Below are 143,786 nucleotides of genomic sequence, written 5' to 3'. Positions count from 1 at the left end.
GGGAGTGTTGGTGAGAGAGGGAGTGTTGGTGAGAGAGGGAGTGTTGGTGAGAGAGGGAGTGTTGGTGAGAGAGGGAGTGTGTCTGAGAGATGGAGTGTTGGTGAGAGAGGGAGTGTTGGTGAGAGAGGGAGTGTGTCTGAGAGAGGGAGTGTGTCTGAGAGAAGGAGTGTGACTGAGAGAGGGAGTGTTGGTGAGAGAGGGAGTGTTGGTGAGAGAGGGAGTGTTGGTGAGAGAAGGAGTGTGTCTGAGAGAGGGAGTGTGTCTGAGAAAGGGAGTGTTGGTGAGAGAGGGAGTGTTGGTGAGAGAGGGAGTGTTGGTAGAGAGGGTGAGTGTTGGTGAGAGAGGGAGTGTTGGTGAGAGAGGGAGTGTTGGTGAGAGAGGGCGTGTTGGTAAGAGAGGGAGTGCTGGTAGAGAGGGAGTGTTGGTGAGAGAGGGAGTGTTGGTGAGAGAGGGAGTGTTGGTGAGAGAGGGAGTGTTGGTGAGAGAGGGAGTGCTGGTAGAGAGGGAGTGCTGGTAGAGAGAGAGTGTTGGTGAGAGAGGGAGTGTTGGTAGAGAGGTTGTGTTGGTGAGAGAGGGAGTGTTGGTGAGAGAGGGAGTGTTGGTAGAGAGGGAGTGCTGGTAGAGAGGGAGTGCTGGTGAGAGAGGGAGTGCTGGTAGAGAGGGAGTGTTGGTGAGAGAGGGAGTGTTGGTGAGAGAGGGAGTGTTGGTAGAGAGGGAGTGCTGGTAGAGAGGGAGTGCTGGTGAGAGAGGGAGTGCTGGTAGAGATGGAGTGTTGGTGAGAGAGGGAGTGTTGGTAGAGAGGGAGTGCTGGTGAGAGAGGGCTATTTTCTGGTGTAACTCCAGTTAAACGCTGCTAGGAATCAGCCACGTCAGGAACAGGACATCTCCATGGTGTAGAATATACAAAGCAGAGGAGAGAGAACAATAGTAGCTAATGGTATATTTAAGCAATGAGGCACCTCAGGGGTTTGTGGTAAATGGCCAATATACCACATGGCTAATGGCTGTTCTTTGGTTGCAGCCCTTAGCCGTGGTATATTGGCCATTTACCACGAACCCCGAGGTGCCTCATTGCTATTATAAACTGGTTACCAACATAATTAGAACAGTGAAAATACATGTTTTGTCATACCCGTGGTATACAGTCATATTTTATTTTCTTTTCTTTAACCTTTATTTAACTAGGCAAGTTAGTTAAAGAACAAATTCTTATTTACAATGACGGCCTACACCGGTCAAACCCAGACAACGCTGGGCCACAGCTTTCAACCAATCAGCATTAGGGCTCGAACCACTCAGATTATAATGTTGTATTTTTTATGTGTGTCTGTTTCAATCTGAGGCAATGAAGAAGACCAAGAACTACACACAGGCCAGAGAGAGAGGCCAGAGAGAGAGGGGAGAGAGAGAGGGGAGGGGGAGAGAGAGAGAGGGGGAGAGAGAGGGGAGAGAGAGAGAGGGGAGAGAGATAGAGGGGAGGGGGAGAGAGAGAGGGGGGAGAGAGAGGGGAGGGGGAGAGAGAAAGAGGGGGAGAGAGAGGGGAGAGAGAGAGAGGGGAGAGAGAGAGGGGGAGAGAGAGGGGAGAGAGAGGGGAGAGAGAGAGAGGGGAGCGAGAGAGAGGGGAGAGAGAGAGAGGGGAGGGGGAGAGAGAGAGGCCAGAGAGAGAGGGGAGAGAGAGAGGGGAGGGGGAGAGAGAAAGAGGGGGAGAGAGAGGGGAGAGAGAGAGAGGGGAGAGAGAGAGAGGGGAGGGGGAGAGAGAGAGAGGGGAGAGAGAGAGAGGGGAGGGGGAGAGAGAGAGGCCAGAGAGAGAGGGGAGAGAGAGAGGGGAGGGGGAGAGAGAAAGAGGGGGAGAGAGAGGGGAGAGAGAGAGAGGGGAGAGAGAGAGAGGGGAGGGGGAGAGAGAGAGGGGGGAAGAGAGAGGGGAGGGGGAGAGAGCGAGAGGGATAGAGAGGGGGGTTTGAAGGGGATAGAGAGAGGGGGATTGATGGGATAGAGAGAGAGGGAGAGAAAGATAGATAGATAGATAGATATATAGATAGATAGATAGATAGATAGATAGATAGATAGATAGATAGATAGATAGATAGATAGATAGATAGATAGATAGATAGATAGATAGATAGATAGATAGATAGATAGAGATACCATTAAGGGTGTTTCCTCTGTGCCACATCCATCTTCCCATAATGCTCCCTGACGGGGCAGAACTGGCCTTCCCTCAGGGTACGGTGTCACCGGCGGAACAGCCGCTCGCTGGACATGGAATGATGGGATACTGCGTTCTCCGCTGTCACCACTAATCCTGCGCTCTCATCCACACAGCTGAATCTTCATCTCATCCTAAAATGTACACATACACACTGCACAAAGATACACACACAGACAGATACACACAGACGGATAAGCACACACACACAGATACACACACGCACACAGATACACATACTGCTCACTGACACATAGTGGTCTCTCTCAGACAAGTATATTCCAAAATGGCCAGGACACACACACACACACACACACACACACACAATCCATGTGGTCACTCTGTGCATCTACATTGCTGAACACACACACTGATTATGGAGCTGAAGCTACATCTCCTTACATAGCTAGCTCCTTTAGTCCCCATTATTGTCTCTCTCTGTCACACACACACACACACATCCAGAAGGTCGCAGTGGCCCAGGGGCGCTAGGCTGTGGTAAGCAGGTAAATATAGAGAGGCCCGTCTTTATTAAAATAGGAAAGACTCTGGTGCGGTCTGTCAGAGGTAAACATGAGGGATTGTAGCTGTTCTGCCTCTCCCAAAGCTCTTGGCTATTCCCAACAGCCCCCTGCACGGGGCCATGGTATTCCGAAGGACCGGACCACCGACAATGGCTTCTCCCAAGGGTTTGCAGGACAAGATTATGGAATAGTTTTGTACAAATACCCTGAGGTACACCTGTTATGGGCCACTTGGTTTTTAAGAGGCAAGGCTATTACTATGATTATTGAGTTGGTCCACATATTCATTTATTTGTAATGTAATTTCACTGCTGACGGTATCTGTAATGTGTGTGTGTGTGCCTCTAGTTTCCCTTAACTGCCTTGTAAAGAGGCAATAAGGTGTTTATATGTCATGTTCTCCTAATGTAACTGCCCTGTAGATGACCACATATTGCCTTCAGATCAATACTCTGGAGTGTGTGAAAAATGAGACCAATGTTTCATGTACAGTCACCTAAGCACCCACCTTATATATACACACACAGGCAGGCAGGCACACACACACACACAGGCAGGCAGGCACACACACACACACACACACATTACACACAATAATAATATGGAGAGAGAGAGAGGAGAGACAGAGACAGAGAGAGAGAGAGAGACAGATGGAAGGAGAGAGAGAAGAGAGGAGAGAGACAGAGATAGACAGAGAGAGAGAGACGGACAGAGAGATAGAGAGAGAGAGACGGATGGAAGGAGAGAGAGAGGAGAGGAGAGAGACAGAGATAGACAGAGAGAGAGAGAGACGGACAGAGAGATAGAGAAAGAGAGAGGGAGAGAGAGAGAGAGAGACTGACAGAGAGATGGAGGTGTGTGGGCCATGACCGTGTAGCTCCTGAGGTGTAATCTATTTAGCAGTGTCACCGACCAGGAAGCAGTCAGAGGTTCCATCCATCCTCAATCCACTAAAGCTCATTGATTGTGTCAGAGAGTAAGGGCCGGTCACTCACTCCCTTGCACCCTCTTGCTGGATCAATATTGATTATTATCTTTATACTGCCTGTCTATGGAGTGCCTGTGAGTGGGTCTTGCCTATAGGAGGTGAGGAGAGAAGGAAGGATGGAAAGAGAGGAAGGAAGCTGTGCCTGGAAGGGGAGAGAGGAAGGAGGCTGTGCCTGGATGGGGAGAAAAGAAGGAGGCTGTGCCTGGATGGGGAGAGAGGAAGGAGGCTGTGCCTGGATGGGGAGAGAGGAGGGAGGCTGTGCCTGGATGGGGAGAGAGGAGGGAGGCTGTGCCTGGATGGGGAGAGAGGAAGGAGGCTGTGCCTGGATGGGGAGAGAGGAAGGAGGCTGTGCCTGGATGGGGAGAGAAGAAGGTGGCTGTGCCTGGATGGGGAGAAAATAAGGAGGCTGTGCCTGGATGGGGAGAGAGGAAGGAGGCTGTGCCTGGATGGGGAGAGAGGAGGGGGGCTGTTTCTGGATGGGGAGAGAGGAGGGAGGCTGTGCCTGGATGGGGAGAGAGGAAGGAGGCTGTGCCTGGATGGAGAGAGAGGAAGGAGGCTGTTTCTGGATGGGGAGAGAGGAAGGAGGCTGTGCCTGGATGGGGAGAGAGGAAGGAGGCTGTGCCTGGATGGGGAGAGAGGAGGGAGGCTGTTCCTGTGTGTGTGTGTGTGTGTGTGTGTGTGTGTGTGTGTGTGTGTGTGTGTGTGCGTGCGCGCGTGCGCGTGCGCGCAAGCAATAAGCTTTCCACTCTAACTTAGAAATATCCAGCTTTCCAACTAGCTTTCAACTCTTACTTATGGTTGCTTTGCAATGGTCTGGTGATCTTGTGGTCCCTGCTACATGACCATCCTTATCACCTTGTTTGTAGCGGTCAACTGTAGGTGGCCTTGTGGTCATAGGAGATGTGTATTTATCTATCTCCCTCCCTCCTTCCCTCTCACACTCTCCTCCTTCAATCATTTTCTCTTCCCCGGCTTATGATTGTCATTGACACTCAAATGATGGAAGTGAATAAAACTCATTATGGACAGTCAGTGTGAGTCATGTAGGAACATTAAAAGTTGCGTCTCGTACCTTCCTGGTTCTCATCCCTCAGCCTGTTTTATGGTGCCCCTGTCCAGTCCCGGACCCGCTTACCCAAGCCAAAGTCCATCCATCCACACCTAGAGTACGCCCCCATTATCAGCACCTCCCCCCACCCTCTCCACCCTCTCCCGTTAAGCCTCATCCTCTGGCAAAACAACATGGACAGAGGAGGGATGCGGGAATTGAGGTGGAGGACAGGTGGGATGGACAGGAGGGAGGAGAGGAGAGGGGAGGAGTGAGGGAGCTGGGGTGAAGGATAGGAGATGGACAGGAGGGAGGGGAGAAGAGGGGAGGAGTGAGGGAGCTGGGGTGGAGGATAGGAGATGGACAGGAGGGGAGGAGATGGACAGGAGTGAGGGAGATGGGTGGATAGGAGATGGACAGGAGGGAGGAGAGGAGAGGGGAGGAGTGAGGGAGCTGGGGTGAAGGATAGGAGATGGAGAGGAGGGGAGGAGATGGACAGGAGTGAGGGAGATGGGTGGATAAGAGATGGACAGGAGGGAGGAGAGGAGAGGGGAGGAGTGAGGGAGCTGGGGTGGAGGATAGGAGATGGACAGGAGGGAGGGGAGGAGTGAGGGAGCTGGGGTGGAGGAGAGGAGATGGACAGGAGGGAGGGGAGGATAGGGGAGGGAGATGGGTGGATAGGAGATGGACAGGAGGGAGGAGAGGAGAGGGGAGGAGTGAGGGAGCTGGGGTGGAGGATAGGAGATGGACAGGAGGGAGGGGAGAAGAGGGGAGGAGTGAGGGAGCTGGGGTGGAGGATAGGAGATGGACAGGAGGGAGGGGAGGAGTGAGGGAGCTGGGGTGGAGGAGAGGAGATGGACAGGAGGGAGGGGAGGAGAGGGGAGGGAGATGGGTGGATAGGAGATGGACAGGAGGGAGGAGAGGAGAGGGGAGGAGTGAGGGAGCTGGGGTGGAGGATAGGAGATGGACAGGAGGGAGGGGAGGAGAGGGGAGGAGTGAGGGAGCTGGGGTGAAGGATAGGAGATGGACAGGAGGGGAGGAGATGGACAGGAGTGAGGGAGATGGGTGGATAGGAGATGGACAGGAGGGAGGAGAGGAGAGGGGAGGAGTGAGGGAGCTGGGGTGGAGGATAGGAGATGGACAGGAGGGAGGGGAGGAGTGAGGGAGCTGGGGTGGAGGAGAGGAGATGGACAGGAGGGAGGGGAGGATAGGGGAGGGAGATGGGTGGATAGGAGATGGACAGGAGGGAGGAGAGGAGAGGGGAGGAGTGAGGGAGCTGGGGTGGAGGATAGGAGATGGACAGGAGGGAGGGGAGGAGAGGGGAGGAGTGAGGGAGCTGGGGTGAAGGATAGGAGATGGACAGGAGGGAGGGGAGAAGAGGGAGCTGGGTGGAGGAGAGGAGATGGACAGGAGGGAGGGGAGGAGAGGGGAGGAGTGGGGGAGCTGGGGTGGAGGATAGGAGATGGACAGGAGGGAGGGGAGGAGTGAGGGAGCTGGGGTGGAGGAGAGGAGATGGACAGGAGGGAGGGGAGGAGAGGGGAGGAGTGAGGGAGCTGGGGTGGAGGATAGGAGATGGACAGGAGGGAGGGGAGAAGAGGGGAGGAGTGAGGGAGCTGGGGTGGAGGATAGGAGATGGACAGGAGGGAGGGGAGGAGTGAGGGAGCTGGGGTGGAGGAGAGGAGATGGACAGGAGGGAGGGGAGGAGAGGGGAGGGAGATGGGTGGATAGGAGATGGACAGGAGGGAGGAGAGGAGAGGGGATGAGTGAGGGAGCTGGGGTGGAGGATAGGAGATGGACAGGAGGGAGGGGAGGAGAGCGGAGGAGTGAGGGAGCTGGGGTGAAGGATAGGAGATGGACAGGAGGGAGGGGAGGAGTGAGGGAGCTGGGGTGGAGGAGAGGAGATGGACAGGAGGGAGGGGGGGAGAGGGGAGGAGTGAGAGAGCTGGGGTGGAGGATAGGAGATGGACAGGAGGGAGGGGAGATTATGGTAAATTCTCTGGCTGCTCTCCTGCAGCAGGTCATAGCATTGCTAGCAGACCAAGCCTGTCTCTAACCCCACTCGTACTGCAGCCCTAAGATCACACACTCTCTAACTACTCCCCCAAACCTTCTCTAAACTTACCCTTTAACCTAAACATAAACTAACATAAACTGAGCCTCAACCAGTAACTGAAGCCTTGCCTCTCTCCCTGACCCGCTGATAGTCATGTCATAAACCCTGATCACAGAGACTTTAGAGTAGTCGTGAGAGAGAGAGAGAGAGACAGAGAGAGAGAGAGGGACAGAGAGAGAGAGAGAGAGACAGAGAGAGAGAGAGAGAGAGAGAGAGAGAGAGAGAGAGAGAGAGAGAGAGAGAGAGAGAGACAGAGAGAGAGAGAGAGAGACAGAGAGAGGAAAGATACCAGGTGTCACATGATTGCAGGACATAAAAGTTCCATTAACCTGTGAGGAACTAAAGGGGCCATGTTTTCATCTCACAGACAGGAATTGCAAACAACATAACCATAAAAAAGTATTCTCCCCTCCTTCCCCTCCTTCCCCCTCTCCCCCTACACTCTTCTTTCCCTCTCTCTCCCCTATTCTCCTCTCCTCATCCTCTCCCCCTGCATTAGGAATCACAAACAGAAACCTATCACAATAAACCTCACATCCCCACCCCTCCTATCCTTGTCTGACGACCCCCCCCCCCCATTTGACCCCTCCCTTTGAACCCCCTTCTCTCTTTCATCAACCTCTTTATTCCCCCTGTCTCCCTGGCTCTGAGTTCCCGGTCTATGAGTCAGGTTCTGGAGACGCCACAGGTCTGTGTGTCTGCGTCACAATGTCTAGGCCTTGAATGCCTAGGTTGCATTCCAAATGGCACCCTATTCCCCATAGAGCTCTGGTCAACAGTAGTGCACTATGTTGGAAATAGGGTGCCATTTCTGTCATGGTCAACCCTCTTGTTCAAACTTGCGTATGTGCATGCACTGTACACTTCCATACACACACTCGGATGTACATAAAGCTGAATACACACACTTACTCACTCCAAAAACCCACATAAACACAAACACACACACCCTCCAGAACAACTAACCTATCATCATACTAACATAAACACACATATTAGTACAGACCCCCTAGAGCGACTCACCAACCAACACACACACACACACACACACACTCTTCCCTTCTTCCTTCCCTCCCTCTCTCTATAAGTTTAAACGTTTGGGGAGGTCTGCTCAAAGACTAGCAGTGTGAGTGGCCTTTTAAAGCATCCATTAAAGACACTAAGCACAGGCTTTTAGCTGTTCACTGATGCCCTCACTATCTGGCACTACTATCTCCCCTAGTGTGCTTCCCACGGTTTAACCTTACCTCTCTCACTTAACCCACTGAACACACACGCATGCACCCACCAATCCATAGAAACACAGGCCAATGCACAAGCAAGCACACACACACACACACACACTAGAATGCACAGCAAGCACAGACACACACACTAGAATGCACAGCAAGCACACACACACACACACACACACACACACTAGAATGCACAGCAAACACACACACACACACACACTATAATGCACAGCAAGCACACACACACACACACACACACTAGAATGCACAGCAAGCACACACACAGCAGTTACACACATTAGGGTGAAGATAAAATATCTGACCTTGTACTATTGGTGGTTAGGGTCAGGTCCATGTTGAAATGCTCTTACAGGATGGTCAATTAGGACTGTTGATGTCACAAAACTGTGCGCTCATTGGTTAGCAGTCAGAGCGACTCAGCAGATGGGCCTGACCGTGGGGCAAGGGTGGCGAGGGAGGCGAGGTAGGCGAGGGGCGAGATGGTAGAGGGGGAAGCCCGGACATCCCTGTCTCCCTGGAGAGGTGCAGCAGGCAGAGTGTGACGGTCACGGGACAGAAATAATGAGGATATATCACTACAGCACTGAGGTGCTCCATCATACACACACACACATATACACACATATACACACACACACACACACATCCACACACACACACACACACATCCACACACACACACACACACATATACACACACACACACATACATCCACACACACACACACACACACACACATACACACACACACACACACACACACACATACACACACACACACACACATACACACACACACACACATTCATACATACATACATGCATACATACATACACACACCACACACACACACACACACACACACACACACACACACACACATACACATACACACACACATACATACATCCACACACACACACACACACATACACACATACATACACACACACACCCACACAGACACACACACACACACACACATATGTACACACACACACATTTACACACACACATCCACACACACACACACACACACACACACACATACATACATACATACATACATACATACATACATACATACATACATACATACATACATACATACATACACACACACACACACCCACACATATACATACACACACACACATATACACACAAAGCAACACACAAACAGACATGTGTGCACACACGCACACACACAGACAGGTTGCAAAGGTTACCTATACCACCCGTCATAGTAGAGCACAGTGTCACTGTATTTGTCCATCCATACGTAATATTGGCCAAATACCCACCAGATAATACCGATACTCATGATATGGAAACACATTCACTGTAAGCCCTCTCCAGTCAGAAACCACATGGCCCGTAGCTTCCACAATATTTGATTGACAAATACAATTATTGATATTTACAATCATAACACCATATGGCGCATTCTCACTTAGAATATCAAAGTAACCCAAAGCTGTTGAGGCTTACAGAAACCAGTGTCAAAGACCTAGGACTCCTTCCAACATCTCTGTTCTGCTGTGTGGCTTTGCACAACGTGAGTGTGGGAATATGACCATGTTCATGTTTTTCCTCTGTTCGTGTGTGTGCTTGTGTTTATGTTCTCTCTCCGTTATTGATTCTGTTTGATGATTCTCTGGGAAAGAGTGAGGAAAACTCTCCCTGTCGACATTGGCGAAGACATTGCCGAGAAGTAAAGCGGCCAACATGCCGTAAAATAAAATGAGGTGTGGAGAGAGCTGGACCGCTCTGCAAAGCCATTGGCTGCCCAGAGGGTCGTAAAAACAATAACACTCCACCATAAAACAAAATGCTTATTAAATTATTTTAAAACAATATTGGATGATCTGGGTGAGTTCCAAAAGCTGTGATCCACAAACAGAAGATGTGATGGGGCAAGTTGTTCCATAGGCTGTGTTCCACAAACAGAAGATGTGATGGGGCAAGTTGTTCCATAGGCTGTGTTCCACAAACAGAAGATGTGATGGGGCAAGTTGTTCCATAGGCTGTGTTCCACAAACAGAAGGTGTGATGGGGCAAGTTGTTCCATAGGTTGTGTTCCGCAAACAGAAGATGTGATGGGGCAAGTTGTTCCATAGGCTGTGTTCCACAAACAGAAGGTGTGATGGGGCAAGTTGTTCCATAGGCTGTGTTCCACAAACAGAAGGTGTGATGGGGCAAGTTGTTCCATAGGCTGTGTTCCACAAACAGAAGATGTGATGGGGCAAGTTGTTCCATAGGCTGTGTTCCACAAACAGAAGGTGTGATGGGGCAGGTTGTTCCATAGGCTGTGTTCCACAAACAGAAGGTGTGATGGGGCAAGTTGTTCCATAGGCTGTGTTCCACAAACAGAAGGTGTGATGGGGCAAGTTGTTCCATAGGCTGTGTTCCACAAACAGAAGATGTGATGGGGCAAGTTGTTCCATAGGCTGTGTTCCACAAACAGAAGATGTGATGGGGCAAGTTGTTCCATAGGCTGTGATCCACAAACAGAAGATGTGATGGGGCAAGTTGTTCCATAGGCTGTGTTCCACAAACAGAAGGTGTGATGGGGCAAGTTGTTCCATAGGCTGTGTTCCACAAACAGAAGGTGTGATGGGGCAAGTTGTTCCATAGGCTGTGTTCCACAAACAGAAGGTGTGATGGGGCAAGTTGTTCCATAGGCTGTGTTCCACAAACAGAAGGTGTGATGGGACAAGTTGTTCCATAGGCTGTGTTCCACAAACAGAAGGTGTGATGGGGCAAGTTGTTCCATAGGCTGTGTTCCACAAACAGAAGGTGTGATGGGGCAAGTTGTTCCATAGGCTGTGTTCCACAAACAGAAGGTGTGATGGGGCAAGTTGTTCCATAGGCTGTGTTCCACAAACAGAAGATGTGATGGGGCAAGTTGTTCCATAGGCTGTGTTCCACAAACAGAAGGTGTGATGGGGCAAGCTGGGGAGCAATGAGATAGTCATAGCTATAACAACTATCACATCAGTATCACTTCAGCATGCTGACTAGGACCATTTCAGAGCCTGATGTAGCCAGTAAAACCTACCTTTACTCCACCTGGTTTGCCCAAGGTAGTCATATATGCAATGTTCCCTCTAAGCTGCCTCACAAAACAAATGCCAGAGGCACAAGAGGTTGAACTGAGTTCATCCCATTTTTTTTTTTTTGTACTATATATATTGAACAAAAAATATGAATGCAGCACGCAACAATTTCAAAGGTTTCACTGAGTCACAGTTAATATAAGGAAATCAGTCAATTGAAATAAATGAATTGAGCCCTAATTTATGGATTTCACATGACTGGACAATGGTACAGCTATGGGTGGACCAGGCCCCGCCAATCAGAATGGCTTTTACCCCAGAAAAGGGCTTTCTTACAGACAGAAATACTCCGCAGAACACCCCCTCCCCCCCCACCTCCCCTCAGACGATCCCGCAGGTGAAGAAGCCAGATGTGGAGATCTTGGGCTGGCATGGTTACACTTGGTCTGCGGTTGTGAGGCCTGTTGGACGTACTGCCAAATTCTCTAAAACAATGTTGGAGGTAGCTAATGGTAGAGAATGAACATTGAACATACCAATTGCATGCTCCTTCAAAACTTGAGACATTTGTGGCATTGTGTTGTGTGGCAAAACTGCACATTTTAAAGTGGCCTTTTTTTGTCCCCAGTACAAGGTGCACCTGTGTAATGATCATGCTGTTTAATCAGCTTCTTGATATGCCACACCTGTCAGGTGAATGGATTATCTTGGAAAATAAGAAATGCTCACTAATAGGGGTGTAAACAAATTTGTGCACGAAATTTGAGAGAAATATTTTTTTTCTGCATATGGAAAATTTTTGTGATTTTTTAGTTCAGCTCATGAAACAGGGGACCAACACTTCACATGTTGCATTTATATATTTTTCAGTGTAGATCTATGTTTTTTCTGTGATCAAATCAACATTATATCAGTCCCTTTTGAATGAAACAAACCAAAACAAATCTAACTTTGCAAGATTGAGTCTGTGATTTTGTTGAAGGCAGACCCCGAGCGCAATGGACTAAGAATTTGGGCTCGTATCCCTCGAGGGGTCTTTCAATCACCTGCGAGTGAATGAATGTGCTTTTCAGATCAATCATATAAGTGGTGGTAGTTTTGCTATCTCAGGTATAAGAGATTGGATGATGAGGGCCAGAGACAGAGAAACCTATAGTGTATTAGTAACTGTGAGAAGAAGAGAAAGATACAGAGCCTTCAGAAAGTATTCATATCCCTTGACTTTTTCCACATTTTGTTGTGTTACAGACTTCATTTAAAATGGATTCAATTGAGATTCGAGTCACACAATAAGTCATAATATCAAAGTGGAATTATGTTTTTGAACATTACAAATGTACTAAAAATGAAAAAATGAAATGTCTTCAGTCAATAAGTATTCAACCCCTTCAACCCCTCAGGAGTAAAAATGTTCTTAACAAGTCACATAAATTGTATGGCCTTAATCTCAGTTCCACTTCCTTTCACCATGAATAGGTTTATTGTCTTTTTAAAGAGCATTTTGGTCTTGGACCTGACCTGGAAGTGTGCTGTTTTGAGGTTTATTTTGCATTGTGTTTGGAGAGTATTAAGGCCTACAGTATATGGGAATAAGGAGACAGGAGGAGAACGTTGAGTGAGTGTGTAGACTGTGGTGCTGGTGGGTGTGGGTGAGGGGGTCAGCCCACCCCTCTGTCAGAGCTGTCAGGGGTAGAGGGAGACTGATGAAGAGACTCTTTTACATTGACTGGTTGAGCTCTCAGTAAAGCCAACTCACAACCAACCAACCCTGCTGCTTACAAACTACAATCCTGTAGGTATTTATTTGGACAGTGAAGCTACATTTTAAAATGTGTTTCTCTACTCCAGCATTAACTTTCTCACTCATCGTTATTCACGATTGATTCATGGTTATCTGTAATCATAGAAGCATCCACATTAATGTAAAAGTGTTCACAAATATACAGAGCCTTCAGAAAGTATTCACACCATTTTACTTTTTACACATTTTGTTCTGCCTGAATTGAACATTTATTAAATATAGATTTGTTTTGGTCACTGGCCTACACACAATATCCCATAATGTCGAAGTGGAATTATGGTTTTAGACATTTTTACAAATCAGTTAAACATTTTTAAGTTTAAATGTTTTTGATTCAATTAGTATTCAACCCCTTTGTTATGGCATGTCTAAATACGTGCTGGAGGAAAAATGTGCTTAACCAGAATCATAGTAAGTGACTCTGTGTGCAATAATAGTGTTTAACATGACTTTTGAATGACTACCTCATCTCTTTACCCCACACACACAATTATCCGTCAGTCGAGGAGTGAATTTCAAAAACAGATTCAACCACAAAGACCAGGGAGGTTTTCCAATGCCAAGCAAAGAAGGGCGCCTACTGATAGATAGATGTTTTTTTTTAACGGACATTGAATATTCCTATGAGCATGGTGAAGTTATTAATTACACTTTGGATATTGTATCAATACACGCAGTCACTACAAAGATACAGGCGTCCTTCCTAACTCAGTTGCCAGAGAGGAAGGAAACTGCTCAGGGATTTCACAATGAGGCCAAAGGTGACTTTAAAACAGTTACAGAGTTTATTGGCTGTGATAGGAGAAAACTGAGGATGGATCAACAGCATTGTAGTTACTCCATAATACCAACCTAAATAACAGAGTGAAAAGAAGGAAACCTGTACAGAATAACAAATATTTAAAAACATGCATCCTATTTGCAACAAGGCACTAAAGTTAAACTGCAACCAATGTGCCAAAGAAATTAAGTGAATGTCCTTAATACAAAGCATTATGTTTGGGACAAATCCAACACAAAGTATCACTCTTCATATTTTCAAGCATGGTGGTGGCAGCATCCTGTTATGGGTATGCTTGTCATCGGCAAGGACTATGACATTTTTTAGCATAAAAAGAAACGGACTAGGCCTCCTGAGTAGCGCAGTCTAAGGCCTTGCATCACAGTGTTGCGGTGTCACTACAGCCTGGGGTTCGATCCCGTGACCGAGGGTTCCATAGGGCGGCACACAATTGGCCCAGTGTCGTCCGGGTTAGAGGAGGGTTTGGCCGGAGGGACTTTACTTGGCTCATCCCGCATTTGCGACTCCTTGTCGTGGGCCAGGCGCCTGCAGGCTGACTTCAGTCATCAGTTGAACAGAGTTTCTACCAACACATTGGTGCAGCTGGCTGCCGGGTTAAGCGAGCGGGTTATGTTTTGGAGGATAAATGATTCGACCATCGCCTCTCCCGAGCCCATTGGGGAGTTGCAGTGATGAGACAAGATCGTAATAAGGAAATTGGGGAGAAAAATGGGGTACAAAAAATGACAAAATTAGAAACGAAATAGAGCTAAGCACAAGCTAAATCTTAGAAGAAATCCTGGTTCAGTCTGCTTTCTACCAGACACAGGGAGGAAAATCAATGTGCAAATATTGTACAATCCAGGTGTGCAAAGCTCTTAGTGACCTACTCAGAAAGACTCACAGCTGTAATCCCTGCCAGGTGTGATTTTAATGCCTATTGACTCAGGGTTCTGAATACTTATGTAAGTGAGTTATTTCTGTATTTAATTTTCAATAAATTTGCAAAGAATTCTAAAAATATCTGATCACTTTGTCATTATGGGATATTGTGTGTAGATGGGTGAAGAAAAAACAACTATTTAATCAATTGGTCATTCAGGCTGTAACAACAACATTTGAAATAAGTGGAGAGGTGTGAATACTTTCTGAAGGCACTGTATATGGAGTACATATTGTAGCAAATTCAAAGAGTAGCCCTGACTGGGATTTGAACCCAGGTCCAGTGAAGGTCAAGCCAACACCTTAACCATAATGCCCAAAAGTCTGAAACTCTTGATAACATCTCTATTTGTTCAGTAAAAGTAACAACAGAATGGCTTGGGCATGTACTGGTCGTTCAAAATATTAACATCAATATATCACTGATTGGTCAGCTCGTTCTCCTAAGGATGACATCATCCTCTGTGAGGAAATAGCAAGCATTTTGAAATGGCCTGTTTGAGATACAAGTTTGAGGTGGTGTTTTTTTTAAGTGTTTTTTGGTTGTTGAAAATTTACGCTTTGACTAAGAATACGAGTATAGGATGAGTCAACAACGTTACTAGGGTAAGAGTTACTGGGAAGGGGAAGGCCGAATTGGAATTTCCGAGTTGGATGACAGTTTAATTTTTGTTGTTGACTATTTGTTTTATTAATCACAGAAGTAGACGGTCAAATTTAGTTAAAGTTAAAAGGACCTCCGTTTTGGTATAAGCCTATTTGATTGTGAAAGAGCTACATCACCTGTTCCAGCAGCCATATAGGCTCCTAATGCCGCTTTCATGTCAACGATTTGGAGCTTTCAGGCGCTCGGAAGGGACGCAAGAACCATTCTCACCATTTACAGCTGAACTCACGGCCATTTTGTTTACATTTTCAGTGCTCCGTGACGTCAGAGTTCAGCATCTGGGAACGATCTGGGTCCAAAGATCATACCCGAGTTTCTTAGTCATAAATACGAGTTGAAGGGGCATCACTTGAACGCAGCATAATCTACGCGAAATTAGTGGTGTTTCAATCTAGCCCATTCATAGACAGGTAATGTAAAACATATACCTAATTATCATGAACCTGTCTGCCGCCTGAAGCAAATGCACCGACGCTCCAACGTTGTTGCAATATGGTTTTAGAAACATTTGGAACTTTTTCATCGGCAAGAATTAAAACAAAATCAAATGTTAATTAGGTTACTACGCACCTTTATATGGTTCTGGTTCCCACAAGGTCATGTTACAGCTGTTTTTTTTTACAGAAGACAGAGGCGACCAACTGCTCTACTTATCTCTTGAAGCATTTCCTAACACCTGTGCGTAACGGGAGGACACCAGAATAGTGTTGTAACCGAAAAATACTGTCGGCTACAAATGTGTTACTACCGGTCCAAACGGTGTACAGTAGGGGGCCCAAGTGTATATTTTCTAGTTGTGAAATTATTTTGATGTGATGTGAAAGTAGAGGGCTTTATGTTTCCAAAACCATATCGCAAGGTAGGATTATTACGGTTTCTAAACGTTAAAACAGAGCGCCGGTATTGTAGTTCACAACTGGCCATACCTTCAGCTGAGAATTCAAGAGGGGGAAACTGTAAGCCCCCTTGAACCCACGTTGGTTCTTGAGAGCTATAGTGTTTCCCAGAAGTGTTAGTGGTAAACAGTTTGGGTGAGTATATTTGATAAAGAATCATGTGAAATAAACAGGGAATTATGTAATCATATTGACTTAAAAGACAACGATGGCGTTGCAAAAAGAGGCAGTTTGAAAGCATCCCCCTATCTTGCCTCTTGCCAGCCATTGCTTTATTCTTGTCTCTGGGGCTACATTGTGTTTAGACATATGGTGTAAACATGCATACATAAGATATTGGGCCATTAAACTCTGGCTTTATATCCATACAGCTCTGTTAGGTGAGGGAAATTGTTATGGGCCAGTCTGAATTGACTCGCATAAACAAACGCTATAGCTACAACCTGTTTAGTTCCACCTGAATAAAATAACCGGTGACAATTGAAGAGACACCCCAACTCTCTCATGTCACCAGCTTTGAGCAGCGGGACCCTTCTACCTCCTCCCCCCTCCCGAGCCCGGCCTGGCATTAACGCCCTCTCCCGTGCGCCGTAAATAATGTTGATAAAGACGCCACCGAAAACGACTTTCACGCGTCGCCCGATTGATTTAACGTGACCTCCGTTTCCAAATGATATTGGAAGTCTATTTAAACAGATGAAGGCTTAAATTGTCTCGCTTGTGTGTGCATTAATTCCCCATTCATCATCATTACTCTGTGATTGGTCCATCCACGCCTCCTCGCCAGCCCCGCGCGCTACGACAAGGGCCTGTAAATTAGAATGTAGTACAATTTAAACAGCAGCAGCAGTCTCGGATAGGATGGCTGTGTTTTTTTCTCTATTCAGTGGACAGCTGCTCCGCACCTCCCCTATCAGAACGCTTTGTGCTAGTCAGGGTTCCGACGAGCCCTGCGCCAATTCTCACTAATAACATATTCTAAGGCCGAGGTAATTGCTGTTTCGTGTGCAATAGAGAAGTCTATCATATCTTGTAGCTCGGTCGTATACTGTCTTCCAGCGATTAAATTGAGTGTTAATGGTGGATTAGGCCATTGAGGATCCAACGTAGTAAGGGATAGCTGGGGATCCATATTTGTTGTTGGGTAAATTTGGTTGCAATTTGTATCACTTATGTGTCATTCTGGCGCTGTGATGCGCGCTTGAAAAGAGGATCATATGGTGGTGGTGGGGGCTGCTACTGTATGGGTTCATCCAAATCAGCCCCAACCAGTCCTGGCCACTAACCATAACTCACACTGCCACTGTCCAATGGGAAACAATTGTGAAATGGCAAATGCATTTGAATATCTATTTCGTTAAAATGTTATTTTTTTGCTATTATTTTATTATGCACAAGCCCAACATTTGTTTTATTTTCGTCCTGCAATCTCCGTATAAGGCAGAAATATGGCGTGATGGTTTACATAAATCTGCCTTGTGGCTTCTGCCGGGCGGCTTAAACGGTGTATTATTCCAAACATATGCATTTTAATCAGCTCGGTCACACTTACAAGAACTCCAGTTAATAAGGCGATCAATCAGACGGGCGCGGGTAGGGTGGAGGGTATTTCAGAGGGGGCTCGCGGGGGCTGCCTGATTAGGGCGAACCTTTTACCTCGTGACACACCGGAATGCACGCCGGATGGGAGCATGATTTAACGAATAATTAGCCAACACATTATTTTCTCTTCAGATAGAAAAATAGATATAGGCTAATATATTTTAGAAACGTGTGTTTATAGGAGGGTGAAATGTATCACGATAATAAGACCGTATTGTTTTCTAAAATGGTAGGCTAAGTTAAAACAACAGTAAGCTAATGCTGTCTCGTTTATTCGTTAGATAACGATTGAAAATGTGTTAACTAGAGCACGACCATGACTTAGTTTATCTAATTTTACCCTCAATACATAGTTAGGCCTATATAGATCTACTATATTCAAGACCATTGAAAATTGGAATTTCACATTTCATGTTGGAATGCTTTTATCCACCCTCGACTTAAATGTCACACATTTGCACTACTCATTTGCTGAAATAACTTCTAATCTACCCTCTCGACGATGTAAACACATATTAAAAGCCCCTGAGCTCGTGGTGCTACAGCCTCTTCCTAGTGTCCCATTATATACAGAAATATCTCGTTTACCGAGAGCCTGCGACTCAATTACGCGTCAAACGCAACAAATTAAGCTCGCGCTGATTGGTGGGGCCAGTTAGATCATCGATCTTTTAGCATTCCAATATCTTCTCGAGACAACAGATTCTGCCGTTGTCTATTAACCGGTGGGAGAGAAAATAATGACTGGCGTTAACGGATCCCGGGGACCACTTAGCTGTCATATCCTCTCGCGCGCCCATCACAAGACGACGCCCAGCAATTCTGTGTTTTGACACCGACCACTTCGGTCAAATTACTGCTCTCGTTAGGAGCAATATGCAATGACAATGCCCTGTACCTTAGGTCTATTTTATGTTATATTTTTCTGTGGCATTTGTCTATAATAGTCCTTTAAGTCAATAGATTGCTAGGAAGTTACATAGGCCTACTTATATTATTTTAGGCCTAACAATGTGCAATTACTTGGTTCTATATCAATAGAATATGAATAACCTTTTGGAATATAATTGTTTTGATTTTATTTAGATTACGATTCTACATGTAGGCCTTCCCTTGATGCCCAGGCTGCAATGAAAACTTAGTATGCCTATTCCGTGAGCCTTAGAATAAAACATTCGATTGATTTTGTTGTTTGAAATGCTGTTTATTGCAAATTTGAAGTCCAGAACAATCCAACAATATATTCAGCAAAAATTACCACAGAGTGAATTCGCTCTCTTGAGCCTTTTTGCAGCAATTTCCCTAAAACATGACAGGGTTATTTCGATGAAATACTATGCCAGTAACAGTGCAAAGCGATACATGGAAACAAAGAAATAATAGCAATTTCCTCAAACTATTTTAGAATGAGTATAATAAATATAAGGCTTATAGTATCAGAATCAGTCGTTATAAATGCATTTATCCAAGCATTCGGTCTTATGAACATTGGCTGAGGGTAAAATAGAATGGGGGGTGGGCAGGGGGAGAGAGGTGGTGGCTAGTGTTCAGTCGAGGGTATATGGGTGAGATGGGCAGCTCGAGCGAACTCGGCCTAATTTGCCTGGTGTGATTGTCCAATGGCTTGTCTCTCTCTCTTCCCCCGTCAAGCCAAAGCGAGCTAATCCGTTCCCCTGGCGCCTTGTTACGGTTTGGCAGAAACGATCCCTCCCGGTCTCCGCGCGCGGCCGGTATTATCATTAATTCAACACTCAAAATTCATCTGCCACGTACATATACATCACTTACTAATTTTACCAGCATCTGCACATTTCCGACCCAGACCTTCAAAAAAGGGACACTCGGGCAGGGAGAGGGAGCCATAATGAGACGGTGCAGTCTGTTAACAAATTCCCTTGTTAAAAAAATAAGATGGAAAACATCATTCTAGTGTAACTAGCCTACCCATATATGTAGGTCAATTTGGACATGTGAAGAGACTACAAATAATGATAAACCGTTAACACCATCCATCACAGAGATAAACGTTTGTCTGTAATTCCCAGTCCGCCTGGGCTCTCTCTTTCTTCGCACCAAATTAATCTTAGATAAATCAAATGTGTTTTTTGTCCGATCTCGGAATATTTCATGGTCTGCATGGGGTTTTGTAACTGAACTTATTTTTTCCAGTGGATAGCATGATGTGTGAGATCATCGCGTTGGTGCTTGAAAACATATAGCTTAAAAACTGGGTAGGCTATTTATTTGCACTCCGAGCTCGCTCATCTCTCCTTTTTGTAATGTAGCAGGTGTATGTAACAGCACGCGCTGCAGTACCTGTCGCTTATGCTGCTGCGGGTATGGAGTCTGCTCCACACGAGCGTTATATTCATGCTGTTTGAGTCTTGTTCATGTGTTTTCTTTAAGTTTGATAAAAGCTCATCATGGTAAAAGCGTATGGCCCTCTTCTACGCTTCATTGACTCAGTCCAATGAACACATGTGTTCTCTTCGTTTTATCTGGTCAATGGCACCTCCTCTCTCTGGTCCAAAGTCACCGGCGAGGACTTGCTCAGCACCGACGGTGTAAACGTCAGAAACGTGTCAGTCCTGCTCGTTGGGGAGCACGGGAAGTCTGACCCGGTGGGCCTCTGTGGAAAGCCGTTTGTTTGAGCGGAGTGACAGGCGAGGCAGGAACAGGGGCTCCCCCCGGGACCGAGGCTGTGGGCCGGGCTAGGGTACAGGGATGGGTGCCTGAACGCACACAGCAGCTCTGGCCTCTGGTAGGGATGAGACAACATCCGGAAACTGTCGAGGGACCTGAGTGGGTTGGAGAATGGGGTAGCGGAGGAGGCCGAGCCGGCTCCGACCCCAAGGTGGGAGTAATACGGTAATGGCAGGTGGGACGGGAAGGAGTAACCGAGATTCCCAGTGGCGGCTGCGTGGTTCATCATGTAGGCGTAGAAGGCGGGGTCGGCAGGGTGAGGCCACGTCATGGCCAGACGCTGCCGCTTGTCCTTCATTCGGCGGTTCTGGAACCACACCTATGGAACACAAACATACAGACAGGCGGGGTAAAATATGATCCTTCATACGTCTGTGATGAGACAAATAACAGATTTACAGCTGTTTTTGTACGTTTACCCACGGTTCCAAATGGCCTTACAGTTAGAGAGCAGTGGGCAGACCTACACGGAGTGTACAAAACATTATGAACACCTGCTCTTTCCATGACATCGACTGACCAGGTGAATCGAGGTGATAAAGCTAAGATCTCTAATTGATGTCACTTGTTAAATCCGCTTCAGTCAGTGTAGATGAAGAGGAGGAGACATGATAAAGAAGTATTTTTAAGCCTTGAGACAATTGAGACATGGATTGTGTATGTGTGACTTTGAGGGCGAATGGGCAAGAGAAAATATGTAAGTGCCTTTGAACGGGGTATGGTAGCAGGTGACAGGCAGGTGCACGGGTTTGAGTGTGTCAAGAACTGCAACGCTGCAGGGTTTTTCACTCTCAACAGTTTTCTGTGTGTATCAATAATGGCCGACCACCCAAAGGACATCCAGCCAACTTGACACAACTGTGCATTGGAGTCAACATGGGCCAGCATCCCACACCTTGTTAAGTCCATGCCCCGACGAATTGAGGCTGTTCTGAGGGCAAAAGGGGGTGCGGCTCAATATTAGAAACGTGTTCCTAATGTTTTGCAAGCTCAGTATATATATATGGCAGAAAAGTATATATATATATATATATATATATATATATATATATATATATATATATATATATATATATATATATATATATATATATATATATATATATATACATAAAATGAATATATATATATATATATACTATAGGCCTATGCAAATTCCAGCTCATTAATGGATACTTAAGCTCGCCCCTTAAATGTTTTCTGTTTAATCATTAACACAATGAATTAACGTTTAATTTAGGTCAATATTGCCCGTGAAATTGCATTTACTGTATTGTTTTGAGAACCCACATAAATATAGGCTGAGTCGCCTAGGCCTCGATTTGTCTGATATGATTTCAAGTGAACTCATATTTTCTTTTTAGATTTGCAACTAAGATATGTCCTTTCTATGCCAAATATTTTATATTGGCAATAGGCTTATATGTTGTAGAGAAACATTATGATGTTGAAATGGGCTACTGTTTAAGCAGAAGAGCCTCATCTTACCTTGATTGTGGTCTCTGGTAAATTTAGTGAAGCCGCCAGTTCACATCTCCTCGGCCTGGACACGTAATTCTCCCGGTAGAATTCCTTCTCCAACCGACCGATTTGCTCCCGAGTGAATGCTGTCCGGTACCGTCGCATCGCGTCGGCCCCGTAGGACAACGAGCCCTGTCCCGAACCCATCTTACCAAGATCCATGCCGCTGTCACTTGGGTGGCAGGGGGAATCACCGTTTCGACCTGGAATGGGTTTAAAACATGAATCAGATTATTAGTTATAGAATAGCCTAAAGGTACATTTGATGACAATAGTATCCTACAATTAAGTGTTGTACAGGTTTTCTTTTGTTATTTTTGTTTTTGTATAATTGTCACTGCAGACCTTTATTTTTCGTTTGGCTGAGGTTGACAAAAAATCGAAAGCAGAGCACCACAACTAGCTAAAATGCATCTCATCATAAATTAAGCCTATGTAGGCCTAGAGTAAACAAAATAATCCAGATAAATGAATACCATAGCTAACTGCAGAAGGGATAATTATATTAATCCATCATTGTGATAGTTATATGTTACGCAGAACCCGATGTGAAGATAATAGCATATATAAACATGTAGGATACTGTTTCCCATTCATTTGAAAGCGGGTCCCCAAAAGACATATGGAAAGCATTAGACAATTCATTTGGAGCCTCTTTTTCATAAAGACATGACCAGTCTGATGTCAGTTCTCCTGGGGTATGGTCCCTAGATAATTCCAATCAGTCTACCAACGAATTAATAAGCTATTTTAGTGTTTTGGGGTCTGCCATTTTTATTTGTGGTTTGTTTACTCAAAATCTATACTAGCAGTATGCAGATTGGTTAATTTGCTACAGGGTGTCTGGCCCCGGGGTAACTCGTTTTAAAAGTGACACTGTGGTTAAAACCCTAGCTAAGAGGGTGCAACCCAATAACAAGCTGAGATCTCTCATGAGTGTGGATGTAACAATCTATAGAGAAATTAATTAATTCCAAATTAACGTTGTTATAAAAACAATAACAATTATGTTCAGTAAATTGTCACTCCCTATCCATAATTCAATCGTACGGAATATCTTGAGTATGTTACGCCATAATTTACTTTTTTTTTTTTATTCTGGACTCTGCATGCACAGAGATAGGCTACTAGCAATCGATTATAGACCATGTTTACACAGTCATATCGATTGCATTCATTAATTTACATTTTCCCACCTTCAAAATCACATCCATGCAATGTGTTGAGAACGAAATGAATAGTGTCATTACCTTTCCCATTGGGGTAGTCCATGCTTTCTGGCGTGCAGCTCACATCAATTTCCTCATAGAAGTCTGACTCAGTGTCAGAGCTGCTGGTTTCTTTGTTGGTGTGATCTATCCGGTGTCTCTCGGTAGACGAGGACATGCCAACCGGCCTTACATCAGCGCACACGCGTCCCTGTGCGCCTTCCACCTCTTCGTCCGCTCTGTCTCGCGAGTAGGGTGCAGAACCCGGGCTCAGGCAGTTCCTGTGGACCGTCTTTCCTTGCGGTTCTTGCGCTGGGCTTCCAACTGCTTCCGAGAAATTAGAGCCCGTCTTGCCAACCACCGTGCCAAGTTGACCTCCCTCCGCGAGCATCACCATCTCCTTTCTGTTTTCCATTACCGACGAACGAACGAACGCGCGTGGAATGAACGGGCGCCAAATCACTATGGAGAGAGCCAAGCTGTCTGTGACACTGCAGGCTACGGATGGCGAGGGGATTCAGTCGTGAGAGTGGAGAAAAAAGAGTAGAGGAATTGATTGAAATGAGAGGAGAGAAGAGAGGGGGATGTACGTTCTGATCCTGCGAGGCGAGCGCTTCAGAGTGCGGCACAAGCCCTGGGAGGGATCACATTGCATTCTCTTTCTCTCGAGCTGTCATTCTTAATAGGGCAGTCGTCATAATGGCACCCCTGATGACGCCACGCATCGATTGGATGTGGATAAACAGAGAACGAGCAATCACAACCGCGGGATGAGAGATACTAGGGAAGACAGGCAGCTTTGGACAGTGTTGGCTACAAGCACATTATCACCGCATGAGCTAACGAGCAAATTATTTTGTGCAGGTATAAAGAGTATACATAGTCCACTGAACGTCAATGTTCTCTAAATCCTCAATTTCCACAAGGGAACAAAACCGTTCGAAACGAGGAATTCTGAAAAATTTTCAAGATTTCAATTATATATATTTTTTAACCGTTCTAAAGGTCATTCTTAAGAGGTACTCAATTATTAAAATGATGAACAATATTGACATGTCAATTATAATGAGAAATAATTATTCACTAATTTATAGGACACCAGGTTATGTGTAATGTGATGCCATGAAATAATCCATATTATTAACCCACTATTTACATGACAAGGGGCAAATTATTTACGTTGTTTGTTGTGACGTGGTCATCAAATAGCCCACACATATTTTTTGGGGGAAATATTATAGTGTGTATTTGAAGCTAAATGGTGAAACTAATTGGTTTACCATTGTGATATTTGTAATCCACAGCAGGAGCACAATATATCAGTATGGTGAGGTTTGTTGCAACGTGCAAAGGATCCCCTTAATTTTGTCATGTAGTACTGTATGTGTGAGTGAATCTGAAGTTGTCAGCTTTCAAAACGTATGGCTTGTCTGAAACAAAACCCTGTCTAATGTGAAGAACAACGCATAACAATATAAGGCCTGTTATTCAATTGAAAATCTGATTGCAGGAAGCTGCACTGGACAGAATGAAGACCATATTGATGTATTTGCCAAGTTATTCAGCTTAAAGGAAAGCGTTGCAAGCAATACAATCAAAACCGTCGTAGCCACCAATGCATAGGACCATCTTATAACAAAATGACCACGTTGTTATAATACATTGTCCCTGAGACTTCCATTCCACAGGGAAGTTAAATCAGATCTATTCTCATTGGTGCTTAATAGAGGCGTTTAAAACATGTTCCATTTGGATCAACATGCTTCGTGCGCGCCTCGAAGCTTCTAATGAAATGAAATGGAGATGTCCACTCTTTAGTGGCCTGTCCAAGTGTCCATAGAACCCTGCGTAATTGGAACAGAACACGCAATCTTCCTCACATCTCAATGCCCCGTCCTATCCCTCCCCATCCCCCCTGTCCCTCTCTCACCCCCTCCTCTAAAGTGGTGTCAAGTAAAGTGCTCAGAGGTCAAGTCCTGGTGGTCAGAGTTAAGATTACCTACCATTTGACATATTAGTCTGAACAACCAACAACACAGCCTGGTCTCATAGACTAGACGTAACATAGAAATGTAAATCCGGGACACTAAAAGTAGTATATGTTACTTGGTATGGTTACCTAGATGGTTGCTTAAGGCGAAAACGAAAGTAGGGTGGTTGGACGGGGTGGATGGGTGGGCGTATAATGCAAACGTCTAGCAACCCAAAGGCTGTGGGTTTGAATGTTGTCCTGTCTCAGCCTCCAGTATTTATGCTGCAGTAGTTTATGTGTCGGGGGGCTAGGGTCAGTTTGTTATATCTGGAGTACTTCTCCTGTCCTATTCGGTGTCCTGTGTGAATTTAAGTGTGCTCTCTCTAATTCTCTCTTTCTCTCTTTCTTTCTCTCTCTCGGAGGACTTGAGCCCTAGGACCATGCCTCAGGACTACCTGACATGATGACTCCTTGCTGTCCCCAGTCCACCTGGCCGTGCTGCTGCTCCAGTTTCAACTGTTCTGCCTTATTATTATTGGACCATGCTGGTAATTTATGAACATTTGAACATCTTGGCCATGTTTTGTTATAATCTCCACCCGGCACAGCCAGAAGAGGACTGGCCACCCCACATAGCCTGGTTCCTCTCTAGGTTTCTTCCTAGGTTTTGGCCTTTCTAGGGAGTTTTTCCTAGCCACCGTGCTTCTACACCTGCATTGCTTGCTGTTTGGGGTTTTAGGCTGGGTTTCTGTACAGCACTTTGAGATATCAGCTGATGTACGAAGGGCTATATACATACATTTGATTTGATTTTGATTTGATTTGATGGACAACTTTCGCATTTTTGCTAATAAGCAACTTTTATACTACTTACTACTTGTAGCTACTTTGCAACTAATTAGCATGTTAGCCAATTCTTCCCCTAACCCTAACCTTAACTATTTGAGCTAACCCTTCCCCTAACCTTAACCCCTAACCCTAAACCCTAGCCTGGATAACTTTATCCAGCTAGCTTACGTTAGCCGCCTAGCCACCTAGCTAGAAGATATTATACACATTTGTAACATATAGTACTTTTGCAAATTCGTAACATATTGTACGTTTTTCTAATTATTAACTTGTAATACGAATTGTAATTCATAACATATCATACGAAATGGGTGATGGACATCCACAAATGAACACATACCATATGAAACGTAATATATCATACTAGATGGTGTCTCTCGGATTTAAGTACAGAATAATACGAAATACTGTGAAACCAGGTTGGGCTACAGGAACATTTTTGATTACAGCCCAAGACCTATAATTTAGGAAGCATTGTTTTAGTGTAATTGTATAGTTTTACCAGGTATACTATAGCCTTCATAATGGCATATTTGATCATATAGGGTGAAACTTTAGAAAATACAAAATAAGCATCAGAAATATTAGAGGGCTACACATTACTGGACTAGTCAACCATTTGATTATTGTGATTATTTTTTTTGTCCAGCCATGTCTCCCGAGTAAAACAAAAAAACCTATTTCTGACATTCTATGTGCACACACGCCTGTGTTCTATTGGGGATTGCGCACGCGCAGATAAAGGCGACGCCTTGCATGTTTTCTGGATGCGAGACGTCTCCCAACCTCTCTTTGATCTATGTACTCTAGCGCAGTAAAAATTCACTAAACACACTGATAAAGGACAAGGCTTTTATTAAGGCTATGGCCTTTGGGGGAGGTTGAACTTGATATTACCACTTTAAAGATTTCACGGTGTTTTAAGTTGAGCCCTGGAATCGTAATGGGGCCCATTACAACTCTCTTGTCTGTTTGTTTTCTGCTTATGCGTCACACATTACACATTACAATTAGCATCCTAGGTATTCTTTCTCATTACTATTGAAGGATGGGCTCATATAATTAGGGATTAGGATACCTAATATTAATTTTATATGATATATATGAATAGGCTAAATATAAGCATCCAGATCAAGCTGTTATTACCTCATTGACGGAGATGAAGTATGGAAAGCTGGGTCCCGATTCTCCAAAATTCTACCAAAGTGCACTTGCACAACAATAATCATCATGGATAAAACATGGTGCTAAATTCATGATGAGGAGTGTACAAGTGCACGCTTTCGGCGAAGGGTGGAGAATCGGGATGCTAGTGCTAATCATTCTTTCTCCACTCCTTATTGGACTATCCAGTTCTTGTGTCCTCTGATTCCACTGTTAGATTGAGCAGGTTAGGGATGGGGCAGGGAACATGTCTGTAGAATAGGTGCATTGACTCATATTACATGTCCTATAGTTCATACACAGTATCAGTGTACTGGGGACTAGGATGACGTCAGGGGTCGTAGTGACAAGGGGATGCCACCAAGCAGTCTCGCGCAGCCATTGCTGTCCTCGTGCGCCCTCGCCTGTTGAAAAATAGGAAGGCACATGAGCCCTCACGGATTCTTAGGGGGGCGACTGACCGAGTGAAATTCCTCTCTCACATTGCACACAGGCCCATCTCCCCTTCCCCCTCTGTCTTCCTTTTCTTCTCTAGCTCTCACTCCCTCTACTCTCCGCTTACAATGACAGTTCACAGTAAAGGTGTTTGAGCCGGTTCTGTAAGGATATTAGATGCCGTTTTTAAGGTCTGCATCTTTTATCTCGCGATTCTCTGTATCCCTCTGAAACACACTACAGTGTACTGTTAAAACTATAAACGTTTCAGATTGGATTATACTCTCATTCCTTTGTCTAATCATAGGCTACTCTCTTTCCCCATATGTCAATTTAGAGTTGCATAGGAATTGTTGTATTCTTTATCTCCCATCTGATGATGCTCTGTCTGGCAAAAGCAGTAACTTGTTGCACAACAATTTTGAATCTTCTGTACTAAAAAGCAATTCAGGGAATTATATCTTTTAGATTTATATTTCTGTCTGTCATTTAATTTTGTAAGAAATGTCACTTCAATCATTTGAAGCCCTAGTAGTCTACCATACAATTATTCCACCTGTGTGATAAAATGGAAGTTCTTGAAATTAAAATGAGAAAGTGGAGAAAATAATGTTATGTTATTGTCCCTCCATGAGAAGTTATCATTGAGGACGTTGTCAGTGATAGATAGATAGATAGATAGATAGATAGATAGATAGATAGATAGATAGATAGATAGATAGATAGATAGATAGATAGATAGATAGATAGATAGATAGATAGGTAGGTAGGTAGGTCAAGACAAGCGCGAGAGACATAAACGTTTATGACGTATTCTATCCACCGAGTCACAATCGGAACCATGGTAATAAAATGTATCATTAGAACCTAAATAATATTTCGCTTTTTACTTCAGCAGATAGAATTCCACGGTTGGGAGAGACACGAGAGGGAAATTATTTCGGTAAGTCAAGACTGTTTCCTTAAGCCTATGTCCAGAGATAGGGACCTGGCTACCTGGATCATCCAACACTACTGAAAGTGTATAAGTTCCTCGATGTTTTGAAGTTTGAGTTATCAACAAGACATAGCCTACTATGTTTTAAACTATTGTGGGTGGTTTGAGAAACTTTGCGTTATAGGCTATACCCTATATATACTGTATACACATAATACATAGTCTATATTCCATTGAGCGTTGTTGTATTCATAATATTGCATTAATTGATACCAAAATGTCTTATTTCTTCAAACTATCTTACTTGGATTTTGTTAACACTTAAGAATACTGCCGTTAGTCCTATTGTGTAAATAAGCATTACTAATACTGGTTCAGATTAAGAATGACTTCCACACCATGATTCATGTTGGGGTGAAGTTTAGGGTTAACCTGCTGCCATAAGTACAATGTAATAAATAATGAGTAACTAACTACAATACTAATTAATGCTGCCCACTGTACCACGGGGGTCTAGGCCTGCTTATAATGACCCCTTGTATTCATAATAGTATTCATAATATTGGCTGCATTGATCATTTAAAACGAATTGCATTTAATACTGTGTAAACCCGAAAATCCCAACGTTTCCATTCCAAAAACATCTGTTGGTTAGGCCATTATGCTAGGTTCCACTCTCATTCAACTGTTTTCCCTCCATTCATCTGGGTTCATGGAAATACACCGACTTGTCTGAGAACACTGAACCTTATTTTATAGCCCAAGGCTAAATATTTGTAGTAGACATACCCACAATCACAGCCAAATGTAAACCCTCTGTGTATTTTGGCAGTAAAGCATACTAGGCTACTCCATAGGCCTAGCTACATAGTTGGTTATCAATTGTTTTATTCTGAATCTCTGATCTGATGATCCCCTCTGTGGCATAATCAGTAACTATCTTTTAGGTTTCTATTTCTGCCTATCTTCGAGTTTTGCAAGATAATTTTGAGTTTTTAAAACCATATAAACTTGTTATACATTAAATATGTATTTGCATAATCCTTTGTGTGGGGTGAAATACAAATGCATATTTTTGTACTGTAACGCCTATTGAAAAGGGATTCCATTGGTCTGTATGTGTTTCTAAATACCAAGTAGACGAACATTAAAGTGAAATATTTTTTTGCAATATTTCTTGTAGGCCTACATCACACGTTTCCATTTCTTGTGTATTAGTTAGGCTGCTACACGTTTTGCAATTAATTAATTAATCAGGTTGCATCGGGTATATTAAACATCTAATTTAGAGAATCATTGCAAATATAAATATTTAAATTGATAGTCGTGTTTTATTTTCAATGAATCCCTATGGTGAATTCGGTATAAGTGGGACCCAATTTGCATTTCAGTCTTCTGTTACCTCTTTTGACATCTATCCAACACATTAGTCCAACACATGATACATCTCTGAAATCCTCAAGATGTCTCCTAATCACACTCTCACAAAAAAAAAATGGCATGACACACCCATTTGTGCTTTTGGGAAACAAGGCACTAATACTCTAGTGGCCGCTCTATCAATGAAAATAAATGTTTAAAAAAATGGAAGGCAGTCGGGAGGAGGCAAGATCAGGTGGGATCATTCTAGCCAATGAGAAGACCAACGGTCTCCACTAGTTACCACAGCCACAAAGTCGGAATTGGGTACATCATAAAAATGTATGAAAACAATCATTTTCTTTTTTGTTTTAATTTAAGGTTAGGGTTAGGCATAATGTTCACAGTGTGGTTAAGGTTAGGGTTAGCTTTCAAACACATTTTAAGAAGCGACATGTTAGAAAGGCGCTGTTTACGACTTTGTGGCTGTGGAAACTAGTGAGAACTAGCCACAACTCCGATATAAAGTGTTTTTTCTAAAAGTTGTCGGGATCTTAGGTGTCTTACTTATATCAGTGCACTTCTAACAACCTAATGATTACGAATCTTCAATTCAATCAAATAAGCAACACATAGCAAATAAGCCATTCAATGTATTGTTATCCAAATTCGACACTCTCATTGACCTCCATACAAAAACTCTGCGCTTGGTTAGCGAAAAAAAAAACGAAAAAACGCCACTAACTGTAAAAGACAGATTTTGGGCTCAGTTGTACCTCTCGCTTCGCCTCTTCCTCTCTGGTTAGGTAAATGGGACACTATTATTATAGTCCTAACTATACCCCAATGGGTTTCAGAAATGTATCATGTGTTGGTCTAATATGTTGGATAGATGTCTGAAGAGGTTACAGAAGAGGGAAATGCATAAAGTGTCACACATTTTCTAAATGCAGTCATATAACAACAGTACAAACAACAGTACTACAATAAATAAAAAATGAACAGGAAATAGCACTACAAGAATCAGAGCTCTGCCTAACCTAAGTACAGGTGTCTCTAATGGAAACTGGATATCTTTCCTCCCATTGGAAAAGCCTATATGACTGTCCCACTTTAGCTACTCCATGCTGTCCTACTTTAGCTACTCCATGCTGTCCTACTTTAGCTACTCCATGCTCTCCTACTTTAGCTACTCCATGCTGTCCTACTTTAGCTACTCCATGCTGTCCTACTTTAGCTACTCCATGCTCTCCTACTTTAGCTACTCCATGCTGTCCTACTTTAGCTACTCCATGCTGTCCTACTTTGGTAAAGCCAACAACAAAAATACTGATTTATAAAATTGATACATAATATTGGCAACTGTTTTATGCATTTTGATGCACCAGTACATAGTATGCACATTTACATCACAATTTGGCACTGTGCATCATTTATGACAGTTTTATAACCTTAACATAAAAACAGAATAAAAGCTATGTCACTGATCATACCATGTGCTTTGTGTGGTGAGCTTCCTGTGATGTAATATTGGTCATGTGGTTTCTCTTCAAGGGCTTTAACAATCGCTTTAATTTTCTCTTGCCAGACCAAGAAATAAACACATCAGGAGTAAACTGTTATGATGCCCCAATCTTTCTGAATTCACTTTACCTCTTTTTCACATAGACATATCTCATGCTCTCTTGGGATATCCTCGTTTGCCACTCTTTGTGCTATAGGATACAAGATAGCCCCTGTGTTACCTGTAAGGAGTTATGCAACTTTGCAGTCAAGACAGATACTATCTTGTGATCTGTCAGCAGATAGGCTAACACGTATAATGCTCTTTTGCGCAATTCAAATATGACCTTGTTCGTTTACAGTAGTGGCACTTTATTGTGTGTGTTTTAGATAATGGAACTGGGAGGACAACGGGTGAGTTAATATGACTCGTTCATTGTTGGATATACTCAGATACATGTCTGTTCTCCATATAGGTGGGCAACATAAGTGCAAGAACTGGAAGGAAAACGGGACACAGTGTGTTGTGGTTTTGCTCTAGTCTTTGCTATAGTGTCTTATACACCGCGATTAAAAGGGGAAGCGGCCCCCTCAGCAGACATTGCAGATTGCGCCCCTCTCGGTTTTACAAGCGGGCCTAAGGTGAACTTGACCATGGAGTCTGCGCAGTGCGCGATGCAACCCTGTGAAACTCTGCAACCCTACTGTCTCAGTATTTTCGTTTTGAACGAGAGTGAGCTATTCCAACAATACCCACCAGGGCAAAACAAATCAAACACGTTCAATTTCAATGGATTTGGTTAGGATTGTTAGTAAAAAAGATATGCCAACGGAAGAATACGTGTTCTGCTATCCTAGCACCTCCACCATCCCGGCTTCAACTTGGCCTTGAAACTGGATGACGCAGCCACCAGAGCTTTAAATGCTTTGACCTTGAAACGCGCCCGGAAATATGTCTAGACAATGCAAGGTGGCTCGAGCTGGAGATCTCTTCTCTTGTAATTTTAAGCCCCTCTTAATAGCTCCTCGTGCCTCTATTTGTTACCTCTAACTGGTCTTCTCACACGCACTGCATTTCCGTATAACGAAGAGATTAACGAGCCACTGAAACTTACATCACCCCATTAAAACGAAAACACCATTCAGTAGCCGACGGTATGGTTTACCACAATGTCATCAGTAGCGTGGAAACCGTGACACGCAACACTCACCTGGCGCGAACCTGAAACGCTCCATAGGCCTACCTGTTTTCATCTTTATAACTATAACTCGGCTGATGGTGTATTTCCATATATTGGGCTTGAAAGAGACGCGTAATAATATATAGGCTAGTATATCTTTCACCTTCATTCTACCCTTGTTCTAGTGTAGGAAATCAATGTAGAATCCTTATCGATCCGAGTTATCCATTTGAGTTGGTAAAGCCTATGGAATACATAAAGCTTGCCTAACTAAAAAGCCAACACACCTGATCGGTTGTCTTATGGTCGAGGAGATCCACATGTTGGCTTTGGGAATCGAAAATGGAGAGCGCCATGCCTTTTCTTTAACTTTCCAGGATATGAAGCCATTGAAATGATAGTATTTTAGAAATATGGCCTTCAACGAATGTCCTGACTTTATGTAGCCTATTGCATCATGGTCACACGTTTATTTGTGTTTATCCTTTACAAGTTTGACCAGGTTCACCGAAACCTAGTTTCACTGAAGACCAAATGTTGACCACATCATTTGTAGCCTATGTGCAAGTGTTATATTGATAAAGAAGGTGAGACGAGGTGGGTTTGTGAGTTGGTTATATAACAATGCAATTGGAATGTAGCCTAATTTGATATTAATTGTATTGTGTCCAATACGATGTTAATGTTGTTATCAGTGTGTTATTGTGTCTACCTGTGATGTATTGGGAGTTATGTTGTGTCGTCGACCCCATTATAACTTATTGACGTGATGAAATGTCTATAGAACTTTTTGAATGAACAACTGAATCTGACATTGTGCAATACTTTGTGTTTCTTTAAGAATGTATATTTGGTTTATGTGAAATCGAAGCTCGTTGTAATGTGACTAACATGGCATGTCTTTGAATAGATTTTATTTGGCATATTTCAGAAAGTGAAATGAATGTTCTATTTTATTCGATCTATTAATTTTTCCCTTACAAAATCGTGTATAGCGGATAACCATTTCCCCATTGATTGTTTGTCTTACGAATGCAAAACATGCAGGAATTTCCTTTACAAAAATGAATTTTCCTTTGGAATGATGAGACATACGACTAAATCACGACGGATTAGAAGTATTTCTTAACCGAGGACAAAGTAAAACATAAAATACAATTCCGTTCACAGGAATCAAAGGTCTGTGAAGTTTAGACATTTTTAATCAAAACCAAAGGATGTCAATAAAGATGTATTTAAAGTTTGGCTTTTGCACAAATTATGTTTTTTTTTCTCATGGAAACTAGGAACGGTAAAGCCCATCTAAAAATGTAGACTAAGTCTATATATTTAGGCGAATGGGCATTATTGTTGAACACTTATAGGTTTTTTGGTGTAATTTGTTAACACTTTTTTGATGTTCGTTTCCGTAAACTATTGTGTAATATAGCCTGCTGTTTTTTAATAACTTTATTTTATGTTAAAGCTAGTGGGAAATTCTGCTTTTGCTGTTTATTGTTAATGACGAATCGTTTGGCCATACAGAAACGCAAATGGTTATAAATAGTGAAGCGTTTGTGTCATAGTAATAACGTCACCAGGAAAGAAATTGGTAAACGAAAATGTTAGCCTAATTCCATGGTGACTCGATCTGAGTGAACTTGTTGATAGGTAGTGAATGAGTGGCCCCGATGTTCTGCAGCATATATACAGACGTCTTGATTAGAATTTGCGTTAAACATAAATGCTTTTCCCTTTGTATGTTAACTGGAAAGAGTTCCATGGCCTCGTCCTTGGGACAATAATGTGTAGGAAGGGCTCATTCATCAGAAAGAGCAACAGTATCTTACAGGGGCTGGTGCAAATTAGCCCAATCAGTCCACTGATGGGGGACTGGTAGCGTTCGAAAATACAACAGATGTGCAACTGGCTAGTGGCTGAAGTTTCATTGAAATTAACTGTAGGCCTATATATTTACTGGGATTCCATTGTGGCAATAAATGTAACATGTAGCTTACAGTTTTAGCAGCCCGTTAACAAAATGTTTAAGACTTCTACTTTGTGACACTTTGAGTCAGAGCGAATGTATAACGGAGCTGTCAGTCAAAGGCGCGATTCAAGAGCCACCCTGTTGACTCTTATTTGCCAATTTCCTTTTTATTTTATCCTTTAGTGCCACCTCACGTTAAGGGCCGGAGAACATAGAAGAGTTACGTGCCAGGCGGTCCTGTGGTTCACTGGCTCTACCGCAGAAACATATTTGTATTGATTTGGCTTTACTTTCTATACTACAATTTAGTTTCACATCACACCACAACAACTGGATAAGGCACATTTTTCTCACTTTATGGATTGGAAAGAATAGACGGGTTGGGAATAGGCCCGCATCTTTGCAACGTAATCTGCATTTCACCAATTGTTATTAGAAAATGGTAATATGATGATAACGTTAATTCATAGCTTTCCAAATGGTTTAGATTTTCCTTTAATGGTTTTACAATTATTTTGTAGGCCTATTGTTACGTCACATAGGATGAAAACATTTGCTGCGAAATGACAATGCCATTCGAAACTAAGAATGTCAGACCACCAAAACAGACTGCATCTGCGCGCGCCATGGTCTCCGTGACAGCTCCCGATTTTTTGATTGCAGGCCCCGCGCCAGAAAACCCGGGTTTAAGACAGAACCTTGCTTACATTGCCATTTATTTTACAAGTTCATGTAAATATTTAATGTAATGTATTACCATTTCAAACGTTTGATTTTGGAACATCTTTGTTGGATCAACCCATGTTAATGTGAGCAAAAAGAGAAAGTCCAAATGTAGCCTGATGATTTAAACCTGATTCACAAAGCCGTTCTATTTGTGTCATAGCTTCATTGTTATAGGTTAGTTAGGCCTTTACACATCATGGTTAGCTACATAGAAAAGAAAAATAAATAGCTAGATATTTGATAACGCTAAATCGTGTAATTTCACGATATATATTGAGTAGCTTTCTTACATTTGTTCATGACTAATTAGGCTATAAAGATAAAGATAAAGTTAAGCACCGGATGTGGATTATGTCTAATAGGCCTATCTGAAAAGGTGACATATCAATTTATGTATCACAGATTCTCCTTCCCGGAACATGAAATTGATAAAACATATAGATTGGACATATAAACCACATATAAACCACACATATAATTGTTGGTTAAAAAACCCCCACACTTATTTCAATATTGCAAGAATAGATTGCCCGTTCACAAAAAAAGAGGTACAACGTCAACAATCTATGTCCGACGAATCAGGACTGGGTTAGTTTAATCAAGTTTTTCTAGGAAGATATCAGTCGTCTACTTCTTAAGGATATACATCATGAAGAATCTAGGCTATCCTAACAGCCGAACATCTGTATTGCTGTGTTTTAATGTCCTGTTACGGCATGTTAACATCTGAGTGCATGCGCAATCTCTGTCATAATGTTATCTTTTAAAAAATGTTTAATAAACTATCGCATTCACCGGCGGCAGGTAGCCAAGTTGTTAGAGCGTTGGGCTCTAACAAAGGTTGCTGGATCGAGTCCCAGAGCAGACAAGGTAGCTGTCGTTCTGCCCCTGAACAAGGGGGCGAAAACCGAAGGCCTACCTTGTTTTTTATCTTACCCCTCATCCAGAATATACAAACAAAGAATTAACTGGGTTTGGCCACGCGATCGTGCCTGTATAGCCAACAGGTTAAACAACATTGAGTACATTTGTATTGGAAATCATGTGGAATACTAATGTTAATCAATAAGGTTATGTTTTTCAACGTTTTTTGGATTCAGATAGACATTGTTTGAGGCTTTATGTTCTGTCTCATATCTGACGTCTGTAGTAGTATTTATTAGGATCCCCAATTAGGGGATCTTCTCTTCTACTCTTCCTGCGGTCCAAGATGACTACGACAGTTTATTAAGTCCCTCATCCATCAAGAATATTCAAATAATAGGCCTACAAAGAAATAACTGGTTTGACGTGCTAATAATGCCTACGTTTGTTATTACTGTGTAATGGATCATTTGGACCCTGCACGCGATCTAGCTTTAATATCGAATTCGTAATGGTGGTATTTATACTGTGGCTGAGGCACAGTGCTTTTGACGTTTTTATTAACATTATTATGACGTAATAATAGATGAGAATGCATATGGAAAAATGCATCCTGAATTATGCGATCGCACCACAATAATAGTATTATGGCGCGAAAATAGGCAAGAATGTCTATGAAAAATGCTTGAATTCTATATGAATGAATATTTGAGCACTTTTGTTGGGTTCCATTTATAGACTGAAACAAACGTTGCCATTTGACGGCTTGCATTATTTCATTTAGGCCTATTATTGGTTTTACAGCGCTGAAGTTCACTAACTACAACCAAATGACCATATTTTTCATGGCATTATACTGTACCAGAGAAAATAGGCTATAGGTAAGTCCAGGCTGGTTTTGACTATAATATTCTTGCTTTTTTCTCCTGAAACAATATATTTGGAAGGAGAGCCTTAAGGAGAGACGTAAACACAACAAAGCAGACAAAACACAACGACATGCCTATACTACTTCACATAATTTTCACCCGTCTTCACCAAAAGTCTCCAAAACACGAGACTGGTTTGCAAATGCAACTTTCCGATTAGCCTACTTTTCCAACGTGTGCAAAACACATGATGCATAACATGTTTCCTTAGACACAACGAGAATAAAACGTTCGAGAAAACAAAATGATAGTAAAAGTTAATGCCCTCCAAAGCTTTCATTAGGCCAGGAATTCTCACCCCTCTTCCGCCCTTTTCAAGAACTCAGCCGGGTCCTTCAAAGACTGAATAACCCAACAGACTCGTCGGCTAGACAGCAACTTTCAACTTGACCTTGGCCTCTAACCGCGTCTACCCCGTAGGCTATGTGAAAAACAACCGAGTTGCCAACATTGAGAACTGTTTTCTGTCTTTGCATATTGTAAACATGTCGGAAGCGAGGGATCTGGTATTTGTTGGGCACACTGTCTATCCGAATTCTCACTCATTTCTTGAATGCTCGAACCTGTCGCTCTAATTTGAGTGATATGAAAACGGGGCATTTTGATTGAGAGCATCTCCCATGGATTTGAGCTTAATTATCTTTAGTTGAAAAATGAGATGGACGTGTTGTTTTAAAGCCTTGTTTATTTCCTTTCTTTATTCCACTCCCTATCCTTGTTTATTTCCTTTCTTTATTCCACTCCCTATCCTTGTTTATTTCCCTTCTTTATTCCACTCCCTATCCTTGTTTATTTCCCTTCTTTATTCCACTCCCTATCCTTGTTTATTTCCCTTCTTTATTCCACTCCCTATCCGATACGTGTCTCTTGGATGAGTCATCCGTGTTCCCCACAGTGGTTCGGTCTGTTCAAACACTGTTAACATTAGCTAGTAGTCCATCTCCATTGTCGTTTATGGGATATTGGGAAACGTGTCCTTGGCGACCATTCCTTACGCTATGTACTAATTATGTGAGCTGTATTGGGGTGTGTGGCTTTGAATGGATTATACTTTGTGGAATTAATATAGGTCCAACGTGTACAAAATAATCAGCAATGACATTGTGTCATAGACATGTTTACACGGACTGCCTTTATGTGCGTAAAAGCAACGTGTATGGATGTATTTAAGTTGGTGAGTCACCGCAGTCTTTTGAAACCGTCTGGACTACTAGGTCCTTTTTATTTTGCTTTCCAATGATAAAATAAAACCCCTTTTCAAACCAATTTAGGTTTGAAGTGTAACCGTATATAGGAGTGATATATATATATTTACGAGAGGGGTATATATATATATACATTTATTTATTTTATTTATTTTTCTATTTACACACGAAACCCTCTCGTTTTGAGCGGCAAAAAGACAAATCCCTTGATAGGTACCGTCATCTTACAAAGCCGCATTTTTCTACATTTAATTATCCGCACTGGGAGATATTTATCGTCCTCTTTGCATAGCCTATCACGTGGCCCCTTCTTGGCCAATAGAGGCGCGACCTTGGTGCACCCGGGCGCGTCAGAGTCGCTTACTCTCTCCGAATCAGTATCTCCTTTTTTCAGCCTCTATGCTTTTTTAAAAAAGAGCCAGAAGCCTCAATGCTGGATGTCGTGCTATGACAACGTCACTGCTCTTCCGTCCTCGCTGGGTCGACCCGTCGGTGATGTTCCTCTACGACAACGGCGGCGGTTCGGATGAAGTGAGCAAGAACATGGACGCTGGCGGTGGTGGTTTTGCGGGAGGCAACTTTGCGGCAAACCAATGCAGGAACCTGATGGCGCACCCCGCGTCCCTCGCTCCGAGCACGGCATACTCGTCAAGCGACGTCCCAACCTCGGGAATGGGCGAGCCATCCAAGCAGTGCAGCCCTTGCTCGGCTGTGCAAAGCTCCTCCAGCGCGTCCCTGCCCTATGGATACTTCGGTAGCGGCTACTATCCGTGCAGAATGTCGCACCACAGTAGCATAAAATCGTGCGGAACGCAGCCCCCCTCTGCGTACGGGGAGAAGTACATGGACACATCTGCTTCGGGCGATGACTTCACCTCTAGGGCCAAGGAGTTCGCCTTCTATCCGAGCTATGCGTCGGTCCCATACCAGCCCGTACCCAGTTACCTGGACGTGCCAGTTGTACCAACTATGAGCGGGCCAGCAGAACACAGACACGAGCCCCTGCTGCCCATGGAGAGCTACCAGCCGTGGGCTCTAACTAACGGCTGGAACGGGCAGGTCTACTGCACCAAGGAGCAGCCTCAGCTCGGACACATGTGGAAATCCTCCATACCAGGTACAACATAGGTAGAGAGCCCTCAGGTTTTACGCAATAAACCAGAACAACTTTTCATTGTGTTTGTTTTTGCTTAATCCACAACAAAATGTTAGAGACGATGCCTTTTCTGTAAAAAAATATAACGCGTGTTTGTAAATTCGTTTATGAGAATACAGTCTTTGAAAAAAGGGTTCCAAAAGGGTCATTCGGCTGTCCCCATAGGACAACCCTTTTTGGTTCCTGGATGAACCCCTTTGAGTTCCATGTATAACCTTATGTGGAAAGGGTTCTACATGGAACCCAAAGGGGTTCTATCGGGAACCAAAAACGGTTATTCGAAGGCTTCTCCTATAGGGGCAGCCGAAGATCCCCTTTATGTTTTAGATGTAACCTTTTTTGTGTATGGTTTGTGAACGGGTTACTATATCCATTTCGCTTTCCGTTTTGCTCCACCAGACGCGGTGTCTCCTGTGGGAGGGGACCTGAGCTCCTTCCGACGTGGAAGAAAGAAGCGCGTGCCATACACCAAGGTGCAACTGAAGGAACTTGAGCGCGAGTACGCGGCCAATAAATTTATAACAAAGGACAAACGAAGGAGGATATCGGCCCAGACGAACCTGTCCGAGCGACAGGTCACTATCTGGTTTCAGAACAGACGCGTAAAGGAGAAGAAGGTGGTCGTCAAAGTGAAGAGTATCAGCTAGTTTTGACTGACATACAACAATGGGATGGGAATTGAACACACACACACAATATGCTATTCACGCCTTTTGATTGGAACAATTTAACCCTTATTTCCCACAGAACATGGTTCACAAATATACTCTGCCAAATGCGTGCCGAGACCTTTATGGAACGAAAATGTAGAAAAACTCTGGACCTTCCATTTTCCTCCATTGTGTATTGTTCTCGGTGAATGGAGACCAAAGCAAGGAGAAAGTTAGGGCCGTATAATTTTTGCAACTGGCATGCAGTAACCTCAGGAAAACAGACACTCTAACTTCACCGTGTGGAGAAAAAAAAAACATTTGGAAATCCCCAGGAAGTGACGGCCTTTAGGATTAAAGCTTCCACGGTTAAATATTAATCCGTTCCATTTCCCCTTCAACACTCCACTAAACACGTACATCTTAATTTAAAGTTTAGCTTCTTCAAACGGTTCTCCTGCTCTCACTCATAACCAATCCAAGGTGCAATCCCGCTTGTAAATGCATACATCATTTTCTGGGAAATGTGTGCCCGTGTGAACCATATGTCTTTTATATTGTGTGTGTATTCATGTGGTTGTATATAAAGGTAAACTATACAGGCAACACTATAATATGTCAAGGCTATCTGTGTCTGTTAAATATGTCGGTGTAAAACTATTGACACAAAAATCTGTCCAATAAAATCCGGACATTGTTGAATCATATATATCCACGACCTCTGATTTGAACATCCGTCCAGTATATTACAGAGATGGTTTCGTTTTTGGTGTGACGTTTTGAATGTCAATCGTGATATTTTGTCATAGCTATTCAAATGTGAAAGGATTTGTCATGAATTGGTTGAAGATATTCTTAGATTCAGAAGCAGTGTGAGAGGCTCAATTATCAGGCCTGTTTACTGTGTGTGAGGAACATGTCTGACCGGCGTATGATTTTATGCTTGAATGCGGAAGATCAGTGTTTGGCCAGACTATGTAGAACTACTCTGGGCTCTATCCATTTCGACGTTAATTCCAGGTGTCGCCTGGGTGCGATGGTATTACGAAGTGTCTGAATCTACCTGTTGAGTGCATCGAAAATGTCTCACTCAAGCAAATAATGGAAGTGTTGTTGTGTATATGTGGATTATTATAAGGCCTATATCGCCATCTAGTGATGAGATTGTCTCAAGCACTACAGGTGACTGTTAGTGGAGACACACTTGCATCTGAATAGGCCTAGTCTACTACGCTACTTCAAGTAGATTTACTACCACAATCTGATAATAATAATAACAACAACAACAACAATAATAATAATCGGCCTATAGGCTACATTTACACGATAACATTGTGGAAATATTTAGGAACAATATTTACACAAACATTAGCCTATTTGAAACGATACGCCTACTTGCTCCAACAACTCTTTGTTTGGCCTATAGTGTTTCCTGTAGACATCAGTTGTGTGTACGTTCAGTTATTTTCGATTCTTTATATTCACTTACATGGTCTTGTTATTTAATACACTTCCATAAGCATTCTTATAATCAAGTCGTAATAAGATGAGTAGAATCTTCAGTCGGATGCACGTTGCCTCAGCCACAGCTAAAATTACCACCACTGAGTCGGTCACAGATTTCAACTATTTAAAAATTGCTTCCATATAAACGCTTCAGCGTCACAGAGGTATCAAATTTGTGTTTTTGAAAATGAGTAGGCCAATGTGCTGCAGATAATAACCATGCAGAGTTTATTGTTGTTTTCGATTTCCATGAGGTCTTGCAATTAGCTTTGGTTTTGAAATGTATTTTCAATCAGTTCTTCAATCATTTCGTCATCCCAAGGACAAAGCATGCATGAACATGTTTACCATTTTGGCATTTCTTAATCCCCAAATATATGACTGATCACATTTTGTTATAACTGGTGACCGTCTCGCTATCATGTCTGCTGATAATAACAGGACTACCGTGTCAGTGAGGTAACTTGATGCGCAAGGCCATGAATGCTCTCACTTTTTAATTTTCATGGAAAACAAACTAACATATAGATGTTGGTTATTAGGCTAACTGTTGCAGTGTTGGCTGATTACATGCACATATGTAGTATGTAATGTAGGCCTGTAAGCCCTTGAATGTGACGTCGAGAGAAAAAATGGATTTTGATTCGCTGATGCTGCAGTATTCCACCTACCAGCCGTAGCAGTACAACTATTAGCCTATACGATTGTGACTAATAAGGGGTTTACATTTATAATTTCTAAAATATCAATTTCTTAAATACTATTTTGACTTGCACCATGCTCTGGTGATTGATGAAGATCATCATTTCTAGCGTGTTGCCCACCACTTATTATTGTATTAGTGACATCATATCCGTTTAGTCTCTGTGCACTAGGTTTAGGCCTGCATCATACATTTATACTATTGCACAGCTCACTGGGCAAAAACTGGTTAAATCAACGTTGTTTCCACGTCATTTCAACAACAAAAAGTAAATGTGATGATGTTGAATCAACATGGAAAAATTATAGAATTTGAAAAAAGTCATCAACATAAGGGCATTTCGTATTGTTGTCACCCAACGTTTAACCTGAATCCAATGACATAGTGAGATGTTTTGGTGATTTCACGTTGAATTCACGTTAGCTGATAACTTATTCCAAATGTAAATCATAACTAGACGTTGAAATGACGTCTGTGCCCAGTGGGAGACCATTCTGCAAATATTAAAAAACAACGCAGACATGAAACTAGCAAAGCAAACAAACACATGGTGAGTATAGAAGGGAAGGGGTTTACACTCACAGATGCCAATAGCTCCTTGTTGTTATCGTCGTGAATGCAGGCTATGCACATTTACTACAAGCATTTCATGATCAAATAGAAAAAAAATGAATCCTGCGGTCACTGAATTTAGCCAAAAAATATAAACACCTAGAAAAAAAGTGAATGAAAAATGTTTTTACAAGCTGTACTAAAATTTCACCCACGAATCACACTGTAGGCCTTCGCCAAGTGTGGCTACATATTTCAATTTCATTGAGGTAAGTTATGTTTGTTTTATGAATAAATATGCTGAGTGCAGGCTATGTCGCATTGCACATACAATGCGTTTAACGCATGAACCAGCAAAGTCAACCATGAAGCCTATACAGGAAAACTTACCAACATATCCGATATGTTCGCCCTGTAAAAGGTTGTGCTATCCATATTTTGTAAAGATATTGATTTCATTGCTGCGGGAGAGTAGGCTTTAACAGAAAATGTATATGCTTAAAGAAAATGTAAGATTTTAAGAAAAGCCTTCGTGTCATAGGGCGTAGTAGGGTATAGTGCATAGGGAAATAAAGACAGCGTAGCCTACTCTACACCTTATTCTTGTAAGCTACCTGTAGCCTTGTTTTTTGCTATTCTGAATCAGTGGACTCACACTTGTGGTGCATGGTATTTGCCTTGCCACCTCTCATTCGGAATCACACATACATTTGGATTAGAACCGTCTCGTCCTTATATTTTTGCTGGTTCAAAACGTTGTTTCTATGATGACAACGATTTAACATCGTTGTAAATTTTATTTGCATAGTCTATAGGCCTAGTCAAGGCAATACTAATGGGTCATCACATCAAAATGGTATAACTTATGAACATATCTAACCCAAATGAGGCTATAAGCTTAAGGCCTCAAGTGCTCAAAATAAATAGTTTATACTTGTATTTAATTCTGTATTAGGCTAATAGTAATACATTAATAAAATATGGTTTATGGTTGAAAATAAATTAGGATTTTTAGTTTATTAAAACATTTTTTAAATTGGTAACAAGCTATGTAATAATAACTGTTTAAACAATGATGAGCAAAACTTAAATTGTGTTGTCCAAAATTCATAAAGAATTATAATGTAAAAATATGCTAAATAAATAAAGACATTTAACGTCTTAGTTTGTTAATTATTATTTATTAAACATGAAACTATTCCTCTTTCTGACAAATTGAAGTCAGGATCAAGAACGCCTCAGCTGAGAGCACAGTCTGCGTGCGCTTGACACGGTTCAGACGCAAACACACGTGAACGTGCACACAACCCAGGGAGAGAAATATTCAAACTGTGGCAGGCGGACAGAGCAGAGCAGAGCAGAGCTGGACTGGATTCCATATTTGACACACTCCCGGTGCTCACTGCATTGTTGGAGTTTTGCTGCCACCCAAAGGCAAAACTAGGAATGACAGCTTCTGCAAATAATCCATGGAGCAATTCAATTTGGAATTCCCTGTTGCGTAAAATGAATAAAATAGGTTGAGAGAGCTTCACATTACTCACTGTCTTGCTTGATTCACGCTTAGCGGCAAATGGGCAACGTGAAGTAAGAAATACATGTTCGTCTGTAAATCTTTGTTGCTGCGTTATCAAATCAACCTGATGTGTTTACAGGCTATGTCATTTCACTATACATTTTCCATTTCATATCTGCACTAAAAATAGTTGCCTTCTTCCATGGAGTACGACTTTTTTATCCGTTTTAACAGCTGTTGATGTTGAATCACACGAAACAAAAACACAAACATACATTTTTGTAAGCTTTCAAACATGAATAATGAAATAGAAATCCACATGAATAGCCTATATGTAGGCCTATTGTATTAACCGAATAGTTGTCTGGTGGAGGAGCAGCCTATACTCTCACACTGAGCCTCGCTCTCCAGTTTGTCAGGCGGGGAGATGAGTAAAGGCCGGGGCTAATGGTGTGCTCTTTACTTTGACCTTCACTGTCTACCTGGGTAATGGAGACTATGGCGAGGGCTGTAATCTTCAACTGGCTATAGCCGAGAAATACCGATAGCGTTTTCCATATGCCTAGCCTGCTTGCCAGAATAGCGCATTCAGTTGTGCCTTAACCCGGTAGACAACGTGGGATACTCCGTTTTAAAAGCAGTCAACTTTAGGCTGGTAAACACCGTGGGATACCGGTGTTTTAACAACAGTTAAGCAGAGGATCTTGCCCGAGACTATGTTCATCACGCCTCTGTAGGCTGCACTCATGCCCTGGCCTATTCATTTACCAATTTGTGTAAGCGGTGGTATTTTATCCTCTGCCGATATAAATCCGTAGGTTAATTCTCAATTTCCACGAGGAAGGTCTATGGACACCAATACATGATTTTGTAGTCCTCTCCAAAATTAACCTTGTGTGCGCGCAAATGAGTCTGGCTGTGTAGTCTATTCTTTAAATTAGGTCTTACTTACACACTTTGTTAGTCATTTGTGTCTTAATTACATGATGCTATTGTTCTCCACTTCGTATTGACGGAATACAGGTAGCCTATACATCCGTTTTCTTGGGCATTTTGCTTTGTTCTCGATGGAATTCTTTGTTATTTTGAACGGCAACACAGCTCATATAAACTAAAGAATAATCTGAGCATACGTATCATTATAGACACATGTGGTTCGTTTTCGTTTCATACCAATCCCTATATAATTTCTTCCCGTATTTATTTATACTCCGAACTCTAAAACATGATATTATTTTATGGTATAGCGTTAGTTTCATATTTAGTAGTCTAGTTGAACACACTGAGTTGTATGTTAGCTAGGCTATATTCTCTGTTACTGTTCTAGCCTAAAATAATATCACGCAGAACATAGGCCTAAATCATACACACGCCATTTAAAAAAAAAATGTTACTCAGATATAGGGTGAATTTATAATCGGAGAAAATTAGCGTATGTATGATTTAGGCTTGTTTGTAGGCCTATGTTCGGCGTGATATTTGTTTAAACTAGAATAATAACGGAGAATGTAGCCTAGCTAAAATACAGCTAAAATACAGCTAAATGTGTTCAACTAGGCTACTAAACATGACATTAAAAAAGGCTACAGTGGAGACATAATTTAGCTTTTGATTGAGCTAAATGTCGAATTGACCCAAGGAACAGTGCACGGGTATACATTGTTGTCACACCTCTATATGGGCAATTCATTTTACTATCACAGTTTTTTTTTTCACTAGTGAATAATGTAATAGAATAATCACACGTGACCTCCATATGAGAAAATCAAGTTCAAACGCACGAGATGCGTCGACAAAAAGCAGGCCTGTTTTTGTTGCTTCTGTCGCCGTCAGAGAAAAAAATATTTGGATATACATAGGTTGCTGCTATTGGTGGGTCTACTTTACCTTATTTTAGACTGCCCAAAACTGCTGTGAATCCTATAGAAGGCTATAAAATGGAGAGAAAAATACGCTGTTTTGTTTCACAATTTATTAAGCTATAGCCATTGCAACATTATGTACATAGGCTAAGCCAAAGGTTCATGGCGACAATTTAAAAAATGTAGCTTTTGCCTTGTGAAGTTATTTGCTCGCCAATTCTGAGCTAAATCCACATGATTATAACCCATATTCCATCACAAGGCTAGTTCGGTTCTTGCGGTTGTCCACTCTCCATCGCTGATGTCATTTTACTCGTTTTGTGGTACTCTGTCCTTGGGAGTTAAATGAGAGACTGATATCAGTCGTTTCCCTTGAATTGATCCAAGAGATAGTACGGCTAAAGCCACGTCCTCCCATTGACCATGGAGTTGAATCGTGTTCCCACTAGTCGGGGTTTGTCCTTGTGTGGTCCCTCCTCTGTCCCTCTGTCGTCGCCATCGCCCTCTCCCAACATTTCTGTGACCTGTGGATAAATCAACAGTTCTTTACTGATTTAAATAAAGTTCACGCCTCCTGGTATATTCGTGTTTGTTAATTCGTATTGACGTACATGCCAGGGCTTTTTGATCAAGTTTCATATGAATATATCTGTGTAGTAGTAATCGCCCTCCTTGACGCCCTCTTCGCTTATAGTCATAGACTTGATAACGGCCTACAACTCAACAGCCAATATGGGATATAAGTTTAAAAAAACACCTATATATTTTTTTAAATAATTTGGGCATGAGATAATCGTAAACTACATTTTAGTTCTACTTTTTACGAATCAAAGGAAGCACGTGTTTGTATGGAAATCCAGAGCAGTCACGTTCATGGTAAAGACGTTGTGTTTTGTGTTGAGGCTGTGCGTAATTGAGTAGCGCCTATGTACAAAATACAAAAAGGTCGAATACTGTTCATTAACTGTTAAGTTTCACATTTTAATGTCACGTGCACAAGTACAGTGAAATGCCTTCCTTGCAAACTCTAAACCTTTTATCAATATCAATATAGCACTAAAATAACATAACGTAGAACAAAAACACACGATCAATACAAATAAGAAATAAGAAGAACACGATAAAGTAAGAAGCTTTCTACAGGGTCAATTCCAATACCATATTTAGAATGTGCAGGGATGCTGGAGTGACAGAGATAGATATGTATAGGGGGTAAGGTGACTAGGCATCAGGATACACCATAAACAGAGTAGCAGCAACGTGTATTAAGATTTTATTGTTGCACTTTTTCTATGCACACTCACGGGACTCTACTCACTCACGCACACTGACACTCCACACACACATAATATGCTCACACATTTATACCGACTCTACACAGATATTCTGGGTTGGGTTTAGAATGAATGTTATTGTAACGTGAGAATGGTGTAGCGTATTCGATGTTTACTTTCAACATGTAAACAATCATTCAACTGCAATTGCTGAAGATGTATAGGACATCACCAACGTTTTTTCTTTGAAAACAGGAGACTTCACGCCAAATGCAGTGTCAATTTAAGGAGCATGCGACATTTTGTTTCCCATTCATCGACTCTAAGCTGAACAAATAAACGGTACACAAAACATGGTACACACCACGAAACATGGTACACGCCACAAATAAATGGTATACACCACTTTCTGAATGGTAAAATCGCACTTTGATCAACAACAAAAGTGAATGATTGTCAACCTCTAACTTGCTATTGTTGTGTAGGCTATCAACAACCCCTGGGCTTTAGTAGTACGTTTAAATGTAATTGAACAACAGAGACAGAAACAGTGTACAATGTAGGGACATTTTAAAGACATATCCCCGGACAGCAAAGATTGAATTGTTTCGTCATGTAAAACGATTTATGCCATGTGTGCCATATTTGTCAAAGGAAACGACAACCAATACTGCAAAAGTACCTAATATTGACTTAGATATGTCTAAAGTTAGTGTTAGGTCTTTCTCTTTAATATTGCTTACTCTGGCAGTCCTTTCACCTTTATTACCATCAGTGGGACTATATAAATCCCTATTCATATCCCTTTGTTGAGAACAGATCTAGTGAAGTGAATATTGTACTGTGCGTAAAGTGCATTGTTTAATGTAGCAAATGGAGAAGACTATAATCAATGTGTTCTTGATCATTACAATTCTCTGAAGTAATATCAAGTTTGCAACTAATCTCAGTGTAAACTTACTGGTGTCTAGGGTTCTACTGAAAACTACACCAAAACATCTGCTATTCCAAAGTCTAGGACGCAGTCCACGAAAGTTAAGTTCATTTTTAGACCTCACTTCACACATGCAGACGTCGATCGGTCTGGTAACCTAAAGCCACCTTCTCCTTTCCTTAACTCACAGAGTTGCTGCCAGGAGCTGAAAATGCATTTGTAATCAGGGAAACTTCATCCGGGGCATACCGTGCCCTTAAATGGCGTCTGCAGTCCTTACTTTAAGGGCCTACCCCGTGGGCGGTGACCCTCTCCCTCCCCCGAACTTGAAGTCGACCGCACAGACAAAGCTATGGCGTGGGGGGCTTTTACGCAGAAATGCCGTCTCGTTTTTTGGCCACCGAAGAAAAGCCACAATAACTAAAGAGGGATGTCTTAGGCTCGACATGAATCAAGTGTGTTATGAAGCGTCTTCCTCGAACATAAAAACTGTTTACATGAAATGTTGAAACTTAAATGTCTATCTATTGCTTGTTTCTAACTTTAGCTAACTATTAAAAAAAAATCTGGGTCAGTATAGACAAATTGTTTACAATGTGTTTTGCAGCTCATTTCAATTTTGATAAGAGTAAGTTAGAATCTTACCTGTTTAGGTTTAGAATGTCTGTTTTTTTATATGTCGCTGCACGGCTTTGGCTCCTAAGTCCGTGTAGGTGGCAACTTCCTATCACGCCTGGTCGGTTTGATGGTGTCTGGCGGAGAAGGAAAAATAGGAGCTAAGGCACTATAAAAACTCAGGTCTGTGCAGAGCAGCCACTGGTTTTCCTGGGCACCCTGTGCTCAATTACGGCTTAGCACAAGTCGTAGAATGTGTCTGGTTTGACAAAGAGGCGGAGCGTGTGGTCGCGAAGGCATTGTGTTTGTTTGTGTCCCCACAATTATTTAACGTGACGATGCATGGACGGATAACCAGGGATATTCTAATGCTTCTCTTTTTTTTTTTTTTGGAAGAGGGGTTTAGCTCATACGTACGGTTTCTTTGTACATGTTAGGCTTTCGAAGTCGTATTACATTAGGCCTACATGTGTCATGTTGGCGCGTCCTGAAGCTCCGTGTGTGTGGAAAGGCAGAGTAGATTTGGGTAAAGCGCTGCGGGACAAGGAGAGAGTCCCCGCGGTCCTAATCCGCCCTCTGGTCGCTCGTTCACAGAACATTGGAGTCAGATTCCACAGTCTCACAAGGCACACAGCACACCGCTGTGGTCCTTTACACTGTTGTTGTGCTTTGGAAATAAACGCATAACACGCAAGAAGACTGATATCTTAGCTATCCTGTAGTCAAGACAAGAGAATAATGCTATACTCTTAGGATTGTAATGAAAAGGTATCATTAAACAACACACTCCAAAAGGATACATCTAGATAGATATTGTTTTTTATTTCAAGGCAACAACTTAATTGTATAATATACTTTATTGGGTTGTTAATGATTCATATGCCTATGTGTTTTCATTCTATTTAATGGTTGGGAAATGGGTAGGCCTACAACACTCGTGAGGAACATGCAGTTTATTGTATTTTGTGTAATTATGAGATAGAGCGGTGGCCTTTTTTTTTTATGTTTAAGCATTAACCTTTTTTGACTAGTGTTCCACCTTTGGTTAGATTGTCTATACATCACGTGTTAATGAGGAAATAAGTGTTTACCCAACATGGTCTTCAGAACGAATAATGGTTTCGAAAATAAATATTGCCCATAGGTCTACGGATTCCATGAAAATTGTTTAAACGTTTCTCGGGAAATTGGGTTTAAACGAGGATAATATCTGGAGAAATCATTCAAAACAAAAAGTTGATTCAAAATCAATGTATTCCACAATAGTGACAGTTGTAGTGTGTTGACGTTCTAACCACGAATTCGAATATTGTCTGTACTATTTTCTGGACCGCTGAAGGGGGCTCAGTCGGCAAAAACAGAATTGTATTGTATTTCACAATGTCTTGTAGATCATAGAGACATGTTTATTTACTCATTGTGCGATCTGTGCGTATTAATATTCTTAGCCTTACTTATAGGCGGTGAGAGCAATATCCGTATAGGCCTATCATTCACAAGTTGTGGAGTTCAAGCTGAAAACAATCGAATTGTGTAGTAGAAGCCTAATTGTGTAACCTAACTAGTAACGAACTATGATTTGTATAATATGTATTATTCAACAAACGTCCATTTCCAATTAGGCCTTTTGTTGGTCTAGCTCTGGGTTTTTCCAAATATCCAGACAGACACCCACAATCGCACATTTCTCTGTATTTATTTAAATACTTCCTGTGTACCAATATGAAGTAAGCCTACTGATCCAGCGGCTCCTTGGTTATTGCTGTCGTAAACAATATTGTGCAATATTGGCAACTTTTTAAATACCGTTTACAAAACGTCCGTCTTTTTTTAGGTGGCAAAAGTGAGATGATCTACTGGTTTGGACTATTCTAAAAGCCAAGCGTCGATATGAGCTATGTCTGTTGGTGTTGTATACGTGCTGCATGGCCTAAAATGTCTGCTTGGTGGCCGCGTCGTCGACTGGAGACATGGCCAAACATCAAGGGTTACTTCAACATGACCCTGACTGACAAATGTTGCCGTGAAGCCAAACGGTCATGATATAATATTGTAAAGTATGAGCACACACCTGTGACAAACATCAAACATAACATGAAAATAATATTTGAGTTGTTATTTTTGCAACTGGTGCGCAGGCAGCCTAGTGGTTAGAGCGTTGGGTCAATAACCGAAAGGTTGCTGGATCAAATCCCGGAGCTGACAAGGTAAAAGTCTATTGTTCTACCCCTGAACCCACTGTTCCCCGGTAGGCCGTCATTGTAAATAAGAATGTGTTCTTAACTGACTTGCCTAGTAAAAACAATCATATTCAGCAGTATTAAAAAAAGTGCAATTCATGAGCGATCAGTGATTATCTCAATCACTCAATCTCAATTACAATACTCACTGGGCACAGATGTCAGATCAACGCGCGATTTACATTTGGGTGAATTCAACGCGTAATGAACAAAAACAATTCACCATGTCATTGGATTTAGGTTAAAAGTTGGTTGAAAAAAAAAATCGAAATGCCCTTACCTTGATGACTTTTGGCAAATCCAATTACTTTTCCACGTCATCACATATATTTTGGGGGGGTTGAAATTATGTGGAAAAAACTTTGATTCAACCAGTTTTGCTCAGTGGGTATACACAACAAAACACTATGTTAACTACAATGTTAGCTGTAGGCCAACCCGCAGGTCCCACTGGTCGTTTTAAACATTCAGGAGCCTTACTGTCGCTGGGACAAAGGATTGTTTGGCACTATTACTTTATGCCCTGGTGCCCTGTGTCATCTCCCTGAGGGGAGTAGCTCAAACTCCTGGTAAATAGGATGTCTGTGGTCCATCAGTACATTTCGGGCTTTTGTGAGGGCTCTTATATTATAAATGACCTCCAGACCTATTGATTGAAATGCACGTCCTTTGGTCAAGTCCAGAGGATACAGATATTACACGTGTTGGCACGCCTCAAATGCATAAGGTTTTTACCAAAGATGACATCAAACCCTCAGGAATACCATAAAGCTTACAAGACGCATGGATTCAACGAGCACCCCCAGATTAAATGTCGAAATGCACATAGCATCTTTAAAATTGATATTGAATCAGGTTAATCCTTCGATAGCAATATGTCACTTCTCTACATTTTAACAACCAATGCAATTATATATTTTTTTCTGACTTGCAGCATATAAGGGAATTAATTTTAGACCGACATAGCGATAAACCACCAATGTCAAGCTTCAGGACAACTTGCAGTCTGTCCCACACTCACACTCAGTCACTGAATAACTCCTCGTGCTCGCACACGCGCGTTCACACTGACTCACACACCCTCTCTCATTGCGCACACACACACGCTCTCATACACGCGAAAGCTGTCAATTTCTGCCGCTGGTCACGTGACCCACGCCTCCCTGGAATGGATGGAGATTGCTCTCCACGTCAGCCTACGTCTAAAAATTTCTGCCTCGCGGACCTGCTTCAAAGAGGCAAGAGCCAGGGCGCTCCAGAGCCATGTAAAGGGCGGCTCTAGAGGCATGACCCACATAGAGTAGTAGAGTGAAGGAGTGATGGATTTTGACGAGCGGGTCCCCGTCGGTTCGAACATGTATTTGCCCAGTTGCACCTACTACGTCTCGGCGGGGGCAGACTTCTCCGGTCTACCCTCGTTTTTGTCCCAGACCCCGTCTACTCGGCCCATGACATACTCGTACTCCTCTAACCTGCCTCAGGTCCAGCCGGTGAGAGAGGTGACGTTCAGGGACTATGCCGCCATTGACGCGTCCGGTAAATGGTCACACCGGGGGAACCTGCCCCAGTGTTACCCCACCACGGAGGAAATGGTACATCGGGACTGTATGTCCTCGCAGCCCACCATGGGGGAAATGTTTGCCAAGAACAACCCTACCGCCGCTGCTGCGTATCACCACCACTCCGGCGCGGGCTGTGCAGTGTCCAATTTCTACGGGAACGTTGGCAGAAATGGGGTGCTGCCCCAAGCCTTCGACCAGTTTTTCGACACAGCGTACGCCAACGCCTTAGAAACTCCGTCGTCTAACGACTACTCAGGGGACAAAACGGCCACCAAGCAGACAAGCTCCGCCGCAGAACACGAGCCATCGTGCCGGGAAACGGAGGGGAAGGAGCCGCGCGAAGATACCAGCAGCCCGGAGTCCTCTTCCGGCAACAATGAGGAGAAATCGAGCAGCAGCAGTACGTATTAAGTCAGCACCCTGGTTATGAGAGAAAGTTTGCAATCTAGCGCGCTGCAGTTAAATTTTTTATATGCTGTTTTATAAGCGTATAAGGTTTATATAGGGCCTGTAGATTTCCCCCAACAAAACTTTGTTATAAACTACAGGATCACGTGCTTTGAATTGAAATTGGCTGTGAAAGACATCAGGGCTAGTGATTTTTCTAAACATTCCCTAAAGTATAAAACAAGCACGTAGTTATGGCTGTGAATTGTAAGGTAGCCCTAACACTCCTGGTCGAACATTCATCTTTTGAATCATAAATGTAGCCTAATTTCACGGGTTTCTTGGCGTTAAAATAGCACTCCCGTGTAATGAGGGTGGTGCCTCTGGTTTAGGGGTTAGCACATTGGAGCTCGTGTCCTAAAGCAATCAGTCAGACTGTTTTACACTAGTATGATGTTATTTCCTAACGTGAGAAATCATGACGCTGATCAAATATCATCTATTGATGTGTTATTACTGTTTATATTATTTAAAAATTAATTTAATTTTGTCTATACATACATGCATGCTGCAAACTGTCAATGATCATGTATTAGTGTACATTCCTATCCAGAACACTGCATATGCTATTTCATGGTTTCATATTGTAATTTAAATCACTGCATAATTAAGCTGTATAAATGAAAGGTTATGGTAATATTTTATTTGGATTGATTTGGCCAATGCGTAATTATAGTCTACCTAAAAGCCTATATAACCTTGCCTATAAATCCTATAACATAGTCATGGATGATTTGAGATATTTAGATTTTTTTATATGACCGACATTTTCTTCTCTTCTAGATGGACAGAGGACTCGTAAAAAAAGATGTCCTTATACAAAATATCAGATCCGAGAACTGGAGAGGGAGTTCTTTTTCAGTGTGTATATCAACAAAGAGAAGAGACTGCAGCTCTCTCGTATGCTGAACCTCACCGACCGCCAAGTGAAAATCTGGTTTCAGAACCGAAGAATGAAGGAAAAGAAATTAAACAGAGACAGATTACAGTATTACACCACGAACCCACTGCTTTAGGAGTGACTTGTCATATGCGTTTACAGACTTATTGACTCGCTGTGGTCTCTTTCCCCTGACATATGTGTCAGCAACAACAACACAACAACAGCAATGGCTGTAGCTGCAACACGATGCTCAACTGTTAATTTCAAGTTCGTGGACAGGCAACATAATCTCTCCTGATTTCAAACCGTTTGAGAATGAGCATGATTTAACTGACACACTGACGGCATTTTGGCCATTAGACTTAAAAAAAAAATTTAAAAAATCTGCGGATGTTGTCCTCACCAAGACTATGTTCTCTTTCTTGTGTATCCTAATATTATTGTGACACAGAGTCGCCTTCATTTTCTTCTCAAAAGGCGGAGAGCCTTATCAGTCTACCAATGACTGACCGGGGTGATTAAAAAAATACATCCTCTTGTAAATTACATTTTCGGTTTTTAAGATCGTACAAGTGGTGACGTGGTAGGACTATAGGTTTCCTGTGACAGTGAATATGTGATGTTGTGCATTTAATAATGGAGGCTAGGACTTTGGTGTGACCAAATAATGAGACTTGGGAGGGTGAGATTGTAAAGTGTCTTTTTTAGTAAGGTTATTTATTTTGTAGCCACTCATTTCCTAAAGAATACCAACTGCAAAGCTCTATCAGTAAAATTATAGGGATTCGGTGTTACATTTTGTTGACCCCAAACCCTCTACCATTGTAATAGTTTCAAAACAATACATGTAATCTGGTTGTTTATATTTTGTGTACTTGATTACCACACCCAATTTGGCTTTGAATTTGATGTTAATGCACGGAAAACCCACAATGAGAAGAATGTTAACCACATACAGACAGAACCAGATATAAGCTTGTTTAACCTCATTGCTGTAGCAGCCTATAGTCGAATTGTTGCCTTGCGACATGCGTGTAGATAGTACAGGTAACGGACAAGGCCGCAGTCTTTTGATACCCAGATTGAGAAAATGTGCATCCAGGTTTTGTTCAAATAGGACGAAATATTTTTTCCATTATTCACAGGTCTTCATGATTTTCATTGAATTAACATGAATGTTAAATGCGTTTTGAATATACTGTCAGGGACATAATATTGTATCAACTGCTTGTTATGTCCGACACATTCTGTATTATCCTATATTTCCAAATTAAAAATGAAAATATTATTGAAGGAATGTACAAATGTGACTGGTTATTGTACTCAGACTCGAAACTGTTTTGAAAGCTGTTATTTCCGAACACTTTACCTTCGCATAGGCCTTCTACGCACAACTCAAAACATTTTACGCAGAAAAATAAGACAAGAAAATATAATTTTGAATTGTTCAACCTGTTTTTGTTAATTAATAATTGATAGATTAAACATCCAACATTTGGTAAGTATGTTTAAGAGTAATTTACTCGAATTTGAAACCTTATTCGTGTGAACAATATTTATGTGAGAAATGTATTGATTAATACCATTATTTCTTCAAGCTACTAAGATGACTTATTTATCGTAAACGTTGATATGCACATACATGTTAGGCTACTAATTAGTTAGACTTATATTCCTTATTTGTGTGACGTTGTATTTTCTAATGGCTTTTGCTCATTGCAATTTTATAGGGTGACATGCATGTTCCCACTATAGTCAAAAACTGGTTGAATCAACGTTGTTTCCACGTAATTTCAACCAAGAAAATCAATGTGATTACTTTGAATCAACGTGGAAAACGTTTTGGATTTGCAAAAAGTCATACATTTATGGGGGGGGGGGGTTCACCCAACTTTTAAAGTAAATCCAATGACTGGGAAATTGTTGGTTGACTTTACGTTGAATTCACGTTTGTTGACAACTCAACCAAATTTAAATCAAAACTAGACGAACTGATGTGCCCAGTGGGTTATCGCTCAATGGAGTTCATTCATTGGCTTTGAACTTTGAATATTTTTGTCTCAGTTACCCACAACGCTGTGGTAAACAAGCCTAATACAATCTCCATATGCATCTAATTTTCATTCACCTGCTTGTGACTTGTCTCTCACAGATAAGATTAAAACCACCCCTTCTTCCACAACATCTTCCTAAGTGAGAACCGCCATATTGGCTGTTATTATGACTCTGTTTATGAGTGCCAGCCGCAGCGCAATGGCGTTCATATATGACAGTCAAATGGGCCATTAACGCAGAGAGAGAGAGGCTGAAGTTTATGGTTGCCTCTCTCCGCCATAGTCCGGCCTAGCCTTGCCAGGCTCATCCTTTATGGCGCGCTGGAATTCCGTCCCTAATTACTAGACATCCTCCCCGTTGCCGCAGCAACGCGACCATAAAACCTGTCTGAGAGTCTGGAGCATTTGTACAATTGGAGTGCAGTGCAATAAACCGTCTGAGACCCAAGGTTATTCACTCTCTTACCAAGGAGACGAGAGCGACGATTGAGGAGAGGACGGATAAGAAAAGCCTCTGCTCACTGGGTGCTTCGACTTCATTTGAGAGTGCATTTCCCCCATTGCAGGTTGTCCTTCTTGGATCAGAGTAGTGGCCATGGCCTGGTGCTCATTCGCAGACGCTTCCTCCTGCCACCGGGCGGCGCTGTTGAGATCAAAGTCATTGCCGTGGATCTTTTCATCTGCAAGAAGAACCCAGCGTAATAAACCTTCAAGATTCTCGAGGGAAACTTGAAACGCAGGTAAATTCTCGAACAAAGCCCTTGCATAGCTTAATATTCTGTGAGATAACTGGCTTATCCTGTAAGTCGATTCTTTGAACAGTTTTATTATGCCCTGCTGTATTTAAATATTTATTTAATTTAGCTGTTTTGATCATTAGGTTGCACATGTCAATATGGTGGTCAGTATTAGAGAATGATTGGCAGTAGAATTGTTGAGGGCCTAGCTAAGATATGAAATGTAGTAACCTAATAATGCAACCCATCTGTACGATGCTGTGTGCTCTGCTAATTTTGTTGGACTTGTATATTTTAAATGTAGGCTATGAGCAAGGCCCAAAATATCTAGCAAAATCTATGCCCAAAATATCCAGCACACAGGCCTAATTTAAGATATCGAGGCTATTTACAGGCTGAAAGTATTCTTTCTCAATCAGGGACAGATGTAATTAATGTCTTATCTGAAGTTTTTCATCATTAAATCTTCAGTCAGCGGGTGTTAAATATATATATATATATATATATATATATAATTCATGATTTTTCTGATGACCTGGAACTAATGTACACCCTCTTAAATCACAAAAATCACCTATGAAGTCACTACTCTCACTCAAAGCTTAGCTTTTTGGACTCAATCTGCCTTTGGTGTCCTTCCAGAATGCATTACACTCTGGGCGGTGCCAAAGTATAAATTATGTGATTGGGAAAGTATTTGATTGTGAAACGCCAGGAACGTGTGTCCCTTTCCTTCCTGTTATAGAAAGCTAAACAGAGGGGGAGAGATTCGGTATCAGTCCAAGAGGCGAGGGGGGTTCTCCATGGCTGTTGCATGCGCGTGGACTCCCATCTCCTACTCCTTTGTTTCTCGTGAAAAATAAATACTTCCGCCGGATGTAATAAAAATCCGCATTATTGTTCATAACTGCACACGCGACGAACATGATCCGTTCGTAACGGTCTCCCCGGCCACCATTATATGAGGTTGATCAAAGACATTGACCAGAGTAAACTGTTTTGGTGGAAATGATAGCTGGACAGCTGTGAAATGAAGATTTAGTAGCCACAATTAGGCTAATAACTGTAACACGGAGATATAACTGATAGGCTACAAGTCAATACAGGAGCGTGGGGTGTGTGCTGACGTTTCCGAGCTGCATGTGCACAACATTAATTAATGTCAACATTGAGTGTTGAATTTCCAATGGCTGATACTTCATAAGATCATAGTATATTTTTTGCTGATGGTGTTTTTGCTGTGTCTGGTAGTAAAGTTCACACATAATGTTATGCAAAGTTTACTCATTGTTAATTTTATAGAACAGGCAAATAAATGATTGGCGCACGGCATTTGTCCCCGGTATATAGTCAACCCCAGTTATGCATCATATAAACATTTTCCTTCCTTATACTTTAGAATTGAATAAACTAATACCAGTTTCACATCTATGTTTAATTGTGAGACATATTATATTAGATGTCATTTTTCCTGACAGTGGAATTTGAAATAATTTCTAACCCTCGAGTAGCCTATATCACACTAGACCTACAACTATGTACCTATATAATGATGTATAAATGGGCATCTAATGGGCATGCTGTTTTAACATGTTAATGTATAATTCTATTTCCATTTTGCCTTCAGATGGACACCACAGGGTGAAAACCGAGCCGGGAGGCCACAAGCCACCTGGTCCTGGTAATGGTCAAAGCTGTCCGATATTAACTTCAACCTGGGGATGGAGAGAAGGCGCAGCACACCATGGACGCAACAAAATGGAGGGATACCAATTGTGTCCCTATAATACCCCTAAAAGGGAAAGGGAATAACCTAAGCAAGTACGTAAGCATGGTCATTGAAACCCCCAAAACATAAATGTGTCCAAAACATAAATGTGGTGAGTTGTGTGAATAATGCATGTATAGATAGGCACACCTTTTTATATTTCGATAAAATCCTAGTAATTAACATCTGCAATAGTTTTTATTTTACAATGCCTTTAGGCTATAACACGCTTTTACACATGGTAATCACACACAATGTACATCAGCAGGCGTTATGTTATCATGCTTCGATGCTAAATGTACAATTATTTACAATTAATCAGACACCCCAAAAGAATCTAGTGCTGCTATTTGAGTCAGATATACACAGTCTCTTTTGATATCACCATATTTATATCTTATATATATATATATATATTTATATATATATATATATATATATATATATATATATATATATATATATATATATATATATATATATATATATGAAATAGATGTAAAGCAACAACTCCTTTGAACACCGATGCAGTTGCCGTGCGTGAAGCTTATTATGTTCCTGGTAATTAGGCCTGCTGCCTTCATCAGTCTTTTATTTCTCTAAAATCCATTGACTTGTCAAGGAATTAGACCCACGCAGTGATCTCTTTTATTAAAGCACTGTAAAGGAAAGTGTCGTTTTCTTTACTTGTTTACGCCCTGTTTACTATACCTGTTTGAACCTGGGAACCTTAATGTTGCCTTACAGGATTGTTGAAAATGTTTGCGCGTGAAAAGGTATAGGCCTTTATTGGGCCTGTTGTTGCGTCTGTGTCTTATTTGAAACTAAAATGGTTTCCATGTTGTCTTCTTCTGTGAGATATATGCATATGGAATGTATTAACTATAGAGGCATAGGGAGCAATAGGGAGCCATATAGGGCTTATAGCAAACGAATACTTTTATTATAATACTTTTATGTTATGCACAGTTCAAACGGATAGGGGTTCAGACAAACTTCTCTTAATGCTGCAAACCAAATTGATAGTCGATAGGTATGCTGCACAACCCCCCTATGCGCATGCATGGGCGTGCATACACCTCTTTTTTTATTTTCGAATGTTTGCATTCTGCACATAGGGCCTCGCCCCTCCGGCGTTATGGTGCTGCATTAAAGCGAGGTGAGAGATACCCACTGATTACTGTGCTGTCTCCTTTATCTGCCTCAGACCCATGATGGATATGGTCCCGGTTGCTACGTGGCTCTGGAAGGGGAGGGGCTCTGCGTATCCGAGCGTTCCTATTGGCTCCAGAGTCTGCACGGTGGAGAGGGGGGTACCTCTAATCATATCCAGCATGTTTTGCACAAGAAATGTCAACCAGAAAGGGCTATCTTCTCCCCTCGCCAAAATACACCACAATAATGGCATGCTCGGACAGCCCCGCAGGAAACGCGTTTTTTGTGGATTCTCTGATCAGCGGCCGGACCGAGGGTGGAGGGGGACACTACTACCCGGGCAGCAGCGTGTGTCTGCCCCATAACGCCGCATCAGAGGTGTCTTACGGGCTACAGAACTGTGGATACTTCCCAGGTATAGGCAAGCGGAGCGACGCAGGTCCCCAAAACATGTCTGCCGCGTCAGGCGCGTATATGTCAGGCATGGAGATGTGGATGGACGCGCAGAGGTCGTGCCGAATGGACCAGCAACAAACTGTGGGTCCCCAGGTCGCGCCCTGCTCGTTCCCGCCGAGCATTAAGGAGGAGAGCGCGTACTGTCTCTACGAGCCGCAGAAGTGCCCCAAAGCCTCGACCGCCGAAGACCTGACATACTCCAGGCTAACCACAACAGGCCCAGGTTCAGGCTCATGCACAGTCACCGACGGTGGCGGTGGTGGGGGTACTGTGCCAGTGCCTGGCTACTTCCGCTTGTCTCAGATGCACGCACACTCTCATAAAGTTTACCACGGCGCCCAATCGAACCCTTCTCATTCTCACTTTGGCCTACACCCCCCTGCACATACTCGCTTCCACACCCCGACCCCCCCACCGTCCTCAGCCTCAGCCTGCTCAGCCACGGCGGCTTACAAGAGAAGAGACACGGAGGAGGCTCTGTCTTCCGGTACCGCGTCCCAGCCCCAGCAGACGCACGCCCCACTGGGGGACGAGGAGGCACGAGCGTCCTCCGACGCGGAACCTTCATCTCCCGAGGAAGCTGCAGAGGACCTAGAGAAGGAGATGCCAGCGAAAACACCTAAAGGTGAGCTGAGGTCATTAAAAGGTGTGGTCACTCTGCCACGGTTGGTTTTATTGCGTGCTGTATAGTAAAGCAGGTATGGGGATGCGTAAAAAGGTTATATGGTAACACCTGCCGAAAGACTGATTTCGTCTTTTGCATTTTAAGGTCATTCGGGTGTTTTTATTTAGTGATTATATATGGTCTATGTGGTCTTGCCGTAACCCAAAGGCTAAATGTTTTGTCAATAGCATTAGCAGAGGAGACACCATGCTTTAGTTCAGAGAATTTCGCTGCCTAAAAGTCAAGCGGGTGTTAAAGTTTTGAAAAAAGAATAGAAGTAAACCAGTAAAAATGCTGTGGTAAAAAAACCGTGTATTATTAAAAATGAATGCAATTACTTGCTTAGGCTTAGACTACTGCAGGTTTATTTTACATTTTAGGTCTTTGTTTCTTTGGACAAAAAATGACTTGACTGGCACCCAATTTAGGGCTAACAAATCGTATATCTACCCATAAACAAATAGGCTACTAAAACCGTTTTTATTTTGGGGCGGTGATATTTGTTCTTATTATAGTAGATCTAGAATGATAGAAAATGTTATACATTTCTGATTTTCTTTTGTTATTATTAGCAAATGTTTCAAGTCCAAGCAAAGTACACAAGGCCATGGAACTGTCCTTATGAAAATACCTATATCAAACCATTGACTTGCACAACACACACACACACACACAGACACACACACACACACACACACACACACACACACACACACACACACACACACACACACACACACACACACAACCTATCTTATATCTTACATAGTTGATAGCCTGAAAACATGTATACCATTTTCTTTAGGAGACACAGAAAGCGATTGCACGGCCAACTGGCTAACAGCAAAAAGCGGACGGAAGAAACGTTGCCCATACACCAAGCACCAAACACTGGAGCTCGAGAAGGAGTTCCTCTACAACATGTACCTGACTCGCGAGCGTCGCCTAGAGATCAGTAGGAGCGTGCACCTGACGGACAGGCAGGTCAAAATATGGTTCCAGAATCGCAGAATGAAACTGAAGAAAATGACACGGGAAAACAGGATTCGTGAGCTCACGTCAAATTTTGGTTTCTCGTGATCACTTTGAATGTTTTCAATAAGCTTTGTATTGAACTAGCTTTAGTTAAAATTCAAGATGTAAAGGGCACATCTTTAATAGGCCTACATACAAACCTTGTCTTTGCATCGTCCTATATAAGCTACTGGTAAAACGTGAATGTTATTGGGTTGTCTCTTTTTCTTTCTTTTTGTTCGTTGATTCGGTTCTGTTGTTGTCACTTGTTGGGGTAGGTGTGTTGAGTAAAACAATGGAAGGAATTTGCTTTGGGTCTTATAGGATTGTAGCCTACTTAAAATACTTAAAAATAAATATATGTTTGTTGTAGATACAAATATAAATCGCATTTGAGATGTCCGTTTATATTGCATATATGTGGGGAGTTTCCTTTACATTTATACTGCATGAAACAACATGATTCAAATCCATCTTTTCCTGCATTTTGCAATGTGGATCACACTAAAATGTAAGGCCTGTAAGGGAATAAGATGAGTCGCCCTGTAAATGTATTCTTCCGATGTAATGTTTGGAGATATTATGATGAGCTGATTGTAAGTGTACATAGAACAAGATACATTTGATCCACTTTAGGATAATATTGTTGTGCAGACTCGAACTAAGGGAAATGTAGGCTACGTGAGCAGTCTACATTGTGAAATTGTTTTTATTGTGTATATCATTATGTACATATGAGGTTGTGTTTTCGTGTATTGCGTAATAAATTATCAGTTCACAAAAACTGGATTAGTATGCTTTTGATGTCCTTGTTCAGAACTCTGTATTTCTCGCTAATTCTTTGTCTGTAAAGAGAATAGGCATTTTGTACAGGCCAGTTGAGGTTGTAAGTGCACTTTGGGTTGCTTGTGCATTGCTTGGCTTTTGTCTTCAGAAATGTTTTTAGGATCCATGGAGTAGCTCTCGGAAACGATTTAGATATGACACCAGCCATTATGTCTAGGCGGTATAGGCAAATAACACTGCAAGCCTAACCGGCTTTAGTAGAGTTTTATGACTTGCTCGTATATGACGATTTTCACTCTCCCCAAAGACTGGCTTCAGTCGAGAGAGCCATTAAGCCGGAGAGGAGGCTAGAGACAGTCGTAGGAAGTTACACTGCATTTAGACAGAATTAGACGAAGTCATCCTCTTTTTTCTTGTGATTGGAATAGCGCAATAACTTCGATGAGTGGGTGAGTCAATTTGTTGTTTTGGATTTGGGTTTTCGGGACACCACATGTTTAAAACATTCCGGTTTCCAGCGAAAGATTTGATACTGAACATGTCAAAACATTGTAGGCTATTTTTAATACAGGCCTCTTATGAACAGCATGGGTGATTGAGATCGAAAACCAAAAGAAGACGTGGCGTTATGCATTGGCTGCTGTGCGTCTTGAGGCGTCGAGCGGACTGTGGAGTGGTTTAGGTAGTTTCATGTTGTTGGGATCCATTTTCTACCTCTACAACACGAAACTGTCTTAATTGGCCCAGTTTAATACATCGATACGTCAGTCAACTTAATCTGGGACACGTGCAATTTAACTGGATTTGATAATATTGATTAGTATTGGGAGTGTTAATTGTGGTGACATAAATAAAAAAAATAGGACCTTTCTTATTGCCTTTACCTGTTGGGAAAGACTTGCTTTCGTGTATATCTCTTATCATATCGTCAGTAATATTTATACAAACTCTATTTGTTATTTTTCATCGTTAAATTAAGCCCCTGGATGCCTGCGTCCTATATTTATCTTGGTAAAAGCTCAGCTATAGGAGAGTTGGACTTGGAATTAGCGTAAAGCTATAAGCATGTTTTCTGTCAGTCGTGACGCGGCGACGTCAGACAAGGCCTCGGTTACGACCACTGCATTGGAAAGGAAGGGGAAGTTGAGTGGGCAACAGCGACCTCAGTGGCGCGCCGGTGGGCAATAGAGCCGGATGCTTCCGCTGTGCAATATAGCCCGAACACAAAAGAGGCGAAGGGCTTTATGGCGACATTTAGATCCGCCAGACAAGCTGTTATCTGTGGGCAAAATAAGTAAATAGCCCCTGCGGTTAACTGGGTCCGTGTTGAAAAACACCCTGATTTAGTTTACAGCCTTAAAGTGCCATTGCCTTCCCTTGTGTCTTTTCTTTTGAAGATGCCTGTCTGTTCTGTGTTTTAGTGCGCATAGCCTTTCCCTATCCACTATCCTCTTTGTTTGTTTCTAATGTCTCTAACACATTTTCATCCATGCCTTATCTGATTCTGCACAGTGGTACACGTTCGAGGATGAAATATTATCTGTTCAGTTAGAGGTGTGTGGCATAGCCTACTGTTTTTTCATTCAGTAGGAAAATATGCTGGAGTGGATTCTTTAGCAGCAGTGAACCGCCTGTGGCCATGTAGGGTGTTGGCCCAGCTTTCACTTTTATTGGATGGTAATAAATAGAACACGTATTCTGTGTGCAGCTATCTCCATTCTCTAAGGCTATGGCGGTGGTGGTGGGGGGGGGGGGGGGGGGGGGGGGTGCAAGGTTCGACACAATGTCTGTAAAGTGTTACGCAGGCGTTTCCTCTCTTCCTACTAGTCCATATAGTATCATATGTTGTGTCCAGACTTGGGGTGCACGTTCAGTAGCTTCTCACCTGCTCTTGAATTACCCCACATGTATTAGTTACCCCACATGTATTAGTTACCCCACATGTATTAGTTACCCCACGTGTATTAGTTTGTGTTGTTGCTTATCCATTCAAAAGATACACCTGAAAATCAAATGCATATATAGTGTAGGCTTGACTATAATTTCCAGCGTCTTGGTTTATATTTCGTGTTTCAAGTTTTAATGTCACATGCACAATTACAGTGAAATGCCATTCTTGCAAGCTCTAACCTCAACAATGCAGTAATCAATAACAATGTAATACTAAAAATAACATGAGGTAGACCCAAAACACACAAGAAATAAAAATAAGAAATGAGAAGTATACGCGAAAGTAAGTCCGCGTACTATATACAGGGTCAGTCAGTTCCAATGCCATATTTACAATGTGCAGGGATACTGCAGTGGTAGAGGTAGATATGTAGGCAGGCCTATAGGGGTAAGGTGACTAGGCATCAGGATGTATGATGAACAGAGTAGCAGCAGCGTGTATTATGATTGTATGTCAACGGGTGTGTGTAGAGTCAGTATAAATGTATGTTATTATGTGTGTGTGAACAAATGATGGAGTGAGTGTTTGTGTGTGTGTGTGTTGGATTGTCAGTGTGCGTGAGTGAGTGTGTAGTGAGTGTGCATAGAGACTTTGCAAAAATAAAATACAAGGGTCAACTCAGATAATCATTGTAGTCATTTTGCTAGCTATTTAGTTAGCTATTTATTACTCTTATGGCTTGGGGATAGAAGCTGTTCGGGAGCCTGTTGGTGTCAGAATTGATGCACCCGTGCGGAAGCCAAGAGGACAGTCTATGGCTTGGGTGGCTGGAGATTGAACATGTGTTAGATTTCTGCTATCAAATTTGATTACAACGTGATCTATGTGTCTGAATGACATAAACAACCCCATTTGTAAACTATCTAGTGCCTATCTATTATCTATTAGTTGCATGTAAATGTCACGACGTAGGCCAATCTCCATTTTTTTTTTGTATGGAAACTCTTAAACTTCTAAGTGATTTAGTAGTTTACATAATGCTATCTTTGTTATAATTTTCTACTTAATAGTGCATTGTTGTTTTCGTTAGCCACGGCGGATTTCATAATTGGCTCGATAATGCTGATATTTGTAATAGTGCTTGTGTTTCTTATGATAGTGGTCTCTCATAATAGGTTAATAACATTCCTAGTAATAATAGGATAATGTATTTAATAGGATAATGTATTTAAAAAAGAAGCCAGGTATCGATTGACATGCTACTATGTGCACACTATTTTCTACGACGAGTTTTCATAATTGTCGTTTATTTGTTTTAGCTGAATGATTTAAATATGCCACAACTAGGCCATGCTTTTATGCTTCACCATTAGGCTATTGAGATACATGAATAAACATGTATGTTTTTTTTCTGTAGGCTCAATATAAAAGTTGTTTAATTCCTCAGTTCTGTTTAATAACCAGAATACGTTTTTATCTTGTCCATGGATATACGAATATAATATTAGCCTAGGACAATAACATGATTTTTTTCCAAATGTATTTTTTTTAAGACGTCAGTAAATTAACGAACATATTAGGGTTCTATAGCTGTGAGTAAATGGGCCTACTATGCAAACACAAATACAATTCTATACTAATTTCCATTTTCATACTCAAAATAATCTTACATTTACTGAAATAATGTTTTTTTTCTTCCGGTAGCTGATATATAAACAATATCATAGGATGTTAAGGAAATAACAAATGAAACTAGTCAGATATTATTCTCAGCAGGGTTTTAGTCCGATTAGTCATTAATCTGATACTATATTATTATTGTATAATACCAAACTAATATGTTAATAGGCTATACAAAATAGCACGATATAGCACAACATTATGTGCTTATCTTTAAACCGTTTTTTCTTCGGGAATGTTTGCTCATAACTTTCTCTGGTTCGAAGACAATGAAAATATGAAAGGTTGAAACATTTTGACGGAAGATGAAAGAGGTTACATACTAGGATGGAAAGCGTCCCAAAGCATTAGTTTTAAGGAATAATATGTACATAATTTACCTTCTTTTGCGCCATAGAAAGAATGCAATTTCAGACATTTGGTTTTGTTAATAAGCCCCAATATGGAGAAGTTATTCTGGTTAATTTCAGCCACTGTGTGTTTTGTTGTGAGTATCATTGGTAATGCTTATTACCCTGTAACGTATGTGTAGATATCCCTCGTTAAATGTGTGTTTTACCTAATTTGGGAGGATAATTTGGGGGATTTACTGACCTACGCTAACAGGGACAGATACTTTCAATGGCATTTTTCAATTGTATTTTTCTCAATGGAGTTCAGCCTCTCCCTTGTCACGGCCCAACATTTATATCAGAAATTGCGTACTAATCATATAAAATAATAATAATTTGCTTTTAAAACTAGACTTTGTCAGGTTTTAAGACAAGAGACCCGCAAGCATTTAATAGTCAAAGGGATTGATTTATTATTTATTGTTCAGCCTTTGTGATCACGTGCGCGCATCACCCAATCGAATGGCAGCCCTGCGTCCGAACTATTAGTAGACTGTAGTTCTTTGTGGTGCCAAGTTGCTACTTGATTTCTTCAGATTTTTATTTTGTGAGAGTGGGGTTTAGTGCGTGTGTATGTGTGTGTGGTGTGTGTGTCGCGCTTGTATTTGTAAGTATCAGTGTATGTGTGCGTACATGTGAAAGTCTCTTTTGCCATGTCGACATCTGGAACGTTGACTAGCTACTACGTCGACTCCCTCATCTTGCCTGAGAGTGAGGCGCTCTCCGCGCCCAGATACTCCTCCGGTCCGGGGGGGCTCCAGCACGCGAGGCAGCCCACATCGATCACCGATCACACTGAGCTTGGGCCCTGCACCTTCCCGACGAAAGCCCCGGTCTTCAGCCCGTCCTGGGGCCATGTACCGACCCAGTTTCCAGCCGCCGTGTCGTCGGTGTACCACCACCCTTACGGGAATCACCGAAGTCCGGCTCCAGGCGACCTGGAGGGTCGCTACATGCAGTCCTGGCTGCTGGAGCCCATGTCAGGGTCCTTGCCTTTAACTGGATTACCAACGAGTCACCACTACGGGATCAAATCCGAGAGCCTGGATTCGGGAGCGGACAGCGTGCTGCCTGGATCCCACACCGCGCTGCTCCTGTCCGATTTCGCCGACGGAACGGCGGTGACTGCATCCCAGGTGGACAAGGACACACTACCAGGCCAGACCGGGGACCTGAACGAGGAGAAACCGGTCCTTGATCCAAGTAAGTGCTGCTTCATCCTTTGACATTTGGCCATGCTATGTTCTGTAAAGCTGCAGGGATGCAGATAGAAATGTGTGAGTAGTAGAGGGGGCGCGTGTTTGAAAATATGCCATTCAAGGCGTGCCATTCATTTATAGCGACTTGATAATAGGCTAGCGTTCTCTCACTCATTTCCGTGTTCTAATAATATGGGTTTCAGATTTTAAACAAGAGCAAGAGCCAAGTATGGGAGTGCATTGCTACTTTGGAACGCATTTATATTTTTATATTCAGAATTAATATCCAGAGCTTTTGTTATCAGCTTCGTCCCTTGTGGGTCATATGTTTGTAGGACATTTTGCCCAGCAGCACCGGGCTCACACCAGTCTCGTCTCGCACTCCCTCTCTCCAGATAACCCGGTATCCAACTGGCTCCACGCTAGCGCCACGAGAAAAAAGCGCTGTCCATACACCAAGCACCAGATCCTCGAGCTGGAGAAAGAGTTCCTCTTTAACACGTACCTCACGCGGGACCGTAGGTATGAGGTCGCGAGGCAGCTCAACCTTACGGAGAGACAAGTCAAAATCTGGTTTCAGAACCGCAGAATGAAGATGAAGAAATGTAATAAAGATGGTGGACCAAAAGATGATTTATAGGTATGATTGATTGAATGAGAACGTAAAAACATATCCGAAATAAGGGGGATATCTGTGAAAAGGCTCTTTCTCTGCTGGACTGCATTTTTATAGTCGTTGTTTCATTGTTTTATCCCTAACAGAAGCTGTTATGTGTCTTGTAAAAAGCATGTCCGGCTCTACTCGTCGGTTTGATGCAACTAACTACCTTTATATTGCACAATTTAGCAGTGCGCATTATTTTTTGTTATTGTTATTAGGATGTTAATGACTGAATTATAGCCTCGGCTGTGAGGGCATCTGTGTAAGGCATGTACCCTATTAATAGGCCTGTTCTCTGTGCTCGTTTGTGTGTGGATGTGAGTAGCTATGTGTGTGTTCTCTGGTTTGTAGATATAGGCCTATGTGTATTTCAGGTTAAACTGAATTTAGTTTCAAATGTTTTTTTGTTGTCGTTATTTCAACTATTGGTCGATTTGAGTTGGAGGGATAGGCTAAGGTAATGGTGGCATTTTGAAGCGGGTGCATGAGCATCAAAAAGCCTCTTTAAAATGCATATTGGCCTGTTGATAATGTTACTAGAAGCTACATACAATGATATTGTCTCTCAACTACCTATAATTGCAAGAACCTAATTTCATTTTAACATGACTTTTCGTTGTGAAGAGACAGAATGCTTGTATAGATCGTAAACTATGTCTGAATTTCAGGGAGTAACATTTGAGAGGACATATTTGTTAGAAAGGAGAGAGACTAAATAAACAGAAACACTGTATGCTACCTAATGAATACCTCATGGTCTGGGGACTTTCAGATTTTTGGTTCTCAAATGTAATTTCTACTATTTATTGAATAAAACAAATTATATCTGCGAATGCAGCCACGTTGAATTATTATAATTTCTTGAGCATTTGCATGTCACTGTTCACTCTAAGATTTAATTCAAATTAATGTGATGCTCTAAAAGAAAATGATCAAATTCTTAACGCTATTGACACTCAGATGTATTGTAGTTTACCAAATGTAATGTGTATAGGACTATTCTAACATTAGTTTGTACATATTTTTTCTCTCAAACAAAATATTGGAATAATACTAGCAAAAACACTATTCACGGGGTGTTAGAAAATAATAACAATTACCCATTTATTTCATTTTCCGTGAGGGAATTCGATATTTTGAACGCGCACTTTGTTATTCTTCCTTCAAGCTCGCACGCAACACACACACACACACTATAAAACGGTGTATGTGGGGGGGGGGGGGGGGGGGGGGGGGGGGGGGGGGTTCAAACAGTCTGTAGCCCGGGAAAATAGGCAGGCCCTGCGGATCGCTGCACGCTTGCTGCTCTGCTCTGCTCTGCTCCGCGCTCCTTGGCAGAGGAGGTTGTTAGCTGTATACAGCCATAAAAGACAATTACCACTATAACCGTTTATGGGGTGCAAAGCGCTGCAGGGCGAGAGGACACAACACAAGAAAGATGTCGAAAGCTTTGACAGCTGATGCCTAAAATAATGTAGTATGTGTATTCTTCAGCTATGATCTGACACCACCGCTCAGTTTAGACCCGATGCTTCTGGACACATAATGGTCGCTATGTTTTGAAACCGTCAACATGAGCAGTGCGGTCGACGTTTTCAGCGTTCAAAGATTTACTATTTAAAATGTAGCTTTGGCGTCATTCAGATTACAATATATTTGATCTGAGCTTCTATTTAACATTTGTATCAAGAATGAGTTAGGTCTATTGATGTGGGCCGGATTGGATTATAAATCTAGAGAAGTTCCCTCAAATCTGCGCTGTAGCCTACCAAGCAATTTATATCGACAAAGAGTAGCCAATAAAAATTGAAATTATAGATAGGCCTACTTGTGAAATAGGCTACAACTGAACCTTGGAACTGTAAAGCCACATCCTCACAGAACCGCCCTTGGTTTATCAGACAACATCATCCACAACAGACACGCACATATATTTTAATGCACGAATATATTAGCTTTAGTAAATAAAAACAAGGAAATTGCAGTTGTATGGAGCCATATAGTGGTGTTGTGACGCGCTAGGCCTCGAGGACGCAGATGGACCCCAAACTTCAAAGGCTCAGCCAGAGACATAGCAATAAAACGCCTGGTCTGCTATACTGTCTGGCATTCCACTTTTAATGGGTTTATGGCCGTCCAGACACAATTAGACCGTTTCCAGAACTCGGCACCCATTTGTTTTTTCTCTTTTCTGTGGGACTGCAGCATGGACAAAAGGCCTAGCGGAAATGATCAGCTTTATTGGCCTCTCCCCCGAATGTTGCTCGCCGGACTCATGGTCATCTCGAGCGACCCTTTGTTTGTACCTGGCCTGGGAAAGTTCTCTCTCAGTTTCTCTGGTAGTAGCTAGTGTTCTGTTCACGCGCTGAAAAAACAAAAAGGGCAATAAAACAACAGCGTTATATGAGTCAAGACCTAATCTCAGTATAGATGAGACCAACATGAACATTTTAGATATAATACTCTCGATTGTCACCATCGGACCTCCATCATCTGTATTCCATGTGGAAATAGAACTGCAGGCAATGAGAGCCACATACATTAATCGCATTCCTATTATGTGATTTATTTATGTATTTGGCCCCTAATGGGGAATGGGTGTGATTGCAGTTCTCAGGGCACTGCACCTTTTCCACCCTGCAACTACGTGTAATGACCAGAGGATGGCGCTGATGTTCCATAACAAGGCTCAAAATGGCCTCGTTTAAACACTTACCCTTTCTGATTATTTTCGGATGAACATATTTTGACATGTTTTGGCCTATTGGTGGATTTTCGTTTTATAACATTGTAATTCTAATTGATGCTTGCTATTATAGTCTTTATAATGATGTTAGCTCTATTAGACGTTGACACGTCCGCGGCAGTATTTAATATTTAATAATAATATACATAAAACATTTAAAATAGTACGCCTTAGTCTAGTCAAAAAACGGTTTGTACGTGTAGACCTATATTTTACTTGACGCTACAGAAAAACCTGAAACGTAGTTGTTCCGCGTGTCAAATGAAAGAAATCAGGCTTTTAGAAGGCCTAACTATTATAGTTCAAATGTGTTTATTTCCATCTTTAGTTTAGGCCTATAGGAATAGAAAACATAAGTAGTGCTTTCTCAACAAATGGTTTGTACATATGATTCGATTCGTAAAGTAATTGGAAAATAATTTGCCCTTTTCAAATAGGCTTATCTTTCATACTCTACATTTGCAATAGCCCTACATAAAATGTGATATGTGTTCAATTTGCTTTAGGCTAATCCATTGTTGGAATATTATGATATGGCGTACTAAACTATCGTATGTTTGGTGGTATTTAGATTAGCCTAAATGGGTTAAATAATAAAATAATACAAAAGTAGTAGACGTTTAAATGTAGCTCTGCGAATAACGTTGTTAGTTTTAAATATTCAAATTGACTTATTTAATTTGCTTACCTAACTTTTATGTTTTCAGTTAATACTTTGTTTAATCTAGCATTAGGTTACCACTCAAAATAATTCTCAAATATTTCACTTAGGCCTATACTTACTTGCAACAATTACTTTTATATCATCTTATTTGAGACGCAACAATGGTAAGTGAAAATATTTACAATTGTAAATGGTATTATTTCAATCACCACAATATCAAAGAAACTATTGTAAAATGTTTCAACTTTGAATTGATCAGTCCTTTGTAGCCTATAATATAATTATAATGTTTTGATGTTTGTTGTGTCACATAGTTCAGTTTTACCCATATGGAGAAATATATTTATATGAATTGAACAAAACCTTTTGAATGAGTACACAATGCATTTTTATACTCTAAATTGTGTATAAATCACAGATGTTATGAGGTGGTGAAAACGATTGTATTAGGGTGGTATTATGGTGTTTTATGGTCTAGTATGGTGTAGTATGGTGTGTTATGAAAGGCTAAATGCCACAGTATACGTTTATTTTATTTTGATGACATTGTATTTTGACATTGTACATTGTATTTTTGTGTCATTTCATATGTCCCACAGTGTTTATGAGAGGGTGTGTGTCCAAAGAGAAGAGAAGGTGTGTGTGTGTGTGTGTGTGTGTGTGTGTGTGTGTGTGTGTGTGTGTGTGTGTGTTTGTGTGTGTGTGTTTGTGTGTGTGTGTGTGTGTGTGTGTGTGTGTGTGTGTGTGTGTGTGTGTGTGTGTGTGTGTGTGTGTGTGTGTGTGTGTGTGTGTGTGTGTGTGTGAGTGAGTTAATCCTGGGAAATTCCATGGTAACAGAGTGATGCTGAGACTCAGATTGTCCACTTAAAAATGTCTAACAAAAAACAATGATTGCAAAGTTAAATAAATCATACAACTCTATACACAATGGGTACTTTTATACATTTCCACAGTTTTTTGTTTGACATACATTTTAAAGTGAAAATTCGGAGTCTCACCATCACTCTGTTACAATGGAATGGCCCTCCTACTCTGCAGTCTGTGCATTATAATGAAATCTCTGGCCCCGCCGGTGATTGGCTACATCGGTCACAGGGCTGGATCACGTGGGTGAGTTCTTTGGTCCTGGGGAAAATGGGGTTTGGTGTAAATCCAGGGTGTATTGCTGTCATATATCACACTACCTCGTAAAAACGACACTGAAGATTCTGGCCCAACAAATCACAGACAAAAAATATGAGTTCTTATTATGTGGATGGTCTTTTTAACAAATATACGGCGAGCGGTTCTTTCTTCCCAAACGCAGACCTAGGTTCGTGCACTCTTGTACCCGATGGAGAAGGACCCGCATCTGCTCACAACGCCGCAGCCCCTGCCTTCCCACCGTCCCTGTCCGGACTTTACAACGTGAACAATGCAATCTACCAGAGCCACCCGATGTTTAGCCCTGGTTATGGCCAGGGGCCGGACATTCGCAGTCTGCACTGCAGCTCCTTCGACCAGAGTCGTCTGTTCGGGGACAGCTGTGTCCAGCCGGGGCCCCTCACCTCGCCAGAGGACAAACACTACCGGATGTACCCCTGGATGAAAACATCAGGTACTGTCTAAGATGAGTCCTTCCTTCCCAACCGGCTCCTGCAGAGCTCTGCTGTAATGTCAATGAATCTACAAAACCTTGGGATACTTACCGTAGTCTTAATGGCGCAATTAATTACTTGAAGCCATTGGTATTTCATGGAAAGAATTGTTCAACTTTTATTGCGCAAGTAATGAGTTCTGTGGCCATAAATGTATTATCCCTTCGCTTCTGCAATGCTTTTTGACTCTGCTTTCTTACTGCTTCTACTCCCCTTTGTGACTATAAAATACCAGACTATGTAACGACAAAATAAAGGAAACACCAACATAAAGTGTCTTAAAAGGGATTTGGGCACCACGAGCCAGAACAGCTTCAATGCATCTTGGCATAGATTCTACAAGTGTCTGGAACTCTGTTGGAGGAATGTAACACCATTCTAACACCAGAAATTCCACCATTTGGTGTTTTATTGATGGTTGTGGAGAATGCTGTCTCAGCCACGCTCCAGAATCTCCCATAAGTGTTTAATTGGGTTGAGATCTGATGAATGAGTGGGCCATCACATGTAGTTTACATAATTTCCATGCTCATCAAACCATTCAGTAAACACTCGTGCTCTGTGGATTGGGCATTGTCATCCTATAAGGGCATAGCCATGGTAGCCAAAATAGTGGCCTACCCAACATTTTTATATATGACCCTAAGCATGATGGGATGTTAATTGCTTAATTAACTCAGGAACCACACCTATGTGGAAGCACCTGCTTTCAGTATACTTTATATCCCTAATTTACTCAAGTGTTTCCATTATTTTGGCAGTTACCTGTATGTTATAGTGTAAATCAGTGACCGTGCGCTCTGAAGTTCAACCTTTTGAATGGGATAGGGATAGCAGATGTGATTATCCTCATCATTTTCAGAAACCTTTTTGTAGACATGGATATAATCTATATTAACGGTGGTTGTAAATAATATCAATGGTTGGAGCAGTGGTAGCCTATTAATAGTATAGTTTCTGGCTAGTAGGGAATTGGTAGGCAAGCCAGTGTTTAATAAAGATATACCCTACCAATGAAAGTAGCAGTAGTAATTGCTTAAGGGCTATGTGGGTATGACCTAGAAGTGGTGGACAAGCACATGCTTCTAATTGGAGAGGCATGCAGTGCATTAGCTATAGGCTACAGGCTAGAATCCCAGCTGGAATATTTTTAATGGAAGGAAGTCTTTAAAAAAATAACGTTTATTGAAGTGTATATAGGCTACATGAGGCAAAACATCATTGACTGTCATTTTGAGAAAGACATCTTAGTAACAATGTCACAGGCACAACATGTTTTTATTTATTAATTGATTAACTTCTATAGAAATAATACATGAATGCAAAATTACAGAATTGTCACATATGTCATTATCAATATCATGATATCATCAGAGTTATTACATATGCCATGCTTGTGTAGAACATGGTTTTAGTGTTGTAGTATTTTTATTATTGGACCTAGCAGATTGAAACCCTTTTCTCTTGTAGATCCAAACCGAAAGCGTGGACGTCAGACCTACTCCCGGTACCAGACACTGGAGATGGAGAAAGAATTCCACTTCAACCGGTACCTGACCCGTCGTAGGCGCGTGGAGATAGCACAAGTGCTCTGCCTGACCGAGCGCCAAATCAAAATATGGTTCCAGAACCGGAGGATGAAATGGAAGAAAGATCACAAGGACGAGTCCTCGAGCTCGACCCCCGGTGCCACCAGCGAGGACGTAAACGAGGATGATGACAGTGATCCGGTAACCGACGGACAGTCCAAGGCCGAGGACGCCGAGGACGGAGATTCTCAGTCCACCCGTGTTGCGTCAGAAACCCCTGCAAGAGGAGATGGAGACAAGGAGGCGATTAGAAACACTCCATAAATGTTCATATTGGTCACTAAGGAAATGTTCTAGATGCAGACTGTCACAGAATCGATACACTCTGTTCGATCAGAGCTTAGAAGCCTGATTGAGGAAACGACTTGCAGAGCTGAAATTGAGACGCACTAATTTAATATATACAAGCTAGTGAAAACACTGGCTATAGCTATAAAAATGAATATAGCTAAAGGGAGATGAAAGGGAACGGATACTACCTATTTACTCTACGCTATTACTATGAAAACTCAATTTGATCTTTGAATGTAGAACAAGTCTACTGTAAATGTTATACAATATTTAATGTTAATCGTTGGGAACTATTAGATATTTTACTACTGAAATAACATTCCTGAACAGAGAACTACCTAAGGCGACAGTTGCATTCATGCAAAGAATTTACCTCCAGTTTCAATTGACTTCGAGGAACCTTTTTCGCACTCTTTTTGTCTCTATTTCAAAGCGAAATAAATGCAAATGTTGAATCATCTGGTGAATATGGCTTTAACGTTTAACTGTAGCTTATGAACGTTGTATTGCGCTGCTGTCTGTTATCATGTCTAATGTTGTGAGAGCTTGTCTTTTGGGGTCGAGATTTGTAGAGATTTGAATAGATATTTGCATGATTTCCAAACAGCAATCAAAAAAATGAATTGTCCAATTTGTATACCCTACCTCAGATTTTATTTCAGAGACTAAACCTATAGCCTACTACTGTCTCACTGAATTTCAACACTGCCTAAGAAGGACTTATAAACACTGTATTGTAACGTCGTGTTGCTATTGTATTTTCTCCTTTTTTTGCTTTCAATTATTCTAACTAGCTATAGCCTAGGGTCAATATCACTGTTATGGACGTGAGTGTGTCTGCTTGCACGTGTAAGTATGTAAGTTAGGGAATTTGTGTGTTTGTTTTATTTGAATCTAGGCTATAGAAGAGAAGCGGTCCAATGCTCAGAAATGAGCATTTGTTTTGCAATGTGACTGCATTCGACACTCACCGCTTTCCCTCTGCGGTATTCATATTGTGACATTGTGTAAGATGCAATAGTAATCGAATAAAAACAAGACCATTCGGTTTGAAAAATAGCTTCGTAACGAATTTCCTGTAAGCCAACCATACATTGATGAAATCTTTAGCCAAAACGTTATGAAATTCAACTTACATGCCAAAATCGATGGTACTACCCACCCTACATTAGGCATGAGTGACCTTTTCACGTTCATTTAGTTATTCTAACATTTTAACATTTAAACCATTTGTTTTTATATGACAAGAAATACTGAGCCTACAAATACGCTATTACATAAGAACACAGTGGCCTATTTTAACATAGTCTATTTAGCACGAAAAGTGGGAAAAAAATAGATTAAACCAATGCAACATTTGCTTAATAAAGAGACTAAAGTATGTTAACTATGAGGACACAGACTGTACAGGCTGTGTGTGTGTGTGTGTGTGTGTAGCCTATTGTGAAGGGGAAATGACTGCATTCCCCCTCCTTTCGGTAAAATGGCGCCCAAGTTCTGACCTGCCCCGTCCTCTCCCTCTCTGTTTCTTCCCCTCTCTCCTCCTGTCGCTCTCTCACTGGGTCATAAATCCGTTGTTGTTTATGAAAATTTACAACATTGCAATGCAACTTTACGAGGCTCCTCGGCTCCCCATTGGTCGCCGCTGGTCATATGGCATGGAGCCGTGAACATGAACTTTTTATACATAATTTCCTTTTCCAGAATAGAACCGCACTCATTTAAAAGCCTGTGTCTGCCATCCAACCCTTTCTGTAACGTAAAAGCTTTCGCTCTTCCATTTCTTTTCGTCGTGGGTAACGCTGTTTTGCTTTTTAGTTGTTGTTTAACACGCAGTGCAAGGAGCAGTTCCCTTCTCATGGAACCGGACGGTTTGGATTCATTACCGGGGTCCTCGTGACGGTTTGGCACATTGGACGGGTTGAGTGCGTCGTTGCCTGATCCCGGGAGCGTTTGGATTTGTCCAGGATCCAGCTGTCAGAACAGGGGATCTGGTCGCTTTGCGCCAGCAGCACTTGTCCGTCCTCTCCCTGTGACATCACCACACACCATGAGACCCGAACGTCTCACAATACGGTAAGAATACTACTTGCTTATCATGATTGGATATGATTTTGTAATCATGCAAAATCATAATAGAGTGAGCATTCAAGTAAAAACAACGTTCTATGCTTGTTTAGTTTTAAATAGCGATGCCTTTCAGAAGAGTGGTTGGAATGTTGTGTTGTAGGGTTAAACGGGTTATGTCCGAAAATGTAATTTGATAATAACAATATTATAATTATTTGCATGATTAATATCAATGCTATGGTTCGTTGATTGTGGTCTCTGGGCTTGACCTATCTAAATATGTTATTCAGTACTAATGTAGGCAAATGCTCTTGCATTATCAGAATTTGAATAATTTAATGGCGATGCATGCTATTTGTGTTTATTTGTTGCTATTCAAATGGGATGGTCTTTCACCAGCTCCGAATTGGAACTGTGGCCAATAGGCCTACTCATTGTCGCCCTCTTGTGGGAGAAGTGTGGTGGTGTTTTGGTCACAGCGTTCTGTCCATTTTCTCTCATTTACATTCTATGTGTTAATTGTGCCAACACAGAACTTCCCTTTGTCTTTTTATTCGTGCTATTCGTTAAACCATAAAACAGGGTTGTACATTGCTGTTTGTATCATGATAGCATGGTTTCGCCAGATGTTGCAGTTGTTTTGATTTGAGGAAATTATAGATTAGTTTAATCTAGAGTATTCTTGCTCCAGTTTTCCTCTCCTCCATGATGTAACATCAGAACCGCATCATCGAAAGGACCTTTTATCAATGACCCATTAATCTCGATGATGTTCACACTTATAATATTTAGAAACGATATGGCTACAAAAAATATGCTATTAATGCTATTTTGCTGGTAATATGCTATTCATTTTCATAAGAGTTTTAAATCCTCTACATTGGCACTGCATAAGGCCCAATATAGCTGGAATGTATTGTTCTGAATAGCAGTAGTGCTCAACGTTTTTTTATTAAACTATATAATAGGTGAGCTAATACTACATATATTTTGTCTGTGTAAATTCAGACTAGATATAGAAAATGGCAAGGTGTAGGGTTATAAAATAACCCGCAGAATGGTCAAACATCAAGACCTGATGACGAGATAACACCGAAGGAAATAAATGCAATCATTATGAGCACAGGCAGAAATAAAATACACTCCCCCTTAAAATGGAGTTCTGGTTGTGACAACAGATGGTCAAGTGTTCTTTACATAAGATCACTGGACATCACAGAGAGCCAGAACGTCACAATAGACACCATTCATATAACAATAGATTGTCACCTCCAAATTATGTCATAGAATAGAACCTGTGAGACCGAAACGTCACAATTGATATGGCAAGATTATTACCTCAAAATATGACACAAATTAGACACCGAGAGACTGAAATGTCACAATAGGCATCAATACCATGGAAAAAGTACAAGACAATCGCCTATTGTTGTGATGCATTTTATTACTGTATGCGTGCGTGTCAGTTTGCATAGTTTTCTTCGACGAATTGCGTTTTAGAATTTAATCCGTTATGGTTCACCTCTTAAATGTGTTGTTAGAGTTCCGTTTACCTTAGTGGCTCCAATTCAATATCCTCCTCGATATTTACAGTGGTAATGAAACTAGTCATGAAAACATTTCATATATTCAGATTAAGAGTGTTTAATAGTCACATGTACAGTGTTGCAGGTGTGATTGCAGGGTACAGTGAAACAGTGAAGCCGTGCTGCTACTCACTATACAAAATCTAAGGTATCTGAAATGCTGCTTGAACAGTTTTGTCCGTTACGCACGTAATACATCCTATGTAGCTAATGAAATTTATGAGCAAATAAAACTGAAGCATCGTGACATTTTACTCACTCATCAAGGATTGAAGCTGCATTTCAAATTGTTAGCATTTTACCATCTGGAGAGCACGCGCCCCTCCCTGCTCTGTGCGCCACAAGCACGCACACAGAGTCCCTAATCCTGATTATTTTCTCTCTCTCTTTTTTTTTTTTTACAGACACTTGAGTAGAACGCAACTAGTCCGGTCGTTTTTTTTTACTCTCGCACTTCCTGATTTGCCCCCTTTCCCTGGGTGGGATAATTTCTTGGGAACTTTGTTTCTATTGGCCATTGATGAATCAGATGTTAGCTCTTAGACTCCCTAACAACCTCTTTAAAGCCACAATCACAAACACTACTGGACATTCTAAAGCACAGAACCTATCCTTGCTCCTTCCAACATCCGGAGCATGCTTGTATGCGCTCTCAAACTATCCCTGAAATGTAAGACCAGGGCTCGCATACAGGGCTCCTTTAGACACCGCTGTACACATCTGGTCCTGAGTGCAGCTTGTTCCTCGGCTACTGCAGTGCCTGAAGGGGCCCTATTACCGCTGTGAGTCTGCATCCTTCGTACAGCGTACTTATCCATCACGCAGTTAGTGCCGACGCTCTAAACTGACTGTGTGGGGCGTCGTATAGCCTAAATACGGGCCATCGTCTTTTGGGGACTATAGGACCCATAGGTCCAATGGATTTTGGATAACTAGGGCCTTCGTTGCCAAAACGAGACTACTGTAAACCTGCAGTCGCGTGCCCCAGTTTCTAGTAGCCTAAATAGACGTTCCAGATTAACTGCACCATTTTCCGCTTACTAGCCACGTCTCTTTTGTAAGGCTATATTATTTAAAAAGTTATCGCTCTGCCTGTCCTGCCTGTGCACTAATATAACCCTGCTCCAGTTATAGAGTCACATTCTCATCAACTATTATTATAATCATCACCACTTCTCCGATTTTAGTTTAGGCCTATATACACTTTATCTCTACGTTACACCAACAAACCAGCAACTCAACACCGATGAACAGCAGCTATAATCAAATAGTGCTAAATGAACGTCGTCATATGTTTGTTATTGTTATTGCTTGTATTGATTGGGCCTGCATTATTATTACTTCTGCTGTTACCGATATAGGTCTTTCTTCATATCATATTTCGAACCTAATTTTAGATTGTCATTACGTAGTGTCTTATCTTTGTATTCTGAAAACTTGGCAACACTTATCACTTAGCCTACTTCTTTCGCTTCCTCACTCCGACGACATTATTGATGGAAGGAAATGGGTGTGGGGAAGATTCCGAGCAAGGCCAAGGGAAATAATTTAATTTCCCCTTTGTTATTTATCCATGTAAAATGAACGAACATTCCTACACAAAAAGATCAAGTTTATTTCGCCTATCGTCAGACATTCTTTGAAAATGTATCTTCTAATCTGTGTTTAAATTACAATATGTGTTTAGATTACAACATGTGTTTAGATTAAAACATGTGTTCAGATTACAACATGTGTTAAGATTACAACATGTGTTTAGATTACAACATGTGTTTAGATTACAACATGTGTTTAGATTACAACATGTGTTCAGATTACAACATGTGTTTAGATTACAACATGTGTTTAGATTACAACATGTGTTTAGATTACAACATGTGTTTAGATTAAAACATGTGTTTAGATTACAACATGTGTTAAGATTACAACATGTGTTAAGATTACAACATGTGTTTAGATTACAACATGTGTTTAGGTTACAACATGTGTTTAGATTACAACATGTGTTTAGATTACAACATGTGTTTAGATTACAACATGTGTTCAGATTACAACATGTGTTTAAATTATGACATGTGTTTAAATTACAACATGTGTTTAGATTAAAACATGTGTTTAGATTACAACATGTGTTAAGATTACAACATGTGTTAAGATTACAACATGTGTTTAGATTACAACATGTGTTTAGGTTACAACATGTGTTTAGATTACAACATGTGTTTAGATTACAACATGTGTTTAGATTACAACATGTGTTCAGATTACAACATGTGTTTAAATTATGACATGTGTTTAGATTACAACATGTGTTTAAATTATGACATGTGTTTAAATTATGACATGTGTTTAAATTATGACATGTGTAAATTATGACATGTGTTTAGATTACAACATGTGTTTAAATTATGACATGTGTAAATTATGACATGTGTAAATTATGACATGTGTTTACATTACAATATGTTCTGAAAATGGACTTTAGTTATCCATATTTGCAAAAAAACGGAAGCAAAATGTATATTATTGTTATGCCATTCATGTTTTCTAGAGATGAGGCTATTCATTACACACAGCTGCAAGATTTTATGCAGATTTTTTTTTGTGCCTAATTATCTAATTATCATAATTCAGTCATAATTTGTTGATCAAAACCTGGGTTATTTTCATTCAGACTTCTAAAAGTATTTATGGAATTTCACTTGAGGGGTGAAGTGTTGTCTATTGAGACTACTGTATTGTAGCCTACTTTCTGTCGTCATCTAAAATAAATGTACGTTGTTTCAAATGCCACATTTTTTGCGTATCTAACATTTAGATGACTGCCTTTCTATTAGATTGGATCATAACTGCAGGTTGTGACGGCTCTATGCATATCAGTAAACTAAGCTTCACCTGTAAAATTATTCTTAGTGATAAACACATTTGCAATTTATTCAAATGTCCAAAGAGTTGATTCATATAGGATATTCCAACATGGTTTAACGAAATATTTAACCAAATTTAAGGTTCTAGACAAATATTTTTTTATATATTTTTTTTCTTGTACTTGTTTTTTCTTGTAGTGTACGTGTTTTATTCCCAACGCGACGGTTAATGAGGATAACATTGAATACAGATTTCTCTCTATACTCTCTATCAGTGGAGAGGTTGCATATTCAGTATACACTGCGTTTCTTGTTGTATTGTTTGGGGAGACCATGCTTTTGCCGCAATGGTCGTTAACCTCTGAACGACCCCGTTCGGAGCCCACGCCTCAAACACTGTCGCAGGCAGTGCCAGACTGCGACCAGAAGATGGCGCGCGACGACAATCCAAGAGACGCAACCCGGGCCCCGCGAGCGCCCTGCCTAGGCGCATACCCAGGCGCGCCTCCCTAACATCCCACCAAGATTTCCTATTTGTGCACGAGTTTACCTCTGGAGGTCATCAAGCAGGATTTACGACTGGTCAACAAAAGCACGTGATTCTCAGCCGTACCCCATATTTGGGTGCCTACGTAAGAGAGAATCAAGTACATGTTCTACTCATTTCCATAATTCATCATAAATTGTGCAAGGGTGCTATAGAACGCGCAAAACCATCAAGAGCCACAAATCAAGTACACACGTTATTACTTTCTCCACAAAAAAAGCAACAAATACCTGCTAAACAACAATATTGGAATTATCAACCAATGAGCTCCTATTTTGTAAACTCATTCTGCGGTCGCTATCCCAATGGCGCGGATTTCCAGTTACATAATTATGGAGACCACAGCTCTGCAAACGAGCAATACAGGGACCCCACGACCATGCATTCCAGCAGGTACGGTTATGGCTACAACGGGATGGACCTCACTGTCAGTCGCGGTAACGGGCACTTTATGGCCAGCGTGCGGGCACAGGGCTACTCCCCGAACCAGTCGGTGGCGACAACAACGTCCTCGGTCGAGACGCCCAGGTACACCCAGCCCGCGAGTGCCACCGAGACGACGTCCCTCTCGCCTCCACCTGACCCGCTCCCGTGCTCCTCCTCTGTCGCGAGCTGCTCGTCTCCGGTCAGCGAGTCTCAACCTCAACACCGAGACATAAAGAACTCCATAACGAGCCCCTGCACGACCCCGAGTTCGAATGGAGGCACGCTGTTGAACCGGGTGTGTGTGTCCAAAGCGTCCCCCCTCCAGGAAGAGAAGCCCGCGGGAAGGGCGCAGACAACTTCCCAAAATGTCACCGACGGTGCCCAGCCCCATATTTACCCCTGGATGAGGAAACTGCACATAAATCATGGTAAAACAGCTTTGTATTTTGTTTAGGTCGACGCTTGTGTATGTGTTTTGTACTTGATACAGCTCGTCTAGTCTCTGTGTGGGCTTGTGGTGTGTGTGGGGATGGTGTGCCCTATAGCCATTTTAAGATGTGCTTGTTGCCATTTTCGGAGCTCAAAAGTATTTTCCCAAATCATTATATGAGAGAAAAATCACATCTATTCGATATTTTATTAATGGTAGTTTTAAGGGGCGTGTGTATGGGCGAGATTTAAGCCACCTGTTTAACTGCATATTGTACCTCAGGCGTTGGGAAAATAATTCAACGTGGCATGAAAACACAGGACATTTTCTTCTTACCAAAATGCAGGAGGTGAACATTTTATTTAAATATAGGATGATAGGTTTTCTTTTGCCATTATTTCGGATTATTCTATACTTGTATGGTATTTTTATAGGACACACTTTGTGAAATTGATTGGCACTGCGTTTTAAGGTGTATGTGAAATGTGTGTGAATAGTGTATAAAGGTGTGTTTATGTGGATTAGGCTCCATGGAAGAGTGATCAGTAAAATGTATTTCCTGCATAAAGCGTTAGTAAACATTATTCTGTAGCTTGCTATTTTGATTGTGGGCTCATGGTTGCATCCTGTGTGTGTTACCACCAGACAGTCTGACCGGACCAGAGGGGAAGAGGGCGAGGACAGCCTACACGCGTTACCAGACACTGGAGCTCGAGAAAGAGTTTCACTTCAACCGTTATCTGACCCGCAGACGGAGGATCGAGATAGCGCACGCGCTCTGCCTATCAGAACGCCAGATCAAAATCTGGTTCCAGAACCGGAGGATGAAGTGGAAAAAGGACAACAAACTAAAAAGCATGAGCATGGCAGCGGCAGGGGGTATAGGTTACCACCATCCCTGATACTCGGTTCCCCGATGAGCACTAATAAAATAATACAAAGCTTAGGAAAACTTCCCATCATGTCAAAAGCCCAAGAGACTTTCCGAGGGCTTCTTAGGACAGTGAACATCCACGTGTCCATGCAAGCTCCAGCCTTTAAAAATAATTTCCTCCTTATTTATTTTATTTTGACCATGATAATGCTTGTGTGAGTAAAAACTTGCGTTCTGTAAATGTTTGTCTTAAAGGAACAACCAATGGGAAATACATGTTTGTTTAACTTATTTCTTGTTCAAAATTGAAAAAACTTTAAAGTTACCACAAATAAGTCTATTAACTATCCAATAAAAGATGTGTAGCCTATTGCACTCATAAAACAGTATAGAAACTCAAATAATGAATGACTTGATAAGAAATGTAGTTGCTCTTGTGTATAGCCTTTGTTTTATATGAATGTATGTAAGTAGGCCTATGTATTTATTTGTTGAATGTATTGTACCAAACTCAGATAACGTGTTCCTTATTGTAGACAGACTTAATAAGCCTTATGTGATAGTTGTGCGTTGTGAACACGTGATGGAACCGCAGTTCTGACCCAGTGTGTGTAGCTGTGCCTATGTATCCTTCTTTTGCACGAGCTGCTGTAAAGTTGTTTCACCTGGCGCATCTTCTTAGAATGTGTTTCTGTATTTTGTGTGTACGTTTTTTCCTCCTTAGTTTGGATGGGAAAGGTTACATAGTGGATCCCATCGCGTAAGCGCCATCGTGATATAAGCTTTTTGTAAATGTTTTTAAAGAATGACTGGAACATTAAAATAATATTGTTATGGTGATGCTGATTATAATAAACTTTCTACGGGAACAACAGACTGTAAATGATTTGTTATTTCGATGATTTCTTCATGTGCCTAGGTGGTAAAACGCATGTTTGTATCGCTCAGAATTGTCCAACATTTTAGTTGTTGAATGCAAACTTCATAGGCCTGCTGTAACTTGTTTTTGTAGGTCAAGACTATGCCTAACTGAAATACAGTCCTGAAATGTTCGTTTTCCCTATTCAGTGTAACCCTTTCACCCCATTGATTGCATTTGAAACTTAAAAAGCTACACTTTCCCAGCTAGTTTCAAGGTCGAGAAAATCAACAGGTAGACAAATCTATATCCGCTTTCTTTACTCACCTCTGCACGTGGGTCAAAAGCGGGTCCTAGCCAGTGACCTGCTCTAGGGGCTCTGCGTCCGGTGTGCTCGAGCTCACTACTCTCATGAAATCGGTTCGACTTTTCGAGCCGTAAACTTTATTAGACCGGTTCCGGCCTGACATTTGGGGGCCAAATGAATGGGGGTTTTGTCTTTGCACTAGATCGTAAAAATCATCTAGAGCGCGGCCAGATAGGCTCACTGGCCATAAACGGTCACGTGGTGGCCATTAAAGTAAGTTTTATGGTTTTGGGGAGTTGACAGTATATTGCACATAACATATAATCGCACTGACGCGAGGCTTCGTCTGACTCTCTCCTTGCAGGCTGTAAAAAGTGTTCCTTGCCCGTTACAGCTGCTCCTCGTTCACCAGAACGCCTCGCGATGGACCCTGCGCACCAGACTCACATGAGGAGAGAGCTCCTGTCTCGAGGTAAGTTTCTGCCTCTATTGCCCTTGGGTAGCCTGTAGCCTTCCATTCCCTTGGCTCCGAACAGCCACCCTGTTCGAAACAGCATTATGATTGTATTCGGACGCTCTATTTGTCCTTATTAGCCTATTACGCTAATTTGTCAGTTGGTTATGAGCTGAATACTGGTCTTTCTCGGCAGATGTTGGCCAGGGTTGGGTCCGGCTCATGGATATTTAATTGCTTCCTTCCCAGTGGAACTTGTTTCCCTCCATCTGTGGTGAAACTCATAATCCATTACTGCGTGTGGGATAATTATGCTTCTGTCCACTTCCACCCCCACAAACTTCACTTTTTAGTACGTTGTTTTTTCACTTCCTGTATAACACAAGGGAGGTCATTTGGCCTCTTCATAGCTATTCATGTGCTGGACAAGCCAAAAAGCTATTTGAGCTGTTTTATGCTGTTTGCATTGTCATTGCTTAACTGAAATATGTTTGCATACAGTACTTGACTATCATACAACACTTTCGGTATAATGTTTTTTGGTGGGTGAGTGGGAAGTTAAAGCACAACTTAAAAACTTTGGAGCTGCAGTTGTCGCTTTGGTCAGGTTTCCTCATGTGTTCCATAAACACACTGTAGAGTAAACACAACACATGACAAAAAGCAGCAGGGACACATTTAAAAAGGAATTCCGTTTTGTGTCAGCCACGTCATTTTGTGTTTTGGGGTAATAAAGTTCAGTTGACCTCTTGGAGAGTGTCACTCTCGCTGCATAGTGACCTCTTTGCAGAGCCTGGGCGCGTGCGTCCGTGCGGGAGGTGGTCACTCAGATACCAATATCTCCAGGAAAGGATAGATTTATCAAAGTAGCCAATTTGTAAATGCGTCACAAAAGTGTGTGTAACTTTTGTATTGTGACGCATTTTCACAATCACAATAGTTTCCTTTAGATTGCGTTTTTTTCGTTTGCTGGGAAAACTGCTCTGCGTCAGTTTCTTATTTAGCTTAGTATATAGCCTAATTACGTTGTTGTTTTGGCTGTAATGTAGACTGTAATGTAGACTCTGTGGCAACAGTCTAGGTTTAGTTAAACTGTGTTTCTAGTACGTAGCTATGTGTCAGGCCTATTTGATGTGTATAACAGTGTTTTACTGTTTGACAGTTATGGATTTCTGACTCCATTTCCATCGTTGTGTGTTGCTCTTTATATGTTGACAGATTTAAATTAGGCCTTTATCATGTCGTGATGATTAAAGCATTTGGATAATGGGTGCATTGCCCATGTCTAATTAAGAAGTACATGCTGGCCTACTGTATGTAGAAAACATTCTATTTGAAGTATCAGAAATGGTTATCTAGCCTTTTTTTTAAAGGTTTCATAAAGTCTAAAGTCTAAATGAGTTCTTACAATCTATTCATAACCTTTTTTTCATCGGTGAATTCGATTTCAATCAATGTAATCTCAAAGTATTTGATTGAAATTCAATGAATATATCTGAAAAAAAAATATTCAAAGGACTTTATATCAATACATCGATTGAATTCAAACTGACTCATCTGGTGATTTGACGTGGTTTGACCCCAACCATATTCCCCATCCCCCCCTTCTCTGCCCAATAACCTAATAGTTGACATATATCACTAAGTCGTGTAAACAGAAATGTAACTTTATTTCCATTACAGTTTGTGGTGTAGAATAAGTAAAACCATTATTCTATGCCATTATCATTGTGACGTCTGGGGAGAAAATTACACCATTGTTACACAATTAAAATGTCCAAATCGGGGTCCCTTATGCGTTGCACAGCAAGGCAGACAATGCCAGGCAGAAAAAAAGAACCGTCCCCAGCGCGCGGTTCACCGTGAGGTCAGCCATAGCAGAAAGATAAATCTGCATCCTCCCGGAGCCACCAGCAGAGCTCGCTTTAGGCCAAGTTCAGTGTCATCAGCAGCCAGCTTCTGATAGGAGGAGAACACACGCGCACACACACACACACACACACACACACACACACACACACACACACACACACACACACACACACACACGATTGTAGGATAGGACACACATATACTTGACCGGTTTGCTTGCCTTAATACATACACATTGCAGTGGCAAAATAACATTTGCATATTACATTCGTTTTTTTGTTGGATAGCCTGTGGTACATTTGAGCAGTATGGCATAGTAGGTAGATGTGAGGCACACAAAAGTATGAAGGACACACATGCATCCCTGAGTGGTTTGCTTGATACAAACGAATGAATAACGTAAGTTGTTCTGGATAAGAGGGCCTGCTAAATGACAAAAATGTCATTATAAACTGGGTGGTTCGAGCACTGAATGCTGATTGGCTGACAGCCGTGGTATATCAGACCATATACCACTGGTATGACAAAACATGTATTTTTACTGCTCTAATTACGTTGGTAACCAGTTTATAATAGCAATAAGGCACCTCGGGGGTTTGTGATATATGGCCAGTATACCACGGCTAGGGGCTGTATCCAGGCACTCCGTGTTGCTTCGTGAGTAAGAACAGCCCTTAGCAGTGTCATATTGACCATATACCCCAACCCCTCGGGCCTATTACTTAAATATAATGTACATACTGTATTAGAGGTATGCAGAGCGGTGTGTTGCAACCAAAACCCACAGAGAGACAGTACAGAGATGCAACTACAGTTATTCTGTTATAGGCCTGCCTTTATTGTTACTATAGGATACCATTAATTATAATATTCATGAGAATAATTACAGTAATGATAACAGAAATGAATATAGAGCAAATACATTTTTCGTCCTGAGCAGCCAGAAACCTTGCCTGGGCAGCACAGCCTCGCAGGGGTGGGACTGATGAACTCGAGATAGCGGGGAAGAGGAGGAAAAATTGGGGTCAAAAGTTTACCCGCTGAACAAGTCTCCTTCATCTGTTCAACCAGGGCCTGATGCCAGCGTTATAATAGCGATCTTGACTCTCCACACAAAAGATAGAATAGCTTTGAATTACATATGTTTGACGGTGCACTCCAGGTGAACCCTGAAAGCGGGGTGACCCCGAGTTAGGGACCAAGGGGAGTGGACCCCCGCCCGTCCCCAGACCCAAGATTGAGTGGCCAGCATTTTATTAAGGCTGTGGATTGGTGAATTTCCTTTGAATAAATTGCATTGGTTATGTTTAGGGACCAGGGCAAAATTAGCATTTTGAGGATTGATATTCTTACCCCGGTCACAGGGTGATGGGTAGGCTATGGCCACAGCCCCCCAAATGGAGCCTCCGGACTCCTTAAAAAACATTTAGCCTTTCTCTCGCTCTGCTAAGCAACACGTCTTGTTTTTTGCCTTACAAAAAGTCACCCACAAGTTGAGTTTGGTTACAAAGAAGAAATATGTAAAAATATATATATATATATATATATAATAAATGAAAACCGTGAAGTGTTATAAACTTTTCTGAATAAGAACAAAAACACCGTTATAATTGTATTAGGTTTTGAAAATGCGTTAGGCTTTAGGCTATAAAGCTTCTAAAGGGATGGAGCTGCAGAAAGAGATCGAACATAAGCGTTTTCCTTTCCCGTAAAACTATGAGAATATGAGCCCCATCCCCATCTAATTCTACATGAAAATTGCTAACCCAATGCGCTTTCATGGGGATCATTTTTCTGAAAATATGCATCTAGCCTATATTGTAATAGATACAATTGGTTTTCAAGACATGGCAAAATGTAGGCTAATGTAGGCTATTTTCCTAAAACGTCTAATGAAACTGTGCACTCGAAATTGTGAGATCTGCCATAGCCATGTCAGTAACAATTTATTCCCAAACTGTTCATTCATATTTCGTTTTGTTAAACAAACAAGTGGCCTATTATAAAATAGCCTAACTATTGGTTATTCATTCTTTGTTTATTTAAAAAGAGTCAAGAGCTAAAGGAATAATATGGTAATTGGAGGTGTGTCTTTAACATAAATAAATAAGGAAATAGCTCCCGCAAGTGATCTTTTTCTTATAGGATAATAACGAATTGGGTTATGGCACAATTCTAACAACTGTTTATTGAAGAAAATTGAGTATATGTTCTGTCGTATAAATTTAGAAGATACGGACTGGGCAAAATAGTATGTTATGATAACACAGACCCAACTAACTAAGGCCTTGTTGTTCTAAACGTTTGTGTATCACTAAAATCTCCATAAAACACTAGCTTGATGCAGTTGCTTTTGCTTTGATTTATGTCCTATTTTTAAGACGACAACTTAAACAACATGTTCAAAGTAACATACTATTTCACCCACCCCTCTTCCTCTAAAGGTGTGTTGAATGTGCAAGGAGCTCTGTTGGTGGCCTTCCTGTTTGAGCAAACATATCAATATATCGTTATACAAAACTCACAACATGTTGCATGATCAAAATCCTTATATTTGCAACAATAATTTGCACCCTTACCTTTACCACCTAGTGAATATTTTCCTCTGCAGCCTGGTCCTCCTAACAGACAAGGGGCCTTGTAGCAACCATGTGTGATCAGTCACTATCATCAGAGCACTTTTCTTACTGTCTACATTTACAGCACTGTGTCAGTTTGATATATATATTATATTCGTTAGATGTGGGAAGGACAGAAGGCGTGGCAATACACTTCTTTCTCACACATTACTTTAGCAAATGAATAGCACATTTATACCTAGACTTTTTGCTCTTTTGCTAATTAACTTAGATGCCTTGGACGACTTTTATTTAGAATAATTGTTACAGAAACGTTGCCATAGCCTGAGCCACATTGCACAAATAAGATTGGTACCAGTCCCATATTTATGAATGCTTATTTTTTTGATATTGTGAAAGTCAATTTATCATATTTCACATTTCCCATCTAAAATCGTTAAACACTGAATGTGTTTGTTTATAATAGCATATTTATGTCGCTGAAAAGTGTATTAGATCATCACGTTTGAGAAGTGTCAAAAGAAAACTTGTGATTTTACCTAAGTTTAACATTAAGTCATAAAAAAACATGTTCAACTTCAGAATAATAATAAATAAACACGTTTTCCCATCTCAAGATGTTAAATAAAAAATGACTATAGTAAGTGCAAAAAGCAGTGTATTAAACGCAATCAACTGCAAATAGCTGTTAAGCATTACCGACTTGGCCGGTCTCTCATGCAAGGGTAGGCTACTGTATGGCTAGAGAGTGGATAATAGCCAACCCTGCCCATATTTATATAACACATATATAACACACTGACTGTACATTTCAAGTTTTCTTTGTCACATGCGCAAGTACAAACAATGCAATATTTCATATCAAAATACTATTTTTTTTTATTAAAAAGAAGAGAAATAAGAAATATGAGAATTTTTTGTTGTTGTTGAGAATGTCAGCTATGTACAGGGTCAGTGTTAGTACCACATTTACAATGTGCAGTGAGGTAGATGTGTAGCTTACATGTAGGCAGGGATCAGGACAACGTGACTGGTAGCAGGATAAATAATAATGATAATACACCATATGGCAGCACCATAAGTGGTGGGTGGGTGTATGTGATTTAGATATCAAGTCAAGTATTCTTACCTTGGATATTATCTTGATAGATAGGCTCTCAGGTGGTCTTGGCTACATGCGTTCTGGAGGCCAGATCTACAGAATAAAATATCCCCCCTTGTCATTCACGATGAGTTACAGGTGCAGAATACATTACATCGTAATATAACACCTGTCAACTTTGGCTATTTAGATGCGTAGAATGCCATAGGCCTATATCTGACAAAAATACAAATCCCATAGAGATGGCTTTCGTTTCCGTCTTATCCATACAAAGCTCGGAGCAGGACCTGGTTTGAACGGGAAAAACAGGAGCCTAGGTGAGCAACAATAACATAAGCCTAACAGTATGATACAAATTGAATAAATATACATATGTATATCCTTCTAAATCAAACCTTGACAAGGATACACTGAAGCGTCCCTTCAGTTGGCTAACATCGCTACAGGAGTGCCACAATCGACGTAAGTCTTTTTAAGGTGGACTTACGTGGGTTTTGTACTGTTTAAAAATATATATATATATTACAAATTATTATTATTTTTGGGGCGCTGTTGGGTGCTGACCCGTACTAAGTGCACCGTTATCTCAACAGAGTCGAGTAGACCCGAAAACCGAAGTCCAAGTCCGGGTGAACTTCAGGTCACTGCGTCTAACAAATATGAAAATGTCGCCTCTTTGGAGAAGGGCACGCCTTGTTGTTTAACAAAGACTGTCAATGGGTAAGATTAATCAGAAACAAAATGGAAACGGTGTCACTTTGGGGTCAGAGAGAAGTTATCGCTGTTTAGGGGAGCGAATAGAAAGCGGGAGCGAAAAAATAAAAAAAATGAAGCTGTCAATATTTCCGAAGTTTGGCCTCCCCTTGCCACCGCGCACCGGGCCTTCTTCACGTGGACAGTCCCGGACACTTTCCCTAGAGTTGTTCGTGCAGTTGAGGAGGCTTCCTCGATATTTTCACCTCGGATTCGGAATAGTGAGATGGAGGGCAAGCAGGTCGTGGAGATGGCAATTGACAAGACACTGATGGCACAGAAGAGATACGGTCAGGGATGCTGCTATTATAAACTGTATATAATTGCACTTTTGTCATAGTGAAATGAAACGAGAAGTGTGTTTGGTTAATTGTAGGATACATGTTCGTGAGGTTGAATATATTTTCAGGTGATGGCTTGAATATTGTTATTTTAGGTCTAGTTGTTTATTTCAGTTGTTTGGCATTGTACTTATTAATAGTATACTATATTTATGATGATTATTATTATGCCCTTAGTCTTATGTTGTAGGCCTAATTATTATCTGACATCCACCTCAATAGTTTAAAATGCTGCACAAATGATGGGTGTTTATGTTAGATATTTGAGTAAAGTCAACAACTAACCTAGTAAAGTCAACTAAGTAAGTTATAATCAATCGCAGGCAGTTACTTCTAAAAATGAGTCGTATAGGCCTATCTTTGTGCTTACTGACAAGCTCTTTGTAGATAGGCCGATGCATGTTGATCACTTACTTTTGTATTGAGTTGCTTTTCATTTCAACACAAGTGTTCACTTCTCATCTACTAACATCATTGCAAATTCGCAACCGGTTATTTTGGCCTTCTTTTGGCCTTCTTTTAAGATACCATCTTGTATATGATGAGCCAAATATAAACTATTTGATGATACAATTAAAATGCAGAGTTATCATAGGTTTAAGTGACAATGTGTACCGCAGAGCCGCGTAACTGCGCCCAGGCAATGTTTTATCTTTGCTTCGCTTTGTGTGTGTGTGTGTGTGTGTGTGTGTGTGTGGCACAAATCAAGTTAAATATTTGCCTTCCTCGATTGTGCGTGCACATAATCTGTCACTCTCTAGTCTTCAGTTCACGATCAATATCAGTATCTATGTAAACACGTTTCCATTTAATTTAGTTCATCACCATCAGTAAAATGTTACAATACAGATTTACATTTTACGAACGGAATTACCAACTGATAATTGACTAGAAAGGAAAGCATCTTGGAAAGGAGTGGATTGGAAAGGCGCTCCAATGTCATCTTTGACAGAAAATAAGACACGTACAGTTTGCTTGTTTCCAAAGAGCCCATCCTTTTCCTGGGCAACAGTATGAGATACCCAACATCATCATCATCATCCTCCTCCTCATCATCTCCTCAAGGCCGTGGTCTACTGTGGGTTACTGCTAAATAAAGGGGTTACTTACTCTAGTTGAGTCAATGTGGTAAACAACTGCCTTGATACTTTTTTCTTTATCTATTTTGATTAAATAAGGAAATCACCAACGTAGGCTACTGAGACATTTTCGTTGTGCCAATGCCAGGCTTTCCATTGGTTCCTGTTTACATGATGCCCACAGGAGACGCGGTGATTGGTGGCGGTTTACACGTGACCAGACAACTTTGTACACTTGACAGAGAGTAGGAGGGTTTTGTGGAGATCAGAATAACGACAGAGCGATAAAAATTAGTATTGTTGCACTTCACAAATTAATGATCATGAGTTCATACTTGATAAACTCGAACTATATCGAACCTTCCTTTCCTCCATGCGACGAATATCAACAGAACGGATACATCCCCGCCCCTACTGAGTACTACGAACGGCCAAAAGATTCGGGCTTTCCCCATCACGACGAGGCGTCCTATCCGAGGTCAAACTACACAGAACCGAGCTACGACTACGGTAATGTCCCTAACAACGGTCTCGACGATTTCACCGACAGGCATCACGCACAGGCTCACCCCGTTGCCCAGAACCATGCCCCTCGCCTCAACCCAGTCCCAGACAGCGGTGCCGTGGCGGACGTGAGCAAAGACTGCAGCCTCGCCACTGAGTCTTATTCCAGCGCACAGAAGGGAAAGGAAGTGCCGGTGGTCTACCCCTGGATGAAGAAGGTCCATGTTGGTGAGTTATCGCCACGTTTAAATACCGGAACCACAGAGCAAGCCACCACTGGAACGTATGCACGCCCATTGAGGCAGCACTAGTAGCACCCCTTACAACGGCAATTTACGACCATCGAGCAGCGGGGTCGGTAATTAAGAACCCTCATAAATTTTATTGCCTGTGTTTGTCTGCCGGGGCCATGTGCCTATGTTGTCTTTTAACTAGAACTATACCTCCATGGCTGGACCCCAGCCAAACTGTAATATACAACCCCGCCGATTTTGTTAATCATTTTCTAAGGCTCGATTTGTCCCTGGATGCGAGCGCTTGTACACATGGGGTCTCCAAATTAAGGTATTTCTATGCAATAGAAATTGAGGCGAAACCCCCAACAAAACATCGTAGGCTTTATACCCCCATTAGACTACCAACGAGCCTTTATGGAGAACAACAGTTGTAATGTATCCAGTGGAGTTGGTGTTTGAACTGTAGTGCTTCATGTGGCAGTAACAACTGCTTGCTTGTATGTGTGTGTGCTTGCTTTTCTTCAGTCAATGCTACTTACAATGGAGGAGTGCCCAAGAGGTCTCGCACTGCCTACACCCGCCAGCAGGCTCTCGAGCTGGAGAAAGAATTCCACTTCAACCGCTACCTGACCCGACGCAGGCGCGTGGAGATCGCGCACACGATGTGCCTGACCGAACGTCAGGTGAAGATCTGGTTCCAGAACAGAAGAATGAAGTGGAAGAAAGATCACAAGCTGCCGAACACAAAGATCCGCTCCGCAAGCTCAGCCTCGTCCTTGGGAGCACAGCAGCAGCAACAACAGAAAATCAAAACAGCCACGCACCAGCAGCTTGTTCCCACGCCTTGCACCGCGAGCCTATAGTGATGGAATCCTCGCGCCAAACCAACAGACTGAGAACAGAACACAGAAACTGAATTTTGTGGCCCGATTCTCGAGTATGGCCCCCATGGTATTACCCCATTCCCTTGGCCCTTGGGCCTGTCGCGTCCTTTCAAAACCATTTCCCCTCTCAACCTCCTCTTTCTGTTTGTTCACTCTCTCCTCATTATTGAGCTCGAAATCCGCCACGTACTGCCCAAGATGGCAACTGAAATGTATGTACTTGTTTATTAAGACAGAAGGTTAACGCACATTCAAATGCACCACAGGACCTTGGATTATATGTATCATTGCATAGAATAAAAAGAAAGATAATGAGACGAGATATGTGAGGACGCGTTTTTCTTTTTCTTCTATGCAATGTTTTTGTTTATTCTCGTGGAAAGTTTTAATATACTTGAAAGAATGACAATGTTTTAGGAAAGCTCGAGTGCCCGGTCTGAGACCTATCACGAGGTTTAGAACGGGACAGGGTAGTAGTTAGGGTTAAGCTCGTGATGTGTGAATGAGTTGGTTTACTGTTGAATGTGTTATTAAGTCGTGTAATGTCCAGGTGACTTTCACCCCTAATGTACATAGACAAATCATAGCGAAGGCACAATACTGAATCCATTTTGTCGGCTAAAAAAAGACAACCTCGTTTGTTTGTTCGTGTAGTAGTGTAGACTCGTTTCATCTGTGATAGTGTGTCCCTATTTTGTGGTGTGATCTAAACTGTGAATATTTGTATATGTTGTTTGATCAATGAACGGTGTAATAATGTATTGTAGTTTAGGCACATGCAAGAAACGTTTCCCGTGAAATAAATATGTACTTCAATTGTATGGCTGATGTTGGTTTGCATATAATATTGTAAGATATTTCAGAATAATATGCATTGAGTTAGATCAAATTTTTGAATGCTATGGTAACAATAGCATAACTTGTCTATAGCGTAGGCCTATGTCAAAGGCCGCACAAAGGTTGTGGATGATTTAACAAGGCTCACAAACTCAATACGCATAGTGCTTGTTTCTTTAACGTTTAATGACGTTACACTATTCCCAAACAGGGATTGAAACCTTTGAATGAGCTAGCCAGTGCTTCGAATGTGCGTGCGTAATGAACGTTATAAGAAATACAATTCACCTAATTATGATAGCTGTGCTGGGTGTTCAATTTTGCTTTGTTTGTCCACTTTCGTTTTTTCTGGACAAAACAACTCAGACCAGTGATATTCCAATGGGCAGCACCTAAAACGTCAGTAAATATATACAAAAGCCCACTCCTTGCAAGTTCACAGTCCTAAGACATTCAGTCAATGTAGTTTCACAGCCAAAGACGCACAATTATCCAGAAATATCGTTGTGCATAAAGTGGGCATAAAACTCCAATAACATTTTATTTTTCACCCAGATGCATCTTTCTCAGTGGACTTTCCAGATTGCTATAAAACTGCTATTAAACTAAACAAGTTGATTTACGGGCCATGTTTCTCTGTTCAACATTGCATACACAGTTAACACAATACAAAACTAAATCGTGTGTGCATATTTGTTAATAATCTGTAAACTACTACTATAGGAAAGTATTTCGAAAGTATGAGAGTGTTGCAAATTGAAATAGGTTATTACTTACTACCATAATAATACATGTTCCACAATCTTTATGTAGCCCCATAGAGACCTGTTATATTCCAGGGAAGTATTTGGCCACACATTTGGCTGCTCCTGTTTTCGTTTTTTATTATAAGGATAATGTGCATTTTCTTCTCAAACCCTAGTATACCAGCGTGTGTTGGTCACTACCTGCTACATCTAAACAATCAGAGGGTTCAACGAGAGGACACATCAGTATCTGACCAATCATCGACTAGCAGCACTCCGCTTGACCTCTGACCTTACGACACACAATGTCCAGTCCTCCATATATATATGTATATATATATATTTGCCCACGAGACAATGCGGAAACAACATTTTTGTGAAGGTGTGCAAACGTGCTGTTCATTCACTCAAAGTCGTCTCTACTGCTATTCGTCCCACAAACGCCTCTGTCAGATCATGAGTGCAAAAGGAAGATTGAGATAGAACACGCTTAGAGCTATTAGAAAAAACAACTTTTCCATTTACTGTAGCTATAAAAGGGACCTCGTTGACCTCTCCAAAGGATCTACATTATTCTAGTAAATGAAAGACATTCTTATAATTATGGACTCTAACATTGAGTTTCGAGTAGATATGTTAACGAAATGAAAAAACAGTTATTCAAGACCATTATTATTGTTCGCCATAAGCAACATTTTGTCTATGTATCTGACTTTACAAGCATTCATAATCCATCCTTGATAGGCAGAAGCGATTGCTATGTTTTATATATATATATATATATATATATATATATATATATATATATATATATATAAGTAGGCCTGAGTGGAATGTTATAGCATATGCATAACAATCAGCGTATTTTCTTATCAAATGGCATTGGGCACAGCAGGAAAGGAATGCGTAATATGGCTACATCTTCGTAAACTCCATCTGAGCTTTAAGTGGATACAAGTGCAATTCAATGTAATGCAATATGGAAACATTTTAAATTACACAGAATTATCTTGCCAACTTAGTCTAGGCCTTTTCTGTGCCAGCAGTTGGCGTAGGCGTGGAGTTGAGAAATTGCCATTTTGTTTGATTGGCACAGGTTTTACGCAGTCTCTCACGATGTCAAGATAGTTAAATTAGACATTTGTGCTAATTTAATACCCGAATAGAGGTCACCCCCAATGTACTACATTTTAATATGATAACTCACGTGACGTATTCAATAATGAATGCCCTCGGGTCAGAAATAGAAATGAAAATCGGCAGTATTTTCATATGAAATGATCCTCGGCAGAGCACGAATCAAATATTCCTCTCTGCTAAATTCTCGCTCCTGTCCGTCCGTTCCCTGGTGGATAGAGCCCATGTTGTCTGATTGTGAGTAGATTTGGACACTTTCTGTTCTAAATACCTTGTTTTTCATTTCTTTACATAGCGATATGTTAAAGGTTGAGAGCAATGTGTCCACGTCATTGGTATTTGGTTGTGACTGATTTGTAACAGTGTATATTCAGCTGCTGCTTTGTTATAAGGCTTTCTTGCTCACCAGCATCAACCTCCTGTTAACCCGCAGCTTTGTGGGTTAGACTCTGCTAGGAGACTGGTTCCTTGTGGCAAAAATGCGTAAGCGTTACCGTCACGTAGCAATTTAAAAACTTGAAAACTATCAATTTCTAAATTGTTACCTGGAATCTGAATATTACTCATATGAAGATGTACTTTTTCAATGATAATAGACTATATGAGGTAGTTATTATGGTAGGATATGGCATTCAACTTGTGATCAAGGCTCACACCCAGGCGTTATACACAAGGCGCATCAGCATGTGGAAAAGTACAAACTTCTGCATAGCATCTGTGCTTTTCCATAATATAACATTTCTGGCTAAATTTACCCTAAAATGACTCAAAAGGAAGAGGAGGGGGATACGGAATTGCAATGTGGCAGCAACGAACTTTTATAATTCTGAACATTTAATTGATAAAATATGAACAGATACCCCGTTGTTATAGGACTGCTGCGATTGACAAAGCTGTGCAGTGAGACTTCTTGTTCTCTTCTGACCTGTGGCTTACATTCAAGGGTGTAGAGCCCAGAAATGCCACTTCGTTAATTGAGCATAAATTAAGTAGGCCTAATTGAAAATATACACTGCAATGAACTCAAATGTATATTGGCATTGGACATAAGTGATCACAAGATTACCTTAGAGCAACCCAATGACCCTGAGCATGGAAGAGGTCCCATGCTTTTTGCACACTCAACTTACTGTCACATTTGTCTCTGATTGTATAAATAAATTTGCGTTGAAATTAATTGAAAGGATTGTCAGATTCTGGTAAAAAACAATGCATTCACGTGGAAGTAGTACAGTAATCATTGACTTTATATTCCGTTTTCATGAGGTATAGATAACTGTTTTCAAAGTATTTTGTAAAAATACATTTTTATTAACAATTTATGTGCATGTTAACCCATGTCTGGTCTTGTGAGCCACACATGCAAAGTTTTAAAAGGCAAATATCAGGCTATTGTGCATGAATGAGTTGTCCACATTATTGAATGGGCGCCTTAAACAGAGAAGGCACAAAGAACAATCAAGAACTAAGTTAAACATTAACAGATCACCATCCTGTCCACGAAAGACTGACTTTAGGCTATAAGGCTGTGATTGAACATTAATGTAACATACAATATAAACATGTGTAATAACGATAAGTCTAAAAATATGTTCAAAATGACTTTGAGCGGTTAGTTTTAGTTTTAGCTTGCCAGAGGCTAGTTGAATTAAATGTGCCATTGGTCATGTGTAGGCCTACTATTATTGTTAATATTATTAATATTATGATTATTATTATTATACAGCATTATTATTGCTCTGAGGTCAAATTAGGAAGTTTAGTCTCTTGTTCTTACCCTAATTTTTTTATAATCAGCTCTTCAAAGCACTAAATATAACGTTAACCTATCAAAAGTGGCAATTGAAATACATTTGAAAGTATTACAACAAAAAGTCAACATTAATACAATTTTATTTCTACAATACGTACTGAAACAAACCAGCAGAACAGAAGTCAGTCCGTGTAGTCGAGATCCACCGAGGCTTCTTTGTCTTAGCTTGGACGCCAAGCCAGTTTAAGGCGTTGAATTTCGCATTAGCCTTGATGTTGGTCAATGTAAACCCCTGAGAAAGAGTTATCTTCTGCTGAGTGTATCGGTAACCCAAGGCTCGCTGTTAAGAGCTTCAAATGTCAACATTGTGGGGAGATATGTAGCCTATAGCCACCGCCGTCTGGCGAACACCCAAAGACAGAGGGTGTGGAGAGGTCGACAGCTCAAGTCCTCTTGGTGGCCGGGGAATGTTGGGAGTTTGATATATCTGAAGAAATAACTCAGCAAAAGTATAAACAAAGAAACTAACCAAATGCTGTAATAGGCTAATCATCTTGTGTGGTTTTTATTCTTGATTGCATTTTGTATTATATGTTCGGTTATTTTCTATAGTATTATCACTAGTGTATAGTATTACTATAGTATTATCACGGATTATTGGAACTAGCTCTCAAATCAAGAATTCCACTGTACGGTTTTACACCTGTTGAATTCTGTGCAGTGGCGAATAAACTTTGAAACTTGAAACTGCTGAAAAGGACAAACACCCATCCTAAAAAGTATCCAAAACTTTCCCAGCTGAAAACGGAGGTTTAGCTATGTTCGTAATTGGTTTTGTAGTCTCCATCCTCTCCTTGTTTTTGACCCCAAATAACTTCACACTCGACTCTCTGGGCCTCGGCTTGGGTCAGGAAAAAGTTCAGGTGCGGTGGCGAAACCCGGCGTGGGAGAGAGGGTCTGTTTTCCCTCCACCGTCAGCTCCAGTCACAGACGCTCCCCGGCATGCCATGCATGTGCACTCTGAGCTGGTGCAGTGGTATGCAAATCTGGCCGAACTAGAACAGAGAAAGACATAAATCACATTTCTGTATCACCTAAATGTATCCCAAAGTAAAGGCCTTTCTCTGAGTTTAAACGACGTCCCCTCTTCACATAAAAAAAACCCCAAAACAATTATGCTAATCAAATCTGATTCACCCATAATTCTAACCCAACATAAATCATAAAATCAGAACCTCCTCACTCCCAATCTTCCACAAAGTAGTCTGAAAGGTAAACTGATAAGAGATGGTCCCCTCCTGCTCGGATTTTAAAAAGTTTAAACGGCTCAAGTTGTAGTTTGAGAAGACAAAGGGTGGCGTGGTGTGGGAGTGGGATGCGCTCCATGTCCGCTTGACGTGATTAATAGTTATGGTGGAACATTTCCACGCCCGCTGCTCAGTGTTGACAGAAAACAAGCGCCAAACGGCGCCGAGAGAAGGGCTGCTCTTCCGGACAAGGTTTAGGCTGTACCCGGGAAGTCTAAACGATATAATGTAGTGGGCCACCATACCGTTCATAACTTAAGTTGTGGGTCTATTAGACATTGCAGTAGAATATACATTTATTTCAAAGATAATTATTGTCGATGACCCTCATCTCATACGTTTTCATGTGAACAAGAAGAGTAGGCTAGTTGCCATATTACCACCTGATCCTTCCCCCTCCCCATACTGGGATTTGAGTATGTCCTCTGCGCAAACCTATAATTTCCAGCATCACTCAACTGGCGGTAGGAAATGCGTAAGAGCTGCAGGTTGAATGGAGGGTCGCTGCACTGACCAGGGGGGTAAAGAACCAGCTCAATGCGCTTACTCGTGCACCATCTCCTCTCAGATCAGCACTGACTGACTAACTGACACTCACACCTCCCGGCTACTGGGACGCACACCTTTACGCAGCGTTCGGACAGGTAACTATGAGATATTTGATTTCGATTCCGCCGCCAGTATGTGGCTATTGACTGAGTGGGTGAGTGGGTGAGTGATTGGTTGTATAGCTCGGGGGTGTGGGGTGATGTATAGTGGAGTGGTGGCGATATTGAGAGCCTCTGCACACTCTGCACACAATAGCACAGCCATATCTCTCTATAAAAAAGAAAGGGGTGACTCGGGTGTTGAGTGAGCAATCCGCCACCCATAAGGGGCTTCCTTGAGGAAAAGCCCTCTATCTATCTCACATAGTGAGAATTGTCACACCACCACGCCAAACACATCCCTGGCTCTACCCGTGGCCCAAGGCTAGTTAGCCTAGCATCACAGTATTTTACATCGGGATTAGCGCTCTCTGATTACGTTAATAGGCACTAAATATAGGAGCCTTCAAAACTGACAGAACACACACGCCTCGGAATCAGGCGAGTTGTGTGGAAGTAGAGAGGCACTGCGAGAGACCTGTCCCATCGTACATTGTAGTCTCATGTACCCTTCTTTTTCCTCCCTCTAAAGTGATCCGTTTTCCTCAGGGGCAATGACTGCCTCCATGAATGATTCACGGGCTTAAATAAAAGGGATTTAAGTTGACGTGGTGTCACGTGAGCAGGGCGCATAATACGGCGCGGTGTTATGGCACCGGGAGAAAACCGGAGCCCTGGTCTGGCCATACGATGCTGATTACGCGCATCCCCCCACTTTCCGTGAGTTTAGTCGGGGCTTTGTAGACTTTTGCTGAGGAGAGAAAGAAAGAGGGAACGAGAAAGAGAGAGACAGGGAGAGAGGGAGGTTCTTGCTTGTTGTGGATGCTATTATACTGCTGTCACGGACGGATATGTTTTTCCTCGCGGACAGAGTCAGAGCTTGTGCTTGGGGATGATGGATTTTATTTTGAGGTATTTCCGCCGATTGTTCATAACTGTCGTGAGTTATTGCCGCGCGAGGCAGAGGTCAGTAAGCAAAAAAGACTCCATGTTTGTGTCGGGCTGGAAAATAAAACTGAAACATTTTGAAATAGTATATGTTGTCATGTTGTTAGAGATATCGTCGATTTTCAGTGTCAGGCTACTAAAATGAATTATACTACATGAAACATAACTTCAGTTATATTTGCTTCACTATCCTGTGTGAACATTTTAGCTTGGCTTCAAAGTCCTCACAACAATTCCCCATCCCATGGTCTAGCCTTACTCCATTGGTGTTAATATTCACAATAAAATATTGATTTTTAAATGTTTGATTTTCAGTTTCATTTTGATCAGATTCCTAGCTCAGAATAGTGCAGACACTCAAGTGTTTAGCTAGAACCCCTATGCAGTTCATGCAGCCATAGCCACAGATAGCCTACATCAGATTTGCAGTTGGCCTAGATAGCCGTTTGTAAATAAACCCAGCCATTTAAACCTCTGCTGGTTAGAAAATAAGAAAAAAAAACTGAGGTGAAAGCAGTCATGACGTCCTGCTCCGAGGAGTAATTCATTTCCCTATAAAATACATCAATTTGTGGTGTTAAACATGGGTTTTCTCGGGAAAGGATACATCAAGTTGAGGTACATAAAAAGCGAAGAAAGGCTTTGGGGTTGTGCGGCTCTGCCACGGAGACGAGGATAATGGTAGACGGAGTGCCATATAGGACCGCGCGGCCGCGCTGAGGTCACGGCGCTCGGGTGTGATTTATGGGCGCAGGGACTTGGGGCAGCCATTGCACGAGCGCTAATGACTATTCGATCCAATTCCAATGGTGGACAAAAATACAAACAAAAACAAAAAAGCTACAAAAATGATTGTCCAAGCTACTATTTTTGTTTTCTGGATAGTTTTGTTTTTGTAACATTAATGTTGAAATATAAATGTGACTGTTTTGAAATTTATTATTTTTATTACTAGCAATAATTTGATTAATAAGATAAAAATATGTATAATAATGTGGTTATTAAGTTTAATTTAAAGAATATTCACAAACTTTGTTGCACAACGAACACATAGGATTACAATATGATACAATATTTACATTTGGACACAAGATAGGTCACATTAAAATTCTTTAAACTACTCGGCTAAAGCCTATTATCGTACATTTGTGTATTTACTTGACTGGTTTTGGCTGCTAATGTTGAATTAATTTATTGTTCAAAGTAATTAGTCTATTGTTAGGCTACTTGGAGTTTTCATTAGGCCTAGCCTACTCTCTTCTGGAAATATGATATTAGCCTACTAATATATTATGCACATTGTTATTATTGATATGAACTTAGCATTTACATGTTAGGTGGAATATTGGACCTATAGGTTTATTAAGGAAAAAACAGGTTGGCTAAAGTAACGTGGATTTGAAATTTTCTTTCAGAATTCTACCTAAATAAATCCCATCCATCCTACGGTCTTCACGAGACCCTGCCCTGCCTTCGGTAAGTCCATATTATGTCCTCATTGATTTCTGTTAGAAATGCTTGATGGTCATATCCTGATTCAATTCTAATAAGTAGCACTGAGACGCCTACACCAGCACACTCACACACAGGCCTGTACACACACATCCATAGCCTGTAGACTTCCTATATAGCTTAAAGTGGTGATATGAAACGCCCGAGAGCAATAATTCGTTCTCTTCCACATGTCTTTTGTAGTGTAATTTGTCACTATAAAAACGACGGGGGAATCGCAGCTCTTGCAGCGATGCCTTGTTCCTTTCAAAAGATCCCTCTCTGAAAACCATCTGCCTTGGCAAAGGCTATAGATTACACTTGCTGTAAAGTTGGCAAAATATGACTCCCAAAAAGTAGTTTTGGGGTGGTTTGTGTTCGTCCTTTTTGTAATAATATCAATCCGCCTTCTGTTCCCACTATCTCCATGACATCTAACCCCGTAGCTAGGGCCCAAATTAAGGAAAATCATGACTCAGCATTTCGAGAAAACACAAAGCAGTAAATAATTATACCAAGTCACTATTCTGCTTTGAAAAAAGAAAGGCAACGTTTGCTAAAAAATATCCTCACGCACGAATGTTGGTCCCACTCACCCTCCCACGCCGTCTGAATGTTCTACCTTTTTATTGTGTGGCTGAATCTGGCCTTCTATCCATCCACCATGCGGCCTCTGACCAGAGAAGCAGTGCTCTAGACGTGTTTACTGCCTTGAGATGCAAGAGGACATAAATCGTTTTGCTTTGTCCGCAAACGACACCATTCACATGCAGAGGGATTCCCCATGCTCTAGGTTTCTCTCTCGCCGGTTTCTCTTGTATACCTCCTCTGTTTTCCCTTTTGGAGATGTCTAACCCGATGGGGTCTTTCCCTTGGTTCACCCCAACCGAGGCTTTGATCGGCGGCGTCCCCAATTCATAAACGCATTTATGTATTTTCTAACCATTCAGGAAAAATACATATTCGATCCTAGGAATTTAGAAATGTGTCGATTATTGCAACACACACAAAAAAGTAATAATCCAAGCACAATTCGTATTGAAAGGCTTGATAGGTTACATAAAATGCAAAAGTGTTGGTTAATGATTAAGCTGCGGATGGGCGCCCTTTATCCCTCTCATAGTAATGGTAATGTGGGGTTGTCACCATCAGCTGTGCTGCATAAAGCTGTGTACTCTCCCATCATTTCATCCAGTCATTATTCGATTCTGTGTTTAATAAATAACAACAAATGCCATAAAACACTTGGGATGGGTGTTCGTGGTTTTTGTGATGCTATTTTTTTGGAGGGGGGGGGGGCAGGATTTGAAGTGACTTTTTGTGTCCAAGGCACTAGTTCATTTGCATAATGTTCCTTGTCTATGGTGACGCTATGTTTCGGGGAGTTCACTGTTCTGGTGATGTCTGCATGATACTTGTGCCCAAACACATAGTCCATAGCCCTGGCTAGGTTTAATATTGGTATAAGACATGGGCACTGCTCTAGCATGTGATAAGTTCAACCCCGAGGGCCGATAGCGGTTATCTGGACGACCCGAGTGCTCGCGCCTGCTTTCATTATCTTGGTTTACCCTTCAAACATCGAACAGAAAAAAATGGATTTTGTTTCTTCTACACACAGAGCCTCTCGCCCCTTCCCTTTTTTGTTGTGGCGGATGAGTCCTGTATGAGCTTGGCGCATGCTGGTGCTGCTGCTTATACCCCAGCTCGCTCTGCCTAAACTTTTTCTCCGGACTACTGTTTTGATCGATTTCGTCGCTGAATGAGAACATATTGCCTTGTGCTTTGCATTCATCGTCAGAGGATAAGGTAAGCAGGCCAGAAATTGTCTCTCTCTCGGTTGTAAAAGGCAGAGTTCGTGTCGCGCGGTGATTTATCACCGTATGACTTACATCTCGGTTCAGGAAGAGTTCACACACAACACAGGCAGCCAGATTTCTCTCGCGCGCGGAGCGGGGGGCTGAGTATTCGAAGGCTCGAACCTGTCTTCTCTTCTCTTTTCTGCCCTGTCTGTCTTTTTTCGACCAGACTACTATTTATTTTGGAAATGCATCAAAAAGCTTTCTGATATGTATTCCAAAGCAATGCTTTCATTGCAGATCTGGTGATGGGATGTGATATTCATTTTAATTCTGCGGTGTGTTGAGGGCAAGAGGGTCTGGTTTTCAAACAGTTTTTGCTTGTCGTGGTGTGTATTGTGCTGTAACGAGCCGTAGTTAACGAATTATCTATCCATTTTCTTTTATAAAAACATATCTCAGGTGATCTAATATGAAGATCATGGTCATGTTTAATATTGACATGATTGATTTATAAGAGTATCGCTAGGCCTAATATTACTTTTGCCCAAGTTAGTTCTATATTGTACTAAAAGAGTAGTAATATATTTATTTCTAATAAAAATACAATGAATATCAATCATTATCACAAACCTTCTCCACTTGTTGGCTATCATCATTTTATCGTGGTGGTATGTCTCTTGCACTGCCTTAACTAGGCTACACAATAGGATGTTCATGTTTTCATTTTGGATTCCACTATAGCCTACAATAACCTGCCTATATTTCTTTAGCTATGAAACTAGTTTTACATTTGAGATAGTTTGTGAATTGATACTGCTGCATCGAGTAACTCGTTTATTTTTAATGATTCACATAATTTCCATTAGCAGGTGTGACAATAGCTTTTGCCTATAGTTGCTATTTTATCCAGACTACAATGCTTCACAAATTAAGCCTAAAATCCTTCTAAGGAAAACTCTACTATTTTTATTTTAAAAACGTGTATGTTGTACCCATTTGCCCATATCGATTATCAAAATATATATATATAATTTAAATTGCATAGTTTTTCAATTACTTCTCAATTGATATGACCCCAGTTTACCTACCTCAGTGAGTAGACTACTAGCAGTAGTTGGGCATTCCCACTCATTAGATTCACAATAGCTATTTCCTAGCCTAGAAGTACGCCTATAGTTCTAGGCTACATTCCTAAATACCGAGCCATAGCCTAGCTGTTCACCCGGCCGCTGTCTGCAGTGCGCCATCCCGCCCTTTCATACATCACCGGGATGCGCGACTTCGCCGAAAGCACCGACAGGAGCCTTTATTATAGGCCTGCGAGGGAAAGTTCACGTCGTGGTCATGGAGATGCAGTTTTACAGGTTTCTTCCTGGCCCTCATCCACCTTGGTTCCACACACACATGCAGCAAAAACTGGGGAATGTGGTTGTTTATGCTTTTAGCAAGGTGGCTGGGCTGGGGCAGAGACTACAGCACACTGCGGTGAAGGCTGACCGGGTCTGTGGAGAGAAAGCATAGAGAAGTCATAGGCCCAGTTCACGACAGGCCTTTCGTTTGGTGGTTTACAATTAATTTTAATATTGCACAATTGGTATGCTTTTATAAACGTATTTATTTTGATTCAGTTAAGTGCAGATGAGGTTTGTGCATGCCTTTGTTCCCTTTGTTGGTAACCAGAAGGTAAACGAGAATAGCCAGAGAACTGTTGCCCCTATCTTGCCTCCATAGTATCTGGTGTCAGCCCTTTATTGAAAAGTAAGATGGATCGCTACCATTTCTTCTCCTCACCGTGCTTCTTGTAACCCTAGGTTCACCCGAGGAGGCCATTGGCGAAGAGGTGTCACGTGACCAAGGGGTGCCAATGTTATTCAACAAGGGTGTCAAGACCCTGTCAGTTTCTGAAATAAATATTGGGAAACGGCGAGATGCAGAAGGCAACCTACTACGACAGCTCCGCAATTTACAGTGGCTACCCGTATCAAAGCGCAAATGGCTTCAGTTATGATGCCAATCAGGTCCAATATCCCCGGGCCTCTCATGTGGAAAGTGAGTACCATCGACCAGCCTGCTCCTTGCAGTCCCCAGACGGCTTGGTCGCCCTGCAGAAACCGGGGGAGATGGCGGAGAACTGCGATAGGGGTACGGCCATCCAGGCAGCGCAGCCACCCGTCCTCACTGAAACCAATCAACCGCAGATGTCGGTGTCTGTCCCACCACCCCCTCCCCAGTCACAGTCCCCCGGTTCTCTCAACCAGAACACGAGCAACGGCTCCTGTCAACCCAACTCAAAGAGCTCGGTGCACAGCTCGCCGACCACCACCCGGAAGCACATCTTCCCCTGGATGAAAGAGTCCCGTCAGAACCAGAAGCCTAAAACCAGTAGCTCCAGCTCAGGTATATTACCTAGACGCCACTTCTGAGGAGACACGTGATAAAATACACCCCATTATTCATGCGTGGTTCTGTGATTCATTACTGATACATGAAACAGTTAACTTACATCCATACCCCCCCCAAGTCACCAATTATGTATATATATTTTCATCAGATGAACCAACATGTTTGATTATTTCCATATTATTCATACATTCGAGTTCTCAAACTTTTCCCTCACAGTTGAACAAACTATAGTTTACCATTATGATGTATGGCTTATTATCTATTATGCAAGCACACTCAGAGCCATGTATTTAGAGAGTTGGGCCATTCGGCATCCTGATGCATTTACGGCAGGTAGCCTAGTGGTTTGACCGTTGGTCCAGTAGCCGAAAGGTTGCTGGATCGAATCCCCGAGCTGCCAAGGTCAAAATCTGTCCTTCTGTCCCTGAACAAGGCAGTTAACCCACTGTTCCCCGGTTCAACGTGTTCATGTTAGCTCCCCATTAACGTTACATGGAGAATATTTAAACAGTGCTATGTAACTGTATGTCAAGAATTAGAACGATGTTCAAAAATTTGGTTAACTCTGAATGTATGGCTCGGGCCTACTCCATCGTGATATTCTTTATGATCTAGTTCTAAAGGTCCGGGCAAGGAGACCCACAGCTCCGCTTAAACCGTTGACAACAATCAAAGGATTTTTAAATATTTGAAGAGCAGAGTCAGACCTAAACAGGCCAATTATTTAACTAGGCAAGTCAGTTAATAACAAATTCTTATTTACGATGTCAGCCTAGGAACTGTGGGTTAACGGCCTTGTTCAGGGGCATAATAACAGATTTTTACCTTGTCAGCTCGGGGATTCGAGCTATCAACATTTCGGTTACTGGCCCAATGTCTAACCACTTGGCTATCTGCCGCTTCATGCAAAACAATGATCGGAGTTATACTGCTTGTAACTGCATCAGTACACATCAAGCCTCACGACATATCTCAGTACTGGCCACCATTAATTGGATATTTGAGTGATATCAAATAAAAGTGAACTACACCAGACAAGTATGAATGGTTTATGTTCATTTCCCGTATTTTGTGGGCTCTGCCTGTCAAGCAGCAGAAGAGCGCATATGCCGTGCTACTGTCAGCTGATAATGTTTACTTTGCATGCTATAGGTAGAAGCTGTACAGTTAGCTAAACATATAGTGAGTGGTAAGTAGACCTAATGTAGGCTACTTTTTTCTCCAAACAATGTTGGCTTACCTATCGAAGTTAACTAACATGATCCCCTTTTCAACATTGTTTTTAAGAGTATTTAATTACAATTGCTGCTGACAGACATGATATAGGTTACATTGATTGATAGACCATGTCAAATTGGCTAGCTAGTTAACAAGCAAACTTTCGCGGGATAAATTAGATGACTATATCCAAACATTGCTTGATTTGCTTGCCATCTATAGTGGAGGTGACCGTAGCGCCGACTGACAACATTACCAGGACTGGGACTTGCCGATGTCAAGCTCTTTCCAAAAGCCTAATCTCTGAAATATATCTGAAATTAGGTTATCATTGATGTTTACTGATCATGTTTTGCATGGAATGGTCGTAAATTTGTAGTTATGACTATGCTCAATAGGTGATGATATTAAAACCAAATATTTATAACATTTATTTAACAATACCTTGGAAACCGCACCTAGTTGCCAATGGTTTTAGCGGAGCTGTAGTCTACTTGCCCCCCAGAAGCCAAATCGAACGTATTGTGACGTTTTATTGAAAACGACCTATTTCGTATAATACCCCTTTTACGCACACCCTCTTGTGATGTCAATAGGGTCCCCCATTAGTATGCATTCCTTATGATCTATTATGATGTATGCATGTTCATTAGAAATACTCAATTGTGATCCATTCCTCATAGTTTTAGACCTAGCTCCACCATTTGTTGTCCATATGCTCTATCGTTGACTTTCTGCTAGAATAAACATAATATATTGTCCGTGATCACACAACATTCCATGCAGGACAACAAACAAACATACAAAAACAGTTGTTCCAATTTGTTCTCTTGTTTTGATTAGAGGAAAAGCTAGGAGACCTGGGGGAGGAAGTTGTTTACCCAAAGTTGAAAGATGCTTAAATTCCCATGGCCTTACCAAATCGTGTTGTCTCCATAGGCTAGTATGCCTATTTATGTCCACCTTTTGGGAATATATTTGGTCAGAAGTGAATAAGTAGGGCACCCAGGCATCTAAAAGGTCTGCTGAATCCCATTTATCATGAGTCTGTCAAGATGTCTGCCAAATTGATGCCAAAGGGACTATTTCAAACCTTAGCCTAAGGCTTACCCCACTGGGTAAAAACTGGTTGAATTAACGTTGTTTCCACGTCATTTCAACAAAAAGATTATATGTGATGACATTGAATCAACGTGGAAAACTGATTGGATTGGCAGAAAGTCATCAATGTAAATGATTTCGTATTTTTTTCACCCAACTTTTAACCTAAATCCAATGACATGGTGAAATTATTTTTGATTTCGCGTTTAATTCACTGTTGATTTTCCAGCAAATGTAAATTAAAACTAGACTTTGAAATAAGTCTGTGTCCAGTGGGTCTGCTTTTTGCAATAATTCTAATCACAGATCCCTCAACAGTAGCTCCTTAATGAAACAAGATAATTTTGAATATTACATTTTTATTTGGATAATTATTAGGATTTGGATTATAGCCCGATTATAGCATTTTTCGAATGACAGCAGTATTAGTAGCCTAGTTTCTGAAACAGAGATGGTGAAAATATTATATCCCCATTTATAAAGAAGAGCTAACTCATAACATGATGCCATGCTGCATTCCTCACGCCCAGCTTCTGGCTGTACAGTAGCTAGTAGCAACATTTATTAGGTGTTGGCAGCCTGCCATAAACGGTAACTAGACCAACACCTTGCTGTGCAGCGGCAGAGCCCAAGCCATTCAGCATGGTGAGACTCATAGGAGATGGCAAGGCGAGATTTAGCTCATGCGCAGTGAGGAATACAGATATTTGCATTGCACATGTGTGTACTATGAGGGTTAAAAAGCTACAGTGGGAAATATGAGGTAGTTTAACACACACACACACACACACAATTATAATCACTCTGATTTGGCTTTTGAGTAAAGTATAGCTAACAGTTGAGAGCTGTCCCCAGCATGTATACAGTCATAGTTAATGTTATGTCTGATATAATTCCACTAGTAACATCCACAGTCAAGGTGAGGACATCTCTGATTTGTCTTTATTTGTAGAACTCTTATTGATATGTGTATTTGAGTCGGTTCATGTGGAGAAACGTGTGTTATCAGCTATGTGTATCTTGTCACTCTGTCTTGTTCTTGTGCTTGCTGCTGGGGTTGGTTACTGATTGACTGCCTTCCTTTTCCTCTTCCGCCAGTTGAGAGTTGCCCTGGAGACAAGAGCCCCCCGGGCGGGTCAGCCGCGTCGAAGAGAGCCCGGACGGCTTATACCAGCGCACAACTGGTGGAACTGGAAAAGGAGTTCCACTTCAACCGCTACCTCTGCAGACCCCGCAGGGTCGAGATGGCCAACCTGCTCAACCTCACGGAGAGGCAGATTAAGATCTGGTTCCAGAACCGCAGGATGAAGTACAAAAAGGATCAGAAAGGGTGTGGCATGATGCCCTCTCCCGGGGGACAGTCCCCTCGGAGCCCCCTCGGCCCATCACCCGGAGGCGGGGGTGGAGGATACCTCAACTCTATGCATTCTCTGGTTAACAGTGTACCCTATGAGTCCCAGTCGCCAACGTCTTACAATAAGCCCGCTCATAATGCATACGGTATGCCTACGTCATATCCCCCTCCATTGAACAGCTCCCTAAACAACTGCCCGCCCTCTCAGAAGAGGTATCCCGGGACTGGCGGCTCGGCCACGCCCGAGTATGACGCGCATCCTCTTCAAGGAAATGGCGGCTATGGGACGCACTTGCAGCAGGTCAGCCCTGTGTATGTAGGCGGAGGTTACATCGATTCGATGCCCAACAACAGGGCCTCCGTTTTCGGCCTGACCCATCTCTCGCACCCGCCGTCCACAAACATGGACTACAATGGAGCAATCACTATGGGCAATAGTCACCATCAAAGAGTGTGCGATCCAAACCCGACATACACAGACCTTAATACGCCGCACTACTCTCAGGGAAGAATTCAGGAAGCGCCCAAACTGACACATCTGTAGCCGGGTTGCAACCTGGATCACTCCGCCCCATTGTCTTACCTGACGAACCACCATCGCTTTGTTTCTTCTCTTCTTTAGTAGCTTTTTCCACCTTCTCTTTGTTCTAGGTTATGTTTGTTCTTTTTTTAATATAGTTTAATGTGTGAAGTAGCATAGGAAAGTAATCACGCTTGCTTCAAATGTTCACTCTATTTGCTATAGTGTTATTGTTCCGCACAGACCTATTATCTGAGACAACACGCGCGGGGGCACATACGCATAGACCTATTTAATCTTTAACTTGTTTCTAAAAACAAATCAAACAGGGTATATGAACAAATCTTATGGTATTATTTTAATGTGAATGTGTTAGTTTTTTGGTATTTATCCGCAGTTGAAGATTTGTTTTGTGTTATTATTTTGCATTTTGTTGCACTTGTGGAAGGATCCTTAAAAAAGGGAGGCCTGGAAGCTCCAGCCTACGATCTAACCAGCTTGTGTTCTGTTGGACTTTCAAAATGTTATTTATTTATATGACGTTATATGGAGTTCTTTAGTATTATTTGACCCCCCTGTGCTCTTTGTATGTGGAGAGAAGGCTATTGGAACCAGGCCTAGGCTCTAGTTCTACCCCTTACCTGACAGTAGACAGACGACAGAGAGACAGACAGACACTGATATGTTGGTGTTATTTGTTTCTTCTTCGAGGAGGTATTTTATTTCTCTACGAATGCAAATCAACCAGTCACGCTTGGAAGGACGGACAGATATTAGACGTTTCTTTATTGAACAAATATTCTAGATATCACCAAGTTTCTTTTTCAGTGTCATTACATTCCATGCTGCTCCAGTTCGAATAAATAAAGAAATGAATTTAAATATGCATTGTATCTTTCAACCTGGATTTCGAGGGTATTTAAACATATAAACACATGGCACAAACTACAATAAGGAAGCAATAATAATAGGCATAATAATAATAACAAACATCTTATTATCCCATAAATTATTTATGAGGAGGAAAAACACTGGTAGGACTTTAGAGGGCAAGCTATTTCATCACAAAAATGTAATTCACATTATCTCAGAATCAATATTACCTATAATAATCTATAGCATAATAGTTTATTTGATAGTGACAATAAATACCGAAAACATTGTATAAAAGCCTCTCGTTTTGTCTCCCTTAGCGCGTGGGCACATCAGAAGCTTTTGCTGTAGCCTTGTTCCCGCGCCTCCTCCGCACGAGCACATCCATAATAATAAAAGTGTCACGAGGATCTTCTGCAGTATCTGTTAGCATAAAATAGGTTAAATGAGAAACCGTTAAGGAAAAAAAGTTTGTTGATAGGCCTATATTCAATCAATCACATTTTGGCCCCATGTTTCACGTTTATTATGGCGCTATAGGACTGTTAAGCTCATAATTATATTTCTTTACACATGTCTATTAGACTAAATGAAAGGATATGTAATACAGGACATATTAAATATTTGAGTCATAGGCTATCTGATGCAGCTAAATAGGCCTATGTGGGCCTGGATTCGCTGCACACAATAACAATTACAAGCGTTTACAAGCAACAAAAATGAATCGACATATTTTCAGCTGTTATTATTGTGCAATGGTGTAAAATAAGTATGAAAATAATAAGCTTGTGTATGTCTCTCTTAAGACTAACTTTTGGGATTGTGTCCTGCAGTTTCCTTTGTTGTTGCAGGCCCAAATTCAATTCACACAAAGAACTGTCTTACATGGCATAAAACATATTTTCAACTTAATTACTTTGACTACATTCAAGTTTTTATTTTCAAATATAATTCAGTGAGTATATTGATGAAATGTAGGTCAATATAAGCCAATAATGGAGAACACAATTCCACATACAATGCCATGCATTGTGCATTCAGAATTTCCCAACTGATAATCGAAGAAACAGTTATCAGTGTAGTAAAATTATAGTTATCCTCTTCAAATGCATTTCAAGATTATTAAAATGTTTTACAAAATCTGTACTCGAATTTATTTCCTTTATAATTTCGACTAATGACGTATTACAGGGATGGCACTCTACTGATCCTGACATATGGTTAGCAGGGGAACCTAGAACAATTGAACCATGGTCTGTCAGCATAGACAGAGCAACTCTGGATCCAAAACACACTCACGCACACACTCGCGCGCGCGCGCACACACACGCACACACACTCCATTGATTTGACCCATATGTAGGAGATGTTAACGCAACATAAATAAGGTATTGGGTTGAAAAAAGGAATTGTCATTTTCCATCCGTGGGAAAGGTGTTCTAAATCATTCCCCCAGAATCCCCCTGTAAAAAAAATGTGTAGGTCTGAGTAGGTTTCACAGAAAGCCGCCACCCACTCCTTGCCTCACACACAAAGCCTATGCGTAATTCCAAAAATCCATCCGTCTCCTCCTCAGGCCCGTCCTTTACCACAGACTCTGCTCACTACCAACAAACCCAAATGTATGCTCCAACGAAAATAATTACGTTTTGTAAATACGCCCCCAAAAAATCCAGAAAGAAAATGCAGTGGCGATGTTGGTTTAGCTTACTCACCATTTACGCGCATTATCGCCCTTCTGCAAAATGTTCCATGTATTTTTAATGTCTTAAAACATCCCTTAAGCGACAGAAAAGATGTGACAGCGAACAGAAACGTGTTATAATCTAAATGGCCAGCGTTGCTCGCCGCTTCCTGGCTGCATTTGATCCGGGGGAGAGTTAGAAGCCTTAAATGTGTTCTGAGGGCACCGAGCTGTCAGACCTTTTGGCGAGTAAGATTGATCGCGCGCAGGCTTCCAGGATTCTTTGTTTGCTATATAAGCAATAAACTGAGCAAGGCCTACCACTTATTTTCCTCCTCTCCCACTCACTCTTCCAATTTGATTTCCTTTGAAGCATACAACATAGCTGCTTACTGGCTGTTTGACGAAAAACATCCATAGTGTGGCTTTTACAGATTGTACTGGAAGGGTACATAGCCAAACTGTGGGAGCTGCTCAGTCGATACACAATTCCTTCTACAGAATCTCTCCGCAATGTATTCGTTAAAATGACCTATTCCAATGGCAGGGGTTTATTAACTGTGCAACAGCACAATGTGAAATGTGTCAAAAATAAGGTTAAATGTAAAGAGGATCATTATGCCCTTGTCCACCACCCACCGGCTGGAATTTGTTTCCCTAAACTTAGTATATTGTTAGCATATAGGTCAACCTTGCTTTAGTGTAACTGGGAGTGCTCTGCAGAGTGATATAATTGCAGAGACTGAGAAAGAGTATAATTACTCCACAAAACATCCAGACTCAAATGAAACAGAACATGATTGGTATGCATATGCACACAAAATGTGATATTTTAAAGCCTTATTTTTTTTGCATTAGGTGCATATCATTTTAGCAACAACGGTTGTGTGTGTGTGTATTTGTCTGAGGTTTGTCTGTGTGTGCTTACATGCTCCATATGTATTTGGGTATCTGGGCGTTAAACACAATATGTAACTACTTCATGTGTAATAAATGTACTGCATACAAGTGGATGACACTAAAATGGTATAGTAGGCATGGTTAACCCATGCCTCCAGAATAGGTATGACGTTTTGTTCCCAGTTGTATGCCTCAATTAGTAGCTTAACCTATAGCTCATCTATGCTTGAATTGAAAAGAAAGTCTATGAACACAGACATACATTGTCACACATTGTAAACTCTACCGTTTTGGAACACATTGGATTGTTAGGGGTTGTTGCTGTCAGGATCTCTAAATATCAGTTTATGGGGTGTTTTTTCCCAGAGAGAACTCTACATGAATGGCTAACTTTGCTAATGACCGCATGCATAGTGTGTAGCTACTGGTGTAATTTGTGTGGCGCGGGGGCGTTCTCTCCAGACATACTCAAACAATACGAGAAAATAGGACTGCATGAGCCCGGGCAATATAGTTACTTCACTTTCACAGCGCTCAGACAGCCATTCTAAAAAAACATTCATAGTTTAGTTGACTAGGAGGCTAGGGGACAATAAACTGGGGTGGGCGTAAAAAAGGTGTAAATAAAAACAGCCGTCCCCATAGAGACAAGGCGTTCTTCACCAGAGTTTTTGGATCAATCACGCAGACAGTGGCTTCTTTTGATTAAACCCCAAATTGTCATTGGGCAGAAGTTATCATGTGACTTGGCTCCAATTTCAACCTTGTCTCCATGAATTCAATAGTTTAATAGCTGTTCGGTCACCATACGGCCGTAATCAGTGAATTTGAAAAAAATGCCACCACCTCTTTCTCATTGAGCCGCTACATTTATAAAAATACGCGCAGCAAACTTTCCTCGGCTCTCAGCGAGCGGAGATGAATTACGAATTCGAGCGAGAGAGCGGTTTTATCAATAGTCAGCCTTCGCTTGCTGAGTGCCTGACATCTTTCCCCCCTGTCGGTGATTCATTTCAAAGTTCATCAATCAAGAGCTCGACGCTTTCACACTCGACACTGATTCCTCCTCCTTTTGAGCAGACCATTCCCAGCCTCAACCCAGGCATCCACCCGAGGCATAGCCGGCCCAGACACAGCCCCGATGGATGCATCCCGCTGCCCACTGCCTCCCTACCCCCGGAATACCCCTGGATGCGAGAGAAGAAAGCCTCCAAGAAGAATCACCTGCCGACTTCCACCGCGACTGCCATAACGAGTGGACCTGTATGCTTCTCCCCGGAAGGTGGGTGGTTTTAATGGGGTAATTTAGAGGGCATACATTTTTATTCAGAATTGACTTTCCAAGCTCTTGAAGGAGTGGGAATAGGCTAGCCATTACCAAGTTGCAGAGCCTATTCGAAATTAATCTGCTGGGCACAATGGTGCATTGGGTTATCCATATTGTTACTCTACTCGGAAAAGTTTGGGCAAAGTTAAGTAATGTAAAATGATTTATTTAATTTCCACGGTGCCCTTCCTCGCGGAGCAGTGCCAGAGTTTTGATGTGTGACAGTAATGAAGAGTGATAGAGTAGTGTTGCCGTCCCGGGCAGCTGGCGCATTCATCAGTATAGTAGCCCAGTCTGTACCACACTACTGCTCTCTCTCTGTCTTTCTCTGCTGTATTTTGGGGGAAATTATGTACATATGGTGCGCTATAGGACTTCGTCCAATAGTGTGCATTAATCAGTCAATAGCCATATTACAAGTAGGCTATTTTGTGGGGGAGAATGCATAGGGTGCTACTATGAGCAGCCATTTTGCTGCAGTATAGCCACTGTGTTAAATAGGTTGATCTCTGGTGGTTTGTGTTTATACAGGAGTAATATTGCATTATCAAGTCATAGTGGTTAATTGTGTAATGCTTCTTTATCTCGTGATTTATGTGCTGCTGTCTCAGGTTCGCCGGAGATTCTAGAGAGTGGAGGAGAGGGTTCCCGGCGGTTGAGGACTGCGTACACCAACACACAGCTCCTGGAGCTGGAGAAGGAGTTCCACTTCAACAAGTATCTTTGCCGACCGAGGAGGGTGGAGATAGCCGCCCTGCTGGACCTCACCGAGCGGCAGGTCAAAGTATGGTTCCAGAACCGGCGCATGAAGCACAAGAGGCAGACCCAATGCAAGGAGAACCACAATGGCGAAGGGAAAGAGCCGAGTGCTGAGGACAGGACCCAGAGCGACGAGGAGGAGGATGAGGGCTCGGTGTTTGAGCAGAGCCTCAATATAGTGACCGGGGCCCTTATGGAGAGAGGGGCCTGCTCCTTTCAGCAGAACTCACTCAGTACTTCCCAGCAGCTCCAGAATGTTGGCCCGCACAATGGCGTGGCCCAGAGTTACACAGTTTTACCACTGAGCAGCAATGACAAAAATCTGAAGCATTTCCCCAACCCGTCACCCACTGTTCCAGGCTGCGTGTCAACAATAGGGCCCGGCTCTGCACCTGGCCAGGACAATGGCGGTAGTCCCGCGGCCCTGGACGTCTCAATACAAGACTTCCAAGTATTCTCCTCGGATTCTTGCCTTCACTTCTCTGATGCCACCTCGCCTAGTGTGTCAGAATCCCTGGACAGCCCCGTGGACAATCTGGACATATCTACCGACAACTTCTACTTTTTCTCGGAGTCATTAACTACAATTGACTTACAGCATCTGAGCTATTGAAATCAATGAAAAATAGAGCGAGACTTTCACCTGGAACATTTAAAGAAAGAAAAAAACTCCGGTATTAACTATGAAGTAAATTTTGGTGGTTGTTTGATATGATCGGCACATTTCCTTTTTATTGATTAATTGATTAGGCCTAGTCGATTAATTCAAGGTAAGAGTCTGGAAAAATATACCATTGTGGCCTGCAATTACAATAACACAATTATTTCTTAAGATGCAATAATATGGGTATGTGAAAAGTTGCACAATAGTATGAATTCTGGTCATTTTATTTTTGTATAGCTTACAGTGCCATGGATATTTTTGTTAGAATAAATCTGACTTGCTATAAGGAACTTGCAAGATTGTGTTTTGTTATTATTATCCAAACCTTTTTATCAAGTGTAAAGTGAATTTTTGATCAAATGTATTTTTATCAACCCCCAAAAATAGAAATGAGGCATTACCAATCGATACAATGTTTAGTAGCTCATTCTGAATACAAATTTACTCTAATTAATTTGCAAGTCAAAATAGTGTGATAAAAGCAGGCCAATATAGCCGTATGTCGGAGTATAAATCCTATAGTTATTCTAATAAATGCATGGTTTATATTATATTATAGGCTAAGCATAAATGTTTAGTCGATAAAAACGAACCTTCATCGTGGAGGCCTTGAGCCCTTGATATTGTATTCAGTTTATGTTCATTAAAAATTAGCACCTTTTTCATGATTTTTCAGTGATATAAATAGCTCTGCAATTTGAGAATGGAGTTCAATAGAAATATCAGCTTACAATTTTGAATCAGAAACTCTTTAGAAAACCTCCCTTGTCCAATTTCAAGCAGATTCGAGTATACAGAACATTTCACAGGCTACTACAATACATCTAATAAATGTCCTCTTTTACTTCCCCTGGTTGTAAAGTTAGTAAAATTGTGAACATACTAGGCTAGAAATAGCATGCCTCCCTATTGCTAGCCTCCTTTGCTGTGTGCATGTGAAGGCAAATGCTCGAGCCATGTTTGCCTTCACGAGCTCATAAATCAAACCCCGTCATGAATGAGAACGTTATCAAAGAGACCAATTGTCATATATAATGCACAAATAACAACCCTCTTTACTTTTTCAGATGGGATTCGCGAATCGAGGCCAAAAACTCTGAAGCTTTGTAAGCCTTTGGTAATAATGAATTTTTATAGCTGTTCAAACACGCGGGCTCTCCAAGCGTGCAGCAGCGTGCAGCAGTCTCTTCCCCCTCGTGCTATAAGTAGTCTAATTCAAAACAGGCTGTTGCAGGCCTATACATTAGTATTCATTTGACACGTTTTACATTTTCTAAAAATAGCTCTAAAGCTTTTAGTGATTGGGGAGCAGTGTATGCCAATAAATATATTTGATTAAATTGAGATGTTCATAACAATAACCTATTAGGGCAAAATGGCTTTCGGCTATAAACGTTTTATGTCCTTGTGCAGAAATATATTTTTCCACAGCCTTGGAGAAATGCATGTTTTACTAATTTCACCTTGGAGTTGTATGAGATTTGGTCAGAAATATTACAATGCTGTAATAATTTTGGAATGGGCTACTAGTTGTCAATATTTCACTCAACATGCTAATGCTTGTGGTCATACTAACCACGGGTTGCTACATAGCATGGATCGATCGTAAAATGTATCATTGCAAAGCAAAGTGCATAACCACATTACATTCAACTGTAGCGTATTGGTGGAGTGACGTTTAGCCAATATGTAATTGATTAAAAACTGGCAGTGGACGACTGCACGCGTAGGCTATAGGTTATGCACATATTCCATGCACATATATATGTCAAGAGGAAAGCTACTTTACAACTCTGGTCCAACTTGGGTTTTCCTTTCCAAAGGCTGGTAACCAAATAATTCCGAAACAAAGCGCCTTTTCTCTCACCCCATTCCACGTTCGCAGAAAAAGCATTCTGGAACGTTCACGGCCTGGCGAAGAGTGCTGCACCCACGCGCTATGTGCACGGTTGAAGAGAGCGAGAGAAAGAGAGAGCGAAGCGTAGTTAGTGTAGGATACTTTAGTACTGTCTCATGGTTCGAAACTAAGGAGTCTTGCTGTGTCCAAGAGGGGTTTTGCTAGGGGGCATAGTGAACAATTTGCAGTTTTATAGAATATCATGCTATTTTGCACAATTTGCCATGAGGCTGAGAGAAAATGTTGCTGTTTTAGAGATAATGGATTCTTAAAAGAAGGTACAATCTTAACTTTTTCCCCCGCAAATATTTGTTTTAATAGTAACAACATTTTAAATATATATTTTGATAGACCAAAGTATCAGCTATCACACCATGTAAAGAAACAACCACATTTTTATTTCATTTTTATCAAATGCAACTAACTTTCATTTTTCAATTAGTGTCCAACAAGAGATACAAATCTGAGGGAGTTGATGCTTTACAGAGTTGACAAAAATTGCATTTTTTTATTCATTCAAGTGGCGTACACAGTAGCAATTTTGTTTTTCCTCAGTTGCTTTATGACTCTAAAACCTAATTAAATGTAACGTATTTGAATCAAAATTCATAATCTATCTAATCTATCAGGAAGAAATGTCAGGAAGAGTTGACCGTTTATGGTTGTGACCACGGTTATTGCAGTATTCTTTGTTTTAATCTACCAAAAGTACAGAACTTTACAGACAATGAGTGCCATGAGACCATGAGTGCGCTACATGTAATGAAGACATGAATAAGGGGTCCTTATGGTATAGTTGACCCTGCTCATTCCTGATTCATTTTTAGAGTTTACCAAATCTTCGGACACATCTTTTAATCACAGTTTTGAGAGAAATATTCTTTAAAGTCACAAAGGGCTATTGCAAGTAACTACATAAGATAATTTCCCAGTTAATATCCACTATTGCCAGTTTTTAGAATTGTAGACACTTTTTTTGGAGAGTTTGAAATTGGGACATTTTGCTACAGACAAGGGCATTAGAAAATTCCCAAAACAAATCTTTCCCTTATAAAATTCCATAAATGTACATTTTACAACAACTTCTCACAGTCTCACATCAGAATTGGACAGTCATCCATGTTTCTCAAATTTCGAAGTTGTTCCAAAAATCACATTTTACGTTTAGGCATTAACTCCACATTTTTAAGGTTAGGGTTAAGTTTGACCTCTACATTCATAAGGTTGGGCATTAACTCTGAATGGTTAAGGTAGGGTTAAGGTGTGGGACAGGCTTAAAACAAAAATATAAAAAAACTTTCTATGCTAGATTCAAACATGCAACCTTTGAAATCAGAGGCAGATGCTTACAATGGTTTCTAAAATTGTCATAGTTGTAATAGTTCACCTGATTTCAGTTTATGTTACAAAACAAGCAGGTAGAGTGTAGAGAATCATAGTACCATCTAAACCGCTGTGAAATATATTTCCCATAACCAATAATGTTGTGTTTTCAGCTGTTTGAAGCTGGTGTACAAAACCAAAAGTAATTCATGCAAAAAAGCACGGGAAGCATACATAATGCAGCTTTAAGGTAAGGGTTAAGGTCTGGGATAGGCTTAAAACAAAATTATGAAAAACAATTTTATATTCCTATGGAACCAGAGGCAGATGCTACGTCAAAAACCCACTTTAAGGTAACAGCGCTCACTTTTGCCCCTGGTGGCCGCTTTGCCCGTTATCTCTCGATATCCTTGGATATTGATGGACGTCAAATACTGACTTGTATAAAGGTGACCTGCCTGACATTTTTGTTTCCCTGTCAGACAAGGATTGTCCCGACTTTCAAGAATCCTTGATCTAATTTCCTGCTGTTCTACAGATTTTCCATGAGGTTGTTTTGCAGTTTTAAAGATAATTTCCTGTCATTCAAAAATTAATAAAATAATGGCTTCTGATATGTTCATATGCTATCTGGGGGGCACGACCTCCCGCGGAACCCCCACCCCCCCTTCTGAAAAAAAGCCTGTGAGAGGTCCAACAGAGGCTGTTAGAAGAATAACCACCACTAGGCCATACAATCCTCTTATCATCCAGTAGGGGCGCAAACCACTATTCCCCTCTTATCCCTCGCCCCCCCCCCCCCCCCCCCTCTCTCTCTCTCTCTCTCTCTCTCTCTCTCTGTTACAGGTTTTTCAATCGCTTTGGTACTTAAAAAAAAAACTCTTAGTACAAAACTTCAAACTGGCAACACTTGTAATCCGCCAAGTTTTATCTTCAAAACATTTTATTGTGCTTTCATTTTGTTTGGAGACATCTTTCACCACACACCCATTGATCCAAAATATAAGTTTACTGTGAAATACCATGAGAACATTGATTTAATCCCCGAAACACAACATAATGATATCTTCTCAATGTAGTTGTTTTAACAACAAGTTAATCCAATATAAAAAATGCCCTTTGAATGTAATATGCTACATTACTGGTTTTAACATTAGGAAATACACTTGCTCTACCCATCAAAAATTGACCCATCAAAAATGTCAAATCTAATTTCCATAATTTCTATCCCATGTGTGATAAAACTTGTCATCATTAAAGACATATTTTACAATCACTGATGCAAATATATATTGTTCAGATATAATTACAACATTATCAAACAAATCAAAACAAATTAAATTAATGAAATAAATAAACAACGTTTAGCAGGCACTAGTTTGCATCAAGCCTGTCTTGAGCATTTGGCCATAGGTTCTCATTAACATCGCAGTAAATGTCCTCATTGTTTATGCACATGGGGAAAAACCTTTTGGCATGGCAGATCCAAGCCTCACATAGGTCTGGAATGATGTCATTGAATGCCTCGCCCATGGCCTGGAGGAGGGTGGCACACTCATGGGGATGGCAATCATATACTTTACACCTGTATTGTAATCATGTATTGTATATTTTACAGTATTGCATTGTTGTTATGCATTGTAGTGGTCATGTGTTGCTCAGTTCGCAAGAGCATGGCACTAGCATGCCCCCCCCCCCCACACACACACAATAAAAACACCCCAGATACTTCACCTTGCATTCACCATGCATTTCTTTCTTGTTTGGACCTTCTGAATTATTTGCATATCGGTTTTGTATTGTATTTCTATTGTATTAATGTATTGTTGGATCTATAGAAACGCAATCATTTCGCTGCACCTGCTGTAACATCTGCTAATCTGTGTACTTAACCAATAAACATGGATTTGATTTGTTACGTTTCTGAGCTTATTCAATATCAGATTACATTTTTAAAATCTGTGAAGTAAAATCATAATAGTCATCATCATAGTAGTACATTTGAGTACATATCATACATGTTCATTGTGTAGTTCTCAAAATCTGTTGACAAACCAGTTTACATGTAAAATCTATAGCTAGGTTTACCAAACGTTTAAATGATAATCAATTAAGAGCAGTCGGATTAAATCATAGTAAAATGTACTTTAACAACAGAGAAGAGAATCATATCAAAAGTAATGTGAGCATTGCATTGTGAAAGGCACTTACTTTGTATGAACATATATTGCAATGTGAAACATGTATTTCTAGATTAAACTGATTACGATTGGTAATGAAGTGACTGTGTGATTTTGTTTGTTGTACTTAGTCAATAAAAATTGTGCTTAGAGTTTTGAAAAAACTGCCTTTTAGTCTGTTTTGAGTTTTGTACTAAGAGTTGTGAAAATGTAGCCTACCACATACTTGTGAAAATTGCACCAAACAGATTGAAGAAAAACTGTAACGTGTGTGTGTGATATGTGGCGATGTGTGCCTTTCTGTATAGAAAAATAAATGAAGAGAGCATAACAGAGAGAGAGAGAGAGAGAGAGAGAGAAAGGGAGAGCGAGCATTTGGCACCAGGAATGGGAGCACCAGTCCCCCTTTCTCTGCAACATAAAATTTAATCACCATTAATTTCTCAAACGGCCTCATAACAGGATGATCAAGCAGCAATTTCTCCTGAGGCTGCAAGAGCCTTACAACACCGACATCCCGTTATTAAATCAACTGATCATTCTACATAATGAAAAGGAGTGTGCGTAAAATGACACACTGCATGATGGCTTTTGGCGCAATGCTATTAATATTGTGTCACTGATTATTTTTGATGGGCCAATTCTTGTGGTCTTCGAATCTCTGCATGTGGTTCAGCGAGCCTGCCTCAATAAAATAAAAACCCTACAATGCCTCTGTCCCTCTATCAATGCAGATAACACTTAAAACGACTTAGATGTGCAGTCACAATCGAGTGAAACAACATAATGCACGTTGAATCATTCGGTTGTGGTAAGGTGCAGTTGAGAGTGACTGGTGCACCAGACTCACGTCTCCATGCCAACCAGCTGACGCTATTGACTGACAACTTCACACGCATGCACGCGCAAACACACACGCAATAGTGTTATAATTAATGGATAGTTATCCCGATCGAGTGTATGTAAGGACTCTTGAAAGGTTGTGCAAAAACTGTGCTCGAATTTATTTCCTTTATAATGTCGACAAAATGACTGATATTACAGGGAAAGCACTCTATTGATCCTGACATATGGTTAGCAGGGGAACCTAGAACAATTTAAACATGGTCTCTAAGCATAGACTGAGCAACTCTGGATCCTAAACACACACACACACACACTCACTCTCTCTCTCTCTCTCTCTCTCTCTCTCTCCCTCAGTCTCTCTCTTTCTTCTCTTTCTCAATACATTCAGTTCAATTTTCATATGCCCCTTTGTTCATCTTGAAATGCCACATTACCTACTGCACACTGAAATCATAGTAGTATTTTTTTTTGTGGAGGGTCATCGTATATAACTCTTCTCCTGACAGTCATTCAAGCAGGGCAGCTTAGCAGAAGCCTTGTTTGCTGTTCCCCACTCTACATGGGACCTGATCGCCATCCACCGTCGTCTGCCTCCCGGCTCATTGTTTGCTCCACCAACAAATTAGTGGTTAAGCACGTCACCTTGATCGACTAATTGGAATTTAAAGACCCACTCAAAATCTGTCACGCTAAGGGGACACGGCCGAGCACCTCACTGGCTGACCCGGGCCACGTGACTGCCCACCGTTTCATTGATAGCGGTAAAGGTGATGTGGTTACCCAGGGTGAGACAAATAGAAAGTCATCAGAAGACCGGGCCTGTTGTGGACTGTCTCTCAGTCCTGTTGAGACGATACTACAATGAGTATCTCCTTAGATTACGGAATTACAACTTTCCAGTCATGCGTGGTCATTAGAACAACTGTGGGGCAGATGCGCGCTTCATGCCCAGTAGAGATGGTATCCCTCACAGACATGGTCATACCAGACTCCTACCAGCTCTCTGGGCTTAGCCTATGGTGCCCATCCTGCCTGCATCTCGGGTTATGGACGCCAGGGCTTCTGTACCACCCACAACTATTACGCACTGAACCAGGATGTGGAGTCGGTCACGGGGTTCCCCCAGTGCGCCTGGTTAATGTACTCCAGGAACATTTCCTCATCCATGGTACCGCAGCATTGCCAAGGTTACGGGGTGCGGCCCTTGGTCAGCTCCATTGCGCTCATTCTACCTATGGTGGTGAGCACAAGCAGGCCAACCTGTGTCCTTTCAATGGGTGCTTGAACCCGCTGCCACCCCTGCACGCGGCCCACCTTGACGCGTGCTGCTCGCCCCTGTCAGAGAGAGCCTCCAACTCACAGACCTTCGACAGGATGAAAGTGAAGAGGAACCCGCCGAAGACAGGTGAGTGTCATGCAGAATGGGACAGGTGAATGCAGATTGATGCAACACCTCTCTGTATTGGATATGGATAGGAATGTAGCCATAAAGTCATAACTCCAAGTAATATGCTGAAAGAAAGTATAAATGCTACATACAACAATTTCAATGATTATACTGAGTTACAGTTCAAATAAGGAAATCATTCAATTGAAATACATTTAAAAAAAGTGTCAAACACAATGTAGCAGCCAACTAGGCTCCTATCTATGGTGATGAAATGGACAGCACTCTCCAAGGTGAGTCAATGTAGCAGCCAAGTAGGCTCCTATCTATGGTGGTGAAATGGACAGCACTCTCCAAGGTGAGTCAATGTAGCAGCCAACTAGGCTACTATCTATGGTGATGAAATGGACAGCACTCTCCAAGGTGAGTCAATGTAGCAGCCAAGTAGGCTCCTGTCTATGGTGATGAAATGGACAGCACTCTCCAAGGTGAGTCAATGTAGCAGCCAACTAGGCTCCTATCTATGGTGATGAAATGGACAGCACTCTCCAAGGTGAGTCAATGTAGCAGCCAACTAGGCTCCTATCTATGGTGATGAAATGGACAGCACTCTCCAAGGTGAGTCAATGTAGCAGCCAAGTAGGCTCCTATCTATGGTGATGAAATGGACAGCACTCTCCAAGGTGAGTCAATGTAGCAGCCAACTAGGCTCCTATCTATGGTGATGAAATGGACAGCACTCTCCAAGGTGAGTCAATGTAGCAGCCAACTAGGCTCCTATCTATGGTGATGAAATGGACAGCACTCTCCAAGGTGAGTCAATGTAGCAGCCAACTAGGCTCCTATCTATGGTGATGAAATGGACAGCACTCTCCAAGGTGAGTCAATGTAGCAGCCAAGTAGGCTCCTATCTATGGTGATGAAATGGACAGCACTCTCCAAGGTGAGTCAATGTAGCAGCCAACTAGGCTCCTATCTATGGTGATGAAATGGACAGCACTCTCCAAGGTGAGTCAATGTAGCAGCCAAGTAGGCTACTATCTATGGTGATGAAATGGACAGCACTCTCCAAGGTGAGTCAATGTAGCAGCCAACTAGGCTCCTATCTATGGTGATGAAATGGACAGCACTCTCCAAGGTGAGTCAATGTAGCAGCCAAGTAGGCTACTATCTATGGTGATGAAATGGACAGCACTCTCCAAGGTGAGTCAATGTAGCAGCCAAGTAGGCTCCTATCTATGGTGGTGAAATGGACAGCACTCTCCAAGGTGAGTCAATGTAGCGGTGGAACAAATATAACAATATCGGAATGTAACTTCTCCATCTCCTGCTGAATCTGACTCACTAGTGGGCCTACTAGCTAGTGGAGATGCCGGTGGTGATGCTCAACTGGCGGGCTTAGCATCACCATCAGGAACAGTTTGCCCCTCACTCCTCTCCTCCGGCACTGACAGTTCTCTGACTCATTCTGGGTTTGATTCACCATCTTTCTCTGGATTGTTGGACATGAAAAATGTCTAACTCGACTGTCTTTTCTTCTACATTTTTATTTGTCTTTCCCTCAATTCAAATTCAGTAGGGAGATGACTAGACTAGCCTATGTGACATGATTACGTAGGGACCTCTTCATTAGCTGACCACTACTACCAAGACCTGAGTCAAGATCAGTTACTTACCCCACCGGCCCTCTCCATAACCCCTACGTACAAATAAGAAAGCAGGTTTGGAATCAGTTTGGCAGGATAGGATGATTACACAGAAGGATCACCGCGCTTGAGAAGGAGTTCATCTTCAACAAGTACCTGACCCAGGCACGGTGCGTGGAGATCACCACAGCGTTTCAGCTAAACAAGACTCAGGTCAAAATCTGCTTCCAGAATCGCCGGATGAAACAGAAGAAGCGCGAGAAGGAAGGCCTGCTGCCCAACAAAGCCCCTGCGTCAGACCTGGTGATAGCTGCCTGGTGAAAGCAGACGATGCCGAGTCTGAGAAGTCCCTCTATACCCCTTTCACCTCTTCTCCCGCCTCTTCAACAGTGTCCTCTGGGAGTTAAAGAACCCTTACCTCATGGCAACAATGGTCTACATATACCAAAGACGATATACATGTCCTAACTCGGATATGTTCAATTAATTCTAAAAGAGCAAATATAAAAAAACGTATGCACTACTTGGGGGATACTGAGACAGTGAGAGTGGACAAAGAGATTGGACTATTGTCCAGGCTAGGTGGTTAATCTATGGCAGAGGTAGACAACCCTGTTACAGGAGTGCCACAAGTACTTCAGGATTATGTCCCTACTAGGCACCACAGTGAGCTACTTAGCTAATTGAAATGTTGAGTGATTGCCTAAATTAAACACACTTGGTCTTCCAGGTCAGTTAAATCCAAAACTTGAAGGACCAGGGTTGCCCACCGCTGATCTATGGTGTTGAATTTTCAGCCCGTTCTCTTATGGCACACACCAAGAGGTGCCGATTCTGCAGGTTCCAGATTACGTTTGGACCGGGGGAAATGTGGAACCTATACTGTCCACTACTTGAGCGACTACTAGTAGGTTTGCGGCATGACAAACAACTTATATATGTCCTTTATCTTTAGCAACTGTAACTTCAGTTCTAGGGTAAATGAGTTTAAATTTAATAGACTGAGAACAGAACTACCGCAACGTTACTACTGTACCTATCGGTGTGGCGGGAGTAACACAGCCTTGGGACTGGAGCAACAGGTGGCGAGAAGTGCACAATATCTGTCTGATCTCCATGTTTCTGGTTTGTAATGCTCCTTACTTTACAAATGTACTATAAGACATAATTTAACGTTCGTGTCGATTTGAATAATTAATGCTATAGGTTTTGAAATGTATGAAAATTAACCATGTCTCAACATCCAGTGTTGCGCAACCACAATATTTTGAATGACAATATTAATCAGACTAAAATGGGTCACATAGTAGAAATTTGAACCGTACTTTTCTCATCTCACTATAATGGTAATGTAGAAGGATGTCTCTCACCATTTTCAATGACTGTTCACACTTAGCCCTAACAATCAGGTGCACTCCAGATGTCCTTGTCACTTGATAAAATAAACATTTTTATTCTCTTCACAAATGGGAAACTCATGAGGCTCATCCCATTTCTATGGCTTGACGAGGTACTTAACCCCCATATTCATAAAGAGATATATTTTTAACCACTAAACCCGTCGATGAAAGCTTATGTGAGAAAATGATCCATCAAGACAATTGATTAAGAAATAATGATTTTGTTTATTTATTTAACCTTTATTTACCGAGGCAAGTTAGTCAAGAACAAATTCTTATTTACAATGACGGCCTACCAAAAGGCAAAATGCCTCCTGCGGGGACGCGGGCTGGGATTAAAATATATATATATATAAATATAGGACAAAACACACATCACGACAAGAGAGACAACACAACACTACATAAAGAGAGACCTAAGACGACAACATAGCATGGCAGCAACGCCTGACAGCACAGCATGGTAGCAACACAACATGACAACAACATGGTAGCAACACAAAACGTGGTACAAACATTATTTGGCACAGACAACAGCACAAAGGGCAAGAAGGTAGAGACAACAATACATCACACAAAGCAGCTACAACTGTCAGTAAGAGTGTCCATGATTGGGTCTTTGAATGAAGAGATTGAGATAAAACTAACCAGTTTGAGTGTTTGCTGCAGCTCGTTCCAGTCGTTAGATACAGCGAACTGAAAAGACGAGCGACCCAGTGATGTGTGTGCTTTCGGGGCCTTTAACAGAATGTGACTGGCAGAATGGATGTGGTATGTGGAGGATGAGGGCTGCAGTAGATATCTCAGATAGGGGTGAGTGAGGCCTAAGAGGGTTTTATAAATAAGCATCAACCAGTGGGTCTTGCGATGGGTATACAGCGATGACCAGTTTACAGAGGAGTATAGAGTCCTATGAAGAGCATTGGTGGCAAATCTGATGGTCGAATGGTAAAGAACATCTAGCCACTCAAGAGCACCCTTACCTGTCGATCTATAAATGATGTCTCCGTAATCTAGATGGTCATCTGAATCAGGGTTAGTTTGGCAGCTGGGGTGAAAGACGAGCGATTACGATAGTGGAAACCAAGTCTAGATTTAACTTCAGCATGTAGCTTTGAAATGTGCTGAGAGAAGGACAGTGTACCAACTAGCCATACTACAATGTACTTGTATGAGGTGACTACCTCAGGCTCTAACCCATCAGAGGTAGTGATCACACCTGTGGGGAGAGGAGCATTCTTCTTACCAAACCACATGACCTTTGTTTTGGAGGTGATCAGAACAAGGTTAAGGGTAGAGAAAGCTTGTTGGACACTGAGAAAGATTTGTTGTAGAGCATTTAACACAAAATCCCCGGAGAGGGGCCAGCTGAGGATAAGACTCTATAATCTGCATATAAATGGATGAGAGAGCTTCCTACTGACTGAGCTATGTTGTTGATGTAAATTGAGAAGAGCGTGGGCCCTAGGATCCAGCCTTGGGGTACTCCCTTGGTGACCGGCAGTGGCTGAGACAGCAGATGTTCTGATTTTATACACTGCACTCTTTGAGAGAGGTAGTTAGCAAACCAGGTCATAGACCCCTCAGAGACACCAAAACTCCTTAGCCCACAAGAATGAGAGAATACTATAGACATCAAGAAAGCCAGTTAGTTGATTATTGACAAGTTTTTCCAACACTTGATAAACAGGGCAAAATAGAATTAGGCCTACAACAGTTAGGATCAGCTTGATCTCCCCCTTTAAATAAAGGACGAACCGTGGCTGACTTCCAAGCAATGGGAACCTCCCAGAAAGGAGAGACATGTTAATCAGGTTGGAGATAGGCTTGGTGATGATAGGGGCAGCAACCTTAAAGAGGAAAGGGTCTAAACCGTCTGACCCAGAGGGTTTTTTGGGGTCAAGTTTCAGGAGCTCCTTTAGGACCTCAGACTCAGTGTCTGCCTGTAGGGAGAAACTTTGTTGCGGGGCAGGGGAAAAAGATGGAGAAGCATCGGGGATAGTCACATTAGAAGGGGTGGGAGATGAGGAAATGTTGGACGGGCAAGGAGGCATGGCTGAGTGAAATAGGAATCCTGACTTGATGAAGTGGTGATTTAAAAAGCTCAGTCATGTGTTTCTTGTCATTAACAATCACATCATCAACTTTAAGGGACATGAGGAGGGTTTATTCTCCAGGTCTTTAACCGTTTCCAGAACTTCTTGGGGTTAGACCCACAGAGAGTGAACTGCTCCTTAAAGTAACTAAGTTAGGCATTCCAGATAGCCTGAGTGCACTTATTTCTCATTTGCCTGAACGAGAGCTAGTCAGCCTGAGTATGCATGTGCCGAGCCTTTTGCCAAATGCAATTCTTGAGGTGGAGTAACTCTCCAAGATCACGGTTGAACCAGGGGCTCAACCTGTTTTTAATTCAAATTTGAATTCAAATTTAACAATACCACTGAAACTATCAAAAAAGAAGGTCCAAGCATCTTCAACAGAGGGGATCAAGCTGATTCTATACCATTTTACAGAGGCCAGTTCATGAAGAAAGGATTGCTCATTAAAGTTTTTCAGCAAGCATCTATGACAAATCAGGACAGGTCGTTTCACTGAGCAGCCATTACGAACACAGGCTGTAAAACAGTGATCACCAAGGTCATTACAGAAAACACCAGACTGATACCTATCAGGATTATTTGTGAGGATAACATCGAGGAGAGTAGCCTTTTCTGGGTGTTTGGAGTCAAACCTTGTGGGATTGGTAATAATCTGAGAAAGATTTAGGGAGTCCCATTGCTTTAGGACTTGGTCAGGTGGGTTAAGCATGTCCCAGTTTAGGTCACCTAGCAGGACAAATCCAGACTTAGTTTAAGGGGCCAGGAGAGAGCTTAGGGCACGTAGGGTACAGGCCGGTGCTGATGGAGGACGATAGCACCCAGCAAGAGTCAACAAAGAGCTATTTGAAAGTGTAATACTTAAAACTAGCAAATCAAATTGTTTGGGGACAGACTTGGTGGGGACAACCGAGCACTGAGGGTGATCCTAGGTAAAGATTGCCACTCCCCAACTTTGGAAGATCTGTCTTGCTGAGAAAGGTTAACATTAGTATTTTAAACACTCTTTCTTCACCACGTCTCAGTAATGACCAACACATCTGGATTGGAGCTGTGAACCCAAACTTTCAATTGATCCATTTTTAGGAAATAAGCTTCTAGTGTTAACGTGCAGAAGACCCAGGCTTTTATGACAGCAGAAATCAGTGATGCAGATATCAGAGCACAAGTCAGGATTGGGGCTAGCAACTGTAGATGATGGGCCAGGGTCTACATGCACATTTCCAGATATCATCAACAGTAATACAATCAAAGCACGGTATAGTTCAGGGAGAGCTCTGCAGTGCTGATTTATGACATCTGAATGTGCATCAGATGGCAACAATATCATATTGTACAGCAATTTCATCAGGTAACTTGAATACAAAGCCAGCAAGAGGTGGTTAGAATGAGATGGGAGGCCAAAAGACCGTGTAACCAATAGAGAGTCCTGAGTGTGGGAACAAACATAGGCTGTCCCACAGTCGGGTAAAGAAAGTTTGTAGTCAACAAAGCAGGCAAATAGTGAAATAGAAAAATGCACAAGATTAAAAAAAAAATACATATAACGACTTGGGGCTAGCCATTGAATGTTCAGAGTCACTCGCCCCAACAGTGTGCTGGAGGCGAGCAAAAGCTCAGGAGAGAGGAAGGGGGGGGGGGGGTGTGTGAAGGTAGGGGGAGACATCCAGGGCAGACGTTGAACAGATCACCAGGTGGAATCTAAGCAGCAGTGCAGGAGGCAAAGGGAGTAGGTGTCACATCCACTTGGGAGAAGCTTTTATTTCTGGAGAGAGATTTCTTGTAGAAAATGCCATTCTAGTGATGTCATATATAATTTTTAAACATTCAGTCACTTGTTGATATTTTGCTAACAGTATACAAGCAATATGAACTGTTTGAGACATTGGCCTGTCGCTTAAACTTATATTTTATTTTATTCCAGGTCATCTGTTATCATTGTGCTATTTTCGTCCCATCTGTCTCTTCTCCCAGACAAACACCCACGACTAGCCAGCATGATACTTGAAACCTACGCTGTCATTTAGTCACTAGATGGGCTAAGAAAATGACCTGCTTGGAACATTAAACAACTAAACAAAGCTCAACAACAGAAAAACACTTCCGGGTCCGTTTTTTAAAAACTTACTGTACATCGCTCAAAACCATAACTGGGAGAAACATGGTGGGACTGGGCTGTGTTTTTGCAGGGTGCTCATCTTCCGCATTAGGAACATGCTGACTTCACTACCTCATTGTAGCTTCTGTCTTATCTGAGAAAATGGGCGTGCTACTTTCACCTCTTGTTACTTTAGTCCTGGCTCTACCCTAATTCTATTACTGCAGTTATGCCATGGGTTGGCGTTGTATTTAGAGATTAGGTTGTGTAATTTGTGGTTTGAACAGTGTAAAATATCTAACCAGCCTATGGAGTTGTGAGTTCAAATTTGTCCGATTTGTATTCCACTCGTCCGTTCGTGTGTAATGCTACTTGAAGTTGTGTTTTACGTCACAATCAGCGAGGAGAACTCATATGGAATCACTGCTGGTACATTCTTAGAATACCTACTGAATCATGTTCAAACATGTGTTTCTGGCCTGTGTTTGTAGCCTGCTATCCTAGTGTTGTGTGTCAGTCTGAATGTGTTGTGTGAGGTTTGCATGATATGCCACACTTTCATGTAGACTATACTTGATTGGACACTGAGTTTTATCAGTTAAGAGGTTGATTATGTATTATATGCTTGTGTCTGTTACTATCTGTTCGAGCAGAGCACATGAAAAGTGTTTTTCAGCATGTTGTTTATGGGTCAGAATACGTGTATTGAAGTGCTTTTGCCTCTATGACTTTTGTAGATATGTTTATTGTGACGCAAACGGTGCAGGCCCTTTGTCTTGCCATGTACGACCAAATTTGGATCTCTCATCAAACACAGCCCAGTCCCACCATGTTTCTCCCAGTTATGGTTACTATTTTTTATAGCGCTTTTCATTACAAAGAGAATCTCAAAGACGCTGTAAAAATGTATAAAATATCTGTCAGGTCTTGGGCGATGGTCTTCCACAGATTCAGATGATAATGTGTTGTTCAGACAGGCAGTTCAGAAAGGCTGGGCAGTAGTTTAAGAGGAGAGAGCAGCACCAGTTACTTAGACAGGTCCAGACTCGTAGCTCTTCATCAGGCAGTTCAGAAAGGGTGGGCAGTAGTTTAAGAGGAGGGAGCAGCACCAGTTACTTAGACAGGTCCGGACTCTGAGCTCTTCATCAGGCAGTTCAGAAAGGCTGGGCAGTAGTTTAAGAGGAGGGAGCAGCACCAGTTACTTAGACAGGTCCAGACTCGTAGCGCTTCATCAGGCAGTTCAGAAAGGCTGGGCAGTAGTTTAAGAGGAGGGAGCAGCACCAGTTACTTAGACAGGTCCAGACTCGTAGCTCTTCATCAGGCACCTCGTTTGTTGTCTCCTCCTCCTCTGTAGTTAGGCTGGATAGTCCCCATCTCAAGTGTAGCACCCATCTGAGTGATGCTTCGGCAGCTATAAGCGCCAGAAAGACCGCCACACCTCGGCAGTAGTCAGGAAACAGTCCACTATGAGGCAGGCCTCTCTCAACCCCTCACATCACAGTCCACATCATTCATGAAACCAGGATCAGCCTGGTCTCATAGACTAGACATAACATAGTAAACCTAAATCTGGGACACTCAAAATTAGTACGATATATTTTGTTTGGAATGCCAAAATTAGACTTAAGGCAGAAACAAAAGTAGGGTAGTTGGTCGGGATCGATGGGTGGGTTTATAACATGAACGTCTAGCAACCCAAAAGTTGCGAATTTGAATGTCATCACGGACAACTTTAGCATTTTAGATAATTAGCAACTTTTCAACTACTTACTACTTTTGAACTACTTAGCATGTTAGCTAAGCCTCCCCTAACCCTAATATTAACACTTTTAGCTAATCCTTCCCCTAAACCTAACCTTAACCATAATCCTTTCAGCTAACCCTTCCCCTAACCCTGAACCTAACGTTAAACCTAACTCCTAAACTTAACCCTAACCCCTAACCCTAACCCCAGACTAGCTAACGCCAGCCACTTAGCTAGAATTCATAACATATCATATATTTAGTAAATTCATAACATAATGTACACTACTACCGTTCAAAAGTTTGGGGTCACTTAGAGATTTCCTTGTTTTTGAAAGAAAAGCAACATTTTTGTCCATTAAAATAACATCAAATTGATCAGAAATACAGTGTAGACATTGTTAATGATGTAAATGACTATTGTAGCTGGAAACGGCAGATTTTTTTAAATGGAATATCTACATATGCCTACAGAGGCCCATTATCAGCAACCATCACTCCTGTGTTCCAATTACAAAAGGGTTTTCTAATGATCAATTAGCCTTTTAAAATGATAAACTTGGATTAGCAAACACAACGTGCCATTGGAACACAGGAGTGATGGTTGCTGATAATGGGCCTCTGTACTCTGATGTAGATATTCCATAAAACATCTGCTGTTTCCAGCTACAATAGTCATTTGCAACATTACAATGTCTACACTGTATTTCTGATCAATTTGATGTTATTTTAATGTGCTTATCTTTCAAAAACAAGTACATTTACAAGTGTACATTTTGCAATTTCATAACATATAATACAATTGTAATTTGTAACATATCACACAAAACCTGTGATGGATATCCACAAATTAATACATACCATACAAAATGTAACTCATCATAGTAAATGGAGTCTCGGATTTATGTACAGAATAATACGAAATGCTTTGAGACCAGGTTATCAGAGTAGGTGAAAAAATGCCAGTGCTATATTGATGCATCAAATGATTGAATAGCCAGCTAGCTACTTAACTACCTAGCCAAGCCAAACTAACTGATTTGTTACTAATCCAGCAACTCCATGGGTCAAGATCACCAGATATTGTTGCTCAGAAACACTCAAGAAGTCAAGAAAAAAAAGTTTGTTGAAGAAATATGACTCAGAGAAGTTTTTTAATGACAAAGGAGACCAGTGGAAAGTAAGACACAAGGGCTCATAGAGGCTTGTACAATAGTGTTAATTTTTATATAAGAGCATTGCAAGTTTATAAACCTATGAGAATGACCTGACCATTAGAATAGGCTACACTAAAATACACTCTTAGATAAAAGGTTTTGGATAAAACCAAAAAGGGTTATATATACTTGCTTCATATATTGCACCCCTAAAGGTTCTATATAGAACCCTTTTTTTAGGGGGGTTCTTTAATCAGAACCCCAGGGGTGCTTCTTCACTGAACCAACATTGGTTCCGTACCTAACCCTTGGATATGGTACCAATTTAGGATCAATAAAGAGGTGCCATATATAAAGCAAGCATAGAACCCTTTTTAGTTCAATCTATAACCTTTTGTTCAACGAGTGTAGCTTAACCAACTGGGCACAGACGTCAATTCAACTTCTATTCCACATTCGGTCAACGCAACTGAATTGAAATGACTTGCAAACAACGTTGATTCATCCAGTGTGTGCCCAGTGGGAAGGTTTTTCAGTCCAACGGTAGTATGTCTCCAGCATAGGGCTTTAAGTGTTCCACTAGAACGCTCTCAATGCATGCAGCAGTGATGGCATTGCCCCTGTCTCATGGGGTAAGCATTATTGGCATAATAAAGGCAGGTTTATCCATGGAGGGGATGAGAGCGCTAACATCATTGTCATTCGCGATGACAACCTTATCGAGCCGCTGGCTTATTGAATGGACAAAAAAGAAAGGCCATTGATTAAAACATCGAGAGGATGATATTGACACAAATGCGCCCTTGGCCCTGTCATTGTCATTGTGTCTGTCAGGCTCCTCAAGGTACCAGCGAGGTGTGTCATCTCGATCTGATGACAGAGTGCTGGTAGAAGACAAGTCAGAAAGGATGCTCCAGATCCAAGGTTGAACATGAGCAGTGACTTGGTTGTGGCAATACACATACAAGTAAGTATTGCAATGTCCATTGCGGTTCTGGTTAGTGTTAATTGGCTTATTTCACTGTAGAGCCTCTAGCCCTGCTCATTATACATTATCCAACCTTTCAGTTCCACCACCCACACATGCGATGACATCTCCTGGTTTCAATTATGTTTCTAGAGACAATATCTCTCTCATCATCACTCAATACCTAGGTTTACCTCCACTGTATTCACATCCTACCATACCTTTATCTATACATTATAGGAAAATAACCTCACACTCAACGTCAACAAAACTAAGGAGATGATTGTGGACTTCAGGAAACAGCAGAGGGAACACCCCCCTATCCACATCGATGGAACAGTAGTGGAGAGGGTAGCAAGTTTTAAGTTCCTCGGCATACACATCACAGACAAACTGAATTGGTCCACTCACACAGACAGCATCGTGAAGAAGGCGCAGCAGCGCCTCTTCAACCTCAGGAGGCTGAAGAAATTTGGTTTGTCACCAAAAGCACTCACAAACTTCTACAGATGCACAATCGAGAGCATCCTGGCGGGCTGTATCACCGCCTGGTACGGCAACTGCTCCGCCCACAACCGTAAGGCTCTCCAGAGGGTAGTGAGGTCTGCACAACGCATCACCGGGGGCAAACTACCTGCCCTCCAGGACACCTACACCACCCGATGTTACAGGAAGGCCATAAAGATCATCAAGGACATCAACCACCCGAGCCACTGCCTGTTCACCCCGCTATCATCCAGAAGGCGAGGTCAGTACAGGTGCATCAAAGCTGGGACCGAGAGACTGAAAAACAGCTTCTATCTCAAGGCCATCAGACTGTTAAACAGCCACCACTAACATTGAGTGGCTGCTGCCAACACACTGACACTGACTCAACTCCAGCCACTTTAATAATGGGAATTGATGGGAAATTATGTAAATATATCACTAGCCACTTTAAACAATGCTACCTTATATAATGTTACTTACCCTACATTATTCATCTCATATGCATACGTATATACTGTACTCTATATCATCGACTGCATGCTTATGTAATACATGTATCACTAGCCACTTTAACTATGCCACTTTGTTTACATACTCACCTCATGTATATACTGTACTCGATACCATCTACTGTATCCTGCCTATGCTGCTCTGTACCATCACTCATTCATATATCCTTATGTACATATTCTTTATCCCCTTACACTGTGTATAAGACAGTAGTTTTGGAATTGTTAGTTAGATTACTTGTTGGTTATTACTGCATTGTCGGAACTAGAAGCACAAGCATTTCGCTACACTCCCATTAACATCTGCTAACCATGTGTATGTGACAAATAAAATTGGATTTGATTTGATTTGATTTATACCTTGAAGCTATTTTATCGCCCCTAGAAACCTCCTTTTACTCTCTGTTCCGGACGTTCTAGACGACCAATTCTCATAGCTTTTAGCCGTACCCTTATCCTACTCCTCCTCTGTTCCTCTGGTGATATAGAGGTGAATACAGGCCCTGCAGTGCCTAGCTCCACTCCTATTCCCGAGGCGCTCTCTTTTGATGACTTCTGTAACCGTAATAGCCTTGGTTTCATGCATGTTAACATTAGAAGCCTCCTCCCTAAGCTTGTTTTATTCACTGCTTTAGCACACTCTGCCAACCTGGATGTTCTAGCCGTGTCTGAATCTTGGCTTAGGAAGACCACCACAAAATTCTGAAATCTCCATTCCGAACTACAACATTTTCAGACTAGATGGAACGGCCAAAGGGGGCGGTGTTGCAATCTACTGCAGAGATAGCCTGCAGAGTTCTGTCCTACTATCCAGGTCTGGACCCAAACAATTTGAAATACTACTTTTAAAAATCCACCTCTCTAAAAACAAGTCTCTTACTGTTGCCACCTGCTATAGACCACCCTTCGCCCCCAGCTGTGCTCTGGACACCATATGTGAACTGATTGCTATCTTCAGAGCTCGTGCTGCTAGGCGACCTAAACTGGAACATGCTTAACACCCCAGCCATCCTACAATCTAAGCTTGATGCCCTCAATCTCACACAAATTAACAATGAACCTGCCAGGTACCACCCCAAATCCGTAAACACGGGCACCCTCATAGATATCATCCTAACCAACTTGCCCTCTAAATACACCTCTGTTGTTTTCAACCAAGATCTCATGATCACTGCCTCATTGCCTACATCCGTAACGGGTCAGCAGTCAAACAACCTCCACTCATCACTGTCAAACGCTCCTTGAAACATTTCAGCCTTTCAAGATACCCCAGGCCTTTCTAATCGACCTGGCCTGGGGTATCTTGGAAGGACATTGACCTCATCCCGTCAGTAGAGGATGCCTGTTTTTTTTTTTAAATGCCTTCCTCACCATCTTAAATAAGCATGCCCCTTTCAAGAAATTTAGAACCAGGAACAGATATAGCTCCTGGTTCTCTCCAGACCTGACTGCCCTTAACCAACACAAAAACATCCTATGGCGTTCTGCATTAGCATCGAACAGCCCCCCGTGATATGCAACTTTTCAGGGAAGCTAGAAACCAATACACACAGGCAGTTAGAAAAGCCAAGGCTAGCTTTTTCAAGCAGAAATTTGCTTCCTGCAACACAAACTCAGAAAAGTTCTGGGACACTGTAAAGTCCATGGAGAGTAAGAACGCCTCCTCCCAGCTGCCCACTGCACTGAGGATAGGAAACACTGTCACCACCGATAAATCCACTATAATTGAGAATTTCAATAAGCATTTTTCTACGGCTGGCCATGCTTTCCACCTGGCTACCCCTACCTTGGTCAACAGCCCTGCACCCCCCACAGCAACTCGCCCAAGCCTTCCCCATTTCTCCTTCTCCCAAATCCAGTCAGCTGATGTTCTGAAAAATCTGGACCCCAACAAATCAGCCGGGCTGGACAATCTGGACCCTTTCATTCTAAAATAATCTGCCGAAATTGTTGCAACCCCTATTTACTAGCCTGTTCAACCTCTCTTTCGTGTCGTCTGAGATTCCCAAAGATTGGAAAGCAGCTGCGGTCATCCCCCTCTTCAAAGGGTGGGACACTCTTGACCCAAACTGCTACAGACCTATATCTATCCTACCCTGCCTTTCTAAGGCCTTCGAAATCCAATTCAACAAACAGATTACCGACCATTTCGAATCCCACCATACCTTCTCCGCTATGCAATCTGGTTTCAGAGCTGGTCATGGTTGCACCTCAGCCACGCTCAAGGTCCTAAACGATATCTTAACCGCCATCGATAAGAAACAATATTGTGTAGTCGTATTCATTGACCTGGCCAAGGCTTTCGACTCTGTCAATCACCACATCCTCATCGGCAGACTCAATAGCCTTGGTTTCTCAAATGATTGCCTCGCCTGGTTCCCCAACTATTTCTCTGATAGAGTTCAGTGTGTCAAATCGGAGGGCCTGTTTTCCGGGCAGTTTCTATGGGGGTGCCACAGGGTTAAATTCTTGGACCGACTCTCTTCTCTGTATACATCAATGATGTCGCTCTTGCTGCTGGTGAGTCTCTGATCCACCTCTACGCAGACGACACCATTCTGTATACATCTGGCCCTTCTTTGGACTCTGTGTTAACAACCCTCCAGACGAGCTTCAATGCCATACAACTCTCCTTCTGTGGCCTCCAATTGCTCTTAAATACAAGTAAAACTAAATGCATGCTCTTCAACCGATCGCTGCTTGCACCTGCCCGCCCGCCCGTCCAACATCACTACTCTGGGCGCTTCTGACTTAGAATATGTGGACAACTACAAATACCTAGGTGTCTGGTTAGACTATAAACTCTCCTTCCAGACTCACATCAAACATCTCCAATCCAAAGTTAAATCTAGAATTAGCTTCCTATTTCGCAACAAAGCCTCCTTCACTACTCATGCTGCCAAACATACCCTTGTAAAACTGACCATCCTACTGATCCTCAACTTCGGCGATGTCATTTACAAAATAGCCTCCAATACCCTACTCAATAAACTGGATGCAGTCTATCACAGTGCCATCCGTTTTGTCACCAAAGCCCCATATACTACCCACCACTGCGACCTGTACGCTCTCGTTGTCTGGCCCTCGCTTCATACTCATCGCCAAACCCACTGGCTCCAGGTCATCTACAAGACCCTGCTAGGTAAAGTCCCCCCTTATCTCACCTCGCTGGTCACCATAGCAGCACCCACCTGTAGCACACGCTCCAGCATGTATATCTCTCTGGTCACCCCCAAAAACAATTCTTACTTTGGCTGCCTCTCCTTCCAGTTCTCTGCTGCCAATGACTGGAAAGAATTTCAAAAATCTCTGAAACTGGAAACACTTATCCCCCTCACTAGCTTTAAGCACCAGCTGTCAGAGCAGCTCACAGATTACTGCACCTGTACATAGCCCATCTATAATTTAGCCCAAACAACTACCTCTCCCCCTACGGTATTTATTGATTTATTTTGCTCCTTTTTACCCCATTAGTTCTCTCTACTTTGCACATTCTTCCACTGCAAATCTACCATTCCAGTGTTTATTTTTATTTCAGTAATTTTTTACCTGCTATATTGTATTTACTTCGCCACCATGGCCTTTTTTGCCTTTACCTCCCTTATCTCACCTCATTTGCTCACATTGTAAATATACTTATTTTTCTACTGTATTACTGACTGTATGTTTGTTTTACTCCGTGTGTAACTCTGTGTTGTTGTACCTGTCGAACTGCTTTGCTTTATCTTGGCCAGGTCGCAAGTGTTAATGAGAACTTGTTCTCAACTTGCCTACCTGGTTAAATAAAGTTGAAATAAAAAAATATATTTTTTAAAATATTGCAATATAAACACTCCAATGTGCCAAGTGCCAACGGTGTGCAATCGGAGTCATGTTCTTCCAGATCTCCTGTCCACATTGAGCAGAAAAATTACAGGACAGATGTAGGCCTGTGTCCAATATATGACCTGCAGAGAAATGTAAATATGTTGAGGTAATTCCTAATGTGCCGTTATAACACAAGAAGAGTCTGTCATAATTACTGGGGTGATTAAAGTCAGCAATAAAGTCAAGTGCTGAAACACACACACACACACACACACACACACACACAAATGCAGTGTGTTTCAACAAGCAACAGACCTAGGCCTACTTGTGCTTAGCCTCCCAAATATTGATTGGGATCAAATCTCTGACAATTTTTAGGGCCTTCCTCTGACACCGCCTGGTATAGATGTCCTGGGTAGCAGGAGCTTGACCCCAGTGAGGTACTGGGCCTTACGCATTACCCTCTGTAGTGCCTTGCGGTCGGAGGCCGAGCAGTTGCCATACCAGGCAGTGATACAACCAGTCAGGATGCTCTCGATGGTGCAGCTGTCAAACCTTTTGAGGATCTGAGGACCCATGCCAAATATTTTCAGTCTCCCGATGGAGAAAAGGTTTTGTCGTGCCCTCTTCACGACTGTCTTGGTGTGCTTGGACCATGTTAGTTTGTTGGTGATGTTGACACCAAGGAACATGAAGCTGTCAACCTGCTCATCAACAGCCCCGTCGATGAGAATGGGGGTGTGATCGGTCCTCCTTTTCCTGTAGACTAAAATCATCTCCTTTGTATAGATCACACTGAGGGAGATGTTGTTGTCCTGGCAATAGAGATCTGTGGATCTGTTAGGGCGGAGTGCAAATTGGAGTGTGTCTAGGGTTTCTGGAATAATGGTGTGTGTTATCATGGTGTGTAATTTTGATACATGTGGGCTGGTACTAACACCTCTATTGTTCCTCATTTCAATAGCTTCTAGAAAATAAATAGAAGAAACATGCGCAGTGACTTGGTTGTGGCAATACACAAACCAGTAAATACTGCAATGTAAATATTGCAATGTAAACACTGCAATGTGCCAAGTGCCAACAGTGCACGATGGCAGTCATGTCCTTCTGGATACACGGTCCACATTGAGGAGATAAATTACAGGAGATATACAGGCCTATATCTTTTAATTTATTTGAGACTTAAAGTGCATTCGAAAAGTATTCACACCCCTTGACATTTTTCCACATTCTGTTATGTTACAGCCTTATTCTAAAATGGATCAAATATTTTTTCCCTCATCAATCTACACACAGTACCCCATAA

At 41.7% G+C, this 143,786-nt stretch overlaps 10 protein-coding genes, 4 long non-coding RNA genes and 1 pseudogene across 25 annotated transcripts; 10 read left to right on the top strand and 5 right to left on the bottom strand.

The window, feature by feature from the left end:
* Window positions 1-19,078: 19,078 nt before the first annotated feature.
* On the bottom strand, window positions 19,079-23,947 carry LOC110496950 (homeobox protein XHOX-3-like). Its single transcript, XM_021572951.2, has 3 exons — window positions 23,360-23,947; window positions 22,077-22,312; window positions 19,079-20,907 (listed from the first exon to the last, which is right to left on the bottom strand). Exons 1-3 carry the CDS (start codon window positions 23,730-23,732, stop codon window positions 20,380-20,382), a joined length of 1,137 nt encoding a protein of 378 aa, XP_021428626.1. The 5' UTR covers window positions 23,733-23,947; the 3' UTR covers window positions 19,079-20,379.
* Window positions 23,948-38,792: 14,845 nt separating this feature from the next.
* Window positions 38,793-40,923, top strand: LOC110496578 (homeobox protein Hox-A13a). The gene is made up of 2 exons (XM_021572548.2): window positions 38,793-39,527; window positions 39,966-40,923. The coding sequence occupies exons 1-2, from the start codon at window positions 38,858-38,860 to the stop codon at window positions 40,211-40,213; spliced, it is 918 nt and encodes a 305-aa protein (XP_021428223.1). The 5' UTR covers window positions 38,793-38,857; the 3' UTR covers window positions 40,214-40,923.
* A 5,525-nt stretch (window positions 40,924-46,448) lies between these two features.
* On the bottom strand, window positions 46,449-49,584 carry LOC110496577. Its single transcript, XR_002469579.2, has 2 exons — window positions 49,209-49,584; window positions 46,449-46,879 (listed from the first exon to the last, which is right to left on the bottom strand). It is a non-coding gene; the product is annotated as an uncharacterized LOC110496577 (long non-coding RNA).
* Window positions 49,585-52,276: 2,692 nt separating this feature from the next.
* Window positions 52,277-55,607, top strand: LOC110496576 (homeobox protein Hox-A11a). Its single transcript, XM_021572547.2, has 2 exons — window positions 52,277-53,380; window positions 54,211-55,607. The coding sequence occupies exons 1-2, from the start codon at window positions 52,738-52,740 to the stop codon at window positions 54,441-54,443; spliced, it is 876 nt and encodes a 291-aa protein (XP_021428222.1). The 5' UTR covers window positions 52,277-52,737; the 3' UTR covers window positions 54,444-55,607.
* A 1,233-nt stretch (window positions 55,608-56,840) lies between these two features.
* On the top strand, window positions 56,841-62,945 carry LOC110496574 (homeobox protein Hox-A10). Its single transcript, XM_021572546.2, has 4 exons — window positions 56,841-57,104; window positions 58,729-58,922; window positions 60,077-61,105; window positions 61,950-62,945. The coding sequence occupies exons 3-4, from the start codon at window positions 60,220-60,222 to the stop codon at window positions 62,222-62,224; spliced, it is 1,161 nt and encodes a 386-aa protein (XP_021428221.2). The 5' UTR covers window positions 56,841-57,104; window positions 58,729-58,922; window positions 60,077-60,219; the 3' UTR covers window positions 62,225-62,945.
* Window positions 62,946-64,716: 1,771 nt separating this feature from the next.
* Window positions 64,717-69,604, top strand: LOC110496573 (homeobox protein Hox-A9). Its single transcript, XM_021572545.2, has 2 exons — window positions 64,717-68,110; window positions 68,502-69,604. The coding sequence occupies exons 1-2, from the start codon at window positions 67,561-67,563 to the stop codon at window positions 68,744-68,746; spliced, it is 795 nt and encodes a 264-aa protein (XP_021428220.1). The 5' UTR covers window positions 64,717-67,560; the 3' UTR covers window positions 68,747-69,604.
* A 3,358-nt stretch (window positions 69,605-72,962) lies between these two features.
* Window positions 72,963-84,846, top strand: LOC110496569 (homeobox protein Hox-A7). Its single transcript, XM_021572544.2, has 3 exons — window positions 72,963-73,774; window positions 75,285-77,770; window positions 84,266-84,846. The coding sequence occupies exons 1-2, from the start codon at window positions 73,414-73,416 to the stop codon at window positions 75,665-75,667; spliced, it is 744 nt and encodes a 247-aa protein (XP_021428219.1). The 5' UTR covers window positions 72,963-73,413; the 3' UTR covers window positions 75,668-77,770; window positions 84,266-84,846.
* LOC110496571 lies at window positions 75,074-77,718 on the bottom strand. The gene is made up of 2 exons (XR_002469576.2): window positions 77,581-77,718; window positions 75,074-75,620 (listed from the first exon to the last, which is right to left on the bottom strand). It is a non-coding gene; the product is annotated as an uncharacterized LOC110496571 (long non-coding RNA).
* LOC110496565 (homeobox protein Hox-A3a) lies at window positions 77,444-113,610 on the top strand. 11 transcript variants are annotated; one of them, XM_036953317.1, is made up of 6 exons: window positions 77,444-77,770; window positions 86,025-86,132; window positions 104,255-104,315; window positions 105,952-106,139; window positions 107,944-108,529; window positions 111,953-113,610. In XM_036953317.1, the coding sequence occupies exons 5-6, from the start codon at window positions 108,061-108,063 to the stop codon at window positions 112,750-112,752; spliced, it is 1,269 nt and encodes a 422-aa protein (XP_036809212.1). In that variant the 5' UTR covers window positions 77,444-77,770; window positions 86,025-86,132; window positions 104,255-104,315; window positions 105,952-106,139; window positions 107,944-108,060; the 3' UTR covers window positions 112,753-113,610. The 11 variants fall into 11 exon arrangements, with proteins under 11 accessions (XP_036809212.1, XP_036809211.1, XP_036809214.1 ...); XM_036953322.1 differs by lacking the exons at window positions 77,444-77,770; window positions 86,025-86,132 and adding an exon at window positions 102,233-102,611; XM_036953321.1 differs by lacking the exons at window positions 77,444-77,770; window positions 86,025-86,132 and adding an exon at window positions 102,621-102,857.
* On the top strand, window positions 81,617-84,846 carry LOC110496567 (homeobox protein Hox-A5). Its single transcript, XM_021572541.2, has 2 exons — window positions 81,617-83,618; window positions 84,266-84,846. Exons 1-2 carry the CDS (start codon window positions 83,027-83,029, stop codon window positions 84,520-84,522), a joined length of 849 nt encoding a protein of 282 aa, XP_021428216.1. The 5' UTR covers window positions 81,617-83,026; the 3' UTR covers window positions 84,523-84,846.
* On the bottom strand, window positions 87,766-98,520 carry LOC110496572. Of its 2 annotated transcripts, none has more exons than XR_005037515.1 (3): window positions 98,255-98,520; window positions 91,695-91,760; window positions 87,766-88,073 (listed from the first exon to the last, which is right to left on the bottom strand). It is a non-coding gene; the product is annotated as an uncharacterized LOC110496572 (long non-coding RNA). The 2 variants fall into 2 exon arrangements; XR_002469577.2 differs by lacking the exon at window positions 98,255-98,520 and adding an exon at window positions 95,120-95,273.
* Window positions 92,805-96,285, top strand: LOC110496568 (homeobox protein Hox-A4). Its single transcript, XM_021572543.2, has 2 exons — window positions 92,805-94,572; window positions 95,106-96,285. The coding sequence occupies exons 1-2, from the start codon at window positions 94,158-94,160 to the stop codon at window positions 95,441-95,443; spliced, it is 753 nt and encodes a 250-aa protein (XP_021428218.1). The 5' UTR covers window positions 92,805-94,157; the 3' UTR covers window positions 95,444-96,285.
* LOC110496570 lies at window positions 100,062-101,391 on the bottom strand. The gene is made up of 2 exons (XR_002469574.2): window positions 101,173-101,391; window positions 100,062-100,992 (listed from the first exon to the last, which is right to left on the bottom strand). It is a non-coding gene; the product is annotated as an uncharacterized LOC110496570 (long non-coding RNA).
* A 2,859-nt stretch (window positions 113,611-116,469) lies between the features above and the next one.
* LOC110496566 (homeobox protein Hox-A2a) lies at window positions 116,470-119,232 on the top strand. The gene is made up of 2 exons (XM_021572540.2): window positions 116,470-117,467; window positions 118,124-119,232. The coding sequence occupies exons 1-2, from the start codon at window positions 117,104-117,106 to the stop codon at window positions 118,882-118,884; spliced, it is 1,125 nt and encodes a 374-aa protein (XP_021428215.2). The 5' UTR covers window positions 116,470-117,103; the 3' UTR covers window positions 118,885-119,232.
* Window positions 119,233-126,042: 6,810 nt separating this feature from the next.
* Window positions 126,043-128,535, top strand: LOC110496863 (annotated as a pseudogene).
* Window positions 128,536-143,786: the final 15,251 nt, after the last annotated feature.

The sequence above is a fragment of the Oncorhynchus mykiss genome, chromosome 18 (assembly GCF_013265735.2).
Source record: "Oncorhynchus mykiss isolate Arlee chromosome 18, USDA_OmykA_1.1, whole genome shotgun sequence".
Lineage (NCBI taxonomy): Eukaryota > Metazoa > Chordata > Actinopteri > Salmoniformes > Salmonidae > Oncorhynchus > Oncorhynchus mykiss.
Note: the sequence above shows the minus strand (reverse complement) of the source record. Positions and strands in the feature narration are given on the sequence as shown.

Bases quoted from the DNA above. Each gene is read 5' to 3' on its own strand.
- LOC110496950 (XM_021572951.2), bottom strand. From the start codon at position 23,732: ATGGAAAACAGAAAGGAGATGGTGATGCTCGCGGAGGGAGGTCAACTT. The intron at 22,313-23,359 runs GTAATGACACTA...AACCCATTCCAG, and splicing joins GGACTACCCCAATGGGAAAG to GTCGAAACGGTGATTCCCCC. The intron at 20,908-22,076 runs GTAAGATGAGGC...TGTGTTCCATAG, and splicing joins TACCAGAGACCACAATCAAG to GTGTGGTTCCAGAACCGCCG.
- LOC110496578 (XM_021572548.2), top strand. From the start codon at position 38,858: ATGACAACGTCACTGCTCTTCCGTCCTCGCTGGGTCGACCCGTCGGTG. The intron at 39,528-39,965 runs GTACAACATAGG...TTGCTCCACCAG, and splicing joins GTGGAAATCCTCCATACCAG to ACGCGGTGTCTCCTGTGGGA.
- LOC110496576 (XM_021572547.2), top strand. From the start codon at position 52,738: ATGGATTTTGACGAGCGGGTCCCCGTCGGTTCGAACATGTATTTGCCC. The intron at 53,381-54,210 runs GTACGTATTAAG...CTTCTCTTCTAG, and splicing joins GGAGAAATCGAGCAGCAGCA to ATGGACAGAGGACTCGTAAA.
- LOC110496574 (XM_021572546.2), top strand. From the start codon at position 60,220: ATGTCAACCAGAAAGGGCTATCTTCTCCCCTCGCCAAAATACACCACA. The intron at 61,106-61,949 runs GTGAGCTGAGGT...CATTTTCTTTAG, and splicing joins GCCAGCGAAAACACCTAAAG to GAGACACAGAAAGCGATTGC.
- LOC110496573 (XM_021572545.2), top strand. From the start codon at position 67,561: ATGTCGACATCTGGAACGTTGACTAGCTACTACGTCGACTCCCTCATC. The intron at 68,111-68,501 runs GTAAGTGCTGCT...CCCTCTCTCCAG, and splicing joins GAAACCGGTCCTTGATCCAA to ATAACCCGGTATCCAACTGG.
- LOC110496569 (XM_021572544.2), top strand. From the start codon at position 73,414: ATGAGTTCTTATTATGTGGATGGTCTTTTTAACAAATATACGGCGAGC. The intron at 73,775-75,284 runs GTACTGTCTAAG...TTTCTCTTGTAG, and splicing joins CCCCTGGATGAAAACATCAG to ATCCAAACCGAAAGCGTGGA.
- LOC110496567 (XM_021572541.2), top strand. From the start codon at position 83,027: ATGAGCTCCTATTTTGTAAACTCATTCTGCGGTCGCTATCCCAATGGC. The intron at 83,619-84,265 runs GTAAAACAGCTT...TGTTACCACCAG, and splicing joins GAAACTGCACATAAATCATG to ACAGTCTGACCGGACCAGAG.
- LOC110496568 (XM_021572543.2), top strand. From the start codon at position 94,158: ATGATCATGAGTTCATACTTGATAAACTCGAACTATATCGAACCTTCC. The intron at 94,573-95,105 runs GTGAGTTATCGC...GCTTTTCTTCAG, and splicing joins GATGAAGAAGGTCCATGTTG to TCAATGCTACTTACAATGGA.
- LOC110496565 (XM_036953317.1), top strand. From the start codon at position 108,061: ATGCAGAAGGCAACCTACTACGACAGCTCCGCAATTTACAGTGGCTAC. The intron at 108,530-111,952 runs GTATATTACCTA...CTCTTCCGCCAG, and splicing joins AACCAGTAGCTCCAGCTCAG to TTGAGAGTTGCCCTGGAGAC.
- LOC110496566 (XM_021572540.2), top strand. From the start codon at position 117,104: ATGAATTACGAATTCGAGCGAGAGAGCGGTTTTATCAATAGTCAGCCT. The intron at 117,468-118,123 runs GTGGGTGGTTTT...CTGCTGTCTCAG, and splicing joins TGTATGCTTCTCCCCGGAAG to GTTCGCCGGAGATTCTAGAG.